Source organism: Prinia subflava, chromosome 1 (assembly GCF_021018805.1).
Source record: "Prinia subflava isolate CZ2003 ecotype Zambia chromosome 1, Cam_Psub_1.2, whole genome shotgun sequence".
NCBI lineage: Eukaryota > Metazoa > Chordata > Aves > Passeriformes > Cisticolidae > Prinia > Prinia subflava.
Window position 1 is genome coordinate 150,276,044 of NC_086247.1, and position 144,179 is coordinate 150,420,222.

The 144,179-nt window shown below is 42.0% G+C and overlaps 2 protein-coding genes across 2 annotated transcripts in view; both read left to right on the forward strand.

Moving 5' to 3' along the window:
* Positions 1-17,879: 17,879 nt before the first annotated feature.
* Positions 17,880-101,195, forward strand: MINDY4 (MINDY lysine 48 deubiquitinase 4). The gene is made up of 18 exons (XM_063416824.1): positions 17,880-18,287; positions 20,344-20,463; positions 21,523-21,725; positions 23,083-23,341; positions 24,338-24,741; positions 38,501-38,559; positions 38,889-38,998; positions 39,993-40,109; positions 41,748-41,836; positions 45,490-45,591; positions 46,559-46,622; positions 47,627-47,692; positions 48,006-48,073; positions 65,132-65,195; positions 67,315-67,476; positions 77,289-77,469; positions 81,962-82,034; positions 86,734-101,195. The coding sequence occupies exons 1-18, from the start codon at positions 18,225-18,227 to the stop codon at positions 86,780-86,782; spliced, it is 2,253 nt and encodes a 750-aa protein (XP_063272894.1). The 5' UTR covers positions 17,880-18,224; the 3' UTR covers positions 86,783-101,195.
* Positions 101,196-141,318: 40,123 nt separating this feature from the next.
* AQP1 (aquaporin 1 (Colton blood group)) overlaps positions 141,319-144,179 on the forward strand; it is a 19,559-nt gene continuing 16,698 nt past the window's right edge. The window contains exon 1 of the mRNA XM_063416837.1: positions 141,319-141,824. Within this exon, the coding sequence (XP_063272907.1) occupies positions 141,435-141,824 (390 nt within the window). The 5' untranslated portion in view covers positions 141,319-141,434. The remainder of the gene's footprint in view (positions 141,825-144,179) is intronic.

Sequence of the window (144,179 nt, forward strand, 5' to 3'; positions counted from 1 at the left end):
TTGCATGTGGTCATTTTATGCTCAAAAAGCAGAAAAAGCTGTTTGGAGTTCAACTTCTGGAGGTAAATCCATTATTTGGAGTGCCAAGAGGATAAAATCTTGATTTTTTAAGATTATATCCATCCAGGTGTGGTCTAGTGACAGGTGTCCTTACCCATGGCTGGGGAGGAAGGAGATGCTCTTCATGGTCCCTTCCAACCCAAGCTGTTCTGGGAGACCATTAGCTTTCAGTGGAATATCCTGTTTAGTTGTTTAATTGTTTGGTCTGACAAAAGATGGGTAAGAAAACTAAAATGTGAGCCAAGAAGGTTCAATTTCTTTGATTTTCACTCCTCTTTCAGCTGGACAGTAAGCTCCAGCTGCTCAGTTAGCACAGTGTATCTCATTGGATCCCAACTATTCCTCCAGGCTCCCATTTCCAGGAAATGGGGAGACTGGCACCTCCAGGAGGTGCCTCATCCCACCTTTTTGAGGTACTACCCTGGAAGAGGTGGCACAAATCCCTCACCCAATCCCACCTTCCTCCTGCACTGGCAAGGCCACCTAGCTCAGCCACCCAGGAATTCACCTTGTTCCAAGTCAGATGGTTCCTGTTGCAGGAAGAAATCCATCCAGCTCCCTGAGTCACCCGATGAATTGTGATGTCCTCAGCCCACTGGATTCACTTTGCAGGGAAAATGCAGTGCCTGCACGGTTCCTAGATCTTGCCTTTGGGGTAGAACCTCTTGGAATAAAAGCCCTCTTGATCTGAAGGCAGGCTGGTTTTGGTACATCTCGTGGACATGCAGAAAAGCCCATTATTAGTTCTCCCAGCATGAACATGAAAAAGGGATTCTGAACTGATTGAACACAATAAAATTGTAACTCTGTTAAGCCCACCTGGCTCCAGGATCCCTTTTGATGTGTTGAAAGCAGTGCTGAAGACAGCAGGAAATGTAGCTGAGAGCTGATTTCATTGCAAAGGGAACAAAATGTCACATTTAGGGAGTGACTGGGACTCCTCATATCAGGAAGGAACAGAGAAGCCAAAACCCTGCTGTTTGATTTACAGCAGCCATTTTGGCATTTTTCAGTTGTGAGGAGAGTCAGCAAAATGCTTGCACAGAATACAGGGATGGCAAGAAACAAATTTCCTATAATTTTGTATTTTACTATTTTGTTTTCTAATATACTCACTTATTGTCGAGTATCCTACTGTTTAGAGAGCCCAGAAGTGCTGCCAGTCAAAATGAAAGAGGACAGAGTGGATCAAATTCAACCCAGGGTCGATACTGCTGGAACAAGAAGTTGTTTTGAATGACTAGAAGTGGAGAGAAAAATAGAAAAAAAACCCCAAACCCAAGAAGTTGGTTGGAAATTGAACTCAGCCTGCTGATGAAGGGTTCATCAAGGTCTTTAAATCCTTATTGTGGATCTCCTTATTTGTGTCCTTCCACTTGTCCTACACTTCTCTGTGCATTGAGGGGTTTTATGTTCCCATTATCTCCAGTTCCCTGTGCTGCTTCCCCAGAGCTGTCTGAGCCAGAATCTAAACTGGTTCTTCCCCAGAGACCAGCTGAACTTCAGGGAACTGTGGCACAGCTGAACTGTATTTTTCAGGCATTATTCAAACACTTCCAGTGAGACTTTCCTTTTCAAGACCTGGTTTAAATCAAGAAATCTTTGTTTTCGGTAGTGTTTCATCATAAAATTAGGCAATTACTCTTGTAAATCTGTCAGGGCTCTAAGTAATTATCTAATTTAGAGCAGTTAAAATAAAAAAGGCAGGAAAATTCTTCTCTCTGGGGTGCGTTGCTTAGAGGAATTGACCTGGGGGATAGGGATGTGCTGATGAAATCTGTTCCATGGGGTGAGTTGGGTCAGCAGGGAAATCTCCACGAATATATGGCCAACTTGAAATGAGTGATCCTTTGGCTGCAGTCATCCTCCTTTCCTGTTCCAATTGCACCAAATTAGAAAGGTTATTGCAAGGAATCAAATTCTGCTTCAGCTGTCTAGACAAAGGTTATGGGGAAGACAAAACCAGACTGAAAGGACAAGAGGCAACGGACACAAACTGCACCAAGGGGAATTTGGGGAGGAATAAGCAACAGCTTTTTTCAATGTGAGGCTGGTGCAGCACCAGGACAGGTGCCTGGAATGTCTGTGGAACGCCTGTCCTTGGGGATTTTCAGCACTCAGCTAATAAAATCCTCAGGCCACTTGATCTGACTGGGAAGTGTATCCTGCTGGAAACCAAGGTTGGACCAGGGAGCTCCAGAGATCCCTTCCAACCTAAGTGGCTTTGTAATTCTAACAGGCAGAGACACAGCCCTGTAATTCTGTAATTCTGTATTAATTCTGTAATTCTGTACTTCTTACAACCTTGTGAAGCAGAGGCAAGGTTGATCCACGCTTGGCCCTTCATCGTGTCAAGCTGAAACCACAGGAACAGGGTTTCTCCTGCAGGGACTGTGGAAATCCTTCAGCATCTGAGATGAAGTTAACATTGAACCAGAATTTATCAAAAACATGGGTGGAGCAGGTCTTCAGTGACATTTTCAGAGAATCACAGAACGGTTTGGGTTGGAAGGGACCTGAAAGATCATCTTGTTCCACCCCTTGCCACGGGCAGGGATTCCTTCCACTATCCCAGGTGCTCCAACCTGGCCTTGGACAGGTCCAGGCATGGGGCAACTTCTCTGGGCACCCTGTGCCAGGGCCTCCCCACCCTCACAGGGAAGGATTTCTCCCTAATATCTCTTCCTAATATTTCTTTCTAATTCCTTCCTAATATCTCTTCATAATATCCTCATCCAACTCTGCACTCCTTCAGCTGAAGGCCGTTCCCCTTTGTCCTGTCCCTACATGCCCCTGTGAAATTTTACGCTTTAGCGTCATGTTTGCAAATAAGCGGAAAGTAAGGAAAAATAACTACAAATGTTTTAGAGCAACTTGCACAGGCAAACACCCTTCTCCTTATTCCCCCCCTCCGTGGGGTGTTCGCTCAACAACTCCCGGGCTCAGCTCTTGCTGCAAAAGCAGCATCTGACATCACTGAGAGCTTGTCTTTGACAGCAAAGCTGCTGCTGCTGCAGGAAGCTGCCTTCTCCCCCCACCCAGCCCTACAGCCCCACGCTGGCAGCCTCACACGTTCCTAAGTGTCCCTATTTTTCACAAAGCAGATGCACAGTTTCCCAGCCAGCTCTACTTGAGAGAGTCCCTATACCTCCCTCCATCTGCTCCTCGGGCAACAAACTGTGCAACCTTGTATGAGGAGCTTGGCTTGGTGCCTCCACCAAAAAAAAAAAAAAAAAGAAAAAAAAAAGAGGGAAAAAAAAAAAATAAAAACCCCTCCTCCACTTCATCTATTTTAGTATCTATAATTAGCTTCCCTCAAAAAACATGAACATAAGACCGTAGATATTTTTGATAAAGCTTGAGTGATGATCCTAAAGAGAGCACAGGAATATCTTAGAGCCACAAATGTTTCAAAGCTTCCTTCTGGACGTTTGTAATTTATAACAGGCTTCTAATATGGAAGGCATGCCTTCAGTAGGAAGGGAAACAGGATGAGAAATGCTTGCTAGGGTTGCTGGAAAGGCAGAACACAATTTCCATTGGAATTTTACCTTTCCATTCCCCCCAGTGAAAAATTTTAATGTTTCTTCAGAAGAGCAAATTCCAATACCTTTGATGGCTGGGCAGACCTCAAGGTCTTCATTCAAATGAGATGAACATGTCAAGTAGGAGCAGTCCTCAGGCACAATACATTTTAAATCCAAATTTTAAATACCTCTGAATTTTGAAAGAGATTCAAGGTTCAGGGACAGTCTGTTACAGGAGGGAAGAACACAACTGACACTGGAGACAACACAAGTTTAATATCATAGAATATGAATGCTCTTAACAGCCAAACATTTTAATTGTAGGTTAACTGAAGGGGAAACATTTGGCCTTACTTCTTCTCCAGAATCTCCATTAAAATAATTTTTACTTTCCCCTGCAATTTCACTGTACCTAATTTCAGTTGAATGTTCCTGTTGCAATCAATCCCTGCTTCATTTCCCAATCCAACATCACTCCCTTGAACGTTTTCACTGAGCAATCCTGTACCACAAACAAAACATCTGGAAGGGGGAAGCAGAGGCTCTAACAATTAGACATTATCATTGAACAACATCACTCTAATGAGAGCAGTTGTTCAAGAAAAAGGAAGAGCATTGTTAGAGGGGAATAAACACCCCGAGAAACAGAGCAATCAAAAGAAGTGACACTCACGTTAGCAACAACTGTGACCTTACAGTCATGCCGGAGTAAATAGATATTTGCTCATGCATAAACATGAGAAGGGAAACGTGCCTCAATAAATAAAGGATTAAATTTTGAGAGCAGTCAGAAATAGGAGAAAACAGAGAGGCCACAGACACCTCTTTGGAAGCACACAGCAGCGTTGCTCTCTGGCCTCCTGTGCTCACAGCCCCCTCTTGCGAAGCCTCTGTCACTGGAAGATTCAGCTCCACGAGCATTTCTCCCACTTAAAACATGGGCAAAGGGATTGGTGAGATGCTAACATCCAAAGCAGGTACCTCTTCTTGAGGCTCACCTGTGCAGCAAAACCTGCGTGACCCAGGAGAGATGGGGACGAGCTGTAAAATCTACTCCAGCTCAAATAATGTGCCCTTCACGGGTGTCATTAAACCCATTTCTTACTCAGATTCTTTGAATCTTTGTTTCTAAGGCATGGATGGAGGTCCTCACCACCACAACTGTTGTTAAGAAGAAAGAACTGAATGGAAATGAGATCTGCTAGGTGCCATTAAAATTTGAGAAGAGAAGCAAGGTTTAGCCAGGCCTGTGTACTGCAGATTTTCTTGCTCCTTGTTTTGAAATATCCAATATCATAGAAATATCACAGAATGGTTTGGGTTGGAAGGGCCAGTAAAAATGTTCCAGTTCCAATTCCACTGTCAAGGGCAGGGACACCTTCCACTAGACCAGACGTGGGAAGATCTAGTCTAAACCCCAAGATTTTATCCTCTTGGTGCTCCAAAACATGGATTTAAGTCCAAAAGTTGAACTCCAAACCTGCAGTAAGGTCTGGTTCAGTTAATCTCATTTCGAGTCAAACGTATTCTAGAAGACCATGTAGGATCTTGATTCTCCAGAGCTGGGGTGCAAATATAGAGTAAAATTGCCTTGTTTTTATGGCAGCAATGCTGAGGGCTAAAAAATGGCCAGGAGAGCAACTACAAAATAGAGAGCAACTACAAAATTTTTCTTAATAGATCTACATACACATGTCCACATACACAAGGCCTGTACACTTATGTCTGACTTCAGCCTTATTTCTCAATCCAAATACTAACTATTATCAATTATTTTGTAGTTCTGCAGCTCTCAATAAACTGAATTTGTCCCACAGCCTGGGTGCAAAACCCAAACAAGTTTGTAAGCTGCTGGACTGGAAATCATTCAAATTACTGTGTAAAAAAAGGCTGGGATTCCTGCAGGAGCCTGGGACAGATAGACTTTAGCTTGGCTCTCAACAAACATCCAGGCATTCCTTTTTTTAGCAGAAGTACTCATAAGAAATAAGTTTGGAGATCTCAGGGGTGCATATTTGAGGCTCCAGAGAGGATCTGTACACACACAGGAATGTGATTCATGCCAGAGCTGCTCATCCAATCAAGGAACGGAAATGCTGCTACTGCTTGTGGTTCATTTACCCAAATGCTCCCAAAATACCACAAAGGAAATTTAGAATAGTTGGGACCACTGCGACAGGGAAGATATGCCAAAAATGCGTGTTAAAAATTCTAATATTGCAGTAAAACTCCAGAACTGTGGTGTTCTCAGAGTGGAATAAAAGAAAAAAGGTTGTGTTAAGTGGGTTCCCAACACCTGCAACTGTTACTGGTAAGGAAAAAAAATCGGTTAAGCAGCAGATGAAGATCTGTAAAATCAGCATTTTGTTAATTCCCTACTGAGAAAATTGTTTAATTATTGTATCAAATTACATTTCAACTTTAGCTAGCCACAAATTTACTGTGATATGGAGTAAATGCAATTTTCTGTTGAAAGTTTCTCTTTTATTTAGTGTTAGAACATGAGGAGGCTCAGCTCTCCAAAAAAGTCTCTGGAAAAATGAAACCATGAATCAGGAGCTCTCCCTAGTGTTCCAATATCAGACTGCAGTAAGGAGCTAAAAAATCCTTCCTATTTTACTTGGCATTTTCATTAATAATTTTAGCTGTGCACCTTGTCGGTATAAAAGCAAAAAAAATCCCTTGCCTAAGCTCTGATTTCTTTCTGTTAGTATTTGACAAATGCTTCCTCATCTGGCTCTCCCATTTTACAACAAAATGGACATACTCTAGTGTTTTGATGCACATTTTGGTATCAAGAATTAATATCAAACCAATAAATTACAGTTTATTTTGCAGGCTCCAAGGACAGCAGCATTTACAATGGACAATCCTTAACAAATTTTTAGTGAGGATTTTACTCTAAGACACAAGACAGAAGAAAATAGAGGGGGAAAAGCAACAGCTAAAAATCTGAAGCATTTCACGTGGAATTTATACAAAATTCTCAATTCATCCATGACCTGGTTTTTAGAAATGAGTCCATTTACATAAATACAGCCTACATGCAGCTGTCTTTCTAATTTTTCTTCCTGCCTTTTAAATTTTAATTCCCAATAAAATAGCACATTTTGGGCAGAGAGATCAATGCCAGGGCATGTAGCGACTAAAAAAGGAGGAATGACTTTAAGCTGAAGGAGGGCATGGATATATTGGATATTAGGGAGAAATTGTTCCCTGGGAGGGTGGAGAGGCCATCATGGCACAGGGTGCCCAGAGAAGCTGGGGATGTTCCAGCCCTGGAAGTGTCCAAGACCAGCTTGGATGGGGCTTGGAGCACCCTGGGATAGGGGAAGGTGTCCCTGCCCTTGGCAGGGGGGTGGAAGGGGATGATCTTTAAAACTGTTTCCAACCCAACCCAGCCGAACCCAGCCCAACCCAAACCAATTCAACCCAACCCAGCCCAACCCAACCCAACCCAGCCTAACCCAACCCAACCCAACCCAGCCTAACCCAACCCAACCCGACCCAATCCAACCCAGCCCAACCCAACCCAACCCAACCCAATCCAATCCAATCCAATCCAATCCAATCCAATCCAATCCAATCCAATCCAATCCAATCCAATCCAATCCAATCCAATCCAACCCAACCCCATCCAATCCAATCCAACCCAACCCAGCCCAACCCAATCCAATCCAATCCAATCCAATCCAATCCAATCCAATCCAATCCAATCCAATCCAATCCAATCCAATCCAATCCAATCCAATCCAATCCAATCCAATCCAATCCAATCCAACCCAACCCAACCCCATCCAATCCAATCCAACCCAACCCAGCCCAACCCAATCCAATCCAATCCAATCCAATCCAATCCAATCCAATCCAATCCAATCCAATCCAATCCAATCCAATCCAATCCAACCCAACCCAACCCAATCCAACCCAACCCAGCCTAACCCAACCCAACTCGACCCAATCCAACCCAGCCCAACCCAATCCAATCTAATCCAATCCAATCCAATCCAATCCAATCCAATCCAATCCAATCCAATCCAATCCAATCCAATCCAATCCAATCCAATCCAATCCAATCCAATCCAATCCAATCCAACCCAACCCAATCCAATCCAATCCAATCCAATCCAATCCAATCCAATCCAATCCAATCCAATCCAATCCAATCCAATCCAGTCCAATCCAATCCAATCCAATCCAATCCAACCCAATCCAACCCAATCCAACCCAACCCAACCCAACCCAATCCAACCCAACCCAATCCAACCCAACCCAATCCAATCCAATCCAATCCAATCCAATCCAATCCAATCCAATCCAATCCAACCCAACCCCATCCAATCCAATCCAACCCAACCCAGCCCAACCCAATCCAATCCAATCCAATCCAATCCAATCCAATCCAATCCAATCCAATCCAATCCAATCCAATCCAATCCAATCCAATCCAACCCAACCCAACCCAACCCAATCCAATCCAACCCAACCCCATCCAATCCAATCCAACCCAACCCAGCCCAACCCAATCCAATCCAATCCAATCCAATCCAATCCAATCCAATCCAATCCAATCCAATCCAATCCAATCCAATCCAATCCAACCCAACCCAACCCAACCCAATCCAACCCAACCCAATCCAGTCCAATCCAATCCAATCCAATCCAATCCAATCCAATCCAATCCAATCCAATCCAATCCAACCCAACCCCATCCAATCCAATCCAACCCAACCCAGCCCAACCCAATCCAATCCAATCCAATCCAATCCAATCCAATCCAATCCAATCCAATCCAATCCAATCCAATCCAATCCAATCCAATCCAATCCAATCCAATCCAATCCAATCCAATCCAATCCAATCCAATCCAATCCAATCCAATCCAATCCAATCCAATCCAACCCCATCCAACCCCATCCAACCCAACCCAATTCTGTCATTCTAGGATTCCATGATCATGCCCTCCAGCCTAGAGAAACAAAACAACCCCACCAAAAATAGACCCATGGTTTTTACACAGCCTGTCCCCTGTAAATTGGCAAAGTGACCCTCTTCAGGAGTAGCACAGAAAGTACCAGGAGGAGCGGGACAGTAAACAGTTCAATTCCAACAGAAGTGTGCACTGGGCTGCACATTGTGAGAGAAAAGAAAAAGAAGGAAGTGTCAAGCTTTTGAAAACTACAAAAATAACCTTTGAAAACTACAGTCGGAAAAGCTGTTTAAGCACACATGTAAAATCTTCTGCAGCTTGCTCACTATTGAGAGAAAAACATTTTAAAAAAAGGCATTGGGCATGTTGCCCACAGCAGGTGAATTCCTTAATAGTCAGAAAGTGGTTGGACATTTTAGGGGAAGAAAAGAGTGTCTTCCAGCATACAGAGCACTGAACAGCCACCCTGCAGAGATGGTGGGGGAACATTGGCATTTACCTGAGATAAAACTGCTCTAAAGGTGCAGGAAATTTGTACTTTTCCTTAGAAAAGGGACAATAGGATGGCACCAGGAATAAAAATACCTTGTGTGCCAATGCCTCGGTGTTACTGTGTGTAAACCAAACAGAGCAGCAACATAAAATGGTATAAAATTGGCATAAAATGATGATAATTCACACCTGAACTCAAAACCCTCAGGAGGAGGAAAAGCTTGAGATGGACTCAGAAATTTGATGGCAAAACTTTGGGAACTAGAGGCCTTTGATTCATTCTTAGCAGTGCTTTGATGCACATTTTGGTGTCAATTAATTAATATCAAATCAGTAAATTACAGTTTATTTTGCATGCTCCAAGGACAGCAGCATTTATCATGGACAATCCTTAGCAAATGGTTAATGAATATTTTACTCCATAGCTTAAGACACAAAAGAAAGGAAGGGGAAGAAAAGCAACAGCTAAAAATCTGAAGCCTTTCATGTGGGATTTATAAGAAAGTCTCAATTAATTCATGACCTGTGACTAAGGCAGTTGGTTGCTCCATCTTAAGTCCTTCTTAAAAACCCCTCTGAAAGGGAAAAAATAAAGGAAAAAGGGAAAGAAATCTCAGATGAAAATCTCTTGTTTCTATTTCAGTCAGAACAACTTGACACTGTGAGAAGTGATGCTCAAGGATAAAGGTTTACAGAGGAAATATAAGAGCAAGGCTAGTCCAGAGTGGGGCCCTGACAGATCCCATCAAAGCCAGCAAAAGCATGATGGGGACAAGGAAACATCTTATTCTGCTGACAATGATATGCACAGAAAAAGAAAACATCTCCTGTATTCTTCTGATTCACATTCTTGTGTTAAACATATCTTGCATCTTGAGGGAAAAAAAATCTTAAAAGAGAAAAAGGATGTTTGAAATCTGAATTGACAGCCAGAGCGTGTGTTCTGTCCCTCTAATTTATTCTGCATTTTGTTTATTTCTCGTCTATGTGCCAAAAGATGTTATTGTTCACTGCTGGATTGGAGTTAATTATTTTCCAGACAACAACAGTGTAAGTTCCTATTTAAATACAAAATTCACTCTTGATTTTCCACGCAGTCACATTGGCTGGTACTGGAGATAATTCAGGAGCAGTGAGATCTTCCCACAAAGTTTCTGTGTATTTTTGAGGGGCAGAATGTTGCTGAAAAAGAAAATCATGTGAGGCACCAAACTCAGAGTGCTTCTGCTGAGGTCTGTAAGAAGCTGGGGCACTGGGATGAGGTTTAGCCAGATGAACACACCATGAAAAACTGCTGGACGCAACATCAGAAACTGCTGAATAAAAGTAACAGTGGAAAAGTGGAGAAATAACTGTGAGGGATGGTTGGATTTCTGTGAGAACCTCAGCAGACATCAGGACAGTCACCCATAAGACAGGATGGAATAAAAACAGGGAGAATACAAGAAAAACAGGCTGTCAGCTACCATGGAAGGGCTGCACAAAGAAAGAGCAGCAAATCCTGCTGTTAACAGCTGCTGTGGGGATGCTCCAAGCACAGCCCCACTGTGCAGCTGCATTGAGTCCATATTTCCAGCAGGATAATGCCCAACATTTGTTCATAACTATTTTCCAAGCATTAAGGTGAGACAATGGTCCCTGCCTCCTGCTCCCCAACACCTTGCATTAGCAAACAATCCCAGAGATTTTGACTGAATTAGCTTTTAATTATTTAAAATGCAACGTTCAGGGGGATATGGCAGCTTGATATTAGGAAACTAATAACAGCTTTGTATCCAAAAGACACTCATGTCATTACACACAGGCTATAGTTAACAGTGATTCAGGATTCCAGCAGTTCCTTATCAACAGGGCTCAGGAGGAACAAGGCATCCATCATATTCCTACTTGAAATACTACAACAATACTATAAATTACACAGCTGCTTCCTCTCAAGGCCTTGGATGCAATTATAAAACTCAGTGGTGGGCAAGTATGTATTGTTGACTTTCACTTCTTCTAAGAAATTTAATTTTTACCTGCGTTTCAGAACTTTTCTGTCATAGAAAGCTGAGATTCCCATTGAAGCAGTCCTCCTTTGCCAGAGGAGCGAGACAAAAAAGATGGATGAAGCTCCAGATTGAAACAATGCCACAACTCACAAGTTTGTGAGTTATACAAAGGGTGGTCATGCTGTATTTCAAACTGTGTCTGGCAGTTCTGTGATTAATTGCTCACTGTTTGTTATTCTGAAATACTCACAACTGCACAGAGAAGCAGCCAAGGCTACCAGGTAGTGTAAAAATGAAGGATTTTGAAGGCCTGTCCTCTGTTCCCAATCCTCCTCAAACTGATGGGGAGGGAAGAATGATGGGGAAAAAAAAAAAGCCTGGTGCCTTGCCTTTTCTTTTTTACAGAATGAAACAGCTTTTTAATCCAGCATCAAAACAGTTCTCAAGGAAATATTAACCAAACCACACTGGAGGAATCCAAACCAACATGACAGTTATCAAAACAGGTATTTTGATTGGTTTTAATAATAGGGTCTAATATAAAAGAGGCTATAATAATAATAATAGCTTTAAACGGAAGTTTCTGGGAGAGGGGAACCTCAATCCATCTCATTCCTCACACCCAACAGAAGACACTCAGTGTCTGGAGAGGGATCACAGTCACCAGGGGAGCACCTGAAGAGCAGGACAATGGAATTTCAGCCACTCCAGACAGTGAGGCTTCATCAGGGATCCTGATTACTTGTGACTGCCCCATCCCTGGCAGTGTCCAAGGCCAGGCTGGACAGGGCTTGGAGCAACCTGGGACAGTGGAAAGTGTCCCTGCCCACGGCAGGGGGTGGCACTGGGTGGGCTTTAAGATTTCTTCCAACCCAACCCAACCCAACCCAGCCCAACCCAACCCAACCCAACCCAATCCAACCCAACCCAACCCATCCCAACCCAACCCAATCCAATCCAATCCAATCCAATCCAATCCAATCCAATCCAATCCAATCCAATCCAATCCAATCCAATCCAACCCAATCCATTCTGTGGTTCAACACTGACTAAACACTACACAACAAGATAATCTGAATCCCTGTGCGGCCCAGGCAGATTCTGCTGGTTTCAGTCAGCACAGCAGCAGAAAGTTACCTGGATACAGAAGTGTTCAGAGAGTGGGAGGTATTTCATTATTTTTTCCCTTATTCTTCACGTCTCGTTGTGACAGGCTAATTTCTGCAGCACTGACTTACAGCAGCATTCCTGAGCAGAAAACAGCTTTCAAGCATCAGCTTAACATTTCATCTTTGAAAAGCTTTATGAAATTTCTTGCCATTATTGTTTTACTCCTCCAGTCATTCCTGCCTTTGATTTTCAACACTTAAATGAAGGTAGGTCTGATAAACACAGGCAAGAAGATGATACTTGGAAAATCTTCTCTTTAAATGACAGATTCTCTGGAGCGAGATGCCAGAGCAGGCTCCCAGGGCTGGGACTGCAGCAGCCTCAAACAGGCAAATTGTGCTCTGCTTGAATTATTAGAGCATTATGTATGTTTGAAGTATAACAGCATGAAGATGTTATAGGAAAAGAAAAGTGTGGAAGAACCCTTGAGGAATCCCAAAATCTAATTCCAGTTCAGCACTGGAACTGGATCCCCACCAGGGCAATGACAGTGACCAGGAAATGCTGAGTGCAGAAAGTGCAAATTTTAGACTGAGAGCAGTTAAATCGCCTATACCCATAATGGGTCTGCAATTCTTCAGGATGAGATGCAACCCCAAAACTTCTCAAAGAACCTATACAGGAATCCACAGGAAAGATGCTGCTTTAGATTTAGACTCAAGTGGTGCTTGGAAAAGAGTTCAAGTGGAATCACTGGAAAAGCTGCTTTCAAGTGGTGCTCAGAAAAAAAAATTGGGTTGCTGTAGAAAAGAGCTGATGGGTGAAAAAAGCACAAGATTTTTTTAAAAAGTGAAGAAATGGAACAAGGCTATTAGAAAATTGTAGAAACGAGGCTATTAGACAAGAAAATGATGAAAAGAACAGCTCCAAAGGCAGGAACTGTCACATATACAAACACACTAAAGACTACACAGAATACTGGGTTAGAACGCCAGATAAAACATGGACCAAAGGGAAAAAAAGAAGAAAGATAATCCAATTAATTTTTGCTTGGGTCAACAGGGAGTTTGGGAGTCTGAAGGAAAAGGTCAGAATTTAAAGAAGTGGAAAACTTGCCCATGTGCACAGAGCAGGAAAGCATAAAACATGGCAGGTCAAAGCTAAACAAGTAATTAAGAGGATGGAAATTAATTTGAATAGCACCTTACAGTGGGCACTCAGCTTCACGGCAAAAAGTTTTTGAAAAACATTAAAGCAGGAGGCCAGCTAAGGAATCACCAGGAATGCTTGATGGAGAAAATGTAGCAAAAACACTCAGTGTTTTTTTTTACTGAGCTCTTGTGACACAGACCTTGGGGGGATTCCCGCATCTCTGACATCCTTTGCAGTGAATCAAGAAATATTGGCCCAAACCAAAGCTGTCAATAAACCCCCCCAGAACTGATTCTTATTCTCTGCAACGTGAACCTGCAAATCTGCTGGCAAGGGCAGGTCACCCTCCCCCAGAACACTTTCCTTCTTTTAATTATTTTTTTTAGTGTATCAGCAGTAATTTCCTGTATTCCTGGTCACAGTCAGCACAAACTACTGTACATTTTTAAATGAAATGTACAATTGCAAAATGCAAATGGATCTTTTTCTAATCAATACCTGCACTAATGAGTCAAGTTCAAGCTAAATTCATAATTTTGCTCAAACTCAAATTCTATAAATTGAAGGGGGTGTCACAGCCTTCAAGAGCTTAAGCACCTCTTCAAAAGACTCTGTCAATTATTTAATAGATATTCTTCCCTACTACAATGTTGCCAATCTATGTCTCACATCCAAGGTTAATTTAAGGCTTAAAACGGAGCATTTCAAGTACTGTTACATTAAATAATAAAGAACAAGGAGAAAATTATTCATGTGACTAAAGAACATGAATCACAGAGGAGAGAAAATTGTATCTATAAAATGCAGACATGCAAAGATCAATCCTTAACATGAGGTGACACAAGGGAAGGAAATTTAAATTGTAGGGTGAAACTATAGCTACATACAGTAATTTATTAATTTTTTTAAGCAGCAAAGAATCTGGCTCACCACAGATTCTGGGCCAATCAGTCAAGGTGCTACCAAGCCATCCAGAAAACCTCTGTAAATCCACTCAGGCACATCTTTACTGTCAATTCACACTCTGAAAATCATAGAGTCCCCTGAGTTGGAAGGGACCCACAAAGACTGTCAAAGTCCAGCTCCCAACCCTTCCTTCCAAAGATCTCAAATGACCAAGAACACACACAAAGAACACACACAAGCACACAGCCACTTCCAGGTTCCACGGGAGAACCCACCTCTGTGACAATTAGACAAAGGAGGGTCAGTCCCAAGGCAATTCCAGGGAACACAGGCATCACAGAGTCATGGAATGGTTTGGGTTAGAAGGGACCTTTAAAACTCCTTTAGTCCAACCCCCTTGTCATGATCAGGGACATCTTCAACCAGATCAGGCTGATCTTGTTCAACCTGACCTCGAATGCTTCCAGGGAGGGGGCATCCATTGCTCTTTGGGCAACCTATTCCAGCTTCTCTCATGAGGCCTCAAAGGGCAGTGTCATCCTCTTTCCAAAGACATCTCAGAAGGTGGCCAAGAATCAGCCACTTATCTGCCCACATTAGTGGTGATCAGGACTCAAAATCATTTCAGAGCTCCTGCCTTGGGGTCTGGAACCTGGATGTGGTACCAGAGCCACATGAAAAAGAACCACCTCCCTGTCCAGGGAGATTTGCTGCCTCCCCTGGCTTTGCATCAGGGATGCTGAGGAGAAGCTGCCAGGCTCATCCAGCCCTTGGGCACTTGCTGCTCCTTCGCATGGGTCAAGGAAGACAATGAGAACATCAACACAAGAGGCCTGAGTGACTGGAGCTCTGTGGTAGATTGCAGGGTGCAACAAAGGAATTTAGAAATGCTGCCAAGGCACGTGGAGATGGTGTCAGAAATGGCAGAGCTCACCCACAGTTCACGTTTGTAGATTTTAAGGGCTCAAAGAAGTGCTGCTTCTCTCACCCCCACCACTGGGATCATAGCAAGGCTGCTGTCCAGCACCTTTGAACAGTGCTGGGCATCCAGGGAGGTCCTCAGGCACTGATGGAAGAGAAATGCTTCAGCTGCTTCAAAAAGAGGCCAAAAGTTCCACCCAGGGACCCACAAACTGCTCAGCTTCCCTTCAGTTTGTGGGGAGATGTTGAAATGAGTCCTCCCAGAACAGTTTTTTGAGGGCATGAAGGAAATGGTGGTGATTTGGAATAGTCTGTAGCAAAGGACATGGAGGTCTCAGCAGTCACCAAGTGATGTGTCCTGGCAGCAAAGGCAGCTGACAGCACCTAAAAGGAGCACTATTTACAAAAATGCCTTTTGTTCACAAAAGGTTGCTGGATTTCACATTTAAATTCCTTTTAACCCATTTCACTTTCTGCTGTCACATACAATGACATGTTCTACATTTCTAGAAAAAAAACCCACGGGAACATTAACTAGACAAATAAAGATGACCTTAAACCGAGTATAAAACATCAAGCTTAAGTGCAATTATGTTCTCCGAAGCACAGAGCAGAGAACAAAGGAGTCAACAAACTGCAGCACACACCTAGCTGTGTCCAATTATACAAGCTATACATAATTACTGTTGTTCTAATTACTTTGCATTAGTATCAGGCTTTATTATATTCCAAATTCTCTAGCAAAAAGCTGTCAGCCAACTACAGGTACATCTTAAAAGCCAGAACTATTACATTCATTGTTATCCACTCTGGAAAATAATGGTATTTACAGATACCACAATGCTCAAAGCAAATTTTAAGGAGTCGTTCCATTTGCTGGATTACTGGAACTGTCAAATTACTGGAAGAACCTCCCTTAACCCCTAACCAGAATATTTCTAGACTGCACATGATCAATAACTGGTGATGCTGAACCAGCCAAATGGTCCTACAGCTGCAGGTGCTGTGTGACAGGAGGTGAGCTCCACATGACTGCCACCCACAGGGACCCTGGAGCTGGGACAGGGACACTTGTGAGCTCCAGGACTGATTAAAACCAGAAACCCACAAGGCAGCCCCAGCTCCTGTTGGTTAACAGACCTGCACAGAGAGGAGTGTGAAGTGTGGCTGCTCAGCAGCCCTTTGCTCAGACAGAGATTAGGGCTATGTGGGAAATGTGCCTCAGGAATCCCTCTGCAGCAGCTGGGAAACTGGAGCAGGTGGGATGCGGCTGATAGGTTAAGAAAAAAGTGATTTTTTTTTTCCTCAGTGAAACCATTGCAAGCTGGTTTCTTGTCTGTGGATTACAGAGCATGGTGCTGCCAAATTGGGCTTGCTGCACTGGAGGAGGCTGTCACTGACATCAAGGAGAATCATCAAGTCTTGGGACTACAGGGATGAGGTGCCAGCACCCCTGTGCCTCAAGAGCATCACACCTCAGCACATGCTGCTACTCAGTGCAACCAAAAATCAATCTGAAAGCCTTGAAGAAAGGGAACCTCAGAGAATGTGAATCTCATCTCCAAAAAGTCCTGCAGGTGGTTACACAAAGCCTGGAGTCCACCCCAGCAGCTCTGCAGGATGCTGAACACCTCAGACTCGGGAAAAGGCTCAGTTCTGATGACAACCTGCACAGCCTGGCCTCCAGAGAGTCTTTCCCAGGGGCAGGGATGCAGCTTGCAGGGCTGGAGCCACAGCCCTGAGATAAATGAAACAACACTGGGAACACCTCCTGTATTCCAAAACTCTACTCGGAGAAGTCACTGAGCTTAAAAAAACACCTGGAATTATTTAGGGAACTCTGAAGGGCACAGCACACAGCAAGGCAGGTCAGGTACACTGTGGTGAGAGCTCCAGCCTGTAGCTGCCACGATGCTGGAGCAGCAACCACGCTAAAACCTCAAACTCTGACTGATCACCTGTTCCTCAGAGGGATTTGGATGGATACAAGGCTTGGAAAGGTTTTCTAGGCTGCGTACTCTCAGGGTTGCTGTTCCCTGAGATTCTCCTCGGGGTTGCTCTTCCCTGAGGTATATAGGGCTTTCAAGGTTTTCTTGCCAGAAAAGTCCCACGCCAGAGCCAGAGAAGACAAGCTGAGTCTGCCAGTCCATGTTTCCAAGGTTGTTTATTTTTCATTATCTCAGTTCTTTCTCAGCTCTGCAAGGCATCCCCAGCAGAGCAGGACACGCAGCGGACTGGGGCGGATCAGAGGGTCCCAGACCTTTTGTACCATTTCCCTGGTCCAATCACCATCCACAATTTACTTTTTATTTACAAAATCTTACCAATACTTACTACCTATGTTAACATGTCATTTCTACTCTAAACTAATCCTTGTGATACAACTCAGCAGAAAATGGGGGATGAGAAGAAGAACAAGGAGGACAGCATATAGAATAGAATAGAATAGAATAGAATAGAATAGAATAGAATAGAATAATAATATAAAAATAATATAATTTAAAATAATAAAAATTACATATTATATTATATATGGTAAAATATTTTATATTATTGATAAAATACGATATGGGTTATTATTTATATTACAATATTAATATTACATTGTTCATATTATATTATTCATATTACTTATAAAATATGATATGGTGTTATATTATTTACATTATTGCTGTGCTATGCTATGCTATGATGTATAACTTTTAATTTTTTTTAAATTTTAGGTGGTTTTTTTGTGGGTTTTTTTTTTTTTTTTTTTTTTTTGTTGGTTGGTTGGTTGGTTTTTGTTTGTTGTTTGTGTGGGGGGTTTTTTGGGGTTTTGTTTTGTTTTGTTTTGTTGTGTTTTGTTTTGTTTCGTTTCCCCGTTCGCTACAACTTCCCTCCATCGCAAATCTCCGTCCGGCTTCCTTCCTTCCCTCCATCGCAAATCTCCGTCCGGCTTCCTTCCTTCCCTCCATCCCAAATCTCCGTCCGGCTCCCTCTCTCCTCCTCCCGTGGGAGGAGCTCTCTCCCGTGCCGCGGTGCCGGGCGGGCTCCCCGCGGGTCGGTGCCGCTGCTGCCGGCGGTGCCGCGGCCATGCCGGGCCCGGCCCCGAGCGCCATCCCCGCGGCCCGGAGCCGCCGCTCGGGCTGAGACATGGACAGCGCCTTCGTGCAGGAGGTGGCCGCGTCGCTGGTGAGGGAGTTCCTCAGCAGAAAGGTAAACTCGAGTGCATTTTCCTCCCGGGGATGGCACCGGGGAATGGGGACGGGCTGGGGGAATTGAGGGGATCGGGGATTTCTGCAGCCGGGATCAGCGGGGCGGGAAGCGGGGCAGGCTCCGGGTGAGCGGCTGGACTACATCTCCCACAGTGCCCTTCCAGTGCCGGCCGCGGCTGCTTCCTCCTGCTCGGGAGAAACCCATCCTCACCCTCACACCCCGAGAGATGGAAATAAACCAGAAACGCACTTTCACTTGGGTTTTTCTTGTTGCTTGCAGGTTGTGGGTTTTCTAATAATTATTTTATTTATTTTCTTTTTTTTCCCTTCATGAATTGTTGTTGTCCTGTGTGCAAGAGACATATAAAGCCCAATTTTATTTTTATTTATTTTATTTTATTTTATTTTATTTTATTTTATTTTATTTTATTTTATTTTATTTTATTTTACTTTATTTTACTTTATTTTACTTTATTTTATTTTATTTTATTTTATGGTAAAAGGTAACAATTTTAGAGAAACTGGCAACGTGATTTTTTCCCCTCCCAGTTTTCAGTAATAAGTCGGCAGAAAACCCATTTTTTGGCGGGGAAAGGAATTGAGATAAAGGGAGGAAAGAGGTCATTGCACTTGTCACAGATTTAATGCTATAAAGGAAATTTTGGACTACACAGGGATGTGGGATTGAACAGACTGGGAACCACCTTCAAATTTCCACGTAGCAGCGTCTATTACTTTGTATTTATGTTCAATCCTTAGGAAATATTGCTGCTGTCGGACCCCCTGTGTCAGGAATGAGCTGTCTTAAATCAGAAATTAAACAGCCACTGACGCATTAAATGTTACACAAACCTCAGCCTCATGTTTTGCATCCCATCTCCAAATTCACATTTTCAAAACAGGGGGCACTGATAATCCCTTTGTGCTTCTGCTTCCCCCAGATCTTTCATAGATATCAGAGCTTACAGGGATAATGATCCTTTATTTACCATAACTTGCCCTTAATTTCATAAATCTGAGCCAGACATTCTTGTCAGCAGGAAAAGAAATCCTTTGTTGTGACAGTAAACATCCACAGAAGGAATCAGGGCTTTCTCTCTCAAAATAGCAGCCCTGTGTTGTACCACTTAAATTAGTTTGGGATCCAACCCAATTAAATCAGTCTCTCCCTGCAGAAAGTGAGATGCCCATAGATTTTGTCTCTGAGGTGCCCTGGTTGCTGACCACAGACTAAAAGTGGAAGTTTAAAGACCCCAAACTTGGAAATCTGACTGATTTCCAACCTGAGGCTGGCTGGGATAACTTCAGCTCAGGGCCTTTCATACAGACCATCAGTCTGGGGAGGCAGCTGAAGTCACCTGCAGTAGAGGTTTTTGTTTTTCTCTGTTCAGCAATTTCCATCTCACACAGCCACTGAGACACTAATTTTGAAGCTTTGAGAAAAGTTAAGGTTATAGTTAACAATAGATGTTGCTGATTAGGTGAAATGAATAGATAAGCTTTGCTGAAATCAGTTAAAAGTTAAAGGAAGATTAAAAGAACACCATCCATCAATCACATCTGCATTGGAAAGGTTGAAAGTTTAGAATGAGGAAGACTCGTTTCACTTCCTCCTTTTGGTGACCACTCCTCACAAAAGGACCACTGGCCCAATTCAGGGGTCGCATGCTTAATCACCTTTTTGTCAATTAGTATACAGAGCAGAGAAGAGGAAGTGACAGGGGCATGAATATGCATTTGTTTTTTGTGTATTCAACATTTTTGTAAATAAAAGGCTTTGTAATTACCTGTGATCTTTGCAGTGCCCATTAGGGAGCTATCCCACACCACAATAAACATACACTTTCTAACTTTAACTGTTTTTGTCCGTCACCGTTGGATATTGATATTAGATCGATACTCATATTTCAATAAATCACCACCTCAATTATTTTCACATCCATGGGCTGCTGTAATTCAAGGTTGTGCCGTTACAGCACAGGCTCTGAGGGGTTATCTGTTACAAACTGCTGCCATCCACAAGTTCAGCCTGGGGGTCTGACACTTTTCCTCCTCAGGGTTTGAAGAAAACCATCTCCACCATGGACCGGGAGCTGCCCCGCTCCGCGCTCAGCATCAACAACAGGAGCGAGCTCCGCAACGTCCTGCACCTGCACTCGCTGTACAAGCAGAACAAGGTGAGGGGACTCCTGCCACGCTCTGGAGGTGTCCTTGTGTGGGACATGGGTCTGTAGGGAATTCTCAAAGCCTGACAGAAGGCTCACATAGCCTGGTGTATCTGTGTGCAAACTTTGAGATAAAAAATGACTTAGAAATTCCATGGAATGGGACAGACATTGTTGAGAGAGAAATGGAACTGGAAACAAGATTCAAATGATGACCTTGCAAATAAGACTGGATATTTTAGAGAAATAGAACTATGAATGATGCATTGTAGTAGGACCCAGGAGGGGTAATTTTAAATGATTTGCTTTAAGGCACTAACAACATTGTGTGGCAAAAGCTGATAGGCCAAGAAAAGCTTATACTATATTGTAATTAGGAAACAGTTGGCTTCTGATTGAGATGGCGTGAATTGTAACATCTATATTGTCTCAAATATATATTGTCTCAAATATATATGTCTCAAAAAACATGAGACTGAAAATGGAGTGAAAGTTTTTGAAACGCCTCTCAGTTGCCCCATCTCTGGGTCAGAAAAGGGTAGAATCTGACATCCTTGCACGCCCATTTCCATTTGCAGCTTTATATACAGCACAGCAGATGAAAATGACACTTCTAGAATTTATTATCCTTGGAAATGCAGTATAAACAGTTCATTCATAACTTGAGGCTTCCACATCCCATAACTTCAGCATCCACAATGCTTTTGGTGTCTTTGTATAAGTCTATAAATGCCACTTTAGCAAACCTTCTCCCAGTGTAGAAAAGGTGCATTCTAGCAGAGTTTCCTCACTTGAAATATTTAGCTAAAATGAGAGTCAGAAATCACAGGTTGCTTTTTTGTGTTGTGCTTCCTTCACTTAACACAGCAGCACCTTTGAGCTCTTGACATTCTCGAGCTGCCATTTCCAGTTCCCTGAATTATTTGTCAGTCCTCCTGGGATACACCCACTGGTAACTCTGGGAAGCAGTTAAAATGTTCAATTGCTGTACAGTGTAAAAACAATGCCCTGCAGCCAGAATAACGCAGCGTTTCAATAGCCACCAAGAACTTTATTTCTCTTTTTGGCCAGGCAAAGGAGAACCCACTGAAAACACTGCTGGAAATTATTACTAATTACTTCCTGGAGCACCGGGGCACTTCCAGGAGCACTGGTTCCAGCTCTGCTGTGTCCACTCCTCAGAGTAAGAGCTCAGCATCCCACCCACCCGACCTCCTGGAAGAGGATCCTGGGGATGCCAGTGCTCTGGATGAGAGCAAAACTCAGGCCTCCAGGTACAGTCTGATTTATTTGCCCTGTGTATTCACTTATTTTTTCTTAATGAAGAGAAATAGTCTTAAATGTTTTATTATTTATGTATTGTGCTCGACTTTATTGGTTATCCTCGTAACACAAAGCTTAACTTTCCAGATTATTAAAATCTCCTGTCCAAGCCACCCTTCAAAAATGATATTTTATGTTCCCTGCCAATTATGAGGACTGATAACCTCAATTGCATCTTTCAGTCACTGAAGGACATGGAAATAGGAGATTTCATGCCTTTTTTACACTGGAAATACTCAAATTTCCAGTGCCCAGTCTCTTCCACTGGGCAGCAACTGACAGAACAAGGGGACACAGTCTCAAGCTACGTCAGGGAAGGTACAGGTTAGATATTAGGAAAAAAATTTTCACTGAAAGAATAATAAAGCACTGGAATTGTCTTTGCAGGGAGGTGGTGGAGTCACCATCTCTGGATGTGTTTAAAAAGACTGGACATGGCACTTAGTGCTATAGTCTAGTTGAGGTGTTAAGGCATAGGTTGGACTTGGTGATCTTAGAGGTCTCTTCCAACCTCATTATTCTGTGATTCTGTGAAATTGAAGCAGGTTTGGGGGTGAAACAAACTACCTGTGCTCAAACTACGGGTTTATTCAGGCCTTACACAGGCAAAAGCAAGTTTTACTTCACTGAAATTCAGTGTTGTTGCAAATAGTGTAGGTTCAGACCTTGTAGAATACCTGAAAATAGTGTGTAACCAAGTTTTTCATTTATTGGTGCCTCAAAGAGGATTAAAGCCCTTTTAAAATGGGCACAGCATTTGACCTGTCTGATATAACATATAAACTGTTTTTTCTACTATGATGTACAATCATATAATCACAGAATGGTTTGGGCTGGAAGGGAGCTAAAATTTCATCTCATTCCAACCTTCTGCCATGGCAGGGACACCTTCCACCATGCCAGGGTGCTCCAAGCCCTGTCCAGCCTGACCTTGGACACTTCCAGGGATCCAGGGGCAGCCACAGCTTCTCTGGGCACCCTGTGCCAGCGCCTCATCATCCTCACAGGGAACAATTTCTTCCCAGTATCTAATGTAAATTCCCCCTCTTTTCAGTTGGAACCCTTTTTTACATCAAAATAAGTAAGCAGGGGATTGTGTTACCCATATTATAACCATTTGTGACACATAATAATGATACTGAAATAATGTCCTCAGGTCATTCATCCAGATGAAAAGTGACTGCATTTGATTACCATTTCGAGGTAGAATGTAACTTAATTTGACAGCAGTGCTTTAATTATTTAATTTTGTTAATTTACTTGTGAGTTACTTAGCTGTTTCAAGCTTTTCCTCTTTCTTCCCTCTAGGCACGATGTTGAGAATCCACTGGATAAAATCCCTCCCCCCAGAAAACATCAGCACAGAAGTGAAAAATGCCACACAGGGACAACGCACAGCAGTCACTTACCCAGTGCTTGGGACAAGAAGTTAAAAGACAGTGGAGAGGATTTAAAAGCAGCTCCAATTTCTGAGGAGCTGAAATCCACAGGGAAGGAGAAGTCAAGGCCCAGGGCTGGTCTCATTGCCAGAGGAATGATGGCTGGACCAGTAGCAAATCCACCAGAGGTGATTCCCAACACTTTACAAAATATTTGGCTTGCCCATGGATTTTCTATGCAGCCTGCTGGGATAAAAATCGCTTGCAAATAATGTTCAAATGGCTTCTGCATGTTAATCCATTAAATCTGCAGGCTGGGAAGAAGTGGTAAGTTAGGGAAATTGTTCTGCTTCATTCAGAATTTCAGATATAACCACTGCAGGCAGCCCTGCATGTCTGTGATCTCAGGTCACTGAATTCCTTTATAAATCTTTCCCATTCTGGAAGCCTCTTGACAGCTTTGGTTATGCATTTTCCTATGAAAATTGCTTTGTTACCATCACAATATCTGTTTTACTCTGGTTTTCCCGCATTTAATCAGTTTGGAACTGAAAATTGCTTTCAGTTTGAAATATGTTTCTGAAATGATCAAATCAGACCATATTCCATCAAGAAGTGCTTTCAAAGCACAGTTAAAAATTTCTTGCATATTTTTCCCCTTTATGTTTCTTTTATATAATGGCAGGCATTTTTCCAATGTAAAATTAAGCTTATAATAATGAGAAAGTAAAGTATTTAACTATGATATTTAGGTAGTACTGAAGAGCAGATGGAAATTAAATTAATTAGTTGGATATTTATAAATATCTCTAATTTAGGAGTAAAGATTAGATACCTGTAGTGGTAGATACCAGTAAAATATCTTGTATGTCTTGATTTCCTGAGCTGGATACAATCCCAAAATTAAGTTCTTAGGAGGTGATTTGTTCTTGTTCTTGGTAAAACCATGGAAAACACGTTTTAATGTTTGGTAGCATCTTTAATACTGGTCAAATTTTAAGTGAAAGTGTTTGTCTTATTACTGACTTTTAAAAAAAAAAAATCTGATTTACTCTATAAGCTGTTTCCTAAAAATAAGTGAATAAGTTAGCTCAGAAATCAGTGCTAGAGCTTTCCTTTGCTTTTTTGTGTTTATTTAAGGTGTGAAAATTTTAATCTGTGCCTTTCATGGCGCTCATTTCCAGGATCCCCAGAAAAGGAGGCTTTCCAGACGATCCACGAGCATCAGCAGCACAGCACAGCCCAGGGGTGAAGAGCAGGAGGAGCAGGACACTGATCTGCAGGAGAGCAGAGCATCTCCAACAAAATCCAGCCTGGAATTTGCATCCAAGACTGTGCTTAGCTCACACACCCCTTCTGCCTCTGAAAAGCCCAGGAGCAGCCCCAAAGATGCAGATGACTTTTTGTCCAAGCTGCTGGCTGAGAGAGAGAGGGCCAAGACAGAAGAAAGAAAATCTTTTTCAAGCTCTGGTGCAGACAGCAGTGAAAAAAGCCTTAAAGTGAGTGCCCCTCACAGACATTCAGGGGCTGGGAGAGAAAAGAAGGAAAGATCCCTCAAGAAAAGTGAGAGTCGGTTGTCAGGACACAGGTGAGAGTATTTCTGGGAATATCATGCTAAAACAGAGTTTTTATTGTTGTTCTGCATTCTTTCATGATATAAAAGTTTTAGAAGTGTCTCCCTCTGAAAGCTCCAAATATATATTTTTGGCTTGTCTCTCTCTTATGTTCTTAATTGATTTTTTTTGAATTTTTTTTTCTGGGTAAAATTTAAGAGTGAGGGCTGGCATTTTTTTATTTATACACTAAAATGACAGCCAAATTTCTTAAAACTATTATTGCTGTTTTGTTTTCCAGTTTAATTTCTTATTGAGATACCTCTTATTGAGTATGTGGAGACCCTCTTGAGAGGGAAGCAATTATATATTAGGTCTTTCTACATTTATAAGTTAGGGGCTGTGGGAATTACCTAACTGAGGATCTGCTGGAGCTGCAGATGGGCCAGGAGTGGCACTTGCTTCCTATCTGGAACTAAAAAAATTAAAATTTAAAAGAGCTGCCAGCATTCCACAGTGTGTTGGCTCGTTTAATTTGTAAAAGATTAATGTGTGATAGACCAAAGTACCACAGTCTAAAGCCTTAAAACTCTGGTTTCACACAGCTTGGCTGAGCCTGTGAGGTAGTGCTGCCCATAACTTCATCCTTTCCACTCTCAGGAGGATTTTTTACCTCACACTCAGCATTAATTGAGGTAGAAGAGAGAGCTTCAGTGGCCTTTGGCAGCTCCCCAGAGAGCTGAGACCATTGAGTGTATTCCTGATTTTGGATAATCAATGCAATGTGTTCTTCATTATGGATGAGCCTCAGAAGCATGGCTGGGAAGACTGTTGCAAGAAATAAAACCCATTAAAAAGTCAGATACAAACTTCACTTGTTAATGGATGGGTCCTACAAGGGGGTCACAAGAAATCAGCACCACAGGCTTGGGAAGAGTGGCTGGAAAGTGGCCTGGTGGGAAAGGCCTGGCTGTCAGGTTTTCCTTGTGTCTTTGTTGAAAACTGGCAATGGGTAGTTGTAAAAATCCTTTCTTGGATGGCTAAATCAGCCTCATGAGGGCAGAGTTGTTACAGTTTGTGCCAGTAAAGTCCCCCTGTCCCAAGCAGAATTGGTAACATCTGAGCAGTGGAGGCAGCAGCAGTGACAGCCCTGTGTTTTGTGTCCCCTGAGCATCTTTATCAGCAGCAGTAGCAGCAACAGCAGCATTTTGTGATGTTTATGAGTCTGTGCGTGTGTGTGAGCATTCTCAAAGCAGTGCATTTTATTCTATTTTTGGCCAATCAGGTAGAAACACGAGTCCAGTATTGCCTTGTTGGGCCTGCCCTAAGCTGAGATTGATGTGCAGCAATATTCGTAATTCTTACACAAATTCCACTCATGGAGCTCTGTTCCATCTGAGAATGTTTTAGCAAGGCTGCATTATTTTCATGATGTCTAGAGTTTATCTGTCTTTGCAAACAGAGTTTTAAACTAGATTTTAGTCTACTAGCTACTACTACTAGCTACATATTTCTCTCCCCTTGTGGAACCCAGGGGGGCCCTGCACTCCAACATCTCCCCCTCCTTGTTGAACTTGCACTTGAATAGAAGTCTCTGTTTAAAACTAAGCTTGCATTTCTACCTCATGTCTGTGTGGATTTATGTATCTTACTTTTCCTGAAGGTTCTGATTCAGGCCTCACATTTCTGGGTGCTCCTGTGTGGGTTTGGCCCAGGGGGGTTCATCCTGGGGATGCTGGTGCCAGTGGCTGAGCGTGGCCAGATGGGCAAGAAGGCCAATGGCACCTGGCCTGGGCCAGCAGTGGTGGCAGCAGGACCAGGACAGGGACTGTCCCCTGCACTCAGCCCCGCTCAGGCCACACCTCAGATCCTGCAGGCACTTCTGGGCCCCTCAGAACAAGAAAGACATCGAGGGGCTGGAGTGAGTCTGGAGAAGGGAACAGAGCTGGGAAGGCTCTGGAGCACCAGGAGCAGCTGAAGGAGCTGGGAAGGAGCTCAGCCTGGAGAAAAGGAGGCTCAGGGGGACCTTGTGGCTCTGCACAGCTCCTGACAGGAGGGGACAGCCAGGGGGAGCTGAGACTCCATTATTGGCATGTGGGAAAACGCCCATTCTTTATTCATATAACTTATTTTATACAGTTTTCACAGACCTTGTATGCAGCTTTAATTGGTTAATAGTTTTCTTGCCAGTTACTCTATTGACTATTAAAAGGTATTTTACGTGTCTATCAAATCTCTCTATTCTGGGATTATTTATGTGTATTCTTTACTGATTCTCATGGGACAAATCCCTTGTTATTGCAGGAGCATTTGTTTTTCAACCCAGGAGTAGGTTATTAAGCTGATGAGTTTTCATACCAAGATTGGTTTTGCATGGGAGCTTGCAAATTACTTAGAAGAAGTTGCAGGCAAACCCTGGCAATTTAGCAGAGCAGGCCTGATTTTAGGAGGCCTTTCTTTTATAATTCTTTTACCTGTCATGACAGGGAGGTGTCAGGCTCTGCTCCCAGGGAACAAGGGACAGGAGAAGAGAGAAGAGCCTCAAGCTGTGCCAGGGGAGGTTTTAGTTGGATATTAGGGAAGATTTCTTCACTCAAGTGATGGTCAGGCATTGGAACAGTCTGCCCAGGGCAGTGATGGAGTCACCAGCCCTGCAAGTGGTCAAAAGCTGTGTGGATGTGACACTTGGGGACAGAGTTGACACTTGGATGTGACACTTGGGGACAGGGTTTGGTGGTGAACATGGCAATGCTGGGTTACTGTTTGGACTCGATGATCTGAGAGATCTTTTCCAGCCTAAACCACTCTGTAATTCTGTGGTTCACTCAGGTGTATTTGGACATGCTGACCCTTCCCAGCCTTCGGCAGCAAGGGCTGAAAAGGAGAAGCTGGGCTGGAAGGGAGGTGACACTCTGGGCAATGTGCTGCCATCCTGTCTGTGCTCCATCCCTGCAGGGAGGGACTGGAAACAGGGATTGGGAACGATTCCCTTCCCTCAGAGAGCTGCTTTGTTCTCAGCAGGAGCAGGAGAGGGAGCCCTTTCCTCAGCAGAGCCAGTTTGCAGAGGGTTCATTCCTGCCTGGCACTGTGAGCTGCAGCCAGCAGAGCATTTCAATCCCTGCTGAGCTCTGAGCCCTGGAGGCACCCACAGAACCCAGCAGGGCTGCAGAGACTCCTGGATCCAGTGGGATGTGATGCCTTGGGAAGGCTGGGCTGAAATAGAGACTGGGCAGAGCTGGAGAATAAAGCAGAGATTTATTCAAAGCCCTTCAAGGACACACCTTGGGCAGCACAAGAGCCTGGCCAGGCCTGCACCCAAGGTGGGCCCACAATGGGCCCAAAATGGACAAACGCTGCCCAGGCCTCCCCCTTGGATCAGTTTGGGTCCATTGGCACTTTGGGGTTGGATTGTCCAGTTACAGCTTCAAATTATGAAGTCTCATCCTTCTTGTTTTCTCCTGCAGCCACCGCTGGTTGTGCATTTGGGCCTGAAAGTTGTCCTTGGTCTTCAGCAGGAAAAGGATTTGTTTTGTCTCCCTGCTGTGTGAAGGGAGCTGACTAATATTTAAAATGAGGCTCAGAACTCCTCCCCTAGGTAGCACAGAATCTAAAAATCATGAAAGCTAAAACTTAAGACATCAAAGGAATAGAGACTCCAAATAGCCACCCACTATGTAAGGCCTGGCTCTTGCAGGACTTTTATTTCCCTTCAGCCAAATCCTGCAGTGTTTGGGAGCCCTGCAGGTTTTGGCCAAAGTGACTGAGTATTTTAAAGAATGAAAAATTACAATGTGGGAGTGGGTATTTGTCTGGATCCTCTTCCATTCCCTGTTACCTGAAATAAATGCTAATCTAAGTGTTTAGATGAGCATCTGAAAACCTCTGTAGGATTAACCACAGCTGGTTCATTCACAGTATCTGCAATTGTTTTTCTTTCCCGTTGAAAACTAAAGATAAATCTTATTTTTCCTTCCCACTGTACATTTTTATTCTCTGTTCTCCCATGCCAAAAGTGCTGTTACAGCATGCAAGCTGAAGGCATCCTGTGCACACATATGAGAAAAAAATGGAAGTGAAACTACTGCCAAGTTTTAAAAGAATACCTGGCCATCAAAATATCCTAGGGAAATGCAGATGCACAGCATTTTGATTCACACCTTTTAATGAAAGCAATTACAGGGGTCAGTGATGGTTCTTTATTGTCATGATTGTATTTTTTGCCAAGTCATGAAGGGTTATTTTGTAAAAGAATCTAACATGCTGTAGAATTTGCATACTTACCCAGATTCTACAGGTGGGGAATTTTTAGAATTTTTGTTTTTAGTTAATCCATGAGAAAAGCAATATATAGGTGGCAGCAAATCTTCATTTATCCTCAGTTGTAAACAGACAGCAACCAGTTTAATTTCTCAATTCACAGAATCCCACAACATCAGCTTGGAAGGGACCTCAAGGATCCCCTGCTCCAGCCTTCCTTGGCCAAAGCACAGTCTAGACAAGGTGACCCAGCAGCCTGTCAGCCAAATCTTAAAAATGCCCAGGGTTTGGGAATTCAACTCTTCTCCCTGGGGGATGGTTCCAATGGCTGATTGTTCTCTTGAGAAATTTTCCTCTTGTGTCCAACTGGAATGTCCCCAGGAGTAATTTGTACCCATGGCCCCTTGTCTTTTCCATGTGATTCCTTGGAAAAAGGGAGTTTCCATCTTATTTGGAGCCAAGATTTAAATGCTGGGGTGTGGTGATGTTGTACAAACAGTGCACACACGTTTATACAGAAATATGTCAGTAATTCCTCCATGTTCCTTCACAGCAATTTTATTTAACTTAACAAATTAAAAATGACATTTATGTCTCAGTGTCACTTCAGTGGAGAATTTGGAACTCCTTTCAGGCCCTTTTGATGCTGTTGTTTTATTGTTCATTTTCAAAGGAGTATTCCCCTATTTTTGTTGAGACCCTGTTCCTCTCAGTTGTGCAAGGCCAAGTAAAATATGGATTATTCACTGCTTTTTATTTTAAGAGATTTTGAAGGGAATAAAAACCTATATTTAAAAATATCCAGTCCAAGTGTCTGATCCCGGATTCCACCTAAAAAATTGCTGTTACCTGTGGTTTCTTAAGATTCATAGGAACTTGGAAGAGATGATGTTGAGGGAACATAACTCAGGTCACAGAGAGCAAATTAACAAAGACTTTCTTGAGTCTTTTATCCTTTGGTAGAGCCTTGAATGGCAGCAGGGAAAGGTTCTCTGCTTCCTTGAATGTCCTGAGGTAGGGTTGGGCCAGGTGACCTCAAAATCATCCTTTGATTCTCCTTGGTGCTGAATCCCCTACTGGAGGGGAATATTTATCATTAACCTCAGCACACAGAATACTAAGAATGAGTGGAATGGAATTCATGATCTTTAGAAACTGTAAAAAAGTAAATGGGTGTTGAAGTTGATGACTGTCCTTGCATTAAAGACTTTCTATTGCTTTTCTGGAAAAAAGCCATGATGAATAATGATTTTTTTGGGAAGGTTACATGGGGTTAGAAGGTCAAGATTTCCCCATTTCACTGCTTGAGCAAACAAAATTGGGGAAAGGAAAGAAAAACCCACTTCAGTTGAGAAACAGTTCTTTTGTCTTGACTACAGAGACGTGCTGTAGTTGTTGCTCCTGCAGCCCCTGAAGTGTTTTCCTAATTTTCCAGTAAGTCTAGCAATGCAAAGTGTGCCAGTGCTGTGGAAACCCTCCAGTTGTCAGCTGAATAAATAATTTTTGGAGGGGTAAATCCAAGCTGGCAGTTCTGCAGTGGGGTGGAACCACTTTTTGCTGAGTTAGGTGGGCAGATTTGGTCTGTACAGCTCCATTTCTCCTCTGGTAGTTATGAAGAAGGACATGTGATGCTTGAAATTCTGGTTTCCACGTTTAAAGCAGACCAACTTCCCTCCTCCAGTTCCAAGAAAAACAGCATAAAATTGGAATCAGAGCAGTGAAATCAGAAAAGAAAAGGGTAAAACTGGACCAGGGGCACAAAGGGACTTTGCAATCAGGACCTGAGTGAAGGATATTTCCTAGGAACTCCAAAAGAATGGCTCAGAATCAGAAAGGCACAAAGAATTGGGACTATTGTGATGCCAGAACAAAAATTTCCTGCTGTCATTAACAAGCAGAGGGATGCAGCAGTGAATCCCATTGTCCAGAGGCAGGGATGTGTGCAGTTCCAGGAGCAGGGAGGATAATTGATTCTGCACTCATCCTTCCATTGTGAACAATCCCCTGAATTACCCAACCCTGATTGCTCCTGCCCGAGCCCTGCGCCTGGCCAATGGTGCTGGCTGTGCTGCTGCTCTGCTGCAGTGCTCTGCCAGGGCAGTGATGCCAAAATGAAGGTTTTGCTTTCACATTTTCCAGCCCCTGCGCTGCCCAGGGTGCAGCTCTGAGCTCACACCAGGCTCACTCAGCTCTCTGCACACAGCAGCCACACAAAACAAATCCTTCTCCTGCTGCACACCAAGGACAGCTGGCACAAGTTCTCAGGCCCCAGAGCACAACCAGCGGTGGCTGCAGGAGAAAACAAGAAGGATGGGACTGCATCACCTGCAGCTGGCATTGGACAATCCAACCCCAAAGTGCCAATGGACCCAAACTGATCCAAGGGGGAGGCCTGGGCAGCGTTTGTCCATTTGGGGCCCATTTTGGGCCCCCCTTGGGTGCAGGCCTGGCCAGGCTCTTGTGCTGCCCAAGGTGTGTCCTTCAAGGGCTTTTAATAAATATTTACTTTATTCTCTTAGCTCTGTCCAGTCTCTGCTCCAGCTCAGCCTTCCCAGGGCATCAGTTCAGGGGTATTCCAGGCACCAGGGACTGGTTTATAGCTGTGGAAATGGGATTCAGGTGCCTTTTCCACCCCAAAGCTGAGCCTCTCCCTTGCAATTCAGCTCCACCACCAGGAAAGTGCCAGTGAGCTCAGAGCCGGGGTTTCTCCTGCTGCCACAGTCTCTGTGCTGAGTTCAGCACAGCTGGGCACTTTTTAGTGCTTCCCATTCCCAAAATATCCCTCATTGTTTGGTAAGAAGCCTTTTTCTAGCAGTGCCCTGCATTTTAACATGGATAGGGTTGGGTTAGGGAATTACCATAGACACCAAGTGGAACATTACTCATATTTCATAGAATCTTAGAAATTACGGATGGAAAAGAACTTTTCGGCTCATTTCTTTCTATGGCAGACTAATCACTGCTATATATATTTATATCTGCTGTGATGCTTTTTCCAGGTTTTGTCTGGTCCAGTCTTAAATGACTCAAGTGACACCTCTCCCCTGATAATACATCCCGCTTTCTAGCAGTTCTTATTATAAGGATTTTTTGTTGTTGTATTGACCTTCCATCTGCTATTTTTTGTCCTGTTATCCATAGCTGAAGTTGATTTTCTGACTGGTGTTTCTGTTCCTTGCTACATATTCACCTCTGTTAAAATACTCTAAATATTTTTCATCTTCCTTTAGGCATTTTTTATCTGAAGCTTGTACTGTCTGCTAAATATTTTTATCTTTCCTGCTCTGAACTTTTGCTGTTGTTTTTCTTTTAGGTTTTACTGATTTGTTTTATATTTCCTCCATGTATTTAGGGAAGTCCCTAACAGTATCACACTGTGACTCTCAGATAACAGGGCAGGAACTGCCACCTTTTGCTCCTGGCTTGGTCTTCAGCATTATAAAATCACAGTACAGGTGAACCCATTGTGTTAGTGAAAATTCTTCTTTTTCTCTTTCATATGTTCCAAAAAAAAAGGCCCTGAATACTTTTTTATAGAAATAAGAAATCCCTAGAGGAAAGTAACCAGATCTTTAAAGAAATCCCTTAAATCATTTAAAAATATATTCATGGTTGTTTAGTTGTTTTGGTTTTTTATTCCTTTATATATCTGACACTTTCAAAATATTATTGTATAAATATTATAAGGACCGTAACACTTTCAAAATATTATTTTGAGAGCGTTATGGTCCTTAAAGGATTAATATTCATGCTCTCTGTTGTTAACAGGAATAAAAAAACTTATTTTCCATGCAAGGACTGAGCCAATACCTCTCAATTATAGATAGCTCAGTGCCTAAACCTGTAAAGGTCCTCTCCTATGTTTTTATCCTGCATCATCCCCAGCCACAATCCGGGCTGATCTGCATGAGGAGATTGGCAGAGAACATTGGCTATGAGTTTCTGGGCAGGATTTGGTGTTCCTTCAGTCAGAGTAAGCAACAAAACACAGCACAAGCAACCCAGGAGGTTTCTGGACTGCACTGATCATTTCTTGACAGTGAAACAGGAGGATTCGATGCCTGTTGAAGGTTAATATGTGAATGTCTCATTTTGTAAGGAATACTAATTAACACTCCAGTTTTAATGCTATTTTTTTCAAATAAAACTGCATTTCCAACTGAAAGGAGAAATAGTTCCAGTGAAGTTGTGTAATGTACATTAGTTACCCAGCAGTTTTGCTTGGCTTCAGTCTTTTCTGCTGTGCATTTTGGTGTAAAACAGGTTTTCTAGGAATATTCTGTATTGTTTGCCCGGTGGGCTGCAATATTTCAGTGTTATGCACAAAATCAGTGTGTGGGATGGGATGGCTCTGTCTAAATAAAACCTATAAAAATAAAATAAAAAGGCAGTTTGGTGAGTACTAAAGTTTTGATCCTGGGAGGTGTTGGGCAGTTCCTAAAAGTCCTCACCACATGGATAACCAGTTCTGGGGAATGAGGGCTGAGTTCCCGGGGCCGGGTCATTCTGGACTTGATCTCGTTTAAACCCAGCCAGAAAGCCCCAGATTATTCCAGGATTCTCAGTGTGCGTGTGAGCAATGCCCGAGGAATCAATTCACTTTTTCCCACTGTGAGAGGAAGAGGATGCATTGGGCTGGGACTGCATTTCTAGAAAGTAGGAGTTGAGTCAGAGTTCCAGGTGAAGGAGCGGGAAGGAACGCGGGGCTGGAGCAGCCCAGGAATAAATTACGTTGGCGCATTTCCTTCCACCTTTGTCTGGGATCTGTGTGTTGTCCTTCAAGCCACACTCTGCATCATCTCCAGTGCTTTGGAGTGATTTTGGAGGCAGGAAACACAGTCAGAGCAGTGCTGGAGCAGCCCAGGGGTGAATTGCGTTGGCACATTTCCTTCTGCTTTGTCTGGGATCTCTGCTTGTCCTTCAGCCACGCTCTGCATCATCTCCAGCTTCCCCCGGTGCTCTGGAGTGGGTTTGGAGGCAGGAAACACGGTGAGAACAGTGCAGCCACACCTTCCTGGAGAGAGGAACCCAGCCCTCCTGGAGGGGTTCTGACCCCTTACTCCAGGGAGTAAATCTGGATTTGACTCACACAACTGGCAGCAGAGGAATGTCTGTCCTACAAAACGGGCTCATCTGTGGGGAATATGGATTTGACTCACCCGTGGATGAAAAGAGGGATTGTGGCTGCCAAACCAGGAGTGAAAACCTTCAAGAGCCTGGGGTTGCGTAACACCTTTTATAACATAATGCTTGGACCGGAAAAAAGGGCCTAAAATAAAAGTTACAAACTATTGTGACTTTCGTGTGGTGCCAATGGATTTATGGCAGCAGAACCCACGGCGTAACATCTGTGGGGCTGCCATTTGCCCTTTTAGTATTTTTCCAGCACTCCATAGGAAGAGGCACTTTGCAATTACTGGAAATGACAAATGGCCTCTGTATCATTTCTTTATTTTTGGAAAGGAGGGAAATCTGGAGAGGTCCGGCCTGTTGCCTGAAATGCAGTCAATCAGTTGAGAATTTGCATTAGTGGATCATTGAGGTATCTTCTAACTCAAACTGTTCCATGACTCTGTGGAATTACTTGCTCCTTAAAAAAAAATCAGTTGTGTGCAGGTAGGAAATTTTTTTACCTCTATTTTTCCCTCAGATTACTTTACAATGAGGTAAAATCTCTGTAGGCTCACCAGGAACCTGTTTTTTTGAATTCACCTTTTTTTAATAATATGATGAGATAAGAGAATACCCCATCATCATTGTAAGCTTTTATCTCCCAATTTAACAGTTGATAATAGTTTTCAGGAAGATCGTTTATATTGCTGATACCTGTCAGGTTACAGTGATTTGGGCTGTTAAAAATCTGAGGTTTCTGGCAGGAAAGGAAGACCATGAATATTCCACACCCTTAAAAATTAAATATCCTAAGAGCTGAAGTCCCAAACCAGACAGAGTGGATACTTTATGGATGGTGAACAGATCAGAGGGTTGGACTCATCTCCACTGATGTGAATTGATTGAGTGCCAAAATCTGGGAACCCTTTTCTCTGCTTTATGTAGTGTTTTGTGAGTGCTGTGCATTTTTATTGACTTGAATTTTATCTCCTTTTTTAAAAAAATTCTACTGATTTTTGTTTATTTTGCTGATAGCCATTTAGAGTTGCTGAACATAATGGTGAGCTCACACAGGTACTGAGCTCCTTGGAAATTCCAGTGGGAGGATGTCACACTCCAAAATCTCTGGTGGAGAGTGGGAGGAACAAAGCAGCTCCATTTTTATTATAATTCTGATTTTGTAGCTGGACATAAATATTCACTGATAGCCTATGGATGAGCTTTGTGTTCAGGTGAGCCCAGCTTATCAGGAACTTCAAACCATTTGTAGCTCAACCTATGATTACAGTAATTCTTGTTTTATATACCATCCTTCAAAACAAAGATTTCACATTGTCACAGTTAGTAAAATTCAGCAGGACAAACACAGATGAATGTGTGAGAGAATCTGTTTCTATCAAAAGTGACCATTTCTATTAGAAATGACCCTTTCAATGCCAAGTTTCTCTTCGTTCTGTTTTATATCTGTCAGTGTTTATATCACTCACCACAATCTGTCATCTCTTCACCTCTTGATTTTTCATATTGCAAATGTTCAAATCAAATCAGATGCAGGTCTTCACTAAAAAGGAAATTTGGGGAAATTAAGTGTATGAGCCTCTGTTGCCTTTGTCAACCAGATTTGCCAACATGATAGAATTTATCTTAAATCCTCATGAAAAGTCCATTTTCCCATAGAGAAATACTGCCTGGCATTGATGGTGATCATGTCCTTTGCATCTTCACAATTGCTTGTAATAATTCTGGTTCTGTAATTGTGCCCCAAAGCAGTGACAAGCTGCTCCACATCGAGTGGCCTTTTTTACCCTTTTGCAAACAGCAGTGGAGGTTATTTTTTAATTATCTCCTCTGCAGATTTTACTGGCTCACTCCAAGAATATTGGGTATGTCTGCCTATTCTACATCCAGTAGAAAAGATGCTGTAATCTGGCAGTGAAAATGGGTTTTACCACCACCTTAAAGCCACTGATGTTTAATTTTTAAGCCCCTTTGTTTATCTGGCCTCCTGTGAGTGTTGGTGTAGATAGGAAATGGTGGAATGCACATCCATTATTGTGCCAAGGAGCTCCCTCTCTGCGAGTTCAGCTCTTCTCTGTAAATCCATTTTCCTACAATGCTTGGAGGCCAGAGAGGAATGTTCAAATATTTAGAGAAAGTACTGTATAGTATGTTTAGAATGAAACATATTTTCTTCCTGCCCTATTTTCCTGCTGTGATGGATGACTTCCCCCTTCCCTAAGTGGTTTTACACCTACAATAAATTTTCCTGGAACGGCAGCCCTGTGCTGAAATGGAAATTGCAATAAATGTCCTGGCTGTTTTGAGAAACACAAGTTCCCCTCAAGGAGGGGAACCTCCACCTGCAAAAATACCCCACTTAAGCAGAAAACACCCAACATTAATCTTGGATGTCAGAGCTTTCCTCAGCTTGATGGGAATTCTCAGCCTTGAGCACTCAGAGCACTTTGCATCCTGGGCTTGGTTCTTCTGCAGTGGGTGTAGAACCAACATCTTTTAGACTTTCCAGAGAGAATTAACACTACAAAAACTGGTGCCAGGTGAGCTCTATGTGAACTGCACCATGGGTGGCTGTGTTTGCATTTATAAATGGAAATTGTTGTGCTGCATTAAGTGTCAGAATCACAGAATCACAAAAGAATCACAGAATCACAGAATGATTTTTTTGGAAAGGACCTTAAAGATCATTTAGTTCCAACCCCCTGCCATGGGCAGGGACACCTCCCACTAGACCAGGTTGCTGCAAGCCTTGTCCAACCTGGCCTTGCAAGATTAGATAGAAATGGATTGACTTGGAAGGAACACTAGAAGAGAACAGGGAATAGTGTGCAATCTCAGACAAAACAAAAATGTGGCATTTGGTTATGCCTGAGTGACATGACTTGGCTGAAAAGTATTTTATTGGTGAATTTGTTGTCATTAAGACCTTGACCAAGAGAGAGGAAAATAGTAGCAAGCAGCTATGGGAAGGGAATCTCAGCTGAAATTCATGTTGGGAAACACCAAGGGGAGAGCTGACTGTGCTGTAAAATATACCACAATCGACTCTATTAAATTCTATCACATAAAAATACTTTAATATTCAGTGGGAGCTCAGTGCTGCTTATGCCACTACACAGATTTGCTCCCAGCACTCTTATTTTTATTGACCTGCTGGGCCTCCCATTTATTTTTACCTGAAGTTCCTAGAATGTGGGTGATTCATTTCCATTCTGTCTGGCCTGAATTGGGGCCACCCACATTTCATTGCCTCAGTCCTTTAACTTATTTATAGCTAAAAAGAGAAATGTTTCTGTTCTTATAGTACCCAATACTATCTGTGAGAAAGCTGCCAAAATGCCTTTAAACTGGGCAAATCCTGAGTGTGATCTGTCTGTGTTCTGGTTGTATTATTTCATACTCTGAAGAGGAAATTAAGCTCATGGAAAGTATGTGCCATGACACAGTTGTTGCTGTAATATCGTGCATACAAAGAATGTTGCTGAGGAAATTATTCCATACTATTTTTGAGAGGATTGTCAGTGCAATACCTTTTTTTTCCAGAGCAAAAGCCAACGATACAGTATTGCTTTTTTGGGGAAAAAAGAAAAAAAAGAAAGTCCGTTTTTAGTGTTTTTAGGAATAGTTATTCAAAACTTTTCCTTGATCTCAAATTCGTTTTGGTGTAATTTCAACAAGAAGAATAAAACCCATCCAGTCTCCAAAAACCTAATATTTTATTTCAGCTCTGACTTCACAGCCCAATTAAATACTTAGTCCTTTTCGTAGTTATTCATATGAATTTTAACCTTTTAATTGTGCAATACACAATTAAATCACAAGAGGAGTTGAACAACTGATCCCACTTAGTGGATTAAAATAGTACCCTGGTAAAGCAGCCAGTCTAAGACCTATTCCCACTTTTATAATTTGGATATTTCAAGTAGTTTAATGACTAATTTGAATCTTACCCTGAGCCCTGTCAGGGATGTGAATTTTGTTATTTTATTTTATTTTATTTTATTTTATTTTATTTTATTTTATTTTATTTTATTTTATTTTATTTTATTTTATTTTATTTTATTTTATTTTATTTTATTTTATTTTATTTTATTTTATTTTATTTTATGTATTAAATGAAATGAGATTGATGCTGGAACAGGACTGAAACAGCTCTGTTCTGGATTCTTTTGCTGATGAACTCCTGGAGTGCAGCTTTCTTCCACTGATAAAGGCTTTTCTCTAAGACCATTTATTTCTTAGACCATATATTTTATATATATGTAAATATATATATATCCATACACACACATGTAAAAGTTACATTCTTGTGTGGGAATGCTCCCTATTTCTTGTTGTTCATTCAAACAACTTTTCTCATTTAAAATGAACATTTTGTCCTTCATTTCTTGATTAATTTTCATCTAGGAAGTCTCCAACATCCACTGGCTATAAAGAAGACCAGATAAAAGAAGTCCTAGAATTGGGTAAGTTATGAAGTTTCACTTTGGCTTTGCCATCTTTTAATTGTTCAGAGCAGCTGTGGCCAAATAAATCTGTAGGAGTGGCTTCTTTTGTAACTCATGGTTGATTTAATGCAATTGCATTTGCTATAAACTTTTAGATAGAAATACAAAGAAAACATTAGGAAATAATCAAAGTAAGGCTGGCTCGTGTGTTTTTATCTGGCTAAAACTGTATTTTGCTTTTTATAAAGACAAGAAATGTTAGTTTTCATGTTGATGACCCCCTAGCACAGAGTGTGCTGGGGAAGACAATTCTTTCCATCCAACACTTGATTTTTTTTTTCTTTCAGTCGATGTCGAGGATGAAGAGACAACTGGAGAAGTTAATAAGACTCCAGATCTTTCTACACTCTATATGCTTCAAATAGTATCAAAAGCAATTGATATTTCTCTTGCAAAAGTAAGACTAATTATGGTAAATATAAATAGATTTGTGAGGTTTTAATTTGAGTTTCCTTAGCCGAAGCTGCAGTGGGTTGCTCTGTGTTGTACTTTTGAACATGTGCTGTGTTCCTGAGTATATTCCTTGTCCTGGTGACAAAGTAATTTAGGGATGCCTAAATTCAGAAAAACACCCTCATGTATCAGCCCATTTGAAGCACAGGTAATAGCTTTAATTAATTAAGCTTGTGTTATTTCCTTAATGCCTCTAGTCAGGTATTTGTGTGCTTATTCTCCAGTCCTTTCAACTGACAGTGGTTTATTTTTCCCCGTCACTGTTTCTGCCTTGCTTATCTCTCCTATTTTGAGCAGGGATGAAATTATTAAATACTTTTCCATCCCATTCAGACAGAGGAGAAAAAATCCCAGAGCAAATACCGAGGGTGTCTTCCAATTTAATTTCTCGATCAAAGAGCTTGGAGTAACTCTACCAGCCCTGAGGAGTCTTTTTTTTTTTTATTTCCTGAGCTCTGCTTTAGCATGAATGCAATTTATTCAGTATGGCTATTGCTGGATGGTCGTGGTCTGCAGTTGTTCAGGGCCAAGGTCTGGATTTGTGCCACCTGAAATACAGAAATCAAACATTTAATCAACATTTATCTCACACAGGGTCCTTTTTTCCCTTGTGTCACCATTGGTTGCTCTTCCAGCTGTTAAATTTCAGGCAATGTTCTGGGATGCTTTCATGGGAAACTGTGCCCCAGACATTAGACATAAATATTTTCCAGTGCTGAGCAGCTCCCAGCATTATGAGTGGAAGGAATATGGCAGGAAAAGGAAAATATTGCTCCTTTTCATTGGGGTGTTGCTATTTACAGTATGGATAAAACAGAAGAGGGTGGTTGTACAGAGTTAGTCATTGCCCTTCCACACTCCTCCTTTCTTTTCTACAAGTTACTGTGTTTTGGATTTATTTTTAAAATGGGATTTTTTTTCCTTTCTTTCTTTTATAGGAATTAAAAAATCTTCTGTTTGGCTCTAGTCTTTGTTGCTTCAGTGAAGAATGGAAAATCCAGAGTTTTACATTTAGCAATATCCCACAGCTAAAATACGGCATTGTGCAGAAAAAGGTACTGTAAATTCCTTCCTAACAGTGATCTTGGCTTTTTACACTGACTTTACAAAGGGTGTGTGTTTCAGCAGTAAAAAAAGATTATTTTTTTAGGACTTTTTCTTTAAACTCTGGTTACCAGTGGATGTTGTCACCTTGTCAAGTTGTGATGGGAGACTTGATGGAGGAAAATGTGAAGGAGATGCAGAAAGTGTGCAAATGTGTGTGTGTGTGTGTGTGTGGTGGGGTATTATTCACAGGAGGAGGAGCCACTGCAGCTGAAAGAAATAAAACTTTGGTGGTAAAAGAATAAAAGAGCACAAATCAAGGGTGGAATTGAGGAGAAAAATGATATGTGGGGCCAAACAAATTTAAGGTGCAGCTTGATTTGACTCAAAATGAGATGTAGCCAGAGCAGCCTGGAAAACCACATGGAGATTTTTACTTCTGAACATATTTGGGGTCAGGTGATGAGGTTCATCCCTAAAATAAAAGGAGCAAACACCTTGCAGGCTCCCTGGGACATTGGCACTGCTGCTGGGCATTCTCCTGCAGCCACAAGATCTCAGATCCTCCCTACAACGAGGTTTTCATCAATTCCCTGGCAACATCCAGCAGATGAACAGATTGAGATGTCCAGCAGGTCCCTGTGGTGACCACAGCTGGCCAAACCACTCACTGGGGCCAGCCTGGACAGCACGTGCCGAACCCAGAGAGATTTTTGGTGCTCTCAGGGCGTTCAGTGGCTTCTCTGAGCTGCCCTGCCTGAGCTCCTGGCACACACACAGTGCTTCCCCCTCTCTGCCCTGTGCTGCTCACCTTGGTTTCACAGGCTCAGCCCAGGGACCACCCTGGTGCCGCAGGAGCTGCCCCCAAAATCCACCAGATCCCATGGAAGGATGGATCCTCCCCAGTGCTTGATGCTTTTGTGCCAGCCCTGGGGCTGTGCACGTTCTCCTGGGGTGTCCACACAAGGTTTCTCCCCTCAGGAGGAATTCAATAAATACTTGCAGGCTGCTCTGTACAAAACACTCATTAAGGCTCTGTGCTGATGCAGAAACTCTTATCTGGCGTGAGAGAAGCAGACCATTGTACAGAAATGAGAGGAAGAGAGGCTTTGAGGCAAGGACAATGGCTAATAAACATGTCATTAAGATGTTTAATTAACTTACCTCATCTAGTTAAATATTTCATTAGGCTGCTGATCTCAGAAGAAAGCTGCTTATCTTACAAAGCCTAGTGGAAAAAGTAGATATTGGATCTTAATTTAAACTCCAAAAGGAGCCGTGGCAGTGGTGGTCACTGGGCCACAATAAATGTTACCTTGGTGTTTGCAGCCTGAAGAAAGGATCTCTCATCACTTCCAGCCACTCACTGGCCATTGAATTCCCCACATAATAAATAAAACCCCACATTTCTTTTGACATTACAGATGTCTAGGTCTCTTCAGAAAAAATAGGCAGGAACCACAAAAACACCTAAAACCACCGATTTTCATTGGCTTGCCCCAAACCCCAGAGCCACAGAGAGTTCTGAAAAGTCATGGCTGGAAGGAGAGAAATGCAAGGATGGCTTTGGGCTGGGTGGGGGCTCACAGGGGTGGTTTTCCTCAGCATCCATCAGTTTTTTTGCTCATGGAGTGTCCCTTTCCCCCCAGGGTGGCCCGTGTGGGGTTCTGGCTGCAGTCCAAGCCTGTGTCCTGCAGCAGCTGATCTTTGCAGACAGCAACAGGAACAGAGACACCCGGTAAGGCACTGACAGCTCTGAAATTCTCCCTGCAGAAATAAAAACACCCCTTTATTTCTCTGCTGCAGCCACTCAGGAGCCTGTTGAGCTTGAACTTTCTCTCTTTGTTTCCTTTTGTTTGAAACTTTTTGTTTCAGAGAGAGAGAGAAAGAAAGCAGCATCTGATTTACTCGTGTTTACTTCCCGCTGAACTGTAGGGATGTAGAAGTTGGTGTCTCATTTGTGTAATTGCTTGTGATTAACCCAAGAACCTCTACAAAACCCAAACAGCTTGAACTGAGGCCAATGAAAATGATACAGCCTCGAGGTCCTCATGGAAATTGGATTTCAAACAAAAAAGTAATCAAGGTTTGAAAGACCATGAAGTTCACCCAGTGTTTGACACTAAGCATCTCAACAGGGTTGAAAAATTAAAGTTACAGTTTTTTTTCCTTGTAACTGCATTTGATCATTCCTGTTTAAACTCTTTAATGGAATTTGAATTTATATTCAGTGTATTTTCTGCTTGCTTTAACGGAATTTTGTTAGGTGTTGCTGCTGACAGGGAAATTGCTTGGACTGCTGTAATAATAATAATAATAATAACAATAATAATAACAATAATAGTGTACTTGTCACAGTGCTAAAGGAACATGGGTTGCTGAATTAAATTTTGGAAAAATAATGCCTCAAAAATCACTTTATTACCAGTTTTAATGTATTAGACTTTTGTTTTCAATAAGACTTTAAGTTCATTACAAAAGAAAAATTCCACAAAGCCTCCCTGTGCCTTAAAGAAACAGAATGTTTAGAAGGGAAAATTGTTTTACTGTGCTGACACCACCTGCTTTTATTTGTGACCTCCATTAGGCTGAGCTCAGTGTAGTCTGAGGAGAAGCTTTCATGCTGAGGTCCTTTGGAACTTCATTACCTTACAATATAAAAATGTTCTTCTTGTATTAAATTTTGGCCTTAAATACCCATTTTTCTCCTTGGTAATGTGTAGGAAAATGCTGTGGTCTCAGTTGATATTCCTTAGTGCTGTCTGGCTTACCCTTAATGTAAATTCATAGTTTGGGCTGGTTTTCATCAATATTGGAAAGAAACAGGTACTTGTAGAGCATCATTACTTGTCTTCAGCATCCAGGATGGGACAGAAATTATCCTGCAAAACTTTAAGATTCTAATTCAGATTATAACAAGGGCAGACTTTTCAAGGTTCTTGTCTACATAAAAGAAAAACCTCAGAACCTTTCTTGCAGGAAACTCAGTGCATACTTAAGATTTTATGACCAGGAATCTCCACAGAAGAATTATTTCTGCTTGTGAAAACCAAGAATTTCTTTCAGCTTTGAGGACAGCCTTTGATCATCTGCTCCTTGGTCCCTCTGTGTCTCAGGTCATCCTTAGTGAAAATAGAGATGTTAATTTCCCTCTTGCAGCATGGTTCAGAGATCATAAATGAAATAAAATTATGGGGCACCCAAATAAATGGATGGAGGCCAGGTTGTTTAAACTGAGTGTCCCAACTCGTGTCAGCTCCAACCTATCCTGTTTACGTGGCAGAATTTGCCTCTCCTATTTTCCCCCTCTTATTATCCACGTGGTTTTAAAAGATTTTTGTTTTTTAGTCATGAGATAAACACACTTTTCTTATGCTGTGTTTGCCAGGGGCAGAAACTTTGAGCAGGCAGAAGGAAAGGGAAGTTTAAGAGCTCCCAATGAAAGGATAAGTATTCCTTTCTAATTCTAACCTGGATTTTCAAATTATCAGCCACTTCACAGGAAGTGTTTGATTTCAGGCTTCTTCGACATCCAAGAAATAATTATCATGTCTCCTTCTTCCTCTGCTGCCTCTCTCTGGCACAGAAATTACTTGTGACTCCCATGAATTTCTGGGTGTCTGTATTAGAACACAGGCAGAGATAAGAGAAAGTTGTGATTATATTTTTTTTTCCACTTGCAAACTCTCACCAATTATTTCCCATATCTCACATCCTTCAGAGAGGGAAACATTCTCCAAATGAACATTTTATTCAAGGCAGACATTGAACTTGAAAGGGTGTTTTAATATTTTTGACGTTTGGTGTTTCTTGTTTAGTCTTTTGAATTATTAGATCTTTTACTCAAACAGTGGGAAAAGGTTTTGTCCTCATCTCCCATGGTGGCAACACTCTAAAACTGATAAAATCTGAATTTCAAAGGCTGCCATTCTTGAAGCCACTAGAGAAAACTCCAGTTATGTTCTTCCCAGGGGCATGGGATGTTTTACTTCTTCAGTCTCATGGATATTGGGTTTATTCTCGAATCTGCCAGTTTTCACTTCGTGACTTTTGTGCTCCTGCTCCTGTAATATTTTAGGTCCTGACTTTGGGACACACCTTACTCTAAAAAAATGCAAGCAGCATTTATTGCAGATAGTACTTTAGAGAAAGTTTAGTAGGGGGTAAAAACATTATGGTGTAGATTTGTTTAAAAGACTTAAGAAGTAAAAACTTCAGAAAGAAATGAAGTATGAATCCCTTTAGAAACTAAAAATTATGTTTAAAACAAAACAACCCTGTTGGTTTATTTTGAATATTGAAAGATGTTTGCATATTGAAAGTTTTATTACAGATTTAAAGAGGAAGTAGCTTCTCTTGTCCATTATTTGCCAACATGATATTGTTCCCTGAAGCATTTACCTGCTTTTTTGTCCAAGCAGTTAAAAATATGTTCTGTGGAAGAGGAACTCTTTCTTTTAGAAGATCAGGGGGTGATAACAGATCTATGCTTAACCAGTTCCTGTTATGGATCATACCTTATTTACTCTTCTCTTGATTTTCATCCATTGCCTGTAGTGATAAAAACAGTTTTATTTTAATAATTCCCTATAAATCAGACACCAGCTTAAGTACTGATCTCCTGGAAGTAAAACCTGTGAATTTCATCACTTAAATTCACCTGTATGACAGGAGCAATGTCACAGAGCACAGAGACATAGCAAGTTTATATTATTTATACCTATCATTAGGAGCAGCATAAACTCACAGAGGTCTCTCAAAAAGCAGCACAGAGCTGTTAATCCTGGACTTTGGTGGGCTGATGTCCTTCCAGTGCCTGTTTTCCTTCTGGCCTGAGAAGAAACCCACCCAGTGTGGGTTCTGCAGTTTGTTCTGCAGCAATCTAAAGAGTTTTTCTCCCTACAGCTCCCTTCACTGGGTCTGATTATCTTCAGGGCCCAAGGTACCTTCTTAAATGTCTAAAATGAGGTTTCTCCTCAGAGAATGGTTCCAAAAAGCCCAGTGGTGGCACCAGCTGCATCTCCCTCTGGAGAGCTCTGGGAAGTCTCAGTCCAGGGTGTGCAGGGAGTGCTCTCATGACCTCTCATTCTGCTGCTTCATTCCCAGAGAAAAGGGGGGATTCAACTCTTCCTTTCCAGCTGGAATGTCTCCCCAGGGACAACACCAGCTGCCTCTTCAGCTCACAGGATTTTTGGCCATCCAGGTTGTCTCCTTCCCAGCCGTGGAAGAGCTGAGGTACCTCAATAATGATTTTGTGACGCAGCTCACCGCAGCCTTATTATTAATCATGACAAAACTGTCTCTAAAGATGCTTTTGCTCTTTTCTCTGCCATGAATCTGTTTGCCCTCATGTTTTGGTGTTTGTCTCTCTCCTTTTTTCCTGGCCTGCAGTTGTCTCCAGCCCTCAGAAGCTCACAGGACCAAGTGCCTCTCCTTGGCTCTCGCTGACATTCTGTGGCGCGCGGGGGGCCACGAGAAAGCCCTGGTGGCTCTGTGAGTAGGAGAAGCACTTCTGGTCACTGCACACTGCCCTTGCACCTCTGTCTGCCCCAAATCTACATAACTTACAGGAAAAATGCTTTGTAACCTGCACTGATGCCACCTGAAATGGCCCAGGGAGAATGCAAAATGTAATTTGTGCTGCCCCTGCAGCTGGGACAGAATGGATGAAACACTTCGAAGTTGCTGTGGAAGATCCTGGGATTTAACTGATTGTAGGGATCCTCCAAAATCTTTTTATTAAGAGTTTTTTTTCCCCAGATGCAGCATTCAGCTCCTGTATTGCAGGATATTCCATTATGGCTGGAATTAAGCTCTTTTTGCTGTATTTGTCTGCTTAGTTTGTCTAATTCAATTAAACTGCTTGTACACAAAACATCTGATTTTAAATCCCTACCTTTGGCTGCACTGGAACCTAAAGGACATTTTTAAGTGAGTCAGGTTTTGTGGCCATAATTAATTTCCTTTATTAGGTCAACTAAGATAGCTTCAAAATAACAGAGAGGCTTTGAAAGAAATCCTTCATAAACCTGAAATAGAAGCAGCAAGTTCAAAGACATTTCAAATGATATTTCACATATTTTACACTTCAAATCTGCTTCCTCTGTGATATTTTATGTATGTTCTGCTTGTTTGAATGTCATCGCTCTAAAAATATTTTTCAATAAAAACTGTCATAAACATCTTAAACTCATATTTATCCTCATTCTGTATGGAGAAGCTTGTAATTCATGTTAGACTGAGAGCACAGCACAGATAAAGTGTTTGTTTCACTGATAGAATTTTGATTTGCAATCTAAACTTTCTTACAAGAAATATTTTTTTAAAAACTAATTAAAAATAATAATAATAATAATAATGCAAATCTTTGGCACATCATTCAGCTCATATAACATTTTGATTTCTCTTTAATGCCATTTTCTTCCTTTTAACATGAGTTTTGTCTGAATATCCCCTTCAGGCCATCAGGAAGACAGCAGTTCACTCCCACAGGGAAATACAAGGCAGATGGAATCCTAGAAACTGTAAGGCTCTGTGTGACTCCCCTGCTCCAGATCCCCTTTCTTGCTTTCCCTGTTTCAGTTCAGTGAATCTGATTTCCCTTGCTCTCCTGACGCTTTAAAATCAAATTAATTATGATCCAAAACTCATGAGGAAATAAAATCCCATAGCCTGCCTGGCTCTGAGTTGTCCCAGTGGCTGTGGACACTTGGGCTCTCTGAAATCTTTTTTTTTTTCCATTTAACTTCCAAACCTAAAAACTCTCCCTGCTTTTAATGACACACAGTAAAAATGAACGTGGGCCCTTCCAATTGACCATGAGCATGAAAAGGCACCGTTTTCTTCTTGTCTTACACAGAATTCTTTGCCTTTTTTTCCCCTTGCAGAAGCTGCAAATGGCAGAACACTTTGCAGTTATGCCTTGTTTCCATCTGAGGCTCCTCCGATGGCTTTGCAGGCACTGGTGCCTCCAGCCAGGCTCCAGTGGTTGGAGGAAATGGTTTTGGCCTCCTAAACGGGGGAATGAATGTGTCAGAAAAATCTGATGATGGAAAAACAGGCAAAGAATGTTGAAGTGAGGGCCTGGATCTGTGAGCTCTCCTGGATGTTATGTTAAATAGGAATATTCAGATTCTCTGAGTGTGATAAATGCCTCACCATACAGGTACAAAGCCCTGAGCTTCTTGCCCATCCTGTGTCTTCTAAAGTTTCAGTATTCCTCTGTTCTAGGAGATGTTTTTTATTGCATAGACAATGCTTAAAATTGAATCAAAGTGTCTGTTCAAGAAACTTACAAATCATCAAAAAGCAGCAGTGAAAAATTCAGAATATATGAGGTACTGAGATAGAATTCTATGCCAAATGACAACAGCAAGAGATAGATTTCATTAGGTCTTTATTTCTTTTTGTTAGCTCAGATCTTTCCAGGCAATTTAAAAGTTTTGGCTAATTCATTTCAGCTTTCAGGTTATAAAAATGAGCTGCTGTTTTGTAAGTCACCTTTTTACCTTCTTGCATTTCTTCTCAGCTAATACTTCACAGTGCCACGAGATATGAGGATCTGATTGTGTTTCTACAGCAGAATATTCACCAGGTACTGTGTTTAATTATATATTAATAAAACAAATTATGGTTCAGCTGCCCACCTTTGTGTCCATTAGTCTCACACAATGTGTTCTGAACACTGTTTCTAACTCTCCGTGGACTTGCCTTGCATTTTAACAAACACAGCAACAAATTCAGCTTTATCATAAATCACAGCAATTCCTTCTGCCCTCAGTTCCATTTGCATTTTTGAGGGCTGGGCAAAAAATTTGTACACAATGAACAAAATAACACCAAAATCCTAGACCAACAAACAAGCAAACAAACAAAATAACTCCAAAAGAACACCTTTTGTTTTCCAGTTTGAAATTGGTCCCTGTGGGTGCATCCTCCTGACTGTGTCTGTCATCTTGTCAAGATCCATCAACCTGTGAGTGCCTCTCTAGTCTTGTTTCATAAACTGGACAGCAGAGTGAGCTCTGGAAAATGAGGAAAAATCCATTGTGTGCTTAAATCTCTGATCTTTTTAATCTGTTGTGGTGTTTGCTCGGATAAATAAAGGGGAGTTGTGCAGATTTACTCACCTAGGCTTGGCTTTTCTTGTTGTAGACACACACTTGTGTGTATAATTATATAGATATAGATATAGATATAGATATAGATATAGATATAGATATAGATATAGATATAGATATAGATATAGATATAGATATAGATATAGATATAGATATAGATATAGATATAGATATATACATACCTGCTGTGGTGATCAGTCCACCACATCTGATATCAAATACTCCATCTAAACATTAGGTGGCATGTCTGAGGTAGATGTCAGCAGTGTTAGACATGCTGTCCTTCAAAATCAAACAGCAATTGATTTCTTTTTTACTGGCACATGGACATGGTTGTGAAGAATTTGAAGGATTGTGTTGTATGAACTTGTCTGACCATTCCAGATCCATCCACAAAGGCATACAAAAGCTGAAAGATTGAACATCTTAGATCATAAGAGGCAATGAATCATGGCTGGATGATTTGTTTGAAGGGTGGAGCTTTGCACCATGGTTAGGGGGCTTTGCAAAATTTATATGCATTGATTGTTACAGTGGTGATATTAGTGATAGTGCCTTTGTACTTCACTGTGCACAGCAAATGACAAACAAGGGCATCAAAGAGGACTTTTCTGTTCAAGAGAGAGGAGAAAATGTGACAAATGGATTTGTAGGGAATTCTCAAAGCCTAACAGAAGGCTGACACTGTATGTATCTGTATGCAAACTTTGAGATAAAAAATGCTGACTTAGAAATTCCTTGGAATAGGACAGACATTGTTGAGGGAGAAATGGAACTGGAAACAAGCTTCAAAGGATGGCCTTGCAAATAAGACTAGATATTTTGGAGAAATAGAACTATGAATGATGCATTGTAGTAGGACACAGGAGGGGAAATTTTAAGTGATTGTCTTCAAGGCATTAGCAGCATTGTGTGGCAAAAGCTGATAGGCCAAGAAATGCTTATAATGCATTGTAATTAGGAAATAGTTTGGCTTCTGATTGCGATGGCATGGATTGCAATATCTCTGTTGTCTCACCCTGCACATGAGCCTGAAAATGGAATAAAAGTTCTTGAAATGCCTCTCAGTTGCCCCATCTCTGGGTCAGCAAAGGGCATAATCTGACACTCCCTGCCTTCACAGTTCAAGCAAGACTCATTTAAAGGATTATTTATTTCTCATACTTGAGGTGTCTTAGGTAGGAGGGGATAACCTCACTGTGATGACTTCCCCAGTCTCTGTGTCAGTGAGAGTAATTGATAAGGGAAAGCTGGAATAAAATGGATGAGGCAGCCCATTTTTAGGTACCTGTATGTAATTTATGACAAATCTGCTTCCAGTTTATTGCTGTAATGAATATTCTGAGCTGTAACTCACGGAAAGTCATCATAACCTCTTTACAAACTCACTGAGGCTTGCCCAGGCACAGTGGGGGCATTTAATTGAGCTTTTACACAGGCTGGAGGTGTTTCTGTGGTGCTGTGAGTGGCAGTGGGTCAGAAGACAAAGGCTTCCTTCGTTCAGTCATTTTCTCTGCTGTGAAAACCCCCAGGAGCAGGGTAAGCTGCTCCCTGCCAGTTTGCGATAACAAGTGACACGAAGAGAGCAGCTGCACTTGAAAGCAGCACGAGCCTGATTTATGGAAGCTTTTATTTCTTACAGCTCTGCATTGTCTTGACCACAAACAGCAACTGAGTCCAAATTTGAGATGCTCAATCGGTTGCTCACCTGCTGAGATCCCAGCAAGTGTTTGCAGACTGAGTTTTTTGGAGGTTTTATTGTAATTTCTTCCTTTCTTTTGTTTGTAGTAACACTACAGCCCTTGGCTTGACTCCACTTTTGTACTCTGACACAAATGATGTGATAATTTCAGGGCATATACCATTTATTCTCATTTTTCTGAGCTGCTTACAACAGAGAGGTTCAGATCAGTAAAGTTACTTGGGCAAGTAATGATCTGTAGGTTCCTAATTGCTGCTGTCTGCACTGCTTTGCTTGCTATAAAATGACAAATATTCTTTAATAATTTAAGCAGGAATATATTCTCCCTCATCACCTACCAGATGGATTATGACAGGGCCAATCAATCATCTGTGTTTTTATTTGGGGGAGCTGTGTCTGAAGTGAACGTGGCAATTCCTTATGGTGCCTGTTGCATTTTCAACTATCTAAATATTTTTACAGATCTGATCCAGAATGTCAGAACAGTTTATGAAGTGCAGTTCTATTTTGAGGAATTGTCATGATTTCCACACAAAACTTCATTTTAAAACACTGTTTCTCCTCTAGCTTGTACTGTATAAGACACTGCATTGGTACCTACCTTTTGTTTACAAGAATGGGGGATTTTTCTGCTTTTAAACACGTGGAAAGTGTTTTTTTAGACCTTTGCACAAATTTTCCTTAAGAAGTGCAAACTGATTTTTGTTTCTGTAATCTCCAGTGATCGATTTAGCTGCCTATGTCACCCTGCTTCTCTTAGGATATTAAAAATATCAAGAGAAATAACTCAGTGCTGATATCCTCAAGAAATATGTACCATTCAGAGAGAGTTACCAGCCTGGTAAGCAATTATTTACATAACTGGCATAGTTCTGGATCAACAGCTGAAGCCAAACAAGAGTTGGTTTAAATAATGGAATTTTCAGCCAGTAATAGATCTCCATGGGATTGTTGTGTCCCAGTTTTTGGGGTTTTTTTAACAGAAAAATCAGCAGTTTTTTACAGAAACAGAAAACTCCATGGAAATTTCAGTTGTCTGGATTTTTGAGTGCATATTGCACTGAAAAAATAAAGATTATTTCATTTTAATTGAGGAGTTGATGGCACTTAGATTTTTCCTGTTTTGAGTGTAATTATCTGTCTTAATGATCTTTATTGCCCAGAGAGGTTGTGGACTTGCCATCCCTGGCAGTGCCCAAGGCCAGGTTGGACAGGGCTTGGAGCACCCTGGGACAGTGGAGAATGTCCCATGGCAGGGGGTGGCACTGGGTGGGCTTTAAGGTCCCTCCCAACCCAAACCATTCCAGGATTCTATGATATATTTACTTTCTATGCAAGTATTTGCATTTAGGCCTTTAAACTCAAAAAAAAGAGAAAAAAAATTGTGATTAATTTGACTTATTTTGGATGTCAATGATAGAATGACATAAGTCATATCATAAATCTTTTGAAGTGTTTGGTTATCTCCCCTATAAGGGTGAGAAAATCTAAATAACCTACTCATAAAGAGATTTTACACTGTAAATATCAAGTAGTGAAATTAAATCTGTTTTTTAGTGACAGGTCAATGAAAAATGGGAAATTGAACTTTAATAATGCAGAGCATTATACATGACAAAACCAGTCTCACCTGTACTCACCTAGTGATGGACTTTAAATAGGCTGTTGTAAAAAAAGGAGAGAAATTCTAGCACTAGAAATTCAATCATCTGAACACATCAGTTCAATTTTCTCATATAGACAAGAGATAAATGATGTGTTGAGAGTTGAGAACAGAACAAAAACACATTAATGGCTTCATACAAATATATGTTTGATCTTGCATGTAGTCCTGTCTCCCCAGGCCAGTAAAGTCACATTAACACTGGAACAGAGTGGAAGACGAAAGCAAAGTTCCCCTTAAATTTGCACAGATAAAAAAAATCTTTTTTCTTCACCAATAAAGAGGAATGACTGGGAAGTAATAAAAATTCAGGCACCCATGACAAGGTTGAATACATTATTCCTCAGAGTCCAAAAACTTGGGTGCTCTCAGGGAAGCACTTTTTGATGATAAAACAAGCACAATTCTAGGTTTTTTCCACAGCATAAATAACTTTCAGTACTGGGAGATGAGGAGGCCAAAAGCATCAAGAGATTCAGGTAAATTTAGAGCAATTAATGGAAGGTGCAAGCTCCAGCATCCCTAAACCCCCTGGCCTTGATGTTATGTCCATGTCCCCCAGTTTTGTGTTCTGCCTTGATGTTTGCTGCTGCTTTTGCTGCTTTTTTGGTCCAGCTCTGTGATTTTTCCATTATTACAGATTTTTCTCTTGCAAATGGGGATTGCAGCTTTCAGCCAGGTCTGCTGGGCAGTTCTAAAATCACTGGCAACCTTCAGGATTTTCATTTCAGGGGGACGCATGCCAGGAAATGCAGGAGTTTGCTGCTGCTTTGTAGGTTTTGGGTAATGAGTTTTTCATGCCCCGAGCACTGATGATCATCACTGCCTGAGCTGATAACAAATGGCCAGAGAGGAGTGAGAATTCCTGAGGAAGTTGCTGAGAACGCGTTGTTGCTTCTGGTACAGGAAGGAATGCTGGCCCCTAACAATTGGAACTTGTTTTTTTCTTAAATTTTTTTAAACAACCACTGAAGAAATTAAAAAAAAAAAGGTCATATTATAGCAGCTCAGGGGACTAATCTTTCTGAGTGTGCAAGATGTGTACTGGCATCTTCAGGCTGATGAAAGCTACAGGATATTTTCCATTCATGGGAGAGAGAATGAGCTCAAAAATTGGGCTGTAAGACCCCACTGAGCCTCCTCACTGAGTGCAGGGAAATTGTGAATATTCAGGAGTGGTTTTAATGACAACTGGGGTGATCCCCATGGTCTGACTGAATTCCAGCCTGCAGTGGGACTGCAGCACAGCTTTCCCTGCTGCTGCTGCCTCATCCTCGTGCAAAGCCATTTCTGGAATGGGATGTGGCTCCTTTGGATGGACTCACTGCATCCTCAGCTTTTTTAAAAATCCCAGCTCCTCACCAACCCTGTTTCCACATTTTTCCTAATCACTGTGATGCCTTGGGAAGGCTGACCTGAAACAGAGACTGGAGAATAAAGTAGAGATTTATTGAAAGGTCTCCAGGATCTCCCTTTGGCAGGATAAGAGCCTGGCCAGGGCTACACCCATGGTGGACTAAAACTGATCAGAAAATGGACAAATGGGCACAAGGTCTTACAATTTTATAAGTTTTGGTGCATTTGCATATTGGAGTTTAGTTGTTCAGTTACAGCTTCAGGCTGTCAGGTCTCATCCTTCTTATTCCTCCCTTCAGCCCACTGCTGTTTGTGCTGTTGGGCCTCAAAGTTGTCCTTGGTCCTCAGCAGGAAAAGGATTTCTCTCCCTGTTCTGTGAAGAGAGCTGAGTGACACTGAATGTGAGGCTCAGAACTACATCCCAAGGCAGCACAGAATCTGAAAATACAAAAGCTAAAGCTTAAGGCATCGACTGCAATAGCTTCCTGCAGAAAATCATCATTACCAGAACCCAGGAGAGCAGAGAACGCGCGGAACGAGAAAATTCCTTGGGTGGAATCCCTCTGTGGAAAAACAGTGTATTGCCATTTTCAGGCTGCCCGGGGACAATTCACAGAGCCTGATCTGAAACACAGGCTCAGTGTGCTGCTCACAGATGAAAATGCCACTGTTTGCATCACTTCTGTCCACTTGGGGATGCTTTATCAGGTACTGATGGCAGGCCACGTGTCACTGTCCAGTCAGGATTGGTCACTGGGTGTCCTTTCCATGTTTTCTCTGGAGTGTTGCTGTGAGAATGAGTAAAACAATGGCTTTAGCTGTGGGAAAAATAAAGAAGGAGACTGATTTTGCAAGTCAGGAGGAGGCTGTGTACTTCATTAATGTTGGCTGCTCGTAAATCTTGGAGAACACACGTCAACATCTTCCTCCTTGTTGTGATCCCACAGCTCTGGTAACTACACTTCTGTTGTCCTCACTGCTCCACAAAAGGGTGTTCAGACCTGTTTCCAAGTTATCTGTGCTCTTCCCATTTTGGTGTTGGGAAATTTTGGTTTTTTAGGGTTGGTTATTTTGTGTGTTTCTTCCTTTAATTTATTTATTTCAAAAGACAGTTGTTATTAAATCTAATAAATCACATTATGACTCCTTATCAGTGTAGGATTTCTCAAACCCTATAACTCTGTCCTTGGTTATTACTCTCTTCATTCTTCATTATTCCCCAATTCACCTCATTCTCTGAAATCTGTTAATGAACACTTTTTCCCTTGAGGGAATCAAATGATTAAAATGATGTTCTGTGCACTTTTCATTCCTGTGGTACTGTTTCACCTAACTGGAGAAGTTAAATCTCCTTAATCTGCCATTCTAATCCATTTTTGAAATAAAAACATTTCAGAAGCACCAGATCATGTTCAGTGCTGCCTGTTATTATGCCCTTTACCACAATCCAATATATCTGTTTATAATCTTGGGTTTATTTCTGTAATCATTTGTCTGATTGCCAGCAATCCTACAAGAATCTTCCATCTTCTGGTCCACTGGCAAACTATTTTTACTTCTTTTTTTTTTTTAATTTTAAGAGTTCTGCCTTTACTCATCAAGAGAAGTTTTTATAGAGATGTGTAGCAGGAAGTGATCATTTCTGCAGTAATCTATATTAAACCATTTTTTCCCCTGTATCCTTTCTGTATCATTTACTGTAAAATAACCCCAATTTTGACACGTGACAGGACCTTAAATCTCTTCCAGTCCTGCAGGAGTTTGGAGAGGAAGGTGATGCTCTGCTGGCTCGTGAGTTGTGGGTGGAACAGAGGGTCCCCCACCCTCCATCCACTTTCCTTGCTGACACCTTTTCCTGTCCCAGAGCCAGCCTCTAATTTGGATTTCCCCTGAAATTCACCCTCTCTGCTGATGCTGTTGGCTGAGGAAAGGATTTCTGTGAAATATCCCTTTGGCTGGGCCAGGGGTAAAATTCCAATCCCAACTTGGCGTGAAGGATCCAATCACTTGGGGCACTCCCAGCTCTTGATGGAAGGAGATTTTTCTGTGAGCCAGTTTTCTGGGAAAACCTTTTCAGAAAAGAAAAATTGCTTTCCCCTCCACTTGAGAGTGCCTGGGAGACCAAGAGCAGGGGGAAGTTTGTGCCTGGGGGCAGTTTGCACTCAGGGCTTGCAGCTATGTCATAGAAATAGATGTCATCGAGTTGTTTTGGTGTTTGAAAAAGACAGGGAAGCTGCTGGTTTTGAGGGGAAACAGCTGTAAATTGTGTTATGGTGCTAAAAAACAAGGAGGTGGACACAACTGAAAAAAAAAAAAATTTAGAATCTCAGTGCTCCCCAAGAGCCATTTGTGATTTTGCAACATGAGGGAAGCAGGTTAGATTTACCAGGAACAGGGGTAGGAGCGAATGGGAGAGATTTTGTGGGATCCAGACCCTGGCAGGGAAGAATTTAGCCCTTTTTTGTTGGGGTGAGTGAACTTCTGTGCCTCCTGCTCGATGGGTTGCATGCAATTCCAAATTTTCAGGATCTTCTTTGTTTATGAGGTTCTTTTGTGGGAATTGGACAGAGGCCCTTGGAGCCAAAGTGTTCACTGGGCAAGAGCTGCTTGCAACATTAATCAATTAATAAATGTAGAATAATGAAGCACAGCTTGCAGCTGCTAAAAGGTAATAAAGAAGGGAGTTTGCTTGAAAGAATTTGATGTTTTTTCTTCCAAAAAAAAAGGCAAGAATACAGGGATAATCAGTGACAGCCTTAGCAATAGTTGTGGGAGGATGTGAGAGTGAGATTTGAAGCTTTGTGCTTTGCAAAGAGGGTGGGCAGTGGAATATATTGATGTGTGAAATGTCACTTTCTAATGCTTGAGAGAGAGGGGAGCCAGGGACAAAAGGTGGTGGGAAAAGGGGGTTTGGAAGACGAGACAGAGGAAAGGAGAGAGGGGTCTCACTCAAAAGAAATGTGTAGGATTTGCCAAATAAAATGTGTATATGAAGAAGCTATTTAACATTGTAGGTAAGGAATGTGACCCAAGTGGAAATGTGACCACAAAGGCAAAGAAGAGGAAAGGCTGAATTAGGTTTGAGGTGTTTGGAGGACAAGGAACAAAGGTTAGTGGTAAAGAAAAATGTGTAAATGAGACTCAACTCAGAAAATAGGGAAGAATCAGGAAGACCAGGAGGTTTTTATGCTGGTTCTGTTTGTTACCTTGATTGGTAAGGGACTGGGGAACTGAGAAGCAATGCCAAAAATAATAAGTGAGGGAAAACATGAAGTTTGCCCAGGTAAATGAGACATGTGACTCTTGTTCCCCTGGTAAGGAAATTCAGGAATTTCAGCTGTGTCACAGAAGTGGAGGACCAGAGGCTGAGTGACAGCAGATTTGGTGTGGATGTGCAGCAGGAAGGTCACCTGTGGAAATAAACCCAGATTGCTCCCCTGACACCTCCAGCTCCCTGTGGAACAGATCTGGATAAATCACAAAGCTGAGGAACTGAGGAAAGGGAAGATCATTAGCTCATTCTCTGGGGAGTTTTCTGACTTCTTAAAATAGTGCAGAGGAATGCAAAAAGTGTGGTGAGCAACAACCTTCTCTGTCATCAGTGGTGTGAGCCCTGGTGTTGGAAAATGCAGAGAAAATGTGGTTCAGATGAGGTCACACCTGAGGAAAGGAAACAGCAAGTGATTTCCTTATCATGTTAATACAAAGATATCAGGAAAAGATGTGAGGTTTCTGTGTAGAGTGGAGGTGGCTGATATCAGGAATAATGTAAAGAATGCTCCAAGTCTAAATTAATATTCTGCCTTTCGGTAAGGAGAGCAACAGGGTGCAAATTCAGTGTAGCTAATTAGAAATAATGCAAAATAACTGAATCAAATCTATGAGAGGTGATTTAACATGAGAAAGTGATGATGGCTACACAACAGGAAGGAAAAAATAAACTAGGTATATTTGTACCTACACCTCATTCTGAAATTTATTCAGCTCTTTCAAGCTTTCTCTTGCTTTGCCAGACTATGAATGTACCTGATCCTAAAAGCTTCCCTTTGTCATGCCTTATTTAAATATAGAGTGACTTGACTTGCAGTTAAAGGAGCAAATGGAGAATTGTTAGTTAAACTAAAAATAATAATTTAAAAATAGTTAATGGAGATCTAATAAGAGATTTTAATTTGATATGTCAAATGAAAAATCAGTTACTAATGTGAAAATAATACATCATTTAAGAATTCCAAAGGTGATAAGGGAAGAGAGTCAGAAAGGTGTTGTTAGCATGGGGAAGGTGAGTTTGTCAATGATCAGTGTGGGATTAAAAATGCTTTATTCCCTGCAATAATGCTGGAAAAAGGGAGTGGTGTACTGATGAAGTGACCTGATGACTGAAAAGCTGAAATGCCCTGTCAATATAGAGAACAAATCGTGCTGTAAAAACGAGTTGGCTCAGCCTCATGACGAGGGCAGTGAAAAAGGAATTTATTTTCACTCCAGCACCTGCAAGGTCTTGTAAACAGAACCTGCTCACTGCTGTACTGGGGGCTCAGCAGCTGTGAGGGGAAGGATGAGGAGCAGCAGAGCACACAGCGACTCTGAGCCAGCATGAAAAAACAGCCCTGGGTCTGCTCTGAGGGTGTATCAGCAGAAATAGTTTTGGGAGGTGAAGAAATGTTAATGGATTGTGCAAGGCACTGATGTGTCCTTGGAGAAACACCGTGTCAGGCTGGGTTCACGCATTAAAGCTGAGGGAATTGTAGGAAAAGCACGGACCAGGGGAAGAAGGAATCTGTTTTATCAAAGAAGAATTCTGAAAGAACAAAAGTTTTTTGTGTTTTCTAGCCCTAAAAAAAGCAAATTTTGAGGTGGGGTGTAACTTTTCTAAAAACTGGGATGGTGGTAGTTGTAAATAAGCAAGAAAAGCGGAGAAAGTTATTTAATTTACAGAGCTGTGTTAGCACAGAGTGAAAGTGCATCAGTAAACAGTCTGTTGAGTCAGTAAAGCTCATCCAAGCATGAGCAGAGTCCAGGTTCCTCAGCTACCACTGAGAAAAGTATGGAAAACAACTAAGAAATGTGGATTTCTGTGAAAGAGAGTAACTGGGGTGGCTGGGTTTTACCTGCCAGATGCAGAGAACGTCATCACCTCTTCTCCCTCTCCACAATTCTGCTTTGTCCCAGCGTGGGGTATGGCTGTAATCCACCCCAGGGCTGGTAGAAACACAGAATATTGTTCTGGAGAGAGCCTGGGATTTGTGGGTTTAACTGCCCCTGTAGGGTCAAGGAAAGGTTCTGCAAACCTGTTAGCCTGTGTGTGATAGGGAAAAGATGGGAAACCCTCTAAGAAATGCAGGGAAGAATCATTCTGCTGGAATATTCTCCATCTTTCCAGCAGTAATTCCAGGATTTCCCAAGCTGGCAGTTGTGTCCAGCTCACTGAGTTTATTAGCCCTTGAGGAAACCTGTCCTCCACGGATTTCTCTAAACCCTTTAATCCTTTTTACCTCCCCAACCCCTGTGGCAATGAGCTGCCCAGTGCAGAAATGGATTTTGTGAAAAAAGTTTTCCTTTTTTTTCCCCGTTGAATTGCCCAGCAAGTCTAAGGAGTGCTGTGCAATTCATGTTGAGAAACGCAGTGAGGAAATGTTCCTTAATCATCTCCTTCCCATTTGAGCATCTCTTGGAGTCCATCAGTTGTGTCCTGCTGGAATTAAATGATCCTGGACTCTGTAGCCTCTTCCCACAGGAAAGCTGCTCCAGTTTTTAACTGTGCTTCCTTCTGACCATCAGAAATTCTTCTGATCCTGCAATACCTGAATGCTCAGATTCTGTTGAGCTAAAATCTGTGGTAAATTAACTTAGAACTTTTAATTGGTTTGTCCAGTTGAGTCTTCAAAGAATAGCTGCAGGGTGTTTTTCTTCCTATATCAACATCAACCTTATTTCTCACTTCTCAGCTTTTAATCTAAGAAATAAAAAATAGACACAGTCGGTCTTCAGTGCCAGAATATTTGTGATTTGTCCCTCCAGTCCTTGGTATTTAGCAGTGGCAGGCTCCTTTTCCTGTGTGTTCATCAGATAGAGAAATGGAATTTTCCTAAAGTTTCTTCCTCTACTCTGCAAGATACCTAAGCAAGGTCACCTGAATTGCCTTCAGGGTGTACCAGTTTCTCTCTGTGTATTCAAATTTAAAGAAGTCCAGAGTGATTGCCTGTTTATGTGTTCGTCTTTAGATATAGAAATCAGTGATATGAATCCTGCCCTGAAGTGATTGATCAGCTTTTTCATCTTTCAATTTTTTTTCCCTTTCCTTTAGTGAATCAAAGCATTTCAGAAATTAATTCTTTTGATTTTAGGGAAATAAAGTAGATTGATTAAAAGACTGCAGAGGTGTGGAAGAATAAGTGTGATTCTACTACAAAATGTAGCAGTAACGAATAAATTCTCAGATTTTGGCCGAATTTCAGGAGGTTGCTTTCACACATTCAGATGATTCAGCTGTTTGCTGAAGGGTCAGTGTGGTCACATAGATACAAATTTAATATCTTTGCTTGTTTTGTTGCACTCAGGAGGACACTGCAATTAGTCAGAAAAATAATTTATTAAAAAAAATTTTGTGTGTTGAATATGCCAATAGATGAATCATTTTTCCCATCAGATCTGTCTCTGTGAAATATAAATACTTCCCATCATTTTTCAGCACCCTGGAGCAGCAGAGCTGATGAATTAACCTGCATGAGTACCTCAGACCATTTTAGGAACTTTGAGAATTTAGCAGATATATGGCAAAAGATAAATAAAGAATGGAGCCACTTCCTTGATTTCCCTGGTCTGAATCTCAAACAGTATTTTTTTTTTTAGAGAGGCTCTTCCCTTCTTCTTTGAACATTAATTTGAAACCTTTGCTGTGTGCCAGTATTAAAAAAAAAAAAAAGAAATATTCTGGAACATGTACACAATAAGGCAGTCACCCATCCTGTCATTTTCCACATCCCCATTGTAATTATTTGAAATCCCTGTGCTTGAAGATGAGTTTTTTTCTCCCTCCCAGCCCCAAATCTATTTTGGGAGTAGACTTGTAATTGTGTGTTTGTTAATGTGACTGTCTGTTGCCATGAACAAAGTGAGGTCACTCAATTTTCTGTGAGCTTTGCTCAGAGTTAAGGGCTGTAAACCAGCCAGCACTTACCCAAATGCACTATTTTTTCTTTTTTTTTAATTATTGTCTTTTATTATTTATTACATTTATATTTTTCTTTTCTTCTGTTTACAAGCCAAGCAATACCTTAGCATGAACTGACTCATACTGTGATAGTCTGGGATTATTCCTATTATTACAGTTTGTATTGGACTTCTGTAGTCAATATTTAATTATTCTCCATTGAAGATTTGTCAAGAATTTTCCTGGAAGTAAATTGAAAGTAAATGTATGTGAAGTATTTGAAAAACATTTATGTCACTTCGTTTTTGCTAAGGAAAAGTTCATCTGATTGCAGATTATGTTAAATTGGAGATTTCAGCACTACAATATTTATATTTTGAATTTGTATTTATGCAGTTTTAAAACTTTATTGAGTACATTCAGATCACTGAAGTGTATTTTACCAATGCACCAGCAGTCATTGATATGCACCACCACATAATGATTGTTTTGTGTGATAATAATGTGAGAAAAAACGTTTGCTTGCATAAATGCTGAAAGGACAATTAAGCCTCATGATACAATTACTCTTTTTTGGGGAAAAAAGGCTTTATTAGAAATAGGCTTTAATAGAAATATGTTTAAAAGAGCATTACAAAGTGAATAAACCACATGGAGCTGAGTTTTGCCATGTTATTTAAGTTCTTTGAGCATATTTAAACACATCCACATTCTGTAAATATTTTAGAATCCGAACTCTGTCTTCCCTGGTTTCATACAGGCATAAAGTAGATCACACACATTTCAACTAAAATTAAAAATCAAGCTGGGAGATCTTACAATTGACTTGAAATTTAGGAAAATCTCATTGTCAGCTTTTTGATTCATACGAGCAGAGGGAATGATCTCTTCTGAAAACTGCATGTGGAGCACATGCTTGATTTAAAATCTTTATTCAGGACATTTTAAAATTAACTATCTTGCTTTCTGCCCAAGTAATTTTTTAAAATAGACTTCATAATATTACCAGGAGATGCAGACCCCACTGTTGTACTCTAGCAGCCAACATTCTCCTACCCCACTCTCCAGCTGGGATTATGAACTATCACAGCACTGGAAAATAGTGAGAATACAGCATAAGAAAGGAATATTTACCATTTACTCTGTTGCTTTTTAGTGTCTGTTTACTGATTTGTGATTCTGTTACAACAGCACATGGAGTGTTGGGCTGTAAATTAAAAAGGGATTCATGGAGTCAAGCCTTAAATTGTTGTCTGGTGATCTCTGGGATACTTAAAAGACTCCTGGCTTCAAATTGATGGGGCTTTCTTTTCTGTTCTTAAGTGATTTAAAAATTGTAAATGGAAAATTCCATGCTGTGATATAAATGGAAACAATCCATATTAGTGATTATGCTGGTGTTAGTTCTTGCTAGATCTGGATAGAAAACTCTAGATATGATGGTATCTTGTTTGGAATTGGTTATTTATTATTTTTTATTGAAGTTACAGTTTCACAAGGTGTGAGCTCTGTTTAAGAGGGTAAGAAAATGGCTACTTTAAATTTGTTTTGAGGACTTTTAAACAAAAAGTAAAACTAATTAGAACCTGACACGTAAGTTATTTTTATTTGTAATTTAGTTAAAGATTACTTAATGTCTGCAATGCGGACTTTTACTAACTAATCAGAAAAGATTACTAAAACTTAAGAAGAAGGAGAAAGAAGAAAGGGAAGCAGAAGGACCTAAGCAACGCCTATATCTTTCTATATTGTTTCATATCTATATTACTATATTTTATATATTTAAACCTTAAACTTTAAGTATTTTACTTTGTGAGATTACACACTTCAATCAAACTACACGCACACACTCCCAGTGCTATTACTTTGTTTTGGAAGCTGTTCCTGCAGCCTCAGGTTCCAGGCAGTGCCCTCCTGAGGGTCACTACCTGTCAAAGCAGAAGGGGGTTTGGAAGACAAGACAGAGGAAAGGAGAGAGGGGTCTCACTCAAAAGAAATGTGTAGGATTTGCCAAATAAAATGTGAATATAAGGAAGCTATTTAACATTGTAGGTAAGGAATGTGACCCAAGTGGAAATGTGACCACAAAGGCAAAGAAGGGGAAAGGCTGAATTAGGTTTGAGGTGTTTGGAGGACAAGGAACAAAGGTTAGTGGTGAAGAAAAATGAGTAAATGAGACTCAACTCAGGAAAAAAGGGAAGAATCAAGAAGACCAGGAGGTTTTTATGCTGGTTCTGTTTGTTACCTTGATTGGTAAGGGACTGGGGAACTGAGAAGTGATGCCAAAAATTATAAAAGAAGGAAAACGTGGAGTTTGCCCAGGTAAATGAGACATGTGACTCTTGTCCCCTTGGTAAGAAAATTCAGGAATTTCAGCTGTGTCACAGAAGTGGAGGACCAGAGGCTGACATAAAGTCTGACATTTTCAGCATCTAGAGTTCCAACAAGTGCTAATGATTTCTCAGTTATGCCTGCATTGACATCTGATAGCCAGGACAGCGGGACGAACAAACACTTCTGATTTCCCCATCGCCAACGGGGAAATCTGCTCCGCACCCCAGCAGAAACCAGTCACAGAGCTGTGACTGATATTTTTACAGTGCACAAAGTGCATTTGCACCTGAAGCACAGCAAACACACCTGCAGAGAGGCTGGGGAGCCTTTGGAGTGAGTAGGAGTAAGAGCTCCGCGCGCGTTGAGCGGAGGTGCAAACCCCACGGCCGCGCGCCTGACGTCGTTCTCCTCCCCGGCGGGGCTGATGGCAAAGGCAGATGTTGTCCTCCTCCTGGAGGAGCTGAGATCCACCTCCATTCTCCGGGATTGTTTGTGCCTACAGATGGAATTGGAGCTTCCTGCCATTGTGTGTGCCGTACGTCCCCTCGTCCCCGACTGACGCATGTTGGACATTCCGCGCGCGGCGCTGGCGAGATGGGGCCCTTGCTAAAACTGAAGAATGGCCCAAATCCAAAGATTTTTATCATCTCTTCCATGCCTTGCAGCGGTGCACGAGGGAGTTTTCCCTGTCACGGGCACACTTTCCTCGGCCTTGCCTTTGATTTCACACGGGCAAGAGACGTCAGTGGCACTTTGTTATGTCTGACGCCGACTTGTAAATTGTCTTTAAAATAAGCATTTTTAAAAGGGATGAAATGTGGTTTTGCAAAAGGGATAAAATGCATTTTTCAAAATGGGAATCGTGATTCCATGGCTGTGACTTTTTTCTTAATAATTTTAAATACTTTTAGGGCTGTAAACCTCGAAATTATATGTTACCTTCAAAGAAATACTTTGAGAAAATAGTTATCTAAAGTTTGGGAATTGTGATTCCATCACTGTGATTTTTTTGAATTATTTTAAATACTTTTAGGTCTGTAAACCTCAAAATTATATGTTACATTCTGATTTTGGCATCCAGAGAAATCCGGTGAGAAAATAATGATCTAAAGTTCGGGAATTGTGATTCTGTCACTATGGCTTTTTCTGAATTATTTTAAATACTTTTAGGACTGTGAACCTCGAAATTACATGTTACATTCTGATTTTGCCATCCAGAACAATCCTGTGAAAAAATAATGATCTAAATTTTGGGAATTGTGATTCCATGACTAGGATGTATTTTGAATTATTTTAAATACTTTTAGGATTGTAAACCTCAAAATTATATGTTACATTCTGATTTTGGCATTCAAAGAAAACCTATGAAAAAATGGTTATCTAAAGTTTGGGATGAAGACAGGAAGTGTCCTGGCTTTTTACTTAATAAATAAATTTTTAATGGAGCATGTGTAGCAATATTAAGGGGAAATTTCCAGCCTGCTTTACCCTGACCACATCAATTCAACTCCTACTTTGTCAGAAACAAAATGTTTTCATTATGAAACAAAATTAATTATGCCAATTGTCAAGAAACATGGATGTGTGTATGCATAGATTTGCCAAGTCAAATGAGAATGAGGAGCCTGGATGTGTGTAGAATAACTAAGTTTTAATTGACCATTATTCAGGCATTCTCCCTACCTCAGTAGCAATATCAAAATAAGGATGGAGTCAAAACAATTGAGATCAGCATATTTTATACTGGAGAAAAATAGCTTTTTTATGCCCCATAGAATTAATCAGTGGGTTTTATGGCCCCAGCTCTCCCAGAACATAGTACACTGCTTTTCCTCAAACCTAGATTAAACATTTAGTCATGTATAAAATATTGTTTGCAATTTCATTATATCTGCAGGATGGAAAATGATCACAGTTACAACCTCTATGGTTTAGGCCATCAACCAGTCACTAATTCAGTAATTCCAGGAGTTATGAGAGAGTGAATTTAATTTAGGGACACATTCCTCCATAATTGTGGGCAATGCAATCTCAGACTTTTCCCTTTGGTGTCATAACATACAATTAGGGGCCACACAGCACCATTAGAAATCTGTACACTTAACAAGCATTTTGGTAGTGTGTTTTTTTGTTTTTTCCTTCATCTTCTAGTGGACAATGTAGTGTATAAATTGTATGGATATATTACAAGTATTTATGACAGGAACAGCAAATAGCAGATCTTATCTGAGTACTGGAATACATTGCCCAGGTATTTTGTGGAGTCTGTCTCCTTAGAGAGGTTCAGAAACCATCCAGATGTGGACCTGGGAAAATGGCTTTAGGTACCAGAGGTGGGGTGGCCAAAGGGACCTCCAGAGGTCCCTCCCAATCTCACCTATTCTGTGATTCTGTCACAGAAACAGTGCAGAAATTTCTAATTTATAAACTTCTAGCTAGTGGTGACAATGATTTCTTTTCTCCTCTACAGCAGTTTTCATCAAGCCTAGCTCTACCAAACTTCTGCTTCCCACAGGTTTAGCTGAGATAATTTTTTTTCCGTGTAAAAAAATCACCTTGAAAGGACTCAAAAAATATAGGGCTGTATTTATGGTTGGGAAACAGTTTAGTTTTATTTTTCAGTAAGACTCAGAGCTGTTAGGCCTGATGAAGAGAAGCAATTGAATTTAAATTTAATTGGTTTCAATCTGTGTTTTCCTTTCCAGGGTGCGCAATGATTTTGACGTGCTCACAAACCGCCTGATCGGCAGCCACGGCTACTGCACTCAGGTGAGCTGAAGGTCCAGTTTGGGGCTGTCCTGTGCCCCTGCTCTGAACTGACCCCTGGGAAGAGGTGGCATTGCTTATTTTGAAGTCACAGAGTCACGGAATCACAGAATGGTTTGGGTCAGAAAGGACCTTTAAGTTCATCTTGTTCCAACCCTTCCGACCTTCCTCTGTCCCAGCTTGCTCCAAGCCCCATCCAGGCTGCTCTTGGACATCTCCAGGGATGGGGAGTCCACATCCTCTCAGGGCAGCCTGTGCCAGGGCCTCACCACCCTCACGGTAAAGAATTTCTGCCTAATATCAGCTAAACCTGCTCTCCTTCAGCTGAAGGCCATTCCCCCTTGTCCCATCACTCCATGCCCTTATGAAAAGTCCCTCTCCTGCTCTTTTGCAGCCTCTTCAGGTGTGGGAAGGCTGCTCTAAAATCACCAATTTCCTTTTGTTTTTTCCCTTATCCCCGTAACATCAAGGACCTTCATCCTTTCTTCTTTTTGCTCGTGTTTTGGCACATTCTGGTCTTTGCTCTCAGAGTTTCTGCCTTCCAGGCTGATGGTTCTGCCCTGCACGTGCCTGTCCTGTGTGTCCATGTCCTCACACTCCTCTGTCCCTTTGGGACTCCTGGGTTGATTTCAGTGCTGAGATACCTCTGTGTTCCCTCCCTGCTCTCTCAGAAAGGTGCCTGAGATTCCATGGCTGACCCTAAAGCCCCTCAGGGATTCCAGGATCCTGTCTCTTGCCCTTCTGGCTGCCAGAGACAAGCTTCTTGTTCTTCTCTTGTTGCTAGAGGAATTTTGTTCTGTGGCCACTCAGTGGTTCCTCAAGAAGGTGGTGGAACATCAGTGATGGTGAACAAGAAGTGCTAAAAATATCAATAAAAGCCTATAAACTCTGGGGAATCCTCCAGGAGAAACACAGAGCTGTAATTGTGTGCAGTATTTTTAAATCCAGTTCCAAACTGGCCTTACCAGAGTTATTCATGTCTTTGGGCATGGTAGTTTGCAGTATTTTTTTCTGGAAACTTTCTCTTTGTTATTTCCCCTCCTGTTTCTGGCCATGTGTTATTTATTAATAGTGAGTTCAAAATAATTCTGGTTCACTGCTACAGCACAGTCTGCTGTTAGTTCTGCTTTCGTGCACCCCAGCTGGCCCTGCTGGGATGGTAGCTGAGAAAAATATCCTTATGTCTGTTCTTGAACTTCAGGCACACTCAGGTGTGCAAGTGCTCCCATCCTCTCACAGGTATTTAGCCTGTGACACACCCCTGCTTCAACTGGAGAGGAAATAATCAGCAGTTATCTCTAGGAAATAGCATTATCTTAGTGATCTGGGCCCATAGGGGTAAATGTCTTATCAAAGGAGACTTCATAATCAGTGAGAAAGAGCCATAATTTGACAAATCCTGTCCAACACACAAAATACATCACTAAGCAAGTACAGAAATGTCATGTACTGCTGTACAGCCTTTGAATTTATATCATTCCTGTTGTACTTTTCATTGTGGAGAAGAAGGGGCACCAAAACATTTCCATTAAAAAAAACAAAACAACACACACGAGACACTTGAGAGTTGGGTGTGAGAGTAAGTAAATAATCAGCAGTTTGCCTCCAGAAGGATGAAAATTGAAAACCTCTGTAATATTTGGACTTCAGCAAAGCTTTCAATACTGTCTCTCACAGCATCCTTTTGGACAAAATGTCCAATCCACAGCTGGAAAAGGTTTTTCCCCCAGAGGTGCTGGCGCAGCCCAGGCTCTCCAGGGAAGGGGCACAGCCCCACCTAAGGCTGCCAGAGCTCCAGCAGGATTTAGACAATGCTCTGAGGGATGCACAGGGTGGGATTGTTGGGGTGTCCAGGAGCTGGACTGGATGATCCTTGTGGGTCCCTTCCAACACAGGATATTCTATGATTTTATAATTTCCTCATTTGACTGTGGGAGACTTTGACCAAAATATCTGGAATCTTTTTATAAGCGATTTTAATCCTAACCATAAACCTAAAGCCACTACATAAGTGAGGGGTCACATACATGTGTAACTTTATCAGTCCTGAATCAGTCTTGTGCTGATTAACTACTGTTTGGTTTTTGTTTTGTTTTCTTTATTTTGAACATGTCCCAAACAGGAATTGGTGAACTTGCTTTTGACTGGCAAAGCTGTGTCCAATGTTTTCAACAACGTGATCGAGCTGGACTCTGGGAATGGCAACATCACCATTTTGAAAGGCATCACGAGTCGCAGTGATATTGGTTTGCTGTCCCTGTTTGAGCACTATGATGTCTGTCAGGTATGCTTTCCATTCTCCTGATTTAATTAAAAAAATTACTTTATAAATCAGCTTGAAGTAAAGCAGCAAAGAAATTAGTGCTTGGTTCAGTTTATCTTTTCAGTGCTGTGTTGGTGGTTCTGTTACCAGTAAAAAAAAATTACAGACAATAAAAATAGCTGTTAATACAATGGGATTGTTCCCTTTAATTGCTTTTGATAGTCATATTTTAATTGTAGTCATCATGAAAAGGGAAAGATAGATCAAAACTTTCAAAGGAGTGACAGGTATTAATTTACCTCAGGAAAAACCTGTGTGAGGATTTCACTAGTTCTCCATCAACAGGAGGTGGAGGATGGCAGGATAGACTTTTTTCCTAATGACATGTTCTGCTTTAAACAGCCAATCTTGTGTTTGATGCAGGAATATTGTTTGAAATTCTCTTGCTTTTGTTAGATACTTGAAGCAGTCCCACCTGCATTTGCAGCAGCAGCACCTCTGTAAAAGTTGGAAAGTGATTACCAATGGATTTGTTTGTACTGATCTGATCTAAATGTGTGACTAAAAACAAAGCTTCATTTTAACTCCCCCCATATGGCTGAAGTCAGCTACATTCTCCTGCCACTGGCAAATTACAGTTTTTGTTATTTTTAATTACCACAATCATTTACATTATTCACAGGGTTACAAAAGGCTAGAATTCAGTCATGACAACTTATCAGTGTACCCAAATCAGATTAATTCAGAACAGAGTAGCTAAAAATAAATAAGGTTCTGTGTCTAGTTCACACTTCTTTTTCTTTTCTATAAACAGTGTGACATTTAAACCCTCAAAAAATGGTTATGCTCCACTCCACCATTTTTTCCATTCTCCAGTGAGGAAAATTACTCAGGAGTAGCAAAATGGTAAATGAGGTCAGGGCAGGTAAGAGCTATTTCTTAACCACCTGCCCTCTAAAAATAAAATAATTTACCCAGAGATTCAGACACCATTTTCCACCTGTTCTGCAAATTATGTGGTGGAGGGGATCTGTTTCTACTGCTGGGCTCTTGCAGGGGAGCTGGACTCATGAACGGGGATCTGTTTTTCCAAGCCAGTGACTTAATCAGTTACAGAAACTCCAGTAGACGTAGTTTCCTTTTTTACTTAAGAGTCTACACTAGTTGGGCATCTGCTGCAAATTGTCCTGGTTTTTATTAAGAACATCTGGGTGTTCTCTGCATTTCAGTTCAGAGGCAATGTCTGCTTAGGACTGGGACAAAAGTCAGATTCTGGTGGATTTTGGCCCCAAACTGGGGAGTCTCCACTGTGGCTTCAGCGTGAGGGGCCAGATTCTGCCTCCTGTTATAAAACTTAGAGCAGTTCAGGAAAAAGAAATGTCAGGGGCAGTTTGCAGAGGTGGAACTGAGAATAGAGTTTGTCTTTCAAAGTGACTCTTTTATTCCTCTCAGCACCCAATTACAGTGTGGCTCTGAGGCTGGTAACTGAACCCAGCCATGGAAAAGGGCTGTCATTTTTGGTTGGGTTTATTTTTTGTTTCCAGGAGTAAGAAAATCCTGAGCGTGCTATATGGTGAATCATAGACACTGGTGTCAGAAAACTCCCTTTAGGTCACATCCAGCCAATCTCTCAGGGGGATAACTCAGGATATTTTTGTGTCCTGTTATATAGCAGAGTTTCTTTTAAAAATCTTTATCCATGAAGTTCTTGCCCTCTTGTTCAGATGGCCATTTTTTCATTGATTTTAGTGCATATCACTGTGATCTTACGGTTTTTCTTATCCATTTTTTTCTACTCTAAAACATGAATAAATGGAAATAAAGATTTGCAGGTCCTTGTGAATTTGGAGATTTTAATATCTACTGTCAGCCTGTTTGGAAATGCTATTAATAAATCAGACTCTTCATTTACTCTAATTCATTTCCTCTAATTATAATTTTACTCGTAATCCAACTTGCCCCTTAAACAATTCCTCCCCATCCGCTGGGCATTTGCAGCTGAGGTAACACTGCCTCCCTTTTTTATCAACACATCCTGTCCAAAGCTTGTTTTTACTTCCCTCCTCTAGACTTGTTCCAACTTGCCAGCACATTTAGGAGAGGATATCCAAGATTCCAGGCTAGATGCAGTGAGTCCACATGGAGGAAGGCTCCTCTACCACTTTATCTCATTTTTGTGATGTATGGAACATTTGTGTGCAATCCACAATTCCCTTGGCGTGGCTTTGAATTAATCCTCAAACCCCAACAGTGGCAAATCCAAAGAAAATGATCCATCCCTTTTCTTCCAGGGGTTGCCTGGAGAATCCCTGTGTTCCCCATCCATTCATCTCCTCCAGGGGATCCTGTGTTATCTTTGCTGATGAGAAAAACGTGTAAACACCCCGAGTAATTGGTCTGGAATTGCTGATTCCCAATCATCACCCTCAGCCCTGACCCATCTCCAAACTCCGTGGAGTTTCTGCAGTGTAATTACTTGCTGCAAATTGTTTCACCATGGCAGATGGATCCATTCCATCTGTTTCATGTGCAAACGTTTAGTTTCACTGTGAAATTCTGGATTTTAATGGGGAAAAAAAAGCTAGAAGTCCAATTCTGCTGCTTTTCAGTAGGCAGCTTACACATCTTTGGGTTGCTTTTCTTTGTGCTAAGGCCCTGTTTAGGAAATCTCAATTCCATGTGATCTTACACATTTAACTTAGAAGCCCAAACTGAGATTTTAGGTTTCCTGGGATTTATTTAGAGCACGCCAAGCAACAGAAACATTTCCACATGAAATTCCTGGGGGTTTCCTCTGTCTGCAGGTCAGGCTCAGGGAAGCTGAGTGGTTTCTCAGCAGGGACAAGACCTTGGAGAAGGGGATGAGGCACAGGAGTGGGCAGGAACAATTTTAGCACTCCCTGAGGAAATCCCTGTGTTTGGGTCAGAGCCTTTGGCCTAAATGCCACATCAAAACTGCAGGTGAAAAGACTTAGAGTGATGAAATTCTTCTTTCAAAATGTCTTGAGACTTTAAAAGTAGGAAGAGATGGAAACAGAGGCTCCTCATGTTTATTAACATGGTCATTAAATAACAATGAAAAAGGGAAAAAATAATCTGCATTCTCAGGTAATTTAACAGATTATTCTCCTTATTATCATTCATAACTTGCTAATTCTTTAATAATGTTAATAACCAATTAGCAAACACCACAGTGCTAATTAACATGAATAATGATAATAATAATAATAATATAGAGCATTTCATGTTGTTTCCTATTAGCAGATCTGTGTTTTCCAAGAGTGGCAAGTGTTATTTCCACTTTACACCTATTTAATAGGTGAATAAAAGTCAAAATGCTTACCCAGTAAGCCACCCAGTAAGCCCCTGGCTGAACTGGGATGAGTGCAGGTCTGAATCTCTCATTTTAAAGGCAATGTGGTGCTGGCTGATTAATCTCACCCTCCTTCTAAAACGTTTTTTGAAACCAGTTTAGGTATGTGCTGTTGTATGTGAGGAAATATTCAAAGTTATGTCTCTTTTGAGCCTTCTCTCTGATTTGTCTTTGCTTTCACCAATTCTCTCGTGCTTTCAGCTGTCCTGTCAGCTAAAGCTCCTGTTGTCTGACCTCCCAAATTTCCCCTACTCTGGTTCCTGACTGTCCCTGCCTGAGCTGCCAGCACTTCAAAGGACCTGGTGCTTTTTAGTTTTTGCTTCTCTGAAAACAGAGAAAGCATTGACAAAGGAGCTGTGCACATTTTCCCCATTTCTTTTCAAAAAGACAGAGTAAAGCAATGGAAACAAACAGAATTTATTCATTAAAATTCCACAGATGGGAAATATTATTTTTGGTCCTTTTGAAGAAGCCACTCTGTGCTAGGACAAGGCCTTGAATGATGAAATTCAGCACATCTGTGTCTCCTGGCACCTCACCTGTGTGTGTGCCCTGTGGAATATCCCTCCTGTAACCTTCTTCCCAGGGAAATGTGTCCCCTAAATAAATCTCTTTTCCTCATCAGATGGGCTGGATTCAAGGCAGGCCATTGGTGGGGTTGTGGAAGGGAAAGTTTAGAAAGAGGGTTTTAACCTTCTCATTTGAGAAACCAACCACAAAAACAGGCAAGTGCAAAATGGAAACTGATGGTTGCCTTCATTTTTCCATTTATTTTTCAGGAATACAGGTAAGAGCTGTGCCCTGCAGGTGCAGCAAAGGAAGCTGCTGTTTATGTAAGGCTTTAGTGAGCATCACTGTGGGCAAAAACATGGAGCACATTCAAATTTGATTGGAACAAGGCTGACAGAACATTGTCCTTTGAGAAAGTCTGTTCTTCATTCCCTGTTTTGACATCTCCCTTTCTAGGCTGGAACTGAAATTTTCTTTAATGAAGTCCTTTTGTCCTCTGAGTTACGGCCAGCTCTTTTCCCAGAGGCCAGTCACTGTTGCTGGGGTATTGGCAGTGCTTCCCTGTCCACATCCTTCCAGATGAAATAGAATCACAGAGTTTTGATTTAAGACAATAAGGATAACAAACCCACATTTTTAGAAGAGTTCTGCTTACTTTTCAAACAGGTAAAGCAGAAAATGGTAAGTGAGGTATTCTCCACATCTCTCTAGATTATAAACACCTGCATTTGGATCTGGATTTATCTCATCTCACTCTAGGTGCTTTTTAGGCTGAAAATGCTCCAGGTAAAAGTTAACCCAACTCCTTGCACCACTGATGAATGAGAGGGTCTGAATTTCTGACAATACCCATCTCCTGATTATTTGATTTTACAGCCAAAGCCCAAGGGCTGACCTGCATTAGACACCCCAGAAATAAATGCAGAAGTGTTCCATGGGCTGAATCCTGCCCTGTCCTTGTCATTGCAGTGATGTAACTCCCTGAAGCGAGCTATAAACTTCAGTGAGGAGTTGGAAAAATGCTGAAATCTGAGTGAGGGTCCAAGTCTCCCTCAAAATTTCCTCATTTTTTGGGACATTCCAGAAGAGCAACTGAGTGGGACAGGGATAAAGAAAAGATCTTGAGGCTGCCTGAGCTCTGATTTCCTTGCCACATCTGCTGCCTTTTACACCATGGCAGTATAAGGGAACTTCAGTCAGAAGCCAGTGATTCCACGAGTCTTTCCTTTGCTTTGGGAGTCCTGGGATTTAACACACATCTCTTTCTATTCTTCTTCAGTCATGTCCTTTTTTTTTTGCCCCTGGGCTCATTATCAGAAAGATTTCCTTTTCTACAAAAAAAAACAAAACAAAACAAAAAAGGATCCAAAGCTTCAGAGAAATTACCTAAGGCTCTAGTGTAGCAGTAGTGTTTGCTGATTTTTTATAAATATATGGCTAAAACCTCTTCAATTTCTGTCTCACCTGACATGGTGCATACTCTGAATGTCAGATCTCATAAGCAGAAGTTTTATTTTTCTCAATCTGATTGAAATCAAGTATTTGGCAATGGCCATAACCTTACCCTCACTGTGTCCCTTAATTATCTGCAAATCCAGCAGTGATGGGGTGTCCTGGTGTTTCAGGGGGTCAGTGGGGTCACTGCTCCCCCAAGGGCTGCTGAAAAGGAGTGTCTGATTTTACACCTCTGACTCTTCACTCTTAACACCCCTGGAAATTGTTCAATATTCATTCAGAAAAGGTCTCTGCGGCTGGGGGGAATAAAACACTGACAGAACAAACAATGGGCTGCTGTCTGTAGCTCTGAAAGCTTTGTGTAGTTATCCTTTTGCCTGTCAATCCCACTGGATTAGGTACTACCAGAAATTCCTTGTTTTGATAGAACCCAGCCCTTTGTGGAACCATTACACACTGTGACTGCTTCTCAAATAAACATCTCTAGCAGCTGTATTCAGAGAAAGAAACATAAAGCAATGATAAAGTCTGACAAGCAAGGAGGTGAAATTATGTTAAGTGATAAAACTCCTGGAGAATAATGGCATCAGATTGGCCATATCCAGTTACCCTGCTTGCTTTTGGTATCACGTTCTCTTGCTTGTTTCTTTTGGAATACAGGTTCCAAGAATTTGCCTTGTCCAAGGGACAAGTCAGGGCTGAGTGCTGAGGTGCCATCCACTCACCCTGGCAGATCTGTTGGAATAATTCTCACAATAAGTGTTTGTCTGTAGGTTGAATTTCACCATTGTGTGAACACACAGAGATGCCAGATGGAGAATGAGCCTTTTGAAGGTGCTTGCATTTGAAAAGTTGGTGTTTCCCAAAGATCAGAACTGTGTCCCTGAAATTTATGAGCATTTCTGAAGGCTTTGGAAGGGAGAGGATCAGGATCAGGGGAAGTCTCCATAGGAATTGAAAACATGCAGCACGAGAGGACACCTCATTCATCCCCCCTTTCCTTTTGCCTGAAAATGATTAATGAGCCTGCTGGAAAACCAATACTTGAAACAGTGATAAAAACACAGCCATTCAGCTCTCACCAAAAATAATATTTCATAAAAAGGCTGCAAGTCACATATCCCTGATTTGCCTTTGGAATTCACTGATTTGCCAGGGAAGACACTCGAAATGAGGGATCTCTGTCAGGCTCTTGTTGGATGACACAGACACTGCTGAGTTTGAGGGGTTTCCTGAGGAGTCAGAGCACTGTGTGTTCATGCCTGTTCTTCCCTGTCCTGTTTCCAGGGTTTTTTCCAGGTTTTATTGCAGGTATTATCCAGAATTACTACAAACCAAGCGGACTGGTCAGGCAGCTGAGGACGCATTCACCAACTGGACCAGATAAATGAGGGTGTAATTCTGTGTATGGGGAAGGGTCTGGAGAGTCAGTCCTGTGAGGAGCTGCTGAGGGAGCTGGGGCTGTTCAGCCTGGAGAAAAGGAGTCTCAAGGATGATTTTATTCTCTCTCCAACTCCCTGACAGGAGGGTGTAGTGAGCCTCTTCTCCCAGGCTACAAGTGACAGGACAAGAGGACACGGCCTCAAGCTGCCCCAGGGGAGGATCAGGCAGCACATCAGCAGGAATTCCTTCACTGGAGGGGTGGTCAGGGGTTGGAATGGGCTGTCCAGGGAGGTGGTGGAGTCCTCATTCCTGGGAACACTGATATAACCATGGGATGTGGCACTCAGTGCTCTGGTCTGGTTGTTAAGGTGATGTTCAGTCAGAGGTTGGACTCAATGGTCCTGGAGGTCTTTTTTTTTGTCTCAAGTCGTTTTATTTTTCTCAATCTGATTGAAATCAAGTATTTGGCAATGGCCATAACTTTACCCTCACTGTGTCCCCTAATTATCTGCAAATCCAGCAGTGATGGGGTGTCCTGGTGTTTCAGGGGGTCAGTGGGGTCACTGCTCCCCCAAGGGCTGCTGGAAAGGCCTGCTGATTTTACACCTCTGACTCTTCACTCTTAGCACTCCTGGAAAATAGTTCAATATTCATTCAGAAAAGGTCTCTGCAGCATTTAGTCTTTTCCAGCCTAAATGACTCTGATTCTACTCCACATGGCAGCTGATGCTTGAAGAAGCAGCCAAAGGAATCCTCACACTTTGTCAGCAGAGTGGTTCCATATTATATTTTGTACAAAATGAGTTTTGCCTCTTGGTGTCAGAGGCAGCAGCTCATCCTCAGCTGGTTAAATTGATCTGACCAAAATGAAGACTTCTCCCTTCTTCTGGGAGAGGAGGATTTGAGCTCCAGTGTTTTTAGACTCTCTCAGTTGTCTCAAAGTTCGTGCCCTCGCTGCTTTCTGCAGAGATTGTAATTGAAAAGTACACATTTTTGGAGAGTGTTCCTACAGCCCTCAATTGTCTGAACACTTTGTCCTGGCTTCAAGGGGGTGAACACATGAGTGAGATCTGCAGTGGATGTGGCTTTGAAAGTTCTGTATCTCTCTCATCTTTATCAAATGTTGTTTGATGAGGCTGGGAAGTTGCTTTTGCAGACAAACGTAGGAAGAACGCATTTTTAGGAGGAGACTGGCTGTTCTTTTTGGCTTTGACTTATCTGCATATTAAAATATGCATGCTTGTGAGACTGAATCTTTTCATCTGTGTCCCTCTAATTTGCCATCTTTTGTTGAAACTGCGTATTTTCTTTTTTGATAACTCCTGTTACGAGTGTTATTGGAAGCTTGTAAAAAATTCTTTATTTCTAAGCCAAGAATTTACATAAAAAGCAAAACTGTTGTATAAAAGGCTGTTTTAAATAGATATTAGCAGAGTAATGAGTCAGGGAACAGTTACTTAATTAGCTGGAGACTGTTACCTAACATCAGAAGAAATTCTCATTGTGGAAGGCAGCTGAATTTGTACTCGTAACACTTCAAATATAAATTCTAAATGTCCATCAAGATGAAAACACAAACTCCTTATCACTTAGAGTGCTGGTTAGAGTTTTGATTTCAACAGAATTAATGTTGGCTTCTGCCTTTTGGCTTTTGCCATTTGCCCCTGTGCCCAGGGTGAAGAACTGAGGGCTGCACTGCAGGAGCTACATCCACAAATCTGTATCTAGAAATCATGTATAACAATTTTTCTGTTAAAATTTCCTCAGTTTCCACTAGGGCTTTTTCATTGAAAAAGCCCTGAAAGCAAAATGACTGGAAGAAAAATGATTTCACTGAAAGCAAAATGTTTCATTTCAGATTTCAGTTTCCCTAAGCAATTTCTCAAAGGTACAAAACCCAACTGCTGTGCTGCTGGTATCTCCTTCCTTCATCCCTTATAGATTAAATCCCTTGAGTATTCTAGTTTAAAACATCTGTGAATGAATATGAAAGTTTTTATGCACTTTCTCAGAGAATATTCAAGTTTTTTATAAATATGCTTTCAAAAGAAGGACAAAGGCTTAGAAAAGGCTTGTGTTCAAGTTTTATTTTCACATGAGCACGTTTAATTTTTAAGAATAACCAAGCAAAACAAATGCTTCTGCTATTGCTTTCTTCTATAGCTGAAAATACACGTTTGGAGTGTGAACTAGAAGGCGATAAGTGAAGGGAATATATTGCTTTCTTTACTCAACAGAAGATTTTGGGCTCAGTTGAGTTGCCCAGGCAGGGATGTCTCAGGGCATGTGAGATCCTGTGAGTCTCTTGCCTGGTTTCCAGTCACTGCTGGGTGACAGCACAGCCTCCCACTGATCCCACGGTGTATTCCTGTGCTTTTACAGAGGACGTGCTTCCTTTTTGTCCAGCTCATGTGGGATCTGATCTTTTAGCTGTGAGGGCACTACACCTGCATTTCGTTACCTGCCATAACTCAAGGCCCAATATTTGCTTTATATGCTCCATGATTTACCAGAGCTGTGCTGGTCTGCTGCTAATGAGCCTTCATTAGTGTTTGTAGACTAGAATAAATAAATGATCTTAAAAATTTTATGTTTTCCACTAATGCCTTGGGAAGGCTGGGCTGGAACAGAGACTGGACAGAGCTGGAGAATAAAGCAGAGATTTATTGAAAGGCTTCCAGGACAAACCTTGGGCAGGACAAGAGCCTGGCCAGGGTTACACCTAAGGTGGACCCAAAATGGGCACAAAATGGCTCACTGGTCTTGAGAGCTTCCATTTTTATAGGTTTTGGTCCATTTGCATATTGGAGTTGAATTGTCCAATTACAGCCTCAGATTTTGAGGTCCATCCTTCTTATTCCTCCCTTCAGCCACCCTGGTTTGTGCTTTTGGGCCTGAAAGTTGTCCTTGGTGTGCAGCAGGAAAAGGATTTGTTTTGTGTCCCTGCTCTGTGAAGAGAATTGACTAACACTTAATATGAGGCTTAGAACTGCACCCCTGGGCAGCACAGAATCTGAAAAACATAAAAGCTAAAACTTAAGGCACCACCACAATGAATTGTTTCTCCCCCCAACCCCAGCGATGCTCTGCTATTTTGTATTTTTTCTTCCAGGTTGGTTGTTACTTGAAGAGCCCCAAGTACCCAATTTGGCTGGTGTGCAGTGAAAGCCACTTCAGTGTGCTCTTCTGTTTGGAGAAGGATTTGCTCAGCGACTGGAAAACGGGACGCAGGTTTGATCTCTACTACTACGATGGCTTGGCCAACCAGGATGAGGAGATACGGCTGACAGTGGGTATGAGCAGCTCCCTGACCCTGCATTTCACCTCAGGGGAGCAGAAAGGAGGGTCCAACAATACAGACAGTGATGGCTGCAGGCAGTGAACATTAATTTGTGTGCTGTTGCCTGATTTCCATAATTAGTTTTGGTGATTAATTATATTTTGCCAGGAGGTTTTGAGGATAAGCTATTGAAAGGGTTAAATGTGAACATGTGTCACTTTATATACACTGGCAAATCTTCCAGTGGCACTGGTTCCCAAGGAACAGGCTATGATCATATTATTCATACTCCCAGGACTATAAAATCCATTTCACTACTCCCATTCTCCCTCACATCACCTCACATGGTTTCTACAGGCAGAAAGTGCAGGTCTCCATCCCTCACCCTAAATGCCTGGAGGAAAATGAGCAGAGAGGGTGAGGAAACATGAAATCCTTGCCTCCAAGGCAAGAAGGTGCCAGTAATCTGCTAAAAAAGTTTAGTCTCTTACCTGCCTGGAAGCACAAGCCTGCAGAAGATCTTCCAATTTGTTACACTCCTTCTTTCAGGAAACCATGCCAAATTACACAGCTGCTTTTACAGTAAATACTTCTTCAAGTGGAAGGCATTTGGATGAGTGTTCTGATCCTTAGAAAGCACCTACTTCAATAAATTCTCCACCACTAAATCCCCGTTTGCTAATAATATCCTACTCACCTTTTGTTTTCTTTCCTTTGGTACATTTATACAATCTTGTGTGTGATTCTTTGATAACCAAATTCCTTCTCAATCTCAAGGAGCCACTCTGCTGTAGCCTGCTCTTTAGAAATAAGTTGTCTCTATTCCTTATTTGCACCAGCATCTGGGTTTTTGCACAGGATGGGTGTTGTGTGTTCTGCTGGAGTCTGTGTGACAAAGTTGTTTCTATGCTTGGGGTTTGAGCACCTCATGAGATTTGGTAGTGAGTTCAATCAGCTTTCTGCCTGTTATTTATCCCCTTATTTTAAAGGAAATCCCTGTCATTCTGTTGTAGGGGCTCACAGGATAAATTAGTTTTAAAATTTATCAATTTTCACAAAACTGTGGCTGCCAGCTGGTTCCCACCTCCCAGATGAAAGCAACACGGGTGATACAGCTCAGCACAGGACTAGAGACACATTTTTAATATTGTGTTGTACCACATAACATCTGGTCCAAAACAGGTATCGTGATGTGTCTTCCCATCACCAGGAATGTGATCCAAAGGCAAGAGCTGCCAAGCCCTCTAAGAACCCTGAATGAGAAGTTGCACAGAGCACATATAAATTTTTCCCTTTGCTGTCCAACCTGTCATGGCATTTCTTTGTGTTTCTCCTCAAAGCTGGAATGTACATGGAGTTGCAGATAACTCTGTTGTGGCCACAGCCCCTTCCAGGGATGTGTCCCAGTAAATCCTTTGTTATCTGTGAAATTCTGCAACAGGCAGTAAAAACGCAAATATTTTCATCATTCCACAAAAACGCTGGCCTGGTTCTGGCTCTGCAGTAATCCCCTGCTAGGTCTGGAGAAAACTGTAATTACTCCACATCCAAAAAGGTAACACTGGCCAGCACAGAGGAGAAGATGGAAATATCAGAATGCTAAATATTGCTGGCATTTCCCCTGTGATGTTTAGGCAGCGTCACCTGGAGATGCAGCAGGAGGAGCTGGGGGCTGCCCCAGCCACATCTCCCTGCTGCTGGGCAGCAAAGTGGTTTGCTTGACTTGAGCAAGAAGTTGAATTCCTTGAAATGGGAATCTTGGTTATAATTAGGTAAAATTGCCATCAAGGTCACATTTCAGGAAATGCTGAAGATATTGCACTGGGCAAGAAAGACAAAAAAAGAAGAGTAGAATTACATTTTTGGGAGTGGCAGCAATTGCTGCTTTATACTGAGAATTTGCTCTGCTTCTCATGCTTAACCATTTGCCAAAATGTAGACCAGAAACATAAAGTTCCTTCATAAAAGCAGGTTCATGACATCAACATACCATCATAAAGAGAGGAAAATAATAATAAATCTTTCCACTGAGGCAGAAATTTTGGATAGGCAGAGAAGAGCTGTAACAGTGCTGGCACTCAGTTTCTCATGAATTAAGGGTAGAATATATATATTCCTTTTCATTTACTCTTAGATACACTTTTATAATACTTTTCCCCTGTTTCTTTGTATGGAAACACTCCATTCAAACCTTTTGATTGGAAGAATTCAATTTAAAAACGACAAAATTTGTCAAAGTTGGCCCTGAGTGGGAGAGGCAGCCACACTGTGTGCCTGTCCTGGTCCAGGGCTATGGTCAGGACAGTGGCTTAGGTTGCACCAGGAGAGGTTTAGAAAAAAATTCCTTCACGGGAGGGGTTGTCAAGCCCTGGAACAGGTTTCCCAGGGAAGTGGTAGAGTCACCATTCCTGGAAATGTTCAAAAACCTGTAGTTGTGGCACCTGGGGACATGGCTTAATAGTGAACATGGTGATGGTGAAGGATTTGTGGTTAGACTTGATGGTCTCAGAGGTTTCAACTTCTATTATTCTAAAATTCTGTGTTACAAACTCTTCAACATTACAATAGAAAAGGCTCTTTTAAATTCAAAAGATTCCTGTGTGCCTCTATGTTCCTGATCTACAGGAAAACCACCAATACTTCGTGTCCTCTTAAATATTGCGTGTTTCCCCCCACTCCAGCCCTTGCAGGCATCCAGAGTTTTCTGCATGTGTTTGTACCCATCAGGTCAGCACACAAGGGAGAGCCAGGTCCTTTCTGTGACATGGGAGATGGATTGAGACTGGCAGCTGTGAATGGTCGGGACAGTCCCCTCCTGTCCTGCACCAGTCACACTTGAACAGACCCTGCCTGGGCATCGTGCGCTGCCCACGGCCAATCCATTGGCTGGGAGACAGAAAAGAAAGAAGGGAGGAAGCGGGGAGGAAAGAAGGAAAGAAAGAAAGAAAGAGAGAAAGAAAAAGAGTGAAAGAAAGAGAAAGAAAGAAAGAGAAAGAGAGAGAGAAAGAGAAAGACGGAAAGAAAGAGGGAGAGAAAGAGAAAGAAAGAAAGAAAAAGAGAGAAAGAAAGAGAGAAAGAGGGAGAGAAAGAAAGAGAGAAAGACAGACAAAGACAAAGAGAAAGACAAAGACAAAGACAAAGAAAGAGAGAAAGAAAAAAAGACAGAAAGAGAGAAAGAAAGAGAGAAAGCGAAAGAAAGAGAGAGAGAAAGAGAGAAAGAGAAAGACAAAGACAAAGAGAGAAAGAAAAAAAGACAGAAAGAAAGAAAGAAAGAAAGAAAGAAAGGAAGAGAAAGAAAGAAAGGAAGAAAGGAAGAAAGGAAGAAAGGAAGAAAGGAAGAAAGGAAGAAAGAAAGAAAGAAAGAAAGAAAGAGAAAGAAAGAAAGAAAGAAAGAAAGAAAGAAAGAAAGAAAGAAAGAAAGAAAGAAAGAAAGAAAGAAAGAAAGAAAGAAAGAAAGAAAGAAAGAAAGAAAGAAAGAAAGAAAGAAAGAAAGAAAGAAAAAGAAAGAAAGAAAGAAAGAAAGAAAGGAAGAAAGAAAGAGAAAGAAAGAAAGAGAGAAAGAGAGAAAGAGAGAAAGAGAGAAAGAAAGAAAGAAAGAAAGAAAGAAAGAAAGAGAAGAGAAAAAGAGAGAAAGAGAGAAAGAAAGAGAGAAAGAAAGAGAAAGAGAGAAAGAGAGAAAGAGAGAAAGAGAGAAAGAGAGAAAGAGAGAAAGAAAGAAAGAAAGAAAGAAAGAAAGAAAGAAAGAAAGAAAGAAAGAAAGAAAGAAAGAAAGAAAGAAAGAAAGAAAGAAAGAAAGAAAGAAAGAAAGAAAGAAAGAAAGAAAGAAAGAAAGAAAGAAAGAAAGAAAGAAAGAAAGAAAGAAAGAAAGAAAAGAAAGGAAAGAAAGAAGCAAATCCCTGCTCTGCTGCAGTTTAGATGTTTGACTCCAAACAGGAAGCAGCTGAGCAGACTGACATCCAAGCTGGGGGCAGGATGTTCTGTCCCTGGGAAGTTCAGCTCTGCTTTCACTGCTGACAGACGCCGTGTCTCAGACAGGGACCTCTCTGTTTTCCTGGAGCGTGCAGTGGCCTCTCCATCCCCAGGGAATGCCACAGCCTGGGGAGGCTCCCTGGCACCCCACACAGCATCAGCCTCTCCTGGCTGAGCACTGCTGGCTGGGCAGTAAAGGGACAATCTTCTTTTCCAGGGTGGAAGAGTCCTAACTCAGTTCAAACACGACTTGGGGTTTCCTATTCAAGTGTGGCACCACCACTGTCCTGAGCCTTTGAGTAACAAAAGTTATCAGTAATTACAACATCAATTGCAAGACAAAAGCCTCATGACAGCCCTGCAGCACATTGTTTCATTTTCTGATCTGTGGTTTTCCTTGAACCATCTCTGTATGAGCAATCTGACCTGGCTCAGGCCCGGTGATCAGTGGTGCAGGGACTCAAACCATCTTTTCTGTGGGTTTCTGTATGAAGAGAAAGTTCCCCAGCCACTAACAATGTCTGTTTTGTCTGCAGATACAACTCAGGTGTGCCCTGAAAATAAAGAAAATGATCTTACTCCTCCCCTTGAGCACTGTATTAGGACAAAGTAAGTGAAATTACAGTTTTTCATACAGATACATTCAGTTGTTGATACAAGTAATATATGTGAGGCTGGACTGTAAAAAAAAAAATCAACAAGTAAAGCTGAAAAATTAATGCTTAAAGATCAGAAAGGATCTGAATGGGCCAGGCTGTGACAATAAGTTTTACACATTTAACTGTGTGTTTTGCAATTAACATTGAACTGTCCAAGGTGTTCATTCTTAGAGGAACCTTCACTACATCACCAAGAACTGACTGAGCCAGATTCAGTCTGAGCACAGCTTGCTTGCAATAGATCTAAATTTAGATTCCCAGAAGTGCTTGATTGCAGAGGCATAATGAGAAAAGGAGACGATTTATTCCATTTTCTGAGGAACAAAAGGGGGAACCTGGGTGTTGTTTTCAATGCATGAAGCCCCACTGAACAGTCTCAGTTTTCTCCCAGCTGTCTGTGGTTTGTCAGGACCACAAGACACCAGGTTTTGTGCAGTCATTCCTGACAGGCCTTAGCTCATTTTCTCTCCTCCCATACAAGGCTAATTCCTGTTTTGTTGGGATTTTTGTGGCCATTTTGAGGCCTATATAAGCAATTCATCCAAATCACACTGAGGTTAATGGGAACATTTTCAGCTTAGTGAGACATGAAAGGAGCAAAATGGGGAAATTTAACTGGGCAGAAAATTCAGCTTTATATCAATTCCAGCACGGCTCTGGAAGTTACTATCTGAATATCTCTGGAGCAAGGAGTGAAAGCCTCATTGTCAGAGACCATAACATTTGTTAAATCAGCAAGCCAGGCTGCTTCAGGTTTCTCTTGCAGTTTCCCTCCTGTCCTTGCTCCAATTTTCTCTGGGAAAAAAAAACAGAGGCAGAAAATAAATAAATAAGGACAGTGGCTGCCAGTGTGTTGATCAAAAAATCACTGGAAGGCAGAAGAGGCATCCTGAAAGGTGACATCAGTGACATCAGTCCAGCCTTCCTGCACATACAGATTTTATTGATTCTTCATTTCCAGTGACACACAAGCCTGACTGCAAAGTAAAATAAATAATGTGTAACCTCAGAAAGCCCCACCTTTTTATTCTCCACCAAAGGAGAATAATACATACAACTACATAAACTCCTAGAGTATCTTCCACTCCTGGCCCTGTGTCAGAGTTATACAGTGTTGGTAGTGCTGCTGTTTGTTTATTTTAAGTTCCCTGCTTTAATCTGCTGGAGAGGTAAATTACCAGCAGATTCCAGTGTCAGTGTGTTTTGTTTGTAGCATTCTCAGCACTGTCTGATTTACCCTGGGCAGTCTGGCTCCTTGTTTTCAGTGTTCTCCCTTTGCTTTGAGGGTATTTGTTTAAGCGTGGCCTCACTGCAAAAGGGTTTTTATGTGAAATTTTTCCTTTTTGTTTGAAGAGCTTTTTCTTCCAACTACGGAACAGCATATAAGGAAAAGTAAGAACCAACCCAAGTAACCAAAATTTTAGCAATTTAGGGGATAAAAAAATGAATGTTTTTTATCACAAAACCATGGAAAACTCCCCTAAACTAATTTTTAATAAAGCAAAGAGCTGTTACTTGTTTTGATAAAGAATTCATGATGAAGCTCCATATCAGACTGCTCTCATCATAAAATGCAGGGTAATTTCTCAGGCAGAGTGGAGAATTCCACAGTCTGGACGATCAGACCTGAGATGATTAACTATCATTAATTGGTTTTATTGTTAATTCAGAGTTTTCCTTCCATTCACGTGCCTCAGTTGTGGTTTAATCCATCACAAGCCCACTGCTTACCCCAATAGCTGAGCACCATCCTGTGGCACACTGAGTTCTGTGCCTCACATCTGCCTTGCTGTTTGTTCTCTCACCCTCTCCTGAAGAGAAAACTGCACTGGTAATAGACTGGTTTTGCATATAGTCTTTAATAATCATCATTATCATCATCTTTATCATTAATATTATTATTATTATCAGAAGAGAAGGGATATTTTGCTTCTGCAGGAGGAGGAGGCTCCTGTTTTCAGTCCTTGTTGTATGAAACATCAGAAGAGTTCAGTTCTGAGTTTAAAGCAGGGAGCTCTTCAGCTCTGGAGTGCCCAGTCACCACCAGGTATCCTGTAACCTGCAGGCCCCCCAGAAAAGGACAAGTAAAAGTGCTTTTCTTGTGGCTCTCAGCCCCAGACATCTGTGGCAGCAGTCAGATTCTGGCCCAGGGATGTCTGGAATGTGCATCCCTGGGTTGTTTTGGGAGATGCCGTGCAGACAGCTCATCCTGTTCTTCCCTGAGGAATACTCTTATATCACAGTCCTGATCCTCAGCAGTGGAGGAAATAACATCTGTTAGCTCTGCCTGAGGGGGCCCAAACTCTGATCTGCTGTTATAACCTGAATTTAGCAGTGTTTTTTGTTAACCCCCTGTGCTAGTGGGGCTGTGGGATCCGTGAGTTCCCCTGTTGGCTGTGAAATGAAACACCCAGAGGGGATTTAGTGGAGGAGAGAAGAGCAGAGCCTGGGCATTTCACCCTGAATTATTGATGTGCTCCACAACAACACCAGATTACCAGCACAGGAGATGCTCACTGAGTGCAATTCCAGACTGAGCATTGTTCAGGCCGTGACCTGTTCCTCTCCAGTTCCCGTTAACTGCATGACCTTGGGTGAGGTTGTACTTGGAGCAGGTGGGTCAAATGTAGTTTTCCTTTTGCTGATCTGATAATTTATAATTGAATCAGCAGCCAGAAAATGCCTCACGTTTGAATTGCACTGTGGCAGGGGATAGTTTGGGGAAGTGATCACCTGCATTGTCCAGGAAGTTTTGTATCTGTTTGTAAATAAGAGACCTCTTCAGCATCTGTCAGCGAGGTTCCTCACTCTTTCACACCTTTTCTTGTGCAGATGCAAGAGGGGAAAAACGTTTTGGGCCTGTCTCACAGAAGCAAACAGCCAAAGGCTGCTTTTTGGTCTAAAAAATGGTTTGAAAATAAACCCAGGAGATGAGGCTTGTTCTGAAAGCAACCTTCAGTCCTGCCTCAAAAATTGTGTTCTGTTCATTCTCTTTATGGAGAGCCTGTTTTAAAAAAGGCCAGTTCCTCACTGCTCAGTGATTAACAACAGCAGAAATGGTGTCAGCAACGTGAGGAATCCCCCAGGGCACAGTGCAGGCTCCTTTGGTGTCTTCTGGCCTCTGCAGGGCCTCTGTGGATCCCTCTCAAAGCTTTGATCACCCTGGTGAGATAGAAATTTGTACCTTGGGAAGATTGTACTCAAAGATAAGGGATGATTTGATGGCATTACTTGCAAATTCCAATGGGGGCAGAAGGTGGCAGTTGTTTTTTTCTGTTTGGTTGTTTGAGGGTGACATTCTGAACCTCTGGCAGGGACAGTTCTCACCTCTGGCAAATGCCAGACTTGGGTTGCATATCCCAGATAAAACAAATTCTGCTTTTAATTTAGGATATGAGACATCTCTGCTGTGTATTCCTGTTGAGTACTCCTGGGATGGAGACAACCTCTCTGCATATTTTTGATTTTAATTTTCACAGCAAAGTAAAAAAAAAAAACAGAAGGAAAAATTGCACAACAGCCCTCAGATGGTCACTTCCTTTGAGACATTGCCCTGAAGACTGCAAGAATTCAGCTTTTGGTTTTGTTTTACACTTAATTGCCTTGCTCAGCCCAAGGACTGAGCTGCCATACCCTTGGTGACACATGCTGTCCTCGGTGACAGAAAGAATGTGGCACTGGCTGCTCCCCATTCCCTCCACCCCCTCAGCAATGTCTCACTGCCCTGAGACAGATTTTCACAACAGATAGAAGTACTCAGCACTGCCAGTGCAAGAGTTTAATTCCCAGGAAATGTGGGCCATGACCTTGCAGATGAGAAAAGCCACAGCCAGGGGTGAATTTGTGTCAGGAGGGGTGAGTGGACTCACTCCAGGGAGGGGACTGGAGAGCATCACCCTGCTTGTGCCAGGGTTTGGGTCAGATCTCTGCCTTTTCCATGGTTTGAAGACACATTTTGTGGCAGATCCAGGATTGATGCCTCCTTTGTGTTCAGTCATGTCCCTGAGGTGGGCAGCTGAGCTGTGGCAGCCAGTGCAGAGCCAGGAATGAAGAACGTGGAAGGTTCCAGAGTCACCTGGAAAGGCTGTGTACATCCTCAGTGTCGTTCTGGAGGAGTAAGGGCAGAGAAGAGCAGAACCTCAGCAGAGGAAAATCAAAACATCACCAATAGAGTGAGCCATGGAATGCTTGGAGGGGACAAGGTCAGGAGCAAGGAATGGTGCTCAGTGAAGTGATCCAGGCTCAGGATCTCAGAGTCAGGGAGTTCCTAATCAGAGCTGAACAGGAGGCTGCAAATTGCTCACTGACAGCTGAGAGGGAGCCCTTTGGTTATTTAGGGTTAATTCTTGTACCCATCATGGGCATTCCTCAGTTATTCTGTCCAGCATGAAGGTCTCTGTTGTGAATCAGCTGCTGCTGAGACTCTGTTGCCCAGAGAGGTTGGAGGAGGTGTCAGGACAGAGACCTCCAACCTTGGCACCTAAAATCAGGGGGTACAATTGCCTCACTTCTGCTCCATTCCCTTTAAGATGTGATTGTTTACCCCAAACAAGGCCATCCCAGCCTCTCTGGGGTTCCTTGGGTGGTTCAGGGCTGTGGATTTACCTTCCCAGTGATGAACTGATGGATGTAAATGATTTCATTTCTAGGTGGCAAGGAGCTGTCATCGACTGGAACGGCACAGAACCCATCTTGTGACTGATGTGACCTGCAGTTGATTTGGGAGGACGAAAAGGAAATGACTGAAGGAGCACAATCCTATTCCCACCAATACAGGAAACAGGGCAGTTTGAGATGAGGAAGAGTGACAAGGTTTACAGGCTGGCAGAGTTTCACCTCAGTCACCTCGTGCTTCAGATAGTTTGCTTTTAATATAAACAACACTGACGTAAATTCCTTGCCACTGCCTTCAGCATAAAGCTCCTGAGGGCAGGCTGGGTTCCCACCACCAAATCAAGGTTACAGATGAAGCAGTGAGGCCGTCAATGCCCCTTGAGGTCTCCTTCTGGACCCACTCTGTATCCTGCAATTGTTTGGAAGCATCTGATGGGAGGTGCTGAACCCAGATTTCTCTCACTTCACAGCCTTCTCCGTCCTGCCTTGTTCTTCCTTGAGAAAACTCCAGTGCCACTGTAAAACACCATCCCAGGAATATCTATTCACCCCGTTACCTGGTGTTAACAGGCCTAAATAAGTTGGTGACCATCTTTTTGGGGAAAGCCTGGCCTATACCACGTTCTTGTGTCATGAATTTGCAGTAAGGATTGTGGTTGTGTGTTACCAAAATAATCCAAAATAATTGGATTATTAACTCCCCAGTGCTGGGTGCAGCTGCTGTGTAACAGTGCCTCATGCTGATACAGCTCATTTTGCTTTCTGGTGAGAGGCAGCTGTATCAGCATCTTCACAGTCATGCCCTGATTTCCACACGAGGGGTTCTTCACACCCAAATGGCAGATCAGATCCGTGGTTGGCTTCTTCAGAACTGCAAGGAAACAGAAGAGCTGGTAGCTTTGAAATTCAAATGGGGCCTGTCTGTGATGGGTTTCCAGTTTCCATGGGTGAATAAAATGCATGAGTTGGACTGAGGTGCTGTGGAGATGGACCCTGAGGTACTGATGCCACAGTTTGTGCTCTGATTAATTCTGTTTTAGCAACACTTTACCAAAATTGGAGCGAGGTACTGTACAGGTGGTTAGAAAAAATGCCTTGGGGGAAAAGGCAGAGAAATGGTGTTTCTAGAGATATTCTTATATCTTGAGAGGGAGTATTTCGTGAGAGTTCAATAAAGTTTACTTCCTGAGGTTTATTGCAGCACTTTCTTCCTAGTCAGTGTGGAAACTCCTCTGGGTCCTGAAAACAGTGCAGAATCAATTTCCAACAAAAATTCAATGTTGTTCTGGGTGTAGGGTGCGAACTGAGTGTGCAAATGGAGATCCCAGGGAGTTGGCACTGGAGTTAGATTTGAAAACAAACATGAATATAAGTTACAGAGGAGTACCAGGAAGGTTTAGATGGCCTTTGGATGAAGATCTGCCTCCCCCTTTGCTTCTTACTCACATAAAACTGTCATAGAATCACAGATTGGTTTGGTTGGGAAGGGAAATTAGAAATCAACTTGTTCCACCCCCCTGCCATGGCAGGGACACCTTCCACTATCCCAGGGTGCTCCAAACCCCTTCCAGCCTGGCCTTGGGCACTTCCAGGCATCCAGGGGCAGCCACAGCTTCTCTGGGCACCCTGTGCCAGGGCCTTCCCACCCTCACAGGGAAGAATTTCTTCTTAATATCCAATCTAAACCTGCCTTCTTTCACTTTAAAGCCATTATATGCAGCAAAGCATCTCAGGATTGCAGTTATTTCAATTTTATTTATTTCAGTGTACTAGAATCTGTTTGGTTGAGATCAGATAGATAAAATTTGTGAGATCCAGATCTCCCAAAGAGATTGAGCCTCTGAGACATCATCAGCATCAGATCCACGCTGGTTCCTGACTGCTGACTCTGCCATCCCTGGGTATTAAGGGATGTGTTGGTGCTGTCAGCTGCAGGTGGATTCAATAATGCCTTTAGGATACCTCAGCTTGAGCTTCAGTGTTTCTGGGAAGTCCCAAACAGCCAAAGATCCCAAATGTAAAACATTTTTCCCCCTCTCTTGGCATCTGTATATTCTATATACAGAATATAGCCTATATTCTGTATACAGACTACATTCTCTATACAGAATATAGTCTATATTCTACATACAGACTATATTCTGTAGTCCACACTTTGTTTCATGAAACAAATACAGTTTGATTTTCCCACCTGACTCACAGGGTCATGTAAAGTTCTGAGGGGTGCATTTGGACAGAAAACGCTGTGCAGATGACAAATGTTGGAAGATTTTGGAACCAGAGAAATTCCTGTGTGGTTTGTTCCAGTCTAGCAAACCTACACCATTTATTTTGAAGCTTTAAGCTGTGTCAGACTGGAGATAACCTCCCACTGCCTGAGAGCAGAGCAGCACAGATAAGGGCAGGAGGGAGCTGCTTTGGGACAGGGCAGATTTGATGTGACTGAAATCTGGAATCTGCAGTGCAGGGGATCCGTTCTCTGCCCAGAGCAGGGAGATGCCAGAGTGTGGGGTAGCTCTGCTTTAGGGTGAGAAGAGTTTTTCCCATAATGGGAGCCCAAGAGAATTGTCTCCAGTGGATCTCACCCATGAAGATATAAAGATTTTTAGGGTATGAGAAAGGATAGACCGGTTGGAAATTGTGGTTTATGGGTAAACAAAGATGAGGAGAGGTCCTGAACTCTGTCCCTCTTCCTAAAACAGACTCCAAAGAACTTTGAGGCTCCTTCATCCCTGATTATGGAGAATATTTTTGTTAAAACAGATTTTTCTTGACTATTATCTGTGTAGGAGATACACAGACTAAATATACAAGGACTATTGTGTCCTTGTATATTTGTTTGCAAAGCCCACTGCCCGCCTGACAGTGAATTAACTCCAGATTCACCCATGCCCTCACTCACAAAGGAGGACAAAAAGAACCTGAACCACCCAAACCACCCCGTGGGCAGAGCAGCTCAGCACTTCCACCAGGATTGCTCCTGGAAGCTGAAAGCTGCAGGAACGTCAAGAATCAGAAATCCCTGGGAAAGCAAAGGGAAAAATCTTGGGCAAACCTTTCAGAAGGTTCCTCCTTCACCAGGGCTCAGTGTCCTTACCACAGCTCCTTGGAAGGAATCTGCAACCAGAACATAAATTTAGATCTTAAATACTCTCAAAGAGTAACACCAGAGCATTACCTGGTCACTGCCTGCATCAACACTTGCATGTTTTTATTCAGTGTGAAGCACCAGAAATTTTTCCCTTCATACATGACAGGGTTTTTTGGGTCAACCACATAAAGCAATGCAAAATATGTGGCAGTAGAAAAATCTTTGCACAGATCTGTGTAGAAGCACATCCTCTTCCGGCAGCGTGCATGCAATCATTTTAAATTATATTTTCCTCCTCATTGTTTCTCTTTTTTTTTTTTTTTCATTTCCCAAATAATGTGACTTCCTGAGCTGAACAAAACAGGGACCATTTGATAATTAAGCATTAAAAGACATCAGTGACGTTGGCACTTGGTCTGCGTGGTGTCTTCGTGTCATTCTCTTTTCTTCTGTGGAATGAAAAATTGCACCCTGTGCTGAAAATTGAGCCCTTAACTAATAACAGACATGGCTTGTTGTGAATGGATGTGAATATGGAAGCAGAGTTACTATTTTGGCAGGGTGTCACACCTACCACCTTTTTACAAAATGTTTATTTAGCTTTGTCTCATACAGAGTGTCCCATACAAATAAAACATTTAAAGCAAAGGTCAGGCCAAAGCCCAGATTTCTCACTCATTTTTTAATAATTGATTTGCTAGTGGAGATTAATCTGGGAGATTGAGTTGTGAATGTTTCATGGGCCCCATCAGGTCAGTGGAAAAATAATGACAAGAGCAGAAAAATTATGGTTGTGGGTAAAAAATTCAAAATTTTGTAGACTTTCTGATTTTTTTTTTACATGCCTGTCCTTATTCTGGTTAAATCTGGGAAAAGTTTAAAGATGACTGATCCCATGAATGAATCCCTGCAGTCACCGTGGGTTTGGTTCCCAGGTGAATTAAAAATGACAATTTGAGCCTCTTGCTGTCAAGTTTCCACTTTCCTGGGGCAGATTTCAATTTGTTTGTGTTTGCAGTTTATCTAATGGGCTAATTTGGAATGGCAGGAAATGGTCACTTCAGCAATCAAGGAAAACTAAAGAGCTTGGAAGAATAACACCACCAAAAGCCAACTTTCCCATCAGGGATAAGTAGTTCAGAGGCTCTGAGGATCCAGTTGCTGAAAGTGAAGTACTGGGAGAAGGCAGGATTTTTTTCTGGTGCTGGTTGGGAGCTGCATTAAAAACCAAAGACATCAAATTACTGTTTTTTTTCCTGAAAATACTTGCACCAATATTTTGATGCAGTAAAATTGTCAGTTTTTCAGAAGGCCTACATGATTTGGGGTATGATTGCAATAACATAATGTAGTAAAAATATGGATTTCAATTTTTTTGGTAACTCTGCTTTATTTTCCTGTCCCAGGGTAAGTTTACTATGAAGGGAGCTGCCCTGAATTTCACATACTCAATACATGGGGTATGCACAGTTACGTTTTAGGTGATAAAAACTTTGCCCTCACCAAAGTTTTTCCTGTGATAATTTGTCTCTTCAATTTGTGTTTTTAGAAATGTCAGATTTAAGAACCAAGCACCAAAGCCTTAAGGTGCACAGTTATATTTTTGATCAAAAAGACCATGTAGGAAACAGAAGTTTTTTATGAAATGAAAATGGTTGCTCCTGCATCTCCATGTGATCCCAACTGCTGCACCTCCTAAGGAAAAGTCACTCCATGAGGGACACTTTGTAAACACTCACACTCATCACTGATTTGTTTCCATTGGCTATAAAATAATAAAATCATAAAATTATAAAATAATAAAACTGCTCTGAAATAAGGGGCAGTTCCTCCTTAGCAGCCACATTTATAAAACTAGAAAAGGAAAAAAGGGCTTGATCGGGTATTTTATTTGTCATTTCAGACAGGCTGGGGAGGGGTTGTTGGTACAGTGGGAAACAACCAGATTTTGTGACATCCCTCTCTAACAGTTGCTGACTGTATCAGCAAGGAATCAAGCACAGATTTTACAAGGAAAAAGTTGGGTTTTTTCTAAGATAAATAATTATGGGTACTTCAACATTTCTAGTTTCATCTGCTGTGAGGGTTTTTTCATAAATTTTATTTCTTTCTGAAGGAATTGCGGGTGACTCCAGCTGTTGATCCTTCAGGAAGTTGTGATTGAAGGCACAACTCAAATATCCATACAATGATAGCACTGAGACTTTTCCAGACCCTCGAATTAAAGCACATTCTCTGGCTTTTGGACTCAAGGTGAGTTCCAGGTGGTGTTTCAGTGTTTTCCATGGCACTGTGCACATCCCATGCATTCCACATCCTTGCTCAACACTGATTAAAATGTCTTACAGTAACCCCTGGCTCTGGGTGCCTCGATTTTCAAGGGAAATTAATAAAAAAATAGAGCACAATGAGTTGGCTGTGGACAGCTTGAGCTGAGGTGGTGATACCCAGAGGTGATAAATCTGCAGGGTGACTTTAATGTGGCTCTGAAGCTGAATTCCAGATGAGCTGGAGCGAGTCCAGAGCAGGTCCATGAAGGGAGGAATAAAACACAATTAGAGGATAAACCATGATTAGAGGATGATTAGAGGGATAAAACACTTCTCCTTTGAGGGAAAGCAGAAAGATTTGGGGTTGTTCAGGCTGGAGAAGAGAAGGTTCAGAGAAGAGGAGACCTCAGAGCCCCTTCCAGTGCCTAAAGGGGCTCCAAGAGAGTTGGAGAGGGACTTTGGACAAGGGGTGGAGTGACAGACACAGTGAATGACTTAAAACTGACAGAGGGCAGGGTTTGAGGGGATATTTGGAAGAAATTCTTCCCTGTGAGGGTGGTGAGGCCTTGGCACAGGTTACCAGAGAAGCTGTGGCTGCCCCATCCCTGGAAATGTCATCATCATCATCAAAATATCTCCTCACAAGTGTTTACAGGGTGGATATGTCCATCTAAACCAGTGACCCAGGAGTATCTTGAAAGCCACTGGTGAGAATCAGGCACTGGTGGACTTCAGCCAACTGGTCTGGTTTGGGTGCTCCAGAGGAATTGAACTTTTCCCTGCCTGCTGCTCTCTGCATCTCCACAGGTTACACTGATCATTAGAGGAGGCCAGGATGACTGATTCAGATGAATCCCACTGTGTGTGAATGATAAAGCCTGAGAAGAAGGAAGGTGTGTTTATGGAGCTTGACAGAAGCAGTGCATGAGATGAGATGATGGGTCAGGGATTCCTCCTGCCTCCTGCACCATCCTCACCTCCAGCTTTCCCCTGTGAGGCAGAGAATCATCTCTGTGGAACAAAGCATGGGGTTGAGTAGCAGGAATTTGCCAGCTTGTGGAAAAGGAGTTGCTGATAAATCAGGTTACTGATGTGGGCACACAGGAGCTGTATCAGAGGTGGGACCTGAGGGTGTCCTGGACGTGAGGATTTGTAAGCTCAGATTTCTTCTATAACAGTTGTGACACAGGAGCTGTGTCACAACCCTAAATCCTGATAAAATACCCAAGATAACTGTACTTTGAGTGGGTGCTCTGCTTGCTTCCTTATCACCATCTTATCATTTGGCAAGGCCTTCTTGAATTAATCTAAGAAACATTCTGGGCATCCGTAAAAATACTCCGTGCACTGGAATTCAGCAAATATTTATTAATTGACAAAACACCGGTGAAGAATGTGTAACCAAAAAAAGAATAAAAGTGTTAGCTCCTCTCTGTAAAATACACAAAGGATAGGAGGTTAAAAGTTACATTCCACAAACATACCTTTTGCTGAGCTGTGCTTGGTTGGGTGAGTGGTGTGGATGGGAGCCAAGGTCTCCAGACCCTGAGTTCTGGATCATTGTGCAGGGAGGATGGGAAAATGTCCCTTGTGGCTGAGGGCAGGGAGCAGTCCAGGCTCTCCACCTGTGCAGCTCTGTGGGGGCAGCTCCCCTGAGCATGGATGGGTTCCTGCAAGGCTGTTTCCCAAGGGATGTGAGAATCCAAACTGAAATCACAGGTACGGAGCAGCCGCTCTGCTGTGGATGAGCTGTGAACATGTCATGGGTCACATAAGTGGAGTTTTGGTAGGTATTAAATCCTAAACATTATAAAAGCATCCTCATGGCGTGGTGGGTGGAAGGTGCAACAGTAAATTGATTTTAGTATCTCAAGTAAGAAATAAAAATCCACCTCAAACACTGAACGTAGAAGATGATACAAATTGTTTTACTCTGAGGTACAGGACATCACCACCCACTGACTTCTGTGTTACTCAGATTATTTTTAATTTGTGATGCAGTTTTAGGCCAGTATTTCATTTGCCTTATTGCCCATCAAAGTCAGGATAGAAACATACTGAGGGCAAGCTCCTTGCAGGTGTAGATCTGGAGATATTCCAGAACTTTCTGGACACAACCCTGAGCTGTGAGCTCTGGCATGACCCTGCTGGAGCAGGAGGTTGACCAGGTGACCCACTGTGGTCCTTCCACCCTGACCCATTCCTGCTGAAATCAGCTAAACACCACTTTCAGCAGGCTCCACTTTTTTATCTTTCTGATGGAAGATCACTCCCTTGCACGCTGTGACATCTTTGGCTGAGAAAAACCTTCATGTTCCGTGTCTTTGTGTTTTATTGTCAGTGACACACGGCCCTATTCCTGTTTTGAAGTGGCTGCAGCACGCTGTTGATGAGATCTCAGGTCTGCTGTCATGGATTGTTTACATTCGGTCAATGGAAGCAAAAAGGGGAAAAATATCACAATGGCAAATTGCAGCTGGTAAATGTCACTCCCAGACAGGGTGACAAATGAGTGCTCAGCCGTGGCGTGTGAAGAAAGCCGGGCTTTTACGAGCACTTCAATGTAGAACAGCTTTATTATGACTGACATCCTTCTCAGGGCTGGATTCCCATCACCATATCCTTCCTGAGTCTTTCTTGCTCAGGTCAGTCCTGTGAAACAGCCCAGCATTTCTCAAGTTGTTATTCCAATTTGCAAATCTGCAGCGCTACAATCTGCTCTGGGTTTGTTGGGGTTTCAGTCAGTAGCAGATGAATGTAATAAGTGAAATATATAGAATATATAAAAATATGTGTGATATAATAAGTGAAAATCTGAAAATCAGGCTTTTAAAGTTTTTTTTTCAGTATGAAATATAGCTCTGGATGTACAACTGTTGAGTCATTGGAGAGAGAAAATAGATGTTTAATAGGTGCATGCTGTGTGTACTTTGAGAAATGCATAAAATCACAGAATCACGGAATATCCTGAGCTGGAAGGAACCCACAAGGAGCAAGTGCAACTCCTGGCCCTGAGCAGGACACCTCAAAAATCACACCACATGTCTGTGTGCATGAGTAGCAGGGGCCACAGAAAGAGGACTTAGAACTATAATTATTATACTTTTCACTTTGAGTAGAATCTATATAAGCATTCAATAAAGCAACAGTGCTAAGGCACCCACAAATTAATTTTTAACAGAACAGAGAGTGAAAACAGAGAGAGTGAGAGGCTATGAGGAGAGCTATTGAGAGCTATGAGGAAAAGCTAAAAGAATTGGGATTATTCAGCCTGCAGAAGTGAGTGACTTAATGGCAGCCTTCCAGTACCTGAAGAGAGCCTACAAGAAAGATGGAGAGATGATTTACAAAAGCATAGAGTGACAAGAAAAGGGAAAATGGCTTCACCCTGAAAGAGAGCAGGTTTAAATTGGATATCAGGAAGAAATTCTTCCCTGTGAGGGTGGGAACCTAGTACAGCCCAGAGAAGCTGTGGCTGCCCCTGGATCCCTGGAAGTGCCCAAGGCCAGGTTGGGCAGGGCTTGGAGCACCCTGGGATGGTGGAAGGTGTCCCTGCCCAAGGCAGAGGGTTGGAACTGAAAAATCTTTAAGGTCCCTTCAAACTCAAACCATTCCATGATTCTGTTAGAGCCTCCTCTAATAGCACCAGCCTGGGTTTAAATTCTTGTAACAGCTGTCTCTAAATACACATCGCCCCTGTGCCTCCTCCTTTCAAGTTTTCTCAGCTGCTAAGAGCAGAGAAAGGCACTTTGTAACTTGAAGTATGAAAAGAACATTAATTTTTACTCTCTCCTTGTTTTTTCCACTTCACATATTCTGTGTTTAATGTGTAACTGAAATGAGAAGCTTCTTTCTTTTGTGGACAGCAAAACCTCAGCATGGTCTGCGAGGAGAAAGGTGATTTATGAGGTTTCCAGGATGCAGGGAACAGGTGACTTTTGCTTAAAGGAAAACAAAAATCATGTTCCTGGCTTAAAAAAATAATCAAGTAAAAGTAAAGCCGTAGAGAGAATATATGTTATCTACAATCGTTCCAGAAAGCGTTTCCTACAGAACAACAATTACAAGTCATTGTGAGTCCCTTGGGAACAGCAGTCAAAAACATCAGCAGTTAATTACTAGAACTTCCTAAATCAACCTTCTTTGGCATGACATGAAGTGAATGAGAGCAATAAAAGCAAGGAAGTGCATTGTGCTTTGTCCTGTCCAACTCCTGTTCGGACAGGCGTAGGTCACAAGCACAAATGTAACCAGGCATGAATTGTTGTTGGGGTTTTATTTTTTTTCTTAATATTTTAGTTCTTGGCCTTGGGTTAAATTAAACCAGCACTCTGGAAAGGCCAAGGTAAAATGCAGGGCCAGGTCCTGAGGCTGTGTAAATCCTCTGAGTTGTGCCAGAGCCACACCTTCAGAGCAGAGTCCCCGCTCCAGTAAAGCATCAAAGAGTAAGGAAAAAAATATGTCCTAGAGTGGCTGGTGAAATAAAGGGAAAAGTGAGCGTTCTGTTCTCAGTGGGGTTTTCAGGTCTGTATATTGGGGTGCTGCTGAGTTTTCTGATATGCAGCTCGGGCAGGTGGAGCTTTTTCTTTGCCTTGCCCCAGGTGCAGATTCTGTGGCTGCTGGGGTGAGTCTGGAAGGAAGAGATACCCATAGCTAGGGAAAAGTGAAAATATTTCATGTGAACCTTGCTTCAAAATGGATTTCTTTGCTTCAAAACCAGTCTGAAAGATGAAGAATATTTCTCTGATAAAGCAGTTGCTGCTGGTTTTCACCAATCTCCTCATTCCTGCCCTTTTATCTCACAGTGGGGTGGAGGAAACATTTCACCAGCTGATTTGGTGAGTCTTCCTTGGAAAAGGAGCTTTGAGTAGGGATGTGAATGGGGCACAGTTGTCAGCATCACACATCTTTGGCTCAGAGTGAATGAGAAGGAAACTCAGAAATAAAACTCGTGGCTCAGTTGGAGGGAGGGAGCTGCAGGGAAAGGCACACACCAACAAATGCAGCAGAACTGTTTATCAGGAAGAGGTTTATAGGACCTCAAATCTTCACAGATGTGGGTGAGGAGAAGCTGTTGATTGATCTAGGGTGGCTGGAAGGAAGAGAGCACGAAATATTCCCCAGACAGGGCTCCTCAGACCTTGGGAAATGATTTTTGGATTAGCAGTTGTGCAAGTCACGCTTGGTGCCATGGAAGGGCTGGCCAGAAAGAGCAATAAACCTGGCAGAATGCTTCCCTAAGCCATTAGCATTGCTGATTAACAGCTAATCACCACAAACCCAAGGGCTCATCAAGGAGCTGAGGAACTACAATCAGGAAACCCAACAGTGTGATGGGTGCCAATGGAGTTCCCTGTCTCAGTCCCTCCTGGGGCTGGTGAGACCCACTGGGATGTCTTGGCTTGGATAAAGAAACATTCCCCAAGGGGATCCTGAGAGCTGTGGGGTTCACTGCCCTCACAGGAACAGGGATGCAGGGGAGGAGCATTGGAAGAGCACAAAAAACTCCCCGTGGGATGATTTTACAGGAGCTGTGAGAGTGTGTGAAAGTTATTACGGGATATTTAGAGAGGGACCAATCAATGTGGCTTGGGGAGGAGCAAGTGTGGGAAAACAGAGAGATAAGGGGATAAAAGCTGTAGAACATGCAAATAAAACCCTGGGCTTTCAGTCATGGCCTGAGTCCCCAAGGGAGAGAACAAGCTTTCAGGTAGCTGTTTCAAGGTGTTTTTAAAAAAGGAAATAAATTTCATGTTAATACTTTTGTAAGATTTTAACAGCACTAATGGACAGCTGCAACCCCTTCAGGACTCCCTGTGCTCTGAATCTCTGGGATGGGAACCTGTTGCTCCATCAACAAATGTTCCTGAAAAAACTTGTAGGACATTGTGTGCTGACTTCAGCAACTCAGGGAAATCTCCTTTGCTCCTTCATCCCACTGCAGACATTTATCAGCCACATCACCACCACTCTTGGTCTGGGGCAGCTTCAAATTTCCTCTTCCATGAGATCCTCTCTGTCTTTTTGCTTGCCAAATAATACAGAGTATTTTTTTTCTCCTGTGTTTCTACAGATCTGGAAGTGTTTCAGGCCAGGTTGGATGGGGCTTGGAGCAGCCTGGTTTAGTGGGAGGTGTCCCTGCCAGGGCAGAGGTTGGAACTGGATGGGCTTTAAGGTCCCTTCCAGCCCAACTGTTCTGGGATGATGTGTGAGTCTGTGGCCAGTGGGTTTCTGATTTAATATTTCCACTCCTCTTTCCATTTTATGATGAGCAGTTATGAAATGCCAAACCAGTGTGTTGTGCCTACATCCAATACTAATCACAAGTCCAAGATTAGATGCCAAGTGTCTGAAACAAAGTTTTGTTACTGATTTTTAACTCCACAGAACCCCAGTGAAAACTCTAACACACTTCTAAAGCTTCTGCTTTGCTGTGAGTTTTAATGGCAATTAATACAAAAATATTCCCATGATTAAAAAATATCCAGCATCTGGACAGGTACAAGCAAAGAGAATTTAAGTTATGGACAACTTTGATCTGTGATCAAAATCCAAAGGCAAACCTTTGCCAGAGCCTTGCAGCAAATGCAGATCCACTCTCTTCTTCTGTTCTTTATCTTCAGAAATATTTTATGCCTAGATGTGCTTACCTGCTCTTCACCAGTGCATGACATTTATTTTCACCTGCTGTTTATGATTTTCAGTTTATTGCTAAGGGTTTTAAAGAATAAAGGACTTTTTCTAATGAACAAGCTCATTAACGTGTCTCAGTCAGGATTTCCTGGGAAAACTTATGGCCAATTGTGCTTGTTGTGCTATTAGACTCTGCAAATCATACACAAATTTTAAGTGTGGAAACAGAGAACTGGAGAAACAAACTATTCAGATCAGGGAAGTGACGATCAGCCAGGAGATTTTATCTGGGTTTAAGTCAAAATCATAGCTTACCTGTTTCTTGTAGTCACTTTTATGTTCAAAAACAAGAAAGAAAATAACTTTGAAACTTCAAATAAACTGCCATCATCCAGTTATCTTTTGTTTATTTTTCTCCTAATATGCTTAAGGATATTCAGGGAAATCTTTATTGACTGAGTTTAATTTTTCAATTCCTATTTTTTAACAGCATGGAGTTTGAGAATGAAACTGGCATCTTTGTACTCTAACATGCTGGATCCCACTGCAAAAAAACAGTTGAAGCAAAGTTGCATTTTGTTTACTGCACAGGGGTCTGCTTTCCATTTTATACCAAAAATGGGGCAAAACGAGGGGAACTTTTCCATCCCCTCTGACAAACATAAAGTTCTCTTGGACTGTGAGGATGTGTCTGAAGAGCACCCCTGGCACAGACTGATACCTGAACACCAGAACTGTGTGAAATGCTGCTTAAAACCTGCCAGTTTTAACTTTATCCTGGAAATGTTTTGTCAGAACTCATCGCCTGGCAGAGCTTTCAGGGCCAGATGAGCGGGGGGCCCATCCTGACCCACCCTTTGGAGTTGCCTTGGGAATGCACAAAGGAGGAGCAGAGCACACAGGATGAACCACGGCTTCAGAGGCGTTTTCCCCGTGCTCTTTTTGAGCTTGCAGAGTCTTGAACTGCTTGTCCCAGCCTCAGGATGGGTGTCACTGACGCACGAGGAGCCCTTTAGGATCTCAGGGCTCAGCAGGTCCTTTTCCAGCAGGGATTTTTGAGCAGTCTCACTGCTGTGTGTAGGAAACGGCCTCTGGTGACATTTTTGTGCTTTTGGTGCCAGTGCCAGCCTGTGCCAGGGTGTTTGCTGCTGTGACAAATGAACTCAGCCACAGTGAAGTTGCCCTTTGTGTAAGTTAGGAGTGAGAAGGGTGAGTGCTCCAACATCCTCCAGAGCTGGGGTGTAAAACTGCTGCTTCATCCAAAATTAGCAGCATTTGGCAGCCCCAAATTAGCCTGCACATCCTCCTGAAAGCACCAATGTTGTAAATGACTCTTAAATTAAATGTGACTACCTAAAATGTCCTGTCTGCCCTTCTGTAATTTGAAAATGGAATAAAGAATATAATGACAACAGCAATACATGATTGCAATAAGGGGGAGGGAAATTGGGAGAAGAAAGAAAGTAACTTTGAAACTTCAAATAAACTGCCATCATCCGGTTGTCTTTTGTTTATTTCTCTCCTAATGTGCTTAAGGATACTCAGGGAAATCTTTACTGACTGAGTTTAATTTTTCAATTTCTTTTTTTTTAACAGCATGGAGTTTGAGAATGAAACTGGCATCTTTGTACTGTAACATGCTGGATCCCACTGCAAAATACAAAGCAAATTTCCCCTGTGATTTTGAGTGGGTGCTGTAAAATTAGAAATGAAACAGTTCAAGACCAGGTTGGACAGGGCTTGGGGCAACCTGGTCTAGTGGAAGGTGTCCCTGTCCACGGCAGAGGATTGGAACTGGATGGGCTTCAAGGTCTCTTCCAACCCAAAACATTCTGGGATTCTCTCAGAATTAATCAGGGAAATTCTTTCCTTTTATACTTCTCAGTATCCATCAGTTTTCATGTGTTAAGGGCCTTCTGTCCCTACTGACACAAGATGTTTAGAATAATTCCTAGCAGGCCCTTACAGCCCTACACATTCCTGATTCCCAGCTAAGGAGTCTGACTGATCTGCACCCATCACTTCTTTGAGGAGAAAAGTTTTGGCATTGGTGAAGGAAAGTCAGTGTGAAAGATAATGTATCCCATTAAAAGGATTTAAAAGGGAAATTCCACCCCTGTTGAAATCAATATGCTCTGGTTTCAAAACAAAGAGGATTTCACTAAAAATCGGCTCAGAGGTATCTGGAAACAAATAAAAATCCATAATTGAGAATAGCTCAAAGCTATTGGGTAGCTCCCAAAGCATAAAATAAATAAATACAGTAGTTTTAAACCAGCTGACTGTGTGTTATTCCATTGGGCTGGCCTATTTCAGCTGGAGTTTTATAGCCAAGGTGCACTTTCAGTGCTAAGTCAGTGATGGATGGTTCCTCACAAAAATAATCATATGGTCTTTTTTCAGATTAATTAACTGGGTGAGCAATTACAGATTCCCAGACAACATGTAGCCTTGACTTAAACAGAATAATTCTGTTCACTTCATGTAAAAAAAAAAAAATAAAGTACAACCATTTGGCTACACAAAGATCTTGATTTTTATCTGTTAATTTGGGTTTCCTATCAGGGAATAAATGTCTACACCCCTGAAGTTTTCTACCAAAGAAGGAAAAATGCAGTCTTTAGCCAGGTGAAAATAATCAGTCAGGACCTGACAACTGAAGGACTGTTTACCAAGGTCAGCAGAAAAAAACCAAAAAATTGAGAAACCTTGGAACCGAAACAATCCAATCTCTGATTCAACAGAAAAGGAGGATGTGAAAAAAGCAGTGCTGCTACCACGGCAAACGTGCTGAAAAAACAGCCTGGGTCAGGGGAAACAGGACCTTTCCCTGCCCCAGGAGGGTCATTAGTGCCTAATCACTCCCCTAACACCCCCTGGGAAGCACTTTGAGGAGAGCACCGCATGCTCCTCATCTCCTTTTTAGGGAAGCAATGTGGAGGGGATGACCCCGGCGCCTTCTCTTGCCAAGGAGCCAAAAGAACAATTTCTCTGTATTTAATGAACCTCCTTAGGCTTATTCTGTAAGAGTAAGAACTGAGAAGAGGCAGGAGTTGGTCACACATGTCTCACTTTAATACTGGAATCTCCAAGACATCCCAGCTTCCTGCTTTTTAAAGATATTTCTGAAAATTTGATCACATTTTTAATTAGTTTTCACAATTTTAGAGCTGTCAAAGCTCTGTTGTCATAATGTCAGAACTCCCTTGCTTTCAGACTTAATGCTTGAAATCAGCAGACCAGGTTGAGCCCATTTCCATTTTAGCATCTGTTTGAGATGTCTCAGTTGTGATATAGCTGCCTCAAGCTTTCAGTAACGTCCAGAGACATTTTACTTCCAGAGAATGATGCAGATTCCACATTCCCCTCTGCTGACTGAATCTTTAGGCTGAGCCAGTCATACCCAGTGTGGGCAGCAGGTGGAGGGGGGGATTCTCCCCCTCTGCCCTGCTCAGGTGAGACCCCACCTGCAGAGCTGCTCCAGCCCAGCACAGCAAGCACCTGGAGCTGCTGGAGAGAGTCCAGGATGAGCAGAGGGAAGGAGCAGCTCTGCTGGGAGGAAAGACTGGGAAAATTGGGATTGTTCAGCCTGGAAAAGAGAAGATTTCAGGGTGACCTCATTGTGGCCTTGCAGTGCCTGAAGGGAGCTGCAGGAAAGATGGAAAGAGACAGTTGACAGGAGCCTGGAGTGACAGGACAAGGGAGCTTCAAACTGGCAGAGAGCAGGGTTAGATGAGATTTTAGAAAGAAATTCCTCCCTGGAACACATTACCCAGAGAAGCTGTGGCTGCCCCTGGATCCCTGGAAGTGCCCAAGGCCAGGATGGACAGGGCTTGGAGCAGCCTGGGACAGTGTGAGCTGTCCCTGCCCATGGCACAGGGATTGAAAGGAAATGAGCTTTCAGATCACTTCCAACCCCAGCCCTTCTGTGATTCTGTAAAAGCAGCAAGAGCTCGTTGTCACATAATGAGATCTGAGTGTTTGGCTTCCATGTTTTGAATCCCAATGCCCCAGATTTTTTCTTTTCTAACAACTTAGATGGGAGTGGGTAAATAATGTTCAAATTCATACCAAACCCAAAAAAATATTTTGGAAACTAAGGGTACAGCAAGCCCAGAAGATGCCTTAAAATTCCCCCTTTTCTATGTCTCTCTGCTGATATTATGCCATAAGCAAAACTCAGTAACCACAATCTAAACTACACAATAGTATCCAGCATGGATGTTTCCTATCCATTACTGGCTCCACAACAGTTTGGAGATGAAAGAAAAATAATATTTCCCTTTCTCTTCCCATACATCAATTGTAACTTCTCATTGGATTTTATTTTACGTGTTAGAATAAAACTTGAATGAGGCTCCAGGGTGCACAGAGTCCCAGGATACACTTCAGTTTTATTAAAATTATTTGCATCTGTTGAGATGCATATGAAGATTACTTGATTTTTTTTTTTTTTTTTTTTTTTTTTTTTTTTTTTTTTTTTTTTTGCTTTCCAAAATACTTGGCACTCAACCTAAGTTATGGAATTTAGAGTTCTGACCCTTAAGACTCCTGTCAGCAAGCTGAGGATGCAATTTGCTTTGGGGTTATCATAGCTCTGGAAAGACTGAGCTAGTTTTAACCTGGTATTCTATGAATCAGTTTGCAATCAAATATAAAACCAAAAATAGAATAATGGCTCATATTTTTTTAATGTAGGCATCTGAGATTTTTTTTTTTGACATCATATAGACTGGCACTGTTGGAACATTGGAGGGCTTTGTAGATTATTTTCTCTTTCATTTACCCAACAGGTTTGGTCAGAGATGTTGAAGATTTTTGCTAGGTACTTCTGAGAAGATATGATTTAGCAGTTACAGAAGATCTTACAGGGAGGCCTGAAACTAAACAAAACTCTATGTGCAGAGAAGATCTGTCTGTTCTCCCCAGGTCGCTCTTGTCAAGCACCTGCAGGTTCAGCTCAGGTGATCCCTCAGAAGTTGATTATTCGGGTTTGAAACTTAAATGTTCTGGAAATCAGCCCAGAACTTGCAGCATTTAAGGGCAAAACAAAACAAATAAAAACTTTCTGGAAGTTTCTTCTGAGGTATTGCCGTGTTCTGTGAATTTAAAATAGAACAAAGCTGGCTTAATTGTGTTGACTGGGTCTGAAATACCACGAGTCCTACGCCTTCCGCATAATCCTGGCAGGTTGGTGCTCTGTCCTGGCCAAATCTCAGTTGTACCAAAGAAGGAAAACATGCAAGAAAATGTTATTTCATGGAATTAGTCAATTTTTCACAGGTCAGGAAAGCTACAGATGAAAACTGAAGTGGGTTTTCATTTGTTCAGAAGTAGATTATCATCAAAAGAACAGCGCAGAAAGAAAAGTCTGTTTTGCTCTAGAAGTGAATCTATAACTTGTGAATAAACCTTTGACAACATTTCAATTTATGTTGAGCTGATTCAAATTATGTGCTCAAATTTTATGTAATATTTGGCTTCCAGAAAAAGAGAGAGCATAAAAGTGGGAGATAAATTGACAGACAAACCACAGACTCTGCCTTGAAGTGCAGAATGTGCCTTGTGATTTCTGTCAAGGTGTTTATGAGACCGTGTTATGTGCAGGTAATTGCAGGAATCTGCCACTAAATTCACTAAATGAAATTTGAGCATTTCATCCAGCTTTGGGGAAAAAAAATGCTCTTTTAGATAGAGTACAGAAAAAATTTAAAGAAAAACGAAGCAGCAAAAGCAGAACAGATTGTAAATGAGGAATGTAGCCCAACAGAACTCCAGCAAAGAGTGCTCCAAGCAAACCTTCAGCCAGAGTGCCTCTGACAAAACGCTTTCCCAACTATGTGCTTTTCTGCCAAGGCACATGAAGCAGTTCATTAGGAAGAAATGCCTTTATCTATTGGCCCAGAGTTGGGAATGTAGGTGGGGTTACACCACCGTGTCCCACAGAAGGGGCCGAGCTCCCACGAGAGCAGAGCTTCGTTGTGTTGTTGCCCCTTCTTGTTCTCTGTTGCCTTTTGTGGTCGAACCTGCCACCTTGGCCTCTCCTCGCCCTTTTCCCTTTGGAAGTCACCTCCAGCTATGTCTTTCCTGCAACCCAATCTGCTCTCCTGGTTGCACGCCTCACACTACAGAACAACATTCCATCAAAACACATTTCTAATTAATACGTGCTGGATTTGGTCCCGCCTCGGAGAAAACGTCCAACTGATTTGGGTGGGAGGAGGATCGACCTTTGTTGTGTTCTTTTCGGTTAGGAATGTGCCCAGATCCTGTGAAGCCTAATCAAATGAAGGGATTTGTCTCTGACAGTCTCTCTGTCTCTCCTGAGTCTTTAGGAGGCTGCTCAGTTCATTAAAATCACCTTGGAAAATGTTGCTCTTGGAGACGGCGAAAGGCGCAAACATGATTAGCTGCAGATGAGTGATTTCTTTTTAAAGATCAGGAAATTAGAATCCAAGCTTTGGAAATCTTTTCTGCTCTGTGGCACCAGCAGTTCCTTCTCACTGCACTTGGGAGGGATTATCTGAGTGATGATTCTGTCCTTGCTGTGTGTCTCTAAGTGCACCACGGCCAAGCCAAGCGATGCACACCAGCACTGCTCTGTCAAGAGAGGTGTGCTCTTTAATGGCATTTCCCCCTCGTGAACTGGTGTAAAATATTCTGCTGGAAACACACATTTCCAGGGCTGGAAAACCAAGTAAAGAATGCTGGGAGCACACCAGAGCATGTGCTGGATTGTGGAGGGGCTGCCTGCTGCCTTGGAGTCGGTATTTTCCTTCTGGGAGGTGCTCATGACCAGTGATTTGAGTTAGCAGAAGCCAAACCAAAAACAAAATTAGAAAAATCTTATTTTTTCTTTCTTTTCTAGTAATGCCTACAGGTCCAAATCAACCTTGTGTCCTTTTTTCTTGGGCATTGTACACTTCAGCTGGGTTTGTTAAAGATGACCAGGGCTGGACCTGCAATCTTCCATAGTGATCTCCTCCCTGAAACATTTTTACTCCATGCCATTTTTCGCTTTCCCAGAAAATGCTCAGAGATGTTTCAAATGCTACCACGGGTCAGAGCCTGTTCCCAGAAGGAGGTGTGGGTGAGGCCACTGTTTTTTTTCACAAAGTTTAGCCATATGGCCATAAAATGAATCACACCACTTGCCTTCAGGGCCAAGGAACAGGTCTTGGACTGTTTGTCCTGCTTGTGTTGGTGTATCCTTTTGTAATCAGAGGAGGGGCTTGCCTTTTTAATACTTGCAATCTCAACAGAAAAGAAAATCAAAAGGGAAAAATACAAGAAATATTATTTTCCAGATGGTACAGAGAGATTAAAGATGTTTGCTTAGTGCAACGGAGCATTGTACAGATGTCCTCGAGCTAGTGCTGACCTGTGGTTGATACATGACCACAATGATGAATAGAATATCTTTGCTGGCCCATCAAACTGTAGAAGTCAGCTCAAATTCCATATAAACCAAAGACAGTCAACAGAGTAGCAAAGAGACAGTTGAAAGGAGACATAAAAGGAGGACACTTTATTATAATCCTTGTATTGCATCTGGAGTGTGACTCCAGCAGGTTTGGTTCCATGCAAAACCCCAGCTGCTGAGCAGTTGCTGGTGTCATTTTCTGGTGGCATTTCCCTGCCTCAGAGTTGCAAGTCTCTTCAGCTTTTCACAGAAGAATCATCAGATCACAGCAGTGCCTGTGATGTCCATTCATCACCTTCCTTTTTTATCTCCTAGAACTGTAATTTTTTTCACGCTTTTAGAGTTCTGAAAGAGTCGGAATGCTGATAGAACAGCCAAATGAACTCTTTAATATGAAAATTGCTTATTTATACTCGTCATGGGCCATTCCACCCTTTTTACAGAAGGACACCTCTAATCAAAATATACTGAAACATCCCAGCTCAGCTTCCCTTTGCTGTGGGTGGATGAAGAAGGGATTTATGACCTTGTCCTACAATAATTTAATGCTGACCATATTTCCTTGATTTTTGCCCCCTTCCCTTACCCACTGGTAATTTTCCCTAAAAACTTTCTGGCTGAAGATTTGTTCTGTATCTTGACTGTTCACCCAGTGAAATATTTGTGACTAAATTTATCTGCCTTTCAAGTTGTTTTTAAATTGCCTTTAGCGTGTGATGTTTCCTTATCTTGGACAAGAGAGAGGAAAAAGGAAGGAGGCTATTTCTGCCATCTCTTTCCTCCCGCAAGAAACCCTCCTCCCCCTTCCCTTCTCTCTGCCTTCCAAAGCTTTTGTTCACTTAAAATTAGCCCTTTGAGGTGTTCTTGGGAAAACCAGGCTGAGCACAGCAAGCAACTCCCTGTGGGGAGGTTTGCTGCAGTAAACACGGGGCAGAACCTCAGTGAGTCACCTGGCTGGCGTCCCCCCAGTGCAGGAGGGACAGGGCAGTAGGAAACCCATGAAGAAACACGCCACCACCACCAGGGGTACCTCAGCAAAACCATTTCCCATCCCACCAGCAATCCCCTGCAAGCGTCAGTCTGCAGTGATTAGCGGGCACTGGATGCGTGGCTCTGATCTCATTGCCATTGTTTGGCCAAAGGAAGGATTCAAAACAAGGCTTGGGGCCAAAAGTAAGGTCTGGAATGCTTTTAAAATTCGGGTTGTCTTGCCCCCCTGCCTTTTTTTTTTTTTTTCCCTCCTGATTTCCCTTGCAGCTTAATTTTAGTGACACCCACTGGCCAAGGCTCAGCTGTAATGAGTCCCTGGTAGCCCTGGCTGGCTTGGAGAGAAGGTGGTGTTGTCCTGCAGTGCATCAGAGCAGTCTGGTCCATCTGTCTGCCCACACCTGCTGTTCAGCTCAGCCACCCAGAAATGCCTGGGAGTGCTGTTGCATCCAAAAATTCCCCTGCTGCAGCTTTTCCCAATAAAGGCATTGCAGGAGGGATGCAGCAAAACAAATTATCCTTTGTCAGCCTTTGATGAAAAAAAGAAAGCACGTGGGATGTTTTATTCAAACCACCTGTCAGGATCTTTCACAGGAGCTGCGTGAAACAGGAAGGAGGAGAAATACACAAAATGACCTTTCTTGGCATCTCCATTATCTGTTTTGTGGAACACATGGATGGAGATGGTTTGTTTTGCAGGAGAGGGAGGATGACAAATGCTAACAGCCTGTTCCAGGGGCTCTGCTGGGGGGAAGGTTTATAGCAGCCTGTGACAGCTTTGAGGACAGAGGGAAAGGGCTTTATTTGGTATTTAAGTGCTACCTGGGCAGCTTGGATGATGAATTTCTTTCCTGTTCTCTTGCTTTTCCCTACATGTAGATCAAACTTCACGTTCTAGGAATCCCAAACCTCACCTTTCTAACGCTGCAGTTACGTAGATCTTCAGTGCTTGCCTTGAAACACCAATGACTTGAGTCTTCCTCACATTGATAAAACCTTGTTTTCAACGAGTAAACGGGAATTTAACTCCAAAGCCTTGCCTTGCACTGTAAATGAGACACATCTGGTGCCATGGCATGAATTGATCACCTTTTTTCAGCTCGTACCTTCAACCAAGCCAGCTCTTGTGCTGGAGGTGGGGCAGGCAGGGCAGCACAGACCTCAGCGTGGGGGAATTGTTCTGCCAGGGGGTGTTTTGGTCCCACCAGACACCGACCCCACGGGGCTGGTGCTCACTGCTCACAGCAAACACGGGCTGGGAACAGGACACGGCTTTGAGGCTTCATAAATGGGTTGGCTGTTCCCAATCAAATGTCCATTCCTGTGACACTGGGAGCCTACAGCTCGTGGTGGAAGTGGGTGTGTGTTTGCTGCCCCACCAAACAGAAAGCCTTTCTTCAGCTGAAGCTGGGTGTTTTATTGATCTGTTGGAATTTTGTGGTTTTACGGCGTGGACACGCTTATCATGAAGGAAAAACACACAGAATCAATGGTAGGTCTGGTATTTCATCCAGAATGGAGCAAGGGCACAGAACCAGGACATTTCATATTACATTTTCATCATCTGTTTTATTAGATATGTTTTAAATTCATGTTTTAAAACCATCTATAAGTTTCTTTTCAAAAAAATAAAACCCTCAAAGACACAAAGGAAGCATGTATCACCTGTCAGAACTGTAAAATGAATAGTGTTTTCAAATCAAGGATTTTATACAAATGAATAAATATCAGAGCTCAGAAGTCATGCATATGTACAGCACCAAGAAAGTATTTCCTGATTTAATTTTTTTTTAATAATTCCTTCATGTCTAAGGATTTTTTCATTAAAAAAATCAATTTTTGAAATTCAGAAGATTGATCAAATATGATAAAGAGAAACAAATAGAAAGCCATGCATGAGTGAAAGAATAAAGAAGAAATAAAGGGCAGCAAATTGTTGTCTTGAGGTAAAACAAACAAAACCCCAAACAAACAGGGGAATGAACATTAAAAAAGCCAAGAGACCTCATAGGCTGAGACCTTGCAGTGATGGGGATGAACTGATGTGTCACTCTTGCTTGGGTTTGAGTGACATTTTAAGAGTTCTACATTTATGTGAACAAAGGACTTAAATTCAGGCAGAGTAAAGAAATGCAGAATTCAACTGTCTGAGTGGCTGAATTCCACCAGATTTCTGTTGTGATGACTAATAGAAGGTGGACTTCTATCCAAAAGAAAATTTTATCTACCTTAAAAGAATTCTGCTTCTCCTCCCCATATCTGGTGGGAGGAGGAGAAGTCATAGGTCGGTGTTTCTTCTGCCTCCAAGGTTTTACATGGAAGAGCTGTTTGTGGATCTTATTCTGATGATCTTGATGTCGTGCATGGTAAATATTAAGACTGTTTAGGAATTTTTAAAGGGAAGTTTTTTCAGCTTTTAAATAATTTGCCAAAATTTAATATCCATTGATTTTGCTGCCCAGAACTGTGCAGCCCTGTATGAGGTAATGAGGAATTCTCTTTCTTTAATATTTAGAAACAAACAAAAAAGCAACAAAATAAGTTTTGCCTCCTTTCACACTTTGCTTAGGATGCAGTTTCCATAACCTTTTCCTTTCAGGAACAGACCAGTAGATAAAACTTTTTCCTTAATATCCCCATTTTCCTGTTGTATTCTGGTCTCTCTTGAGTCATGGCCCTCTCCTGACTGATTGAACAGGATGAGTTTTGTGACGTTGAGGTTCAAGGCAACACACAGACAGGTTCTGTTGTTATCTACACGGGAAGGATGAAGTTGAAGGCTGTCATTGGCATCACCAAACCCTGGCATCAGTGCCAGGAGGGATTGGAAGTTGCTGTTCATGGCTGGTCCCTGATGGGAGCTTGTTGACCTCAATGTGAGCCTCTTTTTTTGGGTCACTCTCTTTCCTGGGCCCTGACCAGCTCCTCTGAGCTCTTTGGCACCTCCTTGCTCCATCCTGCCTCGCTGGTTTGTGTGTCTTGGAAATATTTCCAGGCTAAGCAGTGGATGTGTGAGAGTTCAATGAAGTGTAAACCACCCACTTAGATCACCTTCTGTGTGCCCTGAAATGAATTTAGCACTTGTCTTTAGCAATTTCAGTGTCTTTTTCCTGAGAAGAATAAAGAATTTAACCCGGTTATAGAGGATGACACCTTATCCAGCAAAGTCCAGCACAGACTTCATTTTAAAGTTAAGTAAATACAGGTGCATGTGGAGCTGGTTGCAAATATACATTATCACAGAAATATAAAATATGCTGTGTTGGATGGGACCCACCAGGATCATCAAACCCAGCTCCTGGTCTTGCAGAGGCCACCCCAAAAATCCCACCCTGGGCCTGAGAGTGTTTTCCAAGTGCTTCCTGAAACCAGGCAGACCTGGAGCTGTGCCCCTTCCCTGGGGAGTCCATTCAGTGCCCCACCACACTCTGGGGAAGAACTTTTTCCTGATATCAACCTAAACCAAAAATTCTATTTGTCTCCATCCAAAAAGGACACTTAGGCAAGAGGCGCTCAGTGTTTTAGGGGGGCCTGGGATACTGGGAACACTGTCTTTGTTAAAGGGAACAATCAAGTGATGTCCCCATTCCCTCTATCATGAATCCCCAGGACTCTTTGCTACACATGAAGGAAGGAGTGGGGGAAATAAAATAAACCAGAAAAAAAGTCCAGGAGCATCTTGAGGACTGTCAGGAAAAATCAGATGGGACACAAACTCAAGCTCTGTAGTTACAAGCAATACTTCTTATTTTCTTTTTGGAAAATCATTACAGATATTCAAGCAAATTGAAGAAAACTTAGTAAGAGCCTGTGAAATGAAATCATGTCTTCCGTTATTAAGCTTGTTTGCTTTTTTTCCTGAGCCCCAGAGAGGATTTTAAAATGCTTTAAATTGTTTGTTTTGACTTAAGTCAAGATTAATTAAGTTTTCCTTGGATACAGCTGGCCATGTCCAGAAATAATTGGATGAGCATGAGATAAAAGTGTACATGAGAGGTAAGAACTCTAACTTTTCATATAATTCATATTTTCAATACTAACTTAAAAATTATTAGAGGAATAGAGAACATTTTGTTCTCTTGATTCATTTTAAGCTTTTCTTTGCAAATAATTTTCTGGAAAAAAAATACTAGAAACTGATATTGTCCCATGAATTCCAGATAAGTTAGCAAGTTCAATAGCTGCAAGGATAGGTGGATTTTAAAGCTAAATGAGATCATTTTAATTATGTGGCTTGAACACTTCCTAACCCAGGCCATCACGTGTAAGCCAGTAATTCCCGTGGTGAGTTTAATAACATCTGGCTGAGATAACCCAAGTGTTTCTTAACTGGGTTTCACAAGGCACCTCTTAATCTCAGCCCTCACCTCTTATCAGTGTATGTTATTCTATGAAATATTCCTCTTTTATCAGTAGAATAATGGAAGGAATTTTCAGGGGTGTCTCAGAGAACGAAGCCCTTGAATTTCAGCTTGAGCAACACGAAGGACTTCAATGTAGGTTTAAAGAGGGTGTCTCCACAATCATGGGCCTGAGGAGGTGGATAATCAGGCAGATCTCCTCTTAAGCCTTTCCAATTTGCCCAGAATGTTCATTTTCCATCCCTTGGAAAACCTGAAGTGTGGTAAGAATATCCTGCAAAGCGGGAACAATTTGTTCTGAGCTGTTCAGCACTTTTCTCTTTCTGTTTTCTCCACATTTTCAGCACACTTGCCTTGGTTTCAAACCTGAATTAATCACTTTGCAGGCAGGCAGACTGGCTCTAGAGGTTTGCAGTGTTTCCTTCAGAGGGTGGATTTATTTTGGAGGTCAAGGGAAGAGTTGCCAAGCAGCTGCCAGAGCTGATGGATAGAAGGCAATTGCAGGAATGTCCAGAAATGTTTCATTGTTCTTTAGTTGTTTAAACAAATGGATGCAGGATGAACTCCAGGTTGTTCTGGGTGTGGGCATTGGCCAAAAGAGAGGGCTTTGCAAATGCATGTGTATTTTTTAATGGAATTTTGTTGTTATTTCCACTGTTTCTGCATGGTGGAGAATTCCAAGAATATCACTTTACTTTTTGTTGTTGAAACAAATGATTCAAGTTCGGAAATTGGTTTGAGAAAGGATTTTTAAGAAGCTGGGACCTAATGGGCCTAAATTACCTTACAGTAATTACAGTTATTGCTGATTATAGTGATTATACTGATTGCTGAAAGTGCTGCTGATACCTGACTATTTTTATCAAAAAACAGTAACTCCACATGCAGTGGTGTCTTTATATTAGAATATTACGTGGGCCAACACATGAGCACACACCATGAGAGCATTTCATATTTTGGGTTGAAGAAGTTTCACACTAAACCTCCCAGGAGTGTGGTTGAATTGGAAAAAAGTGAAAGCACAGCTTGTAAACCTGAAATTTCTCACTTACATAAACTGCATGTGAAACACAAGTAGTTTATCCCTCCATCGTGCCCTCGGATTAATTATATTAAATTACAGAATGAAGACAAATAATAATGACTGAGGAGCACTGAAGTGACTGGTATTTAAATAATATTTATACCACAAGAAAACACTGTCAGCCCTGAAGTTAGGCTTTAAAATCTGTCTAGAAACCAACTGCTGCTGATGAAAAAAATGGTGTTGCACATCTGGAAACTCAGAGAGTGTTCAAGTGCCTAAAAATGGCAGTTGGGTTATGATTTAGCTCTAAATAAATGGTAAAAATTCTTTTGTTCCACTGAGGGAGCACCAGGCCTTTAGGCAGATTAATTAAATGTTGACAGTGGCACTGGCAGATTAAGGGATAATTTACCTTTAGAGGATTTGTTGCTAATAATGGCAGCTGTTACCAGTTATTAGGTTTTATAGGCTGAATATTGCCTAAGTAGGAGAGTTAGGCCCTCTGTAAGTGGACTTGTTCTTTGCTATCATCAAAGGTATTTGCAAACCTTCTCATGTGGTTTTGGAGCTGTTGAAAAGGAATGCAATGACTCTGCAACCTGCAGTATGAAATATTATTCATCATTCTGACCTTTTGAGAAGATTTTGGGTTCTGGGATGGTGTTTTGGGTTTATTTTCTTTTTTTCAGTTTCTTTTTTTTTTTTGGTCTGGCTTATTCTGTGGAAAAAATGAGATTAAAAAATCAGAGGAGGAAACAGTGGAGTGAAAAATGATGTTTTCTGAAATATTTGCTGTGTTAGAGACAGGAGTTTCTTCTCCACCTCATATTTTGTTATTTGGGGCCGCCCTGTCCTCTTGCATTGACTTGTTCTGAAGATATTTTGGTCACGTTAAGCAGGCACAGAAAAATCAACGAAATAAGTCAGAATCGAGTCTTCTCCTGGGGAATTTGCCCCTTGGAGTGTCTTGGTTTTCAGTTATCATGTTTCCAGAACTATGTGCATCCCTCTGTAGGCTCCATAATTCAGGGCACAGACATTGTGGGGAGGGAGATGTTCCTGTCACCTCATTTTAAAAACCAGATTTTGACACAAACCCAGCACTTTAGGGTCCATGCACTCATTCAAAGGTGAGGGATGTGTCTGGCGAGGGCCTCTGGAGAAGCCTCTCTCAATACAGGAGACAAATCTCAGAACTGTGATCCTCTTCCCATAACAATCAGTCCTGAGGGACCAGGGTGTGGGGATTTTCAGGCCAGAAAAGGAAAAACCTGAGGAAAATGATTGGTCTTGGGAAGGATGACAACTTCCCAGGGAGGACCATTTGTCCTGCTGGCATTGGCTTGGACTCAGGCTCTCTGAAGCAAAATTCAAGCCCCGAGTCAGAGATGTTACTTCTTGCAAGGGCTGAGTAAAGAAATGCTGCATCTGGAGCAAACCCTTGTGGGTGATAGACCAGGGCTGGCTGTGGAGGTTGTGTGCCCTGTGAAACCTGGATATTGAGTTATATAAAGTGAAAGGAGTTTTAGTGAGGAAAACTTTCCTTCCTCTGGGCTGCTCTTAATGCAACTGGTCCTGTGATACCCCAAGAGCCTCAGGACTTTCCCTTCTTAACTTCCTCTGGCAAAAATATTTTGTCTCTCAGATAACTCATCTGTCTTTAGTTAGCAAGAAGGAGTGGTTTCCTTTGAGATTTATTCCCCTGCTTTGAGGCTGATCCCTTCCATATCTGCATCAGTGACCACTGCATTCCCACCTGGCCAGGGGACTGCTCCAACTTCCAGTGAAGCCAACAGGATCCATCTTGTGGCCTTCTGTGGCCAGCTTTGATTGCCCTCTGAAGGCCAAAAGACAAACATAAATAAAAATGTTGATCTATCACATCATCAGCAACGCAGAGCGGAGCATGGGGAAGGCATTTATTTCACATTAGGCTAAAGCTGTCAGAGCAGCCAGAATCATTAAACCTGACAGGACATTAACAGACAGGAATGATTTGGAGGAGGCTGTCAGGGAAATCCCAAGGCTGGAATATAAATGATGTTGAAACTGTGCCTATCCAGTGGTAAGTCAGTGCTCAGAAAAACATCTGCACGCTTTTCTCAGACCCATAAGTCCTGAAGCAATTCCACATGAAATTAGAGCTTCTTCTATCAAGGCACCTTTCATCTCATCTCCATCCCACTCTTGGAATGGTTTTAATACACGCACAGAAAATATCTGGAATGACACCAGGAGGTGATTCACAGGCAAAACCCACGTGCAGAGGGTACACAAGTTTGTTTTCTTGGGCAGAGACACTTCCCATGGCTCTCTGGTCTGCAGATAGGAGGGTCTGGAGATAGGTGGGTCAGCAGGGATGGACTGGAAGAGAGCTTGGAAAACAAGAAAAAATGTTGTTCCTCTGCCTCATCAGTTTTAATTACTTTCCTCCTCATTTTTCTGAATTTTCCCCATGAAATGAATAAAGACTCACAATAATAAGTGAATAACAACGTCCTTGTTGATGAAGGGCATGGTCCTTAGAGCAGAGCAGATGTTCCATGGCACTATCTGCTTCCACTCGTGGCTCCATCACGTTCCAGGCTGACAGGATGATCACAGGGACATGATTTGGGAGATTGCATGAGCTGCTCCAGAACTCCCCAGATGTTTCCTCCCTCTGGGCTGATAGAAAACTACAGGAGAGCACTGCCAGCATCTCTGTGGCTCCTTCAATCCCCAAAGATCTTCACAAACCAGAGGTGGGAGAGGACTGTTAAATGCTCCACGTCCTTGCCAGCACAGGTTTTCTGTCCAGTGCACGCTTGTTGGTTTGGAAAAAAACTCACATCTAGTATTTCAAGAAACTTTGTGCTCAACACTTCCTCAGGGGAGTTATTATACAACAGGTCTTCCTGGGAAAGTTTCTCCTCCAACTTGATAATTTATGCTAGGTTTTCTCTACCTAGGGGTGTATATATATAAGTATATATGTGATATATGATTATTACACATTTATGTATATAAAATTCAAAGAAGTTCCTGATTCTGTTCTTTTAACACAGCATTAAATTGTGATACCCCAAAGCCCTTTTCCTATCCTGGAGCTTGGTTAAACTACTAACTCTCATGATAGCTTTGTTAATATTGATTATTTTTTTCCAGCTTGCTTCTAGGAATTCAGCACAGCCCCATGGCTGCAGGTTTGGGAATACTGAAATTCAGCTTCTTGCTCTGCCATATTCTTTCCATCAGACTCCAAGTATTCATCAGTGTTCTCTCCATTCCTTGTAAGTATAAATATTTTGGTTGCTTTCCTTTTTTTCATCTGTCTCAGCTTTATCAAGATTGAATCTCACTTTGTTATTTTCCCATCTCTTTTCTTGTCCCTGTTTACATTAGGTTCTTCTTATATATATATATTTTTTTTTTTTTTTTCTGGTGTCCTTCTCCAAATTAACCTCCCCATACCTACAATGGCTCTTGTTTGCTTTTACCTCCCCGACTCTCTGGACTAAAGTTTTGCTCACAAACATTGACAGTTCTGGCCAACAAGTGCTGCTCTAGAGAGGAGCAAAACTTTCTTGTCTTTATTTGTGGCATGTTTCTGGTACAGGAAATACCCAGCTCCCCCGCTTCTCATCTGATTCATCCAGCGATTTCAAAGAAAATAACAGCAGATAATTTGAAAAGAATTGTGGCAATTTGTGCCTGGTGGGCTTGAGAAATTTTGCAGTACCTTTCCTTTACTTTTGATGAAGACTCTGAAGGTTTGTGTGTGGGGAGAGATTGGCAGGTTGTTTTTGTTGTTAAGCTCAGACAGCAATGTGTGGGTGGAAGAAAGTTTTGTTTGATTCAGTGCTGGGAAATGGGGGGGACTTAATCTTGCCTCCAATATCCTGCTTCTCTCTGTTTGGTGGAAAACACTTGCCTGAGTGAGCAGCTAGAAGTGTCTGAGGGCAGCAAAGTGCTGGACAGGCTTGGTCAGCATCCAAGGACAATGCCCAGAGCACATCTAAAATTGTGTTCTGTGTCTGGAAGCCAAGGAAAAGAGGGGTCTGAAGGCAGCAGCTGCAGCAGCAAGGTTTGCATTGCCATGGTTAACTATCTGAGCCTCATGTAAATTGGAATTTAACCAAGGGAGCCTTCATGGGTCACCCCCTTCGTCTTTATCCTGCCCAGAGTGCCTGGACTGTGCAGTCCCAAATCCTAAACCAGCCAGGGGAATCTGCTCCATGAGTTGCTCATATTACACATGTGGAAATAAATGAGTTCTTCACCTCAAACAGGTTACCTGATTTTCTTAGTTAGGGGCCAGAAAAGACACTGGTTAAAATTTAATTCAGATCCTTAAAAAATGAGAGGAAGAAACCCTTTTTGAATCTGCCAGCAAAGAAGGGTTGGCTGGACGTGGTGCCCACCTAGTGTGAGCAGGGGTATGGGCAGCAGGAGGAAAAAAGGAAGAAAATGCTTCCTGGGATGAATGTTAGCCAAAGAAAGAATTATATTTTTTTCCCCAAAGCATGTTTTTATTTATATAAAGGTCATTCAAACTGCATGAGGACTCTGCCAGGCTCTTCACACGACACCAAAGGATGCTCCATGTGGAAGTAGTCTGGATTAGCCTGAGAAACCAGGCTGGCTGCTTGAGTCCCGTGCTGGAATCCTCAATAACTGTGAGACTTCTAGAAAATTTAGACAGTTCACAAGTGTGTCTTAAGAGACAGGATGAACTTTATCAGAAATACAATTTAATTCGAGCCAAAGCTCACTTTTATAAAAAGTTTTTAAATCTTGTATGTACAGAGGTCTCCTCCCTGGCATTATTCTATGACTGTTTGAAGTTGGTCATCTTGACTGCAAAGCAGAAAATATAAAAACTTGGCTAAAAACAGTGATTAAGAAAGGCTGCTTTTTTTTTTTTTTTTTTTTTTTTTTTTTTTTTTTTTTTTTTTGTAATAGCTTTGCGGAAGGATGGAGGAGTGAAAAAGGAAAAGAATTGTTTAAGGTAAACCATAGCATGGGAATAGTTGGGATCATCAGAAGAGTAATATATATGTATTTTGAAATTAAATGTTCCTGGCCATGCTTGCAATGAAGTTTGGAACCAGCTTTTAAATGGGAGAAACAGAGGGAGGAGAGGAAGAGGCAACAGAGCTGGAGCTGTATGCATTTACTGAAGTAAGAATATGATATGGATTCTTTTTAACAGCAGTGAATTGAATTTAATTGTGGAAGAGGTCATGCAGCTCCCTTCACTTCCAAGAAACAGATGCTGACAAAACCACACGGGCCAGTGCAGAGATTGTGAATGCCATTCACATCCACCCAGAGGAAGCACACGGAATGAAAACGTATCTCCCTGTTTTTCTCTAATATTTGTGCTCCAGGGTTGAGATGGTTTAAGAGATTAAGGACAGGATATGGAAGATTTCAGCAGGGGAAAGCTTTTGAAATCAGGCTGTGGTTCTCAGCAAATGAAGAGGCTGCTGGATGTTGAATAAAACTGTGTGGGTATCTCAGTCTAACTGATGTGGATGCACATGTAAGGCTACTCCTTCGTGGCCCAATTTATTGCATTTAGCAAGATCAGAGCAAATTTCTCAATCAGCTCATGAATTCTAAACAATGAAGTCAGAACTCAAACCAGGCTATAATTTATGGCACTGGAAAATCACTCTGCTCATCCCTGTACTGGAGACTACTGGCCACTGCCAATTATGGTGGCTTTTAAGTCAAATTTAATCCATCTGTTCCTCTTCGGGTGCTTTGTTTGGTGTGCCTGAGGGATTTCAAGCTGCATTGGACTTTGTTGGCTTTCATGGTCAGAAAAGACTCAAAAATTCCTTTATTCCTACCTCCTGTATTATAGAAACCAATTGCTGCCATCATGGAAAATTTTCTAGTTCTTCCTGATTATATTTCTACTGTTTATTAGTAACTACTGCTAGTACACTGCTTGTAAACTACTATTGCTCTATTGGTCTAGTGTGAGGGAAAAGTCAAAAGCAGAGAAAAGTAGAGAAGCTTGGTCTGCATTTTGCAGATTCTGGCATTTGTTGCTTTTGAACTCTGGACACAATAGGAAGAGAAAGAATCTGGAAATCATCTCTCATGCCCATCCCACCCCCCTCTCTGCCCATCTCCCTCTAACGCCCCACGCTGACTCTGTGAGTTATTAAACCCAGGTGATGCAGCAGCCAGACATCAAACCCCTTCATCTTTACTACCTGCTATTCATGTTACATAAAAGGAAGAGAAAAAATGCAAAAGCCCCGTGGCCAAGCCAGCTAGAGGAAATGGAAAACCACAGCAGCCTGCTAGGAGAGAGGAGGGATTATTACAGTGCAGTGGGGCAGAGCCTCTCCCCTGGAGTAGTTTGGAACAAGCCTTTGGGGCAGGAGCTGTGTAATCTGCCCTCCACTGCAGAAAGAACAGGAATCCTCCAAACCAAATGCCTGCCCTGGAGATCTTCATCCATCATTTCTTTTGCTGCCCGTGCCAGCTTGATCCTCTTGCTGTGGCACAGTTGGTTGAATGGGAAATGTTCCATGCCTGATGCCTGCCCAGGAGAACTGAGAGCAGGCAGCTCCTGCTGAGAGTCCACAGGGCAGTTCCAGCTGCAGATCCACCACCTCATCCTCCTGCCACACCCTGTGGATCCAGCTGGTGGATCCAGTCTGTGTTTGCACAAGTAAACTGAGCAGCTCCAGCTCCTGGGGTGTTTCTCCTGCAGAAAACCATTTATGTCATAAAGTTTCTCCCACCCATCATCTCTAACGTAGTGTGGCTCTCTCCACAATTTTTTCTCTGGGAAAGGTAGGCTGATTGCTTCTCACATTTAAACCCACCAACCTGAAGCTGAGAACCTTTTTATTACAGACTGGCATGCTAGAGTTCACTGGTTTCTCACCTGAACTTTTGGAGGGTATCCAGCTGCATTTCCACTGACATTTTTGCCTTAGTTTGCCCTCTGAGTTTGTGGAGAAGCAGAGCCTACGTGGTGTGATTCACATTTATTCCCTCGAACAGCACAAGCTCTGAAAGTGCTGTGGGTACTTTTACAGGCACCTGATTTTAGCAGGGCTCTTTAGTCTCAGAGTCACTTCTGAATATGGAGGAGGATGCAGAAAGATTTGAAACAAAACGTTAAAAATATGTTTTCTGCCATCACGTGGGGTTGTGCTCAGCTGAACACTCACTACTACTGGTGTATAGCACAGCCCCAAAGATCCTTATTTTCCATCATCACTGGTTGGAAATAATAGAAAATAGCAATAGGTTATTGATCATGTTTTTCTCAGCATGTTGACAATCAGTGTATTAAAAGCTGATCTCTGTGGTTATTACCGTGAGTCAGTGAGTGCCATCTGTCTCTTGGCACTGAGAACTCAGCCAAGATCAATATCTGCATCATCCCACCTTTGTGTCTTTCTTTTAAAAATTGATTCAAATTGCTCTGAGTGATTTTCTTCTTAAGAATTTTTCAGGCTTTAAGTCTCTCTATGTGTGTGAATAAGTGTATTTATAAATCCTGGAAAACAGCATTGGAATTCTTACCCATTAAAGAATATCTGCCTTGTACATTTGCAACCTACCGTGCTCAAAATACAAACAGAATTTCTGAATGTTTTTGCAGCAACAGAGGATGTGCAGAGCAGTGGACACTGAGCCAGGACCCTTTGATCACCCAGGAAAGGCTCTGAGAGCCCCCCCAGATTTGTTTTTACAAGAAATCCTTGACACCAGCCAAGGTGCACTCTAGCATCCCATCCAGATGAGAGCCAGGAATGTTCCTCTGCCAGCCCCTCCCCACCTCTTTTCCTTGGCTGCACAAATTCCCAGTGGTTTGTCAAGCCATTTGTATTTTATTTTAAAGCACAAGGCTCAATCACTCTGTGCCTACTGGAAGTCTTCCAAATACCAGTTAAACCCCAGCCTGAAATGAGCTATTTTCTCCTTATTTGAAACCTTCCAAACAATGCAAGCAATCTGCTTTCACTCTGTATCATCCACAAGGCCATGGATCACTGATTAATTTCTGGTTTTCATCTTCTAGGACTCTGTTTTGTCTCTTATCTTATATTTTATTTCCGTGCATTGTCATCATGGAAATTGCTAGCTAGACTATTTTGCTGTGACTTAAATTTTAAAGATAGTTCACAAGAAGTGCAGCAAAATTAGAGTGTTTTTCACCCTGTGCCAGTCCTAGTAATAATTTTAAAAAGAAAAAATGATGTAGCCCTTGAAAACCAAAGTTTTTCTTCTTAAGCTTGTTTTCTTGTGCCCCTGCACAAGAGATCTGCTGTGCTACTGTGGATTTGCCACATAGCAAGGAAGGCCCATGGTATATTTTTCATGGTGTGTTGTTGCTCTAAAGAAACTGTATATGTTATTTAACCTCTCTGAATACAGGTTTTGCTGTAGGCCACGGCCTGTTGTGGTCAGGGGCAGAAAAACCAACCATGAATCTGCAATTTCAGTCCCTGGGAAGGAGCGTTGCTGGAGAGCAATTTTAGGCTTGAATCAAGGGCCCAGGGCCAAAATCTTCACACCACAGGCAGGGTGAAGCTGACAACCCCTTGGAAAACAACCAGGCCTTGGAAGAAGTTGCTGTGTAATGCCCCATTCATCATTATTCTGTTTTTTAGAGGATTGGTTGCAGCATCACGAATGTGCCATGAGAATGGCAATCACATAGCCCCAGCTCCTTTCACCATCAAAAATGCTTTTTCTCCATTATTCCTTCACAGTGCACCACCATTGTTTTCTCCTCCTGGAGCATTTCCATTTATTGTCCTGAGAAAATCTGTGCTGGCAAATAATATCGTGGAAGGGTCCTGAATTATTATCCCCACATTCTGTAAGTTCTCCATTTCCACAGGATTCTTGCTTGTTCACATGTGGGTAAAAAGGTTCAGAAGTAGACCCAGGACAGTTAAACATCACATTTTTTCAGGTGGTGAAGGAAAAATGCAGCTGGAAACTGTAAGTTCACCAAGTTTATATCTAGCTGATTATTTTATTCTAATTTTAACCTGTGGTAAGAAGGGGGAAAAAAAAAAAAAAGTGGATATTTTGAGTTCACTGTGTTTTTGTTCTCATGAATAGCTGGCATATTGCTTTGCCAAATGGCACTGTGGATCCATGATGGAAAAGGTTATGCAGAACCCCTCATTTCTCTTCAGAATAGATGCAGCTCCTGACAGAAGAGAACTGGATTTAAAGATGGTGCAAGGCAGACCTCGGGCACTGAGGTTTATCATGTTTGTGCAATTATTGTGAAAGTTTCTAAGTGTGCAGGAAACAGTGACATTATAATCCTAAAATACAGGCAGGCAATCCACAGAATGATGTTTTTGGGTGCTTAATAGTTAAATCTGACATGTCATGGCTGGAAAAAATTGTTGTGAACTGCATTATTCTAGATGTATGGAGACAGCAATTAATCCAGAGAAACAGCCTATAAAAAGGCTAAAATTGATTAAGAAAAAAGTTTTATAAATGCAGCAATGGTGGAAGGGCATAAGAATAATAAAATAATGAGGCAGGTAAGTGTAATAGAGAAAAAGGGACCCAGTGCTATTAATGCAGAGGAGTTGGAACTGGAGGATCTTTAATGTCCCTTCCAACCCAAACCATTCTAGGATTCTATGAACAACACCAGGAGGATAAAACAACGTGAAAGAAAGAAAAAAAAAAGTAATTTAGACTTAATGCAACAAATAGATTTATAATTGTGAGATCTGTCAGTTTTCCAAGGGTAGTAAATAACTCTCTGCAATCAAGAGATCTGAATTCAAGTTGGAGAGAGAAATATAAAAAATACTCTTATAAAAGAGAGTATAAAAATAAGCAAATGTACAATTGATGTATAAATGTTACAACTAAAAGACAATCGATACATAAACACTGCAATTAAAGGTTTGAACTGAATGTATTTCCTTTTTCAGTGTTTGCATTATTGTTGTATTATATCGGAAAAGTTTCTTGGAACAAGAAATGAACTGGCCCTTTCCATATGACTCTTCCAGTTTTGTGTATAATTGGAATTGTCCACAGCATTTGGCAGTTGAACAAATCCTAATAGATACTGATTGCACTTTTCTTGGAAGGTCTCCAAACCTTCTGCTTAAAAAAAACCCCAACCAACAACCCTCAAAATGTTTGGTATTTGTATTCTACATGTGTTTTTTTCCAGCTGTTGAAACTCTGACTTGTCAAGAAATATAATGGGTTGGAGACAACGAAATTGGAACCAGGTTGTCTAGAAATACATGAGGGGTTTCACCTGAGAGATTAAGACATTTATATATTTAGATGTTTACGTGGAATTGTGTCCCATTTCCCACTGCAATCTCTGGATGTCCAGCCATGGAATCAATGGGCTCTAGAGAATAATTAAACTGATCAAACGTGTACATTTTCCTCAATGCAATCTTCAAAACTCCCTGAGCTCCAGCAGTTTTATCCCTTGATTGAGTTGTCTAAAGATGGGGTCTAGTGACATTTGGAATAAACCTATATGGAAAAGGTGGGCATTATACAGGATCTGCAAATTTATGGACTAGCAAGTGATTATCAAATGGGAAATGGAATCCCAAATAAAATAAATTCCCCTTGACACAAAAATATGGTGCCTTGATACCTACATTAAGGCTACTGAATTAAATCCCAGATCTCAACATATAAAGATCATAGGCATTTAGTTTACATGTAGATATGAACACTGAGACTTCTGATTTTTTTGACCTGAATGCCACCAGAAATTATCATTAATAAAAAAAAGAAAGCTATAAATCATGGTGTTTCTAACAAGCTCATGCACTTTCACATAGGTAATGAGATTTTCAGCATGCAGGTTTGTTTCTTTTTGGCAGAATTTAGGGATTGTTTAGTTTAAGATGTGAACATTTTGTCATTTCTTAGCTGGTCTTGGAAGAGAGATTATAGAACTTCCAATACCAGGAAAATATAATACTTCAGAAAACAAACAAACAAACAAACCAAACCCAAAAACTATGGAGGCATATTTCAATCACAATTGCACTGTTAGGTTTTACCCCCAAATGTTATTTCATGTGGAATCTAAGGGTGAATCACATGAAGTGAGGCTGTGAGAAATCAAATTACCTGGGCTTCTGGAGGTTACTGACCCTTTGAAATGTGTAGACAAAGAAAATACTGATGTTTGTCTTGTTGATCACAGAGATTTGAGCCATCATCCCTCATGGAGCAGGGATGGACAAGATCCCATCCAGAGGTACCTTCCAGCATCAACCACTCAGGAATTCTGTGAATGAGCAGAGTGCAGAACAATAAAATTGTTCAGAACATATTTTTTTAAAAGGGTTTTTTTGTGTACAGAAAATAACCTGGGAAAAAGTCTAAGATAAGACCACTAGAAAATTGAACAAATAGATGATGTTTGTCCTCATTGCCTGCTTTGAATTTTTTATCAGCTTGTAAATACTGATTGAAAAAAAGATAATAAAAGTCACTGTGATTGAAACAAGCTGGGTTTTTTCATATGATGGAAAAAGAATGAGGTAAGGGATCAGAGGAGGAAGACAACAGATCAAAAACTCACAGTTAAGGAAACCTGGAGGATTTTGGATTTGAATGTTCCCAAAGCAAGGTAACCAAAACAAAAAGGAAAAGTTGTGTAGCTTAAGATCTGAGATAAACGAGATGATAAGAGCCCAAATGAGATCTGTCCTTCTGTGCATGGACAGGAAAAGTGATATTAGATAATACGTGGAATTAAAGTGGGATGACTCATGACAAGAAAGTCATTCCCAGTAACACAGACACCTTGAAAACGATGGAATTTGGCAGCTCATCTCTGGCTCCTCAAAGGGAACTGAAGAGAAGAAGCCTCACTGGGTGACAATCCTGAGTGGACAGGTCTGTGTGCCACCTGCACAGGGACAGGAGCTGGAAAACGAGGCAGAGCTGAGAGGTAGAAGGGGAATCATGAGGTAAGGAATGCTGTGAGTCCTTCTGACACACCATTAATTATATTTTCAAGCTTGGAGTGGGATTGTGTCAGTCCTGCATGTTTGCAAGGTGGAAAGTGCTGGCACGAGCCTGTGTGTGTGCCAAAGGGGCTTCCAAAGGGATTTAGGGGAGGCTGAAGTGATTCCCTGTGGATGAGTTACATTCCATCCTCTCCCAGGAAGAGAAACAGTTCTGGGAAGATGTGCACTGAGTTTGATGTACAGCTCAGGATGAATATCACCTTTAGCCATCTGAAAACAAGGGAGCAGCTCTTTAGGGAGAAGTTGGTACTTCCAGGGAATGGTTTGCATCACCTGTCTTGGATGCTGTGCTGGGACAGGGGTGCATTTCCATCTTTCAGTATGTTCAGGCCACAAAAATGTCATCCTTCCACTTCTCCAGGCTGAACAACCCCAGTTCTCTCAGCCTCAGTCCCCAGAAGGATTATTTATTTTATTTTATTTTATTTTATTTTATTTTATTTTATTTTATTTTATTTTATTTTATTTTATTTTATTTTATTTTATTTTATTTTATTTTATTTTATTTTATTTTATTTTATTTTATTTTATTTTATTTTATTTTATTTTATTATTTCATTTCATTTCATTTCATTTCATTTCATTTTATATTTTATATTTATTTAATTTCATATTTAATTTATTTTAATTTAATTTAATTTTTTTTTTTTGTAACACTATTACAATGGTATTTATGTTTAATATTCTGCTTCACTCCTAACCTGCAGAATTATCACGAAGGTCACAATTATGGGAAGCATCTAAAGTCTTTCCCAACCTTCATGTCCTTTGACACATGCAGAGATGTAAAGAAACATGGGGCGGATTGAAAAATTTCAAAGCAGACTTTAAGATGGTGCTAGAAAGCTCTCAGTTTTCTCCCTTTCACCTCTGTAAATTGGATATACAAGTGCTCTTGGGTAAGATCTCCCTGCCTGTGACTAATAGGAAGCATCTGTGCAGAGAATACACTGGAGAAAGAGTTCAAGAACATGTTATTCTAAGAGGAACATTATTTATGTGATCCTGCCAAAGATATCAAGACTTTTGGTTACTGGCAATGCATGTGCTCACTGGACAGTTCAGTACCCACCACTGTGCAAGCAAAGGTTCCTACAAAATATCTTTATCATTTAGGACTCTGCATCAGGGCTTGTTGTCCCCTTCTTTCACAGATTTCATGGTTACAGTGAGGCACCCAAAGTGTTTATTCTGGAAAAGTCAATGCAAATGAGCCTTTAGAAGGTGAAAAGCTGAGACCCTGAGCTCCAACCTCTCACAAGCTCTGATTCCTGTCCTTAGTGTGAGTGAAAACAGCAACTGGAGAGTTTGGGAGCTCTGCTGAGCTCATGGAAGGACAGAACTGTGAGCCTTGAGCCCCAGGCAGTCCTCACCCACTCCCAGACCGTGCAGGCAGGGTGCAGAGTCAGAGAGGGGATTGCACCATTGCTTGCTATTTAACTTCTGTTTGTAACTATAGCTTTGGGCATAAACATGCAGACAGAAAACTTTGGGAAGTGTTGTGTGAGTTGAAAATGTTTCTCTTCGTGCTGATAATTCTTCAGGAGCCAAAGAATTCAGCTGGCCATGAGCTGCTGGCCACCTTGCAGAGGGTATGAAGGGCTGAGCTGGAGCTCCTTCAATTTTCCCAGTGTGGCTGCAGATTGCACCTGAGTGCAAAAGGGTCACAGGGAGCATAAAAACATTGGGGACCCCAGAGCTGGAAAAACAAAGTGCATCTTCAAAACACAAAGCAATAAATTAAATATCAGTCTGCAGGAACCCTCCACAGAAAAAGTTACAGGCATGGACACAGGGAACTGAGAAATTGTTTGGTTTAATCTCAGTAGATATTGGACAGAACTGAAAGGGCCTCCAGAACTGTGTGAAGTACATAAACCAAAAAGTCAGGTTTACTAAGTAACAAGGTTATTCTTGTACTAAAATAATAAGGATTATATTTTAAAAATTGGATTTTTTTCAGTGAGCCAACAGGAGCTCAGTTGTCTGTTCTGACGAGAAAATGAAGGACTCTGCATCAAGAATAAGCGACATTGAGTGGTCAGCAGAAGAAACCCTTTTGGAAGTGGTTTGTCCTGTCTGCCAGTGATTTTATGCTATCAAGTGTTCCAGAGATCTTTCAAGTTTTCTGGGCTTCAGGAAAGCACTGAAGGGAGGAAAAACTAAAGTTAATGTTGGTTCAGTGCTGTCTAATGATGAGGAACCATCCCATGAGAATATAATACCTCAGTGAGTTCAGTTTTGTGGTATCACAAGAAAGACAAGTTAGTAAATAATCAATAGGAAAGGAACGATTAATTATTCACAGTCCAGTTGTTTGAATGAAGTCAGACTGAGGCTATAATGTCTGAGAGACAAGACTGCAAGTTCTGTGTGTGGGAGGGGAAAAATTTATCTGGCAAGTGGCAAGTGAGGCACTGATAACTTTCTCAATGGGAACTATTGCAACATAAAAACCAGTGGAACTTTTGGATGCACACAGAGAACATTCAGTAGAAGGTGGGAATTGACCTTGCCTCTACAAACTGCTCCATTTAAAACTTGGTAAATGATGTGTCCAGCTCCTGAGCCCATTTCAGAGAAGTCATCTAAACAATGGAGAGAGTTCAAAGGAGAGCTGCAAACACAATCCAGGGCAGGAAAACAAATCTTTCACTACAGAGCCTAAGAGGCTTAATTTTTATATCAATAAAGGCTAAGGAACAACATCATCCCATGAAAACAACTGCTGGTTCACCACCTTAATGGCTCTGCCTGGAACTGTCATCCCCATCTCTTTGAGAAGGCTGGAAAATGTTCTAGCATGCTTTATATGTGGCTTTCCAGCAGGTTAAAATAGAAAATGAAAACAAACACTGCCATATTATCACCTTGGAGAATTTGAATTCAACTATGTTTTGGGATAGGATGAGGCACCAGAAGTTTCCATCCAAATCTTGCATGGTATTGGATATGGGCATGGCAGGAGATAGTCTAGAGAAATTCTAACTACTCACCTTACTTCTTTGTGTGACCACAAGAGATCCCTGACATCGCTGCTTTTTAGGAGTAGGAGATATCAAATGGAAACAAAATATTTCAAACTGCCAATCCACTGGAAAATCTGAAATAAACCTGGCATTTAATTGGTGTCATTTTATTCAATTTGCATATTCACTCCCATCTCAGTTCCATTTCAGATTCCTCACATTGCACAGAGAGAAGGAGAATGAGTTTTAAAAAGCTGAGGGTTACATTTGGTAAAACTATTATTTGAAATAACTTAAATCACAGTCCCAGTTCTGTCAGCTAGGTGAGGTGGGATGCTCTTTTCAGCCATTGCAATTCCTTGGCCACGAAAGCCAAAATGATTGTGACAATTTGATGACCTCTACATGATTTCAGAGGGATGGAGACCCAAGCCATGGCTGGTGTTTCACTTCTGGGGCACCACAAGGACTGAAGCCTGGAAGGTGGTTTGGTATTCCCAGAGGGTCAATCCCTGATTTTGAGAGCAGCTATTTAGGAAGCCCAGCTGAGCTCAGTTACTGTTCAAATCTCAGACAATTTGTGCAATGTCAGCCAAAACTCCTGCATGTGCAGAGAACAATGTCCAGCTGTTCCTTTTTTATTTCCCTTGAGCTTCCCCCTCTCAGATAAACTGACATTTTGCCTTCCACCATAATCCAAGCAGAATTTTCATCTGAAACATACACAGTTGAGCCAAACTTTGCAATAATAATTTGTTTGATTATTAGCTTTCCACTCCTAACTACTTGTTAGTCCGGATCAATGGTGGTGGATAATTGAAGGAAAGAGGATTACACCTTAATCCAGAGCTGCAGCTGCTTTGCTAATAGAAATGTCACTCCTCTATGGCAGTGGCAACTGTCCCTGATTTTAAGGAGTCCAGCTGTGCCTCAAGAAACTTGGAAGGGTCTGAATTCCAGGACAGCTGAAACCCCCACAGGTGCTCTTTACATTCATGCTGTAAATGTTGTCTAAGCTACATCCACGCTCAAACCTGCCAAATCCTGTTATTTGTCCTTTCTTACAGACCAGGAGAAACCATCCAGACTCACTCCTCTTTTCCTCCCACCTCCAGTGATCCAGTCATCATGGAAAAGTGAATTAATTGCTGGGACAGAATTCATGAAACACTCCTGAGCCCCTGTTGGGTCCAGCTGAGCAGAGACCCATCCTTCCAGGACACAGATAGTTCCCAGTGCAAATTCCAGAATCCCTGCTCATTACACATTTTTCCATCATAGATGTCTCGTTCACCCATGAATTGGAGCAGTTTAGGGGGCAAAAGTCTAAAGGTTTGCCTTGGGAACCCCTTGGAAGGTGGAGTCCACCCTCAGGAGTTCTGCTGGATGCCATCAGACTGAGGGGCTTCTCTCACTTTCAGGCCAGCTGAAGGGTCTGGGGAGGAGATTCCCATCTCCTCTCCTGCCCTGCAAAGACAAAAAACAGATACAGGGCACCACAACTGGAGAAAGTCATGCACCATCTAATTCCATGGTTTTGTAATCCAGCTGTCATGATCAGCTCTCTTACATGGATGGGAATTGAGATTTGACAATATTTTTGACCTTTTCTCCTTTCCCTAGAGCTGGTGGATACACTATCCCACATTGCTGGAGAAATCTTGTTGGAGTGAGAGCTGTGTGAGGGAAATCACTGTTTGAGTCAAACCAGGAATCTGACTGTTTTTTCCTGTTTCTTCCTCATTTAGAAGGTCTTTGCCATTGAGTGCCAACCTGCCTTCCGTTTTTCCTTCCTGAAGACACACAAGTCCTCCTACCATGTAATCCATGGGATAAAGTGGAGATGCAGAGCAGGGATGAGTCTCTAAAACCCACAAATTCCTGCAAGTCTCTCAAAAGCAGCCAGTTGAAGCCATCCTTCCTCTTCACTGGTATTCAGAGCTCAAATTCCTATGCCTAGGCTGACTTTGTTGTCCTTAGGCTCTGCCTTGTGAGTCTTGTTTCTCAGAATCTCTTCTGTCTTTTAAACCAATCTCATGGCAAATGGTAATGTTTTTCTTTTTAATTCTTTTTCTGGGACTTGGACAGATCAATGCAATCCAACGTGGGTCTGTGCTGTTAACAGTAATGAGCACAGACAAAGCATTTGAACTACTCACGGATATCCTGACAGCCCCACTGGAAGAAAAAGCTTGGAAAACTGTGTCATGTAAAAAACACACACGCATTTCTACTGCAGAATATAAACACTGAGCCAGGAATTACTGAGACCTCTGCAAACCCTGGTGGGGGGTGTCATTATCCCAGCCTTCAGTGGCTGAAGGGAATGAATGCACAAATTGAGGGTGTGACCCAGCTCTCTCCGTGCCACATTAACCATTGTGGGCTCCTCTCCCACTGTCTTTTCCCATTTTTTAAAGGAAAGTTTCTTCCCAGCTGGCTGAGACACACCACCACACCATGTGCACATCCAAAATCTATTTCTGTCCCAGCCAAAGGGTTGATTTTAAGTTGCTGCCTTGTGGGGACTTTTGAGTTTCCCCTGGACATGGATCCTGACCCCAATTTACCCACAGGATGGGGACTGCAGGGCAAGGATGGCACAAACAGACCTTAAACCACCACAGAAAGCTCTAGAAGAGCTCATTTTATGGCAGCATCACTGTTTTATGTCCTGCTGCAGCATCAGTGTGAACACACTCAGGGAGGTGCTACCTCACCCTTACAGAGCACAAATCCATAAGCACTCAACACTGGAGCCTTATTTCCTTATGACATCAGGAAGAGATGGAAAAATAGGAGGGGATTTAAATTTAATAGGGACCATTTGCTGCTGCTCAGATGAGAACAGAGTCACACAACCACAAAACTGAGAGATGACTTTGAAAAGGCCAAACATTTTAAAGCTTACTGGATCTCAGCTTTGCTTTTCTTATGGAAAGCTGAGACCAAATAGGGTTTATAGACTTCTTTTTCTTCTTCTTTTTTTTTTTTTTTAAGTTGTGCATCTCTGGTTTTTGGCAAACTTTCTATACTCCATGGTGCTCCACACTGGTGCTTTTCTTCAAGAAAGGAAAATGATGGTTCCTATAAATATACACATCTTTTGTGTGAATTTATAATTTATTTAGGTTTACTTCTGCAAGGAATAATTAATCCATTCCCAGTTGCAACTGAGGGAATAATTAATCCATTCCCCACTTGTTCCTGAAGAAATGGGGTAGGTCTTGCTGATAATTTGTCTCACTAGCCAGCATTGTAGTTTTGTGCATCAGAGCTTACTTTGAGGTAAAGATCTGGTCAATGTGGTCAATGGTGTCCCTGGTGTTGAGCATCCAAAATGGATTTATAAACAGAGATATGTGCCAAAAGTGCCTCTTTCTTTCCACTGGCTGCAAGGGAAACAAGTAAAACTCACAGAATAGGAACTGTCTTAAGTTAGATGGGGTGAATGTTATTATTTCTAAGGATTTTGTCTTTTTTTTAGTGATTTTCAATAGTTATCCCTTGGTCTTAGTCAAGTTTTGAGGTTTTGCTCCTGTAAACAAAGGAGGACAAAACCAGCCAGGATTATGAATTTGCAGTAAGATGGCAAAATACAGCTAAGAGATAATTATCAATGGTTCATGATCAAAACTGAGGATGTGATGGAGGTAGAGGCTTTGCTGGGATCCTGTTCTGGTGTGGTATTTCCCATTTATTTATGCCTGGAGTGATGGAACAGTGAGCAGGAGTAAAAGTCCCAAGCATGATGGAGGTAAAAAGGGTAGCCGTACTCTGGAGACACAAGGTTAAAGTTAACATGAACCTTGAGGATTGTAAAACTGGTCTGAAGTATAAAGGAGGTTCTGTAATAAGAAAATTCTCTGTATTGTAAGCATAAAACAGCAGATAAAGAATTATATTGAAAGAAGTCAAGAGAACCAAAAGGGGAAAGCTTGCAACAAAATAAGTTGATCGGTCTATAAAAAATAAGATGGATAACCTTAAAAACCTTCCAAATTTTTGAGAGGAAGGGAATAAATCTTTTCCCATATTCAAATTGTTTAGCTTTTATTACAAGGGAGATTTTAAAAATTTGGATGTAAGCACTGGAATCAAACATCTAAAGGAGTACAGGAATCCCCATCCTGCAGGAAGGTCTTTGAGACAGCCCAGAGGAGCTGCTGTCAGGAGGATTAAGTGTAACTGGAGAACTCAGGAACTTCTAAGGATGATCCATTTACTACAAGTTTCTGGCACAGCTTTCTGTAAGAGCTACGAGTGTTCTGCATATTTGATTGCCTCATTTCTGCAGCCTGTGTCAAATGCTGAGTTCCTCTGCTGCTGCAATGCGATCTCACAGATTGGACAATTCTGGCTGACACTTCCCAGGCTGTGGCTGTGTGATAAACCTGACAAAGTTCACCCCAAGGCTTTCTGCTGCTTGGGAAATAGGTCACAAGTCTCACCTCGAGGTCTCCCTTTTATTTTCCCTATCAGTTCAACATCCAGAGGCCTATAACACTTGGCAGTTAAAAGAAAGTCATTATTCTGAAGAAGCCTCTGATGTTGAATCAGCACCTCAGACTGTGCCAAAGACAAGCTGTGAGCCTGAGCAGCAGAGCCAGGGGGAAACAGAGCACACAGCGCACACAGTGATCAAATCTGGTGGCAAAACTCATGGAAACCACATAAAAAAACCTCCCTGGAAACAACCAAATCATCAGCATTGCTCTCATGGAGCTTTGCAGCTTAGGGCAGCTTGGACTGTGCTTTAAAAATACAGGCAAACCCTGATCCACACTGAAAATATTCCTATACCAATAACAATGGTTTATTCACCTCCTGTGTTTGTGATGAACTAGCAAGGCTCCCATTAGCACAGTCACTGGTGTGTCATGCCCTGTATTCCTGGCATTCTTATGATTTTATGTAACACAATGTGTGGGGCAAAAAAAAAGAGAAAAAAAATTGGTCAACCTCCCAGTGATGCACTGGGCACAGGAAATTCAAAAGGACAATTGTTGCTAAATATGTGCACTTGGAAAAATGAATAATACTTGGAGTTTAATCCTCAGTGTGGTGGCATTTTCAGGGATTGAGAAATAAAATATTTCACAAGAGAGCTGGGTTTAAATAAAAGGTATTTGAGGAGGTTTGTTTGAAGAAAGACATAAGATTTTCTTCTTTTTTATGGTAAGGACTCATTCCCCCTTTCTCACAAAAATGGGTTTCCTTCAGAGTACATTGATGTTTGTTTGATTAATATCTATCACAGATATGAGAAGGGCATTTATTAATACATTTATGCTGCTGGGAGTTTGCTGCTGCTATCAGCAGAGTGTGCACTGTGTGTGGTTATTCTCTCCAGCTTAAGCTTGGGGAGAAACTTGCCCACTTTAGAAGAATTTGTCTGAATTTTGTCTTCTGACAAAAGATCTTCTTGATGAGAGACAACTTTTCTGTTCCTTTTCCTGGCAATCCATGCTGTGGGTCAGAGAGTGAAGGCTTCATGGTCCACAATGCTGCATCCTCTGGAGAGATGCTGCTGTCAAACTTGGTGGCACAAGGAAATCAAAGGGAAAAAAACTCCTCTGCTTCCTGATGCAGGCTGGTTTAGTAGTTGTCTGGGAAATTACCTTTTGTTGTCTGGGTTTGAAGATAGTAATCTTTATTATTTCACATCTCAGAAGTGTCAGAAAAAGGGTAATAACAGTCCTGTCACTGTTTGGCAGCTGTGCAGCTCTCATGGCCAGGGAGTCAGGACTTCCAGAGAAAGGTAAATGCTGACTCTGGAGCTGGGCAGCCCAGGCAGCCTAAAAAGTTGGTTAAATGGGGGCAGTGTACTGTAAATGTCTAAAATCAAGGGCTGTGATCACGTTCTGAAAATGCTCACAATGAGCATCCATTGAGGGGCAGGCAAAGGACATCAGAGCAGCTGCAGCTGTTTTCAGGGTAGACACCTACAGCTGGGGACAAATGCCACCCGTGTGGCTTTGTTCTTTTTGTGAGGAAAACTCTGCTGCGCTGACAAATTTCTCACTGCATTAGAGAAGTTTTCAGGAAGCTCAGTGGGGTCTTCTTCTCTCAGAGGAGAGAACAATTTGAAACTGGAAGCAAGCTCTCTGAGGACATCCATGAGTGATTTTCTCTTCAGATGCCTTCAAATTCTCCTTCAAGAGAAAACAAATCTTAAATCACATTTTCTATCAATCTGGTCTAAATTGGTTAGTGATGTCAGTATCAGCCTCCACTGATACTGAGTTTCTTTCAATTTAATTGTAAAAACAAAGATTTTGTCCATTTTATATTCACTGATAAGATTTTCTCTTCTATTGTTTTAGTATTGTCTAGGAAAAAAAAATTTAAAAAAAGGGAAATGAGCACCAGAAACAGGGAAATGCTGTAGCAAGAAGGCTCAATGTATCCATATGTAGGGAAACATTTAAAAAAAATCCATAAGAAGAGGATTACTTTTTATAGGTGAACTTGGAGGAATGTACAGACACTCTTTGTGTATAAGAAATAGAAAAACTTGATCAGTCTTCAGAACCTGCTTTGATTTCACTGAATCATGAAGTACCTAAATGAAAAATCATCATGAGAACTTTATGCCTTTGAATTTTGGTTGTTAGAGTGTGACATCCCATCTTGCCTCCCAAAAGAGCAGGTGACTCCTGTGGTTGATGGATAACTGCTGATGCCCCCCTAGAGGAGTTTGTGAGGATCCAGGTCCAGCTGCACAAAGGGATTTCAGTGTCCAGCTCCACGGGGGTATTGCAGGCTCTGAGATTTCCATACAGGGTGCTGTGTCCCACTGCAGGGAACTGCAGAGAATTCTCTTAAAAAATGGATGGTTGGGAATGAAATTAAGCCAAACGAGGAATGGAATCAAGCCAGTGCTGTACCTAAGAACTGCTAATTTGGAACAGAAAAAAGAAGGAAAAGGAGTCACCCAAACAAAAGAGGGCTGGAAGAGACAGAAAAGAAGGAAGGGGAATGGAAAGGGAACTGGGGAGAGGAGAGACAGAGGAGACAGGGAGGAAAAGAGGGTGTTACCACCAGCTGATCTGGGAAGAGCTGTCGGTGTCCAGGCTGTTGGAGGTTTTCACAAACAGGATGGGACTGCTGGGATAAGTTCCATGAGCTTTATTGCAGCATCAGTCTCATTACAGGGTTTGAGACAATTGAGAGATGGCAACAGCTCACATCTTGACAGCAGCAGCCAAAAACCTTTTTGTTAAAGGGCATTTTAAAAGTTTTCCAACCAACAGCATATTGCTAAAGCTTGCAGACAATTGTTCTAACTAATCACTAAAAGCACATGTACACCTGCTTCAAACACTGCTTGCTTGTATGCTTTCTATTAACAATAACCAATACTCCATTATTAAGCTTAAAACCTTCTACTGTCTTGCTAAACAGATTTTTCTGCAGACTTAAAGTCTATTCTAGCCAAGCCTAAAAACTCAAATGATTTTTCATGTCCTTGCTTACTGTATCGTTGTATCTTCTCTGCTCTTTCTGTTTCTGAGGCCCGCTTTCACAGCCTTCTGAAAGTCTTCTTTACTATTTATATGTTTTATATTTATATTAATATTTTATATTCACTTCTTTACTACCTTTACTGTTTCCCACACAGGCGGCCCACGTGGCTTCGCGGGCATGGCGCCGCACACGCGGTCGGTGGGCGCTGGGACAGGAGGTCCAGGACCCTGGACAGAGCCGTGGTGAGGATGGCTGTAGGAATGCGTTTCCACACCCAAGCAGGTGTTTCCACACAGGGCAAGGTTTTAACACTCACCCCAAAACCTTTTAAGGGAAGGACTCTAGAAGTTTCTTTGCTGTCCTGGCAGTAATTGGCTCAGTGCCAAGATGAAAGCACTGATAGGTCTCTTTACCTGTTTCTCAGAAATGTAGCTCTTCTCTATTGGGCTGTTTGCCAAAAAAACCCCACCTAAATCATTCAATACTTGAGGGAGAGCACGAGGCTTCTCAGTGCATCCTCCAGGTGTTGCAGCAGGTGTGTGGAACCTGTCCCTACACTGTGTTCCACTGTGTTCACCTTTGTTTGGTTTTTTCGGTACTATTTTCTTTTTTTATTAAAACCTCTCCACTTTTTCAAGAGACACTTGAGAATGCTGTCTCCCTATTGATTTAAACCATTTTCTGTGAGGTGCTGGCCCCCCTCAGAGGTGTTGAGAAATTCAATAGAAGGCAGTGGTGGGCTGGGTCAGGGCAGGAGGGTGGAATGCAGGCAGCCCAGGCAGGGACATGGGGCTGAAGGATTGGGCATTGGTCAGGGGCACAGGGAGGTAGGGCAGGCACGAGGGGGAGCAGGAACCAGCGAGGGCAGGAGAGCCAGAAGGCAGGCTGGGCCCAGGGCAAAGGAGGGAGCAAATGGGCCAACAAACAGCAGAAAGCCTCAGCAACAGTGGGGACCATTGGCCCAGCCCAACCTCTCTTTGCCGCCCATTGATGGAAATTTTTTTGCAACCTGGTTGGAGAAGCCTCTCCAGAGTGTCTCCTACTGCCTCATGTGAGGGTTGCCAGGTCAAATCTCCCCAGAGACAAGGCTTCCCCCACTCCTGGCTGACCCTGCAAGTGGCACCTGGACACTCTCTCCCTCCCCTGTCATGTCCCTTATAACCCTGACAGCCAGAGCTGAGACTAAATCCAAAGTAAACTGGTTCATCACACAGGGAACAAATCCAGCTGAGCAGATCATACAGTGTGAGATGAACCACCCAGTGGAGAGGAGCCAACCATTCTCTACCCAGATAAAAATGGGAACACAGGAACCCCAGACATTCCTCTTTTCCACTGGATTCTCAGAGGAAGACCAGACTCATCTCACAACCACTGAACCTGTCTACAGGATCATCTCTACTCCAACAGAACCACATCTGTCACTCCAGGACTTATTTGGACTGCTCCCAACACCCTGGCCAATGGGGTGTCAGGTGGTATTCCTGACTCTGTCAGGGGTTTCTAGACTTTCATTTGTTTGCTTGCCTCTTTTCTTTTCTTTTCTTTTCTTTTCTTTTCTTTTCTTTTCTTTTCTTTTCTTTTCTTTTCTTTTCTTTTCTTTTCTTTTCTTTTCTTTTCTTTTCTTTTCTTTTCTTTTCTTTTCTTTTCTTTTCTTTTCTTTTCTTTTCTTTTCTTCTCTTTTCTTCTCTTTTCTTCTCTTCTCTTCTCTTCTCTTCTCTTCTCTTCTCTTCTCTTCTCTTCTCTTCTCTTCTCTTCTCTTCTCTTCTCTTCTCTTCTCTTCTCTTCTCTTCTCTTCTCTTCTCTTCTCTTCTCTTCTCTTCTCTTCTCTTCTCTTCTCTTCTCTTCTCTTCTCTTCTCTTCTCTTCTCTTCTCTTCTCTTCTCTTCTCTTCTCTTCTCTTCTCTTCTCTTCTCTTCTCTTCTCTTCTCTTCTCTTCTCTTCTCTTCTCTTCTCTTCTCTTCTCTTCTCTTCTCTTCTCTTCTCTTCTCTTCTCTTCTCTTTTATATTACTGCATTTGTATTTTTAAATATTCCTAGTAAAGAACTGTTATTCCTATTCCCATATTTTTACCTAAAAGCTCCTAATTGCAAAATTGTAATAATTTAGAGGGAGGGGGTTTTACATTCTCCATTCAGGGAAACTCCAGTTTTCCCTGACACATACCTGTCTTTCAAACCAAGACAAGGGAATTTTCATCAGCTGCCATATGGAGCACAGGTGGGTGCTGAGACTGGCTGGTAGTGAATCCCCTGGAGAGGGGGAAGTGTGTGAAATATTCCATCTTCCCTGGAGTTGGGAGTGTTAAGTCAGGGATTCAGTCCAAAGCCCCTCCCAGCTTGACAGGTGTTGGTTGTGATCAGGCAGCTCCTGCAGAGAAATTTCCAAGCATCTTTACCTTGACTCAATTTCTACCCTGTTTTTTTTTTTTCTTTTTACATCAGCAGCATGGAGGGGCTCTGCTTCTATCCAGAAACTGATCTGAGCCCAGGAAGTAGCTCCTGAGTGTTGGTGCAAATCTGTTGAAGTTTATAATTGTTATTCTTACAGGAGACTCCACCTGTGAACTACAACTTTCTGAATGTTTTCATTCCACCCATCAGTGCTCAACTCCTTCCCATTTCTGAGATGTTTTAGGCAGGATTCCTGGATCCCCTAGCTGTTCCCTGCACCATGGCTTTTTTGTCCTCCCTGGTGACAAAAGTGGTGATGGCTCAGAGGGGTGAAAATCCCTGGTCAGGACTGGGAATTTCTGTTGTCTCTCAAGCTGGAGGTAAAAACGTTTTTCTAGAACTGCTGCTTGCCTGCTAAAAGACTTGTCTGGCAGGGTCACAGTGTAACTAATTCTTCTCAAGTGAGGAGTAATTGCATTTTGCTGAACTTCCCCTGGTTTCTTTCAATCATTGGCTGCTGGATGTACATTCATTCCCTTTGCCCTTAGACTTTTGACTGTTCCTTCACCTAAGAGGGAAATTCCCAGAGATTTCATGTTAGCCAAGACCAAATTTGGAGCCACTGACGTTTGTTTCTTGCTCAAAAAGCAGAGATCCTGAGCAATCTGACGTGTGGGTTCACGGAACAAAGCCTACCACTTCAACAAGTACATTTGTTTTCTGAATGAAATGTTAAGGGACATTTGTGCTACAGCCCTCCAAAATCTGATTTGTTTCATGCAAAAAAGGAGCCAGCTCTGTGATCCTGGCAATGAAAAACCCTTCCCTGTGCGCTTGATTTTTCACTCAGCTGTCTCTAGTGTAACTAAATCAAAGAGAGGTTGGGAATACTCTGGTCTAAATCATCTGTGAAGATACACCTCCCAGCTAAAAAGCTCCTTTTTCCTTCTTGTTCCCAACAGATGTCTTCTTCATTGCCCATCCTAAACACTGACATAAGCTTGGAAATCATCTCTATATCTAGAAAAATCCAAACCCCACCTTCAAGTGTGGTGCATAAGCTAAAACCATGCCCAGAAAAGCTGTCTGCACAAACCCCAGCTTATCTGACATGCAGGGAATTGGATTTTGCCCCTTTTAGGGCTTCTGATGGTTTTGGGGTCTGAGTGTACTTTGTTTACTTTACCAACCACTGTGGTCTTTGCCATCAGCCTGAGTAACATGGGATGGAGCTTGGTTTTTGGAAGTGACATAGTGAGTTGGGCACCAGTTAAATTTGTGTTGAGGTGGACATTTATGAAAAAGTCCAACTGATTTGTGCTTTGTCCATTCGCATTTTCTTTCCCCTTTTTCCTTACCACACTCACACCTCTGTATAATTTAATTTGTCCACAAATCCCTCTATTTGTGCAGAATATTTGTTCTTTTGTTGCCATCCCCTTCTGTTTCCTCACTTGGCATTTTTTCTATGCACAGGAAGTCTGTGTCTTTTATTTGTGTGCTTTCCCTGTTGTTGTCTTTAATTTATTTCAGATTTTATTTTTCTTTTCTGTCTGAATGACGGTTTTGTTGAGTTACTGTGGTGCCAAGTTCCAAAATATGAAAAGAGAGCTTGGTGACATTTGTGAAAAGACAAATGGAGAGTCCCAGGATGAAAATGCAAAGGAGGTGACCAAGGGGTTCAACACCAGGGTGGTGCCCAACCTGCTACACCTGAGGTACATTTAATGTTTGTGTTGTTCACAGAAAGGTCTGGCTTTCCTGGTGTCCTGTCTCTGGCACAGGCCAGCCAGGGAGACTGCAGAAATCAGGGGATAAGGGATTTTGCAGTAAGTCTCCAGTCTATTTTCCCACCTTCTGAAAGTTTTCCTTGGAGGGCTTCTTCCTCACCTTATCAGTACTGATACAGAGGTGGCTTGGTCATCCAGTTCCTAATTGTAGGAAGAGGTGAGTAAAGAGGGAGTTTCCTGTGGGCAGGGGTGACCATGTGGGCAGCTCCATCCCACAGAGGCCAATCTGGGACACGTGGAAACTCTTGCAAACTACTCACAGAGCTCTGCTGTCTCAGCTCCCTGAGGTGTGTGATGCATGCCCTGCCTGGCTCTTGGGCATCCTCTTGGAAGGACCAGGGAAGCTGATCACTGAAGATCTTTGTCTCAGATAGTGTTTGCAGCAAATAAGAAGTTCTACTGAACAGGATACAACTGGAATCGACTGTATCTTATATTAAAATTCCACTATATTTGGCTAAATTTGATCTTTGATTTGTCTGTCACATGGTTCCTCATTGAAGCCCCACTGTAATCAGAAGGGTAAACCCAGTAATTAATTTGTTCCTGTTTCTTTACTTTTTCCTTTTTCACTGGTACAGTGCTGTTGTGTAAGTGTATCATAAAACAAAAAAGGAAATAAAATTGGCTATGTGAAAAATCAAGAACATCTGATGCCTAGAAAGAATAAGAACTTGGGTATGTCAAGCTGCAGACATCTGGGTTTTTATTTAAACTGTTTTCAGCTTCGTCACTGAATCATCTTTTGAAAACCAAATCTATTTTGAAAAAACCCTTATTGGCTGTCTAATACTATCCAGGTGTGTATTCGATTTTTTCCTTCTTACTGGCACATTGTCCAAATGAAAACGCCTTGAATTAATTTAACTACAATTCAGAAGATGTTACCAGTGCATTAAAGAAAGACAAGAAAAAAGAGGAGGCAGAGAAGTAGGCTGCTTTTAAACACCCATCCTTCAAGAGCAGCGCCTGGGGAATTATTTCCTGCCTCTGGAAACGATTTTCCTTGGTTTGAAGTGAGAGCAAACCCCAGGATTTAGCGCTGGGCAGTGCAGAGCAGGCTGGGATGCGGGAGCACAGGGGTTAATGGGAGCCGTGTGTCCGAGATAACACCAGGCACTCGGACCTTTTGCTCCGAGAGGCTCTGGCACTGCCGGGAGGTTCATTTTGTCTGCAAAACCAAGCATGTAATTTCCCTTCTCCCTTGCTCTCCGTCTCTCTGGCCAGCCCTGTGGCTCGGCAGCAGCGGAGTCTCCCTGGCGACAGCCGGGACAGCTAAGCTGACCTTCAGCAGGGTGGTGAGAGGTGGGCTTCCACTGCAGGACGTGGGCTAGCAAACCCCCAGATTGGCTTTTTTCCCCCTGCTAGTCAAAAGGAAAAGGCTGGGGAAACCTGGAGATCCCTCCGTGCTTGGAAGGAGAAAAGTGAAGAAACGACATAAATTTAAAAAAATAAATTAAGAAAAAAATCATCCTCGGCATCCAAATTACATGAATTTAAGGCTTCCAGCTTAGCACAGTGTTATGGCAGATTTACACAGAGATTAAAAGTGATCCCTCACCAGTGAACACCAGCTCGTGTGAGCTGTGTAAATCCAAGTGTGTCCGCACAGCCGCCAGACTTGGCATCCAAAACAGCTCCGAGTCCCCAGAGCCAGCAGAAGGGACATTTCTACTTTTTATTTCAAATGAAACAGAGCTACTGAAACCTCTGGAGTGTGGGTTTAGCTGTCAGTCTTATTTACTACTTTCAGCTGTTATCTGCTGCCGCTGAAGCTGAGCGTGAATAACTCACCATGCTGCACTGATAACTTTGCTTTCTGTTTCAGAAAGAATTTCCAGACAGAAATCCCATCAAAGCTTTCATTCCGATCCACGCGCTGACAGATGACACAGGAGTTAAAGAAGTGGGGCTGGAATTCCTGAGGCTCTCCTAAGGATTTTTCCAAGAATATTTAAAAGGCTCTTAAAAACGGCGGCAGAGATCGAATGCTGTTAAGGGAGGGGAAAAGGAAAAAAAAAAAAAAAAAAAAAAAAAAAAAAAGGAAGAAAAAAACTTTGGCAGGCAAACAGTGTCTTACATCAATCTAGCAGTCAGCATCTATGTAGATGTTCTTTCCTCCTTTTGTGCAACACCCCTTCCCTCCTACAGACCACCCAAAGCCCTATAAATAATCCAAGGACTGTATTTTTCCTCCAGATTTCTCTTCAGACCTCGAAGGAAAAATATCAGGCAAAGGAAGGGAGAGAGGGCGAAGGGAAAGTGAGGAGGGGAGAGAAAGAGAGAGAAAGAGAGGAAAGATGGCTAGTGAATTCAGAAAGAAAATATTCTGGAGGGCAGTGGTGGCTGAGTTCCTGGCCATGAGCCTTTTTATTTTCATCAGCATCGGCTCGGCCCTGGGCTTCAACTTCCCCGTGGTGGCCAACAAGACGTCGACGAGGTCGCAGGACAACGTGAAGGTGTCGCTGGCGTTCGGGCTGTCCATCGCCACCATGGCTCAGAGCGTGGGCCACATCAGCGGGGCACACCTGAACCCCGCCGTCACCCTGGGGCTGCTGCTCAGCTGCCAGATCAGCATCTTCAAGGCGCTCATGTACATCCTCGCCCAGTGCCTGGGGGCAGTGGTGGCCACGGCCATCCTCTCGGGAGTCACCTCCTCCCTGCCGGACAACTCCCTGGGGCTGAACGCTGTGAGTAGAGACTTGGAATTACTCCTTTATTTTCTTTTTTTTTTGAATAGAAATGTAGCACCTGTAACTTGCTAAAGATGCAGGAGTAGATGCTGTAAGTAGAAACTTTTAATTCCTCCTGTATTTCCTATTTTTTAAAAATTTTTATTTTCTGAGTAGGAATGTAGCACCTGTAATCTACTGAAGGTGAGAGGGTAGATGCTGTAAGTGGAAACTTTTAATTCCTCCTTTATTTCCTTTTTTTTTAATTTTTATTTTTTGAGTAGGAAAGTAGCACCTGTAATGTACTGAAGGTGTGGGGGTAGATGCTGTGAGTAGAAACTTTTAATTCCTCCTTTATTTCCTATTTTTGTTTCCTTTTTTTGAGTAGAAATGTAGCAACTGTAAGCTACTAAAGATGCAGGGGTGGATACTATAATTAGAAACTTTTAATTCCTCCTTTATTTCCTTTTTTTTTTTTTTTTTTTGAATAGGAATGTAGCACCTGTAACCTAGTAAAGATGCAGGGGCAGATGCTGTAGTTAGAAACTTTCAATTCCTCATTCTTTTTTTTTTTTTTTCTCCTCTTTTTGGGGTAGAAATGTAGCACTTGTAGTCTACTGAAGGTGCAGGGGTTCTGTTGGTGCTGGTGGCCTCAGTCTGTTTGTTGTAGCAGAGGATCCAGTCCTGACTGATAACCAGGATGTCACAGGGATGGTCCTTCCTCCCCACCCTGGTTTTGGAGCTTTAGGACATTCTGGTCGTGCTCAGTTTTTCTTGTATTCACCATTGTATATCCAAGTTGCTGAAAGGTGTCTTTTGATGGCAATTTAACTCTGAAATAAGTGGCAGTTTTATGACCTGTTGTGCTTCTGAGGGTCTCTAAGGTAACATGCTGATTAATGTGCATACTCCAGTGCTGTTTTTGCTTCTTTAAACGTGGTTCATTTTCAGTATTTAATTAATAGTTTGTGTATCCTGGTGATGGCTGCAGTGAAAACCCTCGGGAGCAGAGAGAGGTGTGCAGCAGGAGAAATCCCACCCCCAAAGGTGTGAGCAGTACCTGTTGCATTAGGCACAGTGCTCAGATCCTGCCTGACAGAATTCCAGCTGTCCTACCTGTGCGTTTCTGGGCAAAAATTGGACAAATCCTGAATTCTCACATTTAAACTGGAAGAAAAGCTGCAGGTAACTGGGGTGCAGGTTCCTGCTGTCTCTCAGCCAGATGCTCACATCATGCTGCCTAAAAACTGCCTGGCCACAACTCCTCCTCTTCAAAATGTCATTTTGCTGTTGTTGTTGTAGCATAATAGGAGGGAAAAAAAATTATAAATACACTTTTAAACTTGAAATCATCCTACTGTCAGAGGCAGTGCTGCCACGGCCACTGCAGCACACACAGTGCTATAAATGGAAATTCCTTCTGGTCAATTATTTGACCTGATCTCTTAAGAACAAGTATTTCACGTATTTTCCTTGGCCCCTTTCTTGCAGAATATTCCCGACTGCAGTTTGCAAATTGAGCTAATTTGAAATCTTCTGCCCTTTTGAAGTCACAAGGGTATTTGGGACATAAAGCTGCAAATGCAACATCTCTTCTAAAATAACTTCGGCACAAGAGCAATATGGTTTTGCATACTGTGATTTGATATTACAGGTAATTCAGAATGTGAATCAAGTTTTCAAAACAGAATAAAATCTGATATTCAGGTGATTCCTGGGCAGCTCAGTATCATCCACCCCTGTGGGTTGGCTGCTCACCTCCCTCTCTCCCGGTGCCTGCAGCTGTTCCATCCTGCCAGTGCTTTGGAAATGTTGATGGGTTAACTCAAAACATTTTGGAGAGAAAGAGCAAGTAATTTTATTGACTCCAGAAGGCTCTGGCTGCGAGTCTGAGACGTGATCTTTCCCTCTGAAACCACTGACAGAGGGAACAGCTCAACCACACGGGACAGGGTGTCCGCCCAAGTGGTTTCCTCGAGAGGTCCAACTGCCATTAAACACGGGAGGTCTGGTTTTGGTAGCACTTAAGCTTGGTTTTTCCCTTTTGCTTCCATAAAATCCTGATGACTGGTTCCTTCCTCTAACCAGAGCTCTAAACCTGGCCATTTGTGAGGGGGGGGTGAAGCTCTCCTTGCTCCTCAGCCAGTAACTCCTCAAGCTACAAAGGCAAAACCAGGCAGGGCTCAGTGTAAGTCATGTAAGTTTTACAAATTGATCAGCAATTTCTGTGCAATGGAATAACAGAGAATATAGTTTCTAAAAGCTCTGGTTTCACTGGAAAATATTCAGAATTTTGTTTCTTTTTTCTTTCACATCCAGTTATAAATGTTCTGGCTGGAGGATGGTGGGGAGACCCCCCTGGGGATAGTGAGT

Excerpts from the sequence above, each read along its gene's own strand:
- MINDY4 (XM_063416824.1), top strand. The coding sequence starts at position 18,225 with ATGGACAGCGCCTTCGTGCAGGAGGTGGCCGCGTCGCTGGTGAGGGAG. Across the intron at positions 38,560-38,888 it reads AAAAGAAGTCCTAGAATTGG|TCGATGTCGAGGATGAAGAG; the intron begins GTAAGTTATGAA and ends TTTTTCTTTCAG. Across the intron at positions 65,196-67,314 it reads GCCACGGCTACTGCACTCAG|GAATTGGTGAACTTGCTTTT; the intron begins GTGAGCTGAAGG and ends TGTCCCAAACAG.